The sequence below is a fragment of the Thunnus maccoyii genome, chromosome 8, assembly GCF_910596095.1.
Source record: "Thunnus maccoyii chromosome 8, fThuMac1.1, whole genome shotgun sequence".
Taxonomy (NCBI): domain Eukaryota; kingdom Metazoa; phylum Chordata; class Actinopteri; order Scombriformes; family Scombridae; genus Thunnus; species Thunnus maccoyii.
The window spans coordinates 29,550,530-29,692,588 of NC_056540.1; the positions used below are offsets into that span (position 1 = coordinate 29,550,530).

The following is a 142,059-nucleotide window of genomic DNA, read 5'->3' on the forward strand; positions in this document are numbered from 1 at the left end:
CATGTGACTTGGCAGCATCGAGCCTCATGCAGGAAGGATCACATGTGTCATAGGAAAAACAAAGGCTTTATGGACTTTATGGTTTTAAAGGCAGATCTGAGCCACTTAACAATCAGGAAAATGTCTGTCATCACGTGTTACTCTACACGTGTCGTCTAGGTGTCTGTTACAAAATATAATGGCTTATTTTTCCCTTATTACACTGTAAACATGGTGTCCTGTATACTTACAGATAGAACTGTGGTAAAGATTCTGACTGATGTGAAAAGTCTGATCTCTGATCTTAATTTTGACCTACATGTAACTTCATTTAAAATGCCAAAGTTTCTTTTTCTTTTCTATGACATAAAAAAACATACACCTATTCTAGTGAGGTGCTGTCTTGCAGGTAGACATAAAAAAGAAAGACTGATAACTTCAATTAATGTAGTTAACAGATGAAGATAAATGTTTCGTATATGATTTGAAACATGTAAACAGTCCATCATTCTCTCATCAGAGACTTCACAGAAGACGAGACTTAACTTCAGAAAGACATTTTTAAATGAGTTCCATCAATTTTCTACATCATCTGTCAGTTGGGATTATTATTATTTTTATTTAAAGTTTATTTAATCAGGTAGCGTCATTGAGATTGAGATCTCTTTTTCAAGAGAGACCTCAAACATAATATTATATAATCGATGGACGAAGAGCAAAACCTCCTATCTGAAAAATGCACTTTTTTGAGAAAACTTGTTGAACCCTCCTGTTGTCCTCGGGTCAAATTTGACCCATTTTCAAATGTTTTTATATCAGATGGATGGATTTCTTTCATCTAATTGCCTGAAAATCACATGGATGGTTCCATACCACACACTTTGCAAGTAAAAGTAATGATCACTACTTTCATTGAATTTTGGGTGATTTATTAAAGTTTATAACATCTGTGGACTTTTGTCCTCCCGAGTCAAAATTGACCCGGGAGGACAAAAGTTGCATGATTGATGGGAAGACAACAGGAGGGTTAAATAAAACTTGTTGTTTTCTTGCAGAATGCTATTTGTTAAGGATATGTGGTATTGTTTACTGTATGTTTGTATGGTTATTACAGTTCTTTTAACACATAATATAGTTATATAGTCCAAAAACAGTGTATTAAAAAAAACAACACATTTTTTTTTAGTTTTCTCAAAAAAGTACATTTTTCAGATAGGAGGTTTTGCTCTTCAACCATCGAGATATATATATATATATATATAAAATCAGACAAGCATACAATCAGCAAACAGAAACAAAACAACTACTAACATCAGACATTCACAGTCAACAGAGAATTAATAAAAACAGTTACAAGACTCATAAGAAATATTAGATAATAAAAATTTAAAATCTCAAAGGGGAATAAAAGAATCTAGTCCAAAGGCAGTCTGCAGTTCACTCCATTTGAAAAGTGCATACTGTAGTACCTGAAACTAGGTCTGCCAAGATTATTGGGTAAGTAGTTTCTGGATTGTTTACTGTATGTAGTCACACGATTTAAATGTGAGAAGAGATGTGAGGTCATTTGGAGGTTTGGAGTTTTAGAGATGAATATTGTGAGGTTATGATATACAGACTACACCAACCACTATGTCCAACAAGGTCAGCTATATGTGTTAAGTGTAAAAGTACAAGTTCCTCTTCACTGAGACATAACAATGTTAAAAACTCAAAGGAATAGCCAAAAGTGTGGTATATCCAATATAATCAGCAGGTGCAATGTATAAGAAAGGAAGGAGCTATGTTAACGATGGATTGTATATGAAGGGGTTAAAACATCTGTGGTGGTAGCTGGATTGATAAAGAACAAGCAGCAGCAGATGATGATGAATAAATACTGTAAGTATAAAATATGAGATTTCAGCAGATTTAAGCCTGAAGGCCTGTTGTGCAAATGTATCCTGAGAGCCCCTTTATAAATCAATGAGGTTGACAAAGCGTATGTAAGCTTTCCTCTACAAGGCTACTTGTCGTCCTCAGGTTGATGAATCCATGAACACCATGTTTCCTGGAAGCTACTTAAAGAGCTTGTTTTGCTTTGGAGGACGGACGATGCAGCCTTATACAACCTTTAACAGTGTCGGACGAATCGATTGTCCACAGCAGATGTATAAGAGGCCACCTTGGAGAAAACATTTTTTGTTACACGTTTTGTTTTGTTACAGAAAACGAATCCTTCAGACAAAGAACCACGCAAGTTCTTCTAACTTTTCAGTTGAATTAAGTACAGAAATGTCATTATTGAAACGTTGCAGCATTTCTAATATTGAGCAGCTTAGGTGCACCGAACAGATTAAAATAATCATTAGCACTGGTTTCAATAGAAAGCACAAGTCTAAATGTTGCAGAACTCCTCAAAACATTTTGGAAAAGCAGTCATTTAATTAGTCTCAGGCTGCAGATGTCTACAAATAATTTAAAAAATGTTTTTGTTTCTGGAAGGTTTCCAGTTTGAATCTCTGTACAGACTGGTAAACCCAAGGAAGGGAAAATGAAAATGAATGACAAATACTTTCTTTTTTTTTTACACAAACATGCTGAGTCAGTGAGTAAATGCTGAAAATATTCATAGTTAAACAGTTAATATACCTGGTGATAACATTCACACTGCATATTGATTATGGCTGACTGTACACATGCAAGTGCAGTGAAATGTGATTCAAAAACCAACCACAGTGAGACAGGAGAAAATACAGGATTAAAAACAGGATTTAATTAAAAAATGGTTGAATTAAACCAATTAAACCAATGAATAATACCAAGGTTTGGTATTATGGCCTTTTTTTGACAAATTTTTATAAATATTGAGTGTATTTTAAACATATCTCTGGAATTTTAGTGTTAAAGTTGTTTAGATTTCTCTAAATCCATCTTTCCTCACAGCACAGATTCCTCTCTGTCCTCCAGCAGGATGTTTCAGACGTTATTTGCATAAAATCGGCATTATTAATGACCACCTACTCTGACTGGCTGGAGGTGTGGCCCCCACCTTTACCCCTCAGCCATTAAGAATACTACCTGATGAATAACACAAATTCCCTTACGCTGCATCTTTACATGGAGTAATGACTGCAGCTTGAGATGTAAGACAGTATATAGTGGTCTATGAAGCGGACTCTGATCCTGAACGGGAAGGAGAAGAACCTCCTGTTGCACGGTTAAGATTTCAACAGGATGTTTCAGAACAGTAAGATCATGTCTAAGTTTCCTAAAAAAGTAAGTCATTTTTTCAAACATAGCCGGAAGTTGCTAGCTTAGCTTTAGCACCGATATACAGTATTATATTCCTTTAGCTGAGTAACAGGAAGGAGCAATGTTTATGATTACGCTTGTTTTAAACTTCATCGAAAATCCTGCAGCGTACTGAGTCTCGTTAAGCAGACAGTCGGCTGTAAAATGTGCACTTGCCCCACTTACCCATGCATACGAATGCAAGAGGACTGTAGGACTTGCAAATTTATCAGCAATTTGTGAGTTAGTATCTGTGAAATGGGGCACTGGCATCATTTGTGATCTTGTAAGCACTGTTTCCAAATTGCTTTTGTGAAGCAGGCATCTGGAAAGTGCTGGTATATGTAAACTGGGGCTTAATGAAGGAATGAGGGACAGGTGTGCAGGAATGAGCTGAGACAGATGAGGGAAACTAACGGAGTGGAGGAATGTCAGTCTGGAAAGTTCCACAAATTACACATCTTTTTTGAATTGATTGAATAAGACAAAAATGTTTTCTGAACATGCAGTATGATACTCTGGACTTTTCTAGTATAACAAGCTAACCAGCAATAGTGATTGGAACATTAATCAGTGCTGTATATTTAGATGGAAGTTTCTTCAACTCATGTGACCTGATCATAAAAATATGTTCCTCTTCTGTCAGTGAGGGTTGATGGAGGAAGGTGGCAAGTGATTCTCACCTGCAGCTGTCAGTGTATCCAACACTGTTTAACACTTTGCATTTGTCTGATTGCTGCTGCACAGAGAAGTTAAGTGATTGACAGCGATGTAAGTCTACACAGGTGTCACTCACGACTGCCGCTTCGGTAAAAATTTACACATAGAGCCTGAGGGGTCAAGACGTAATGCTGCATTCACATGGATTCAGAGAATACCGGCAATGGTAACGGTAGACAGTATTACTGTCAAAAGTTAGAATATTTTAACTTTTTGCTGTCCTCCATTTATTTTAAAACTGGATGTTAAATAGCTCTCTTACACAAGGAGAAAACATGAGTGATCTGGATGACAAGAAGCTAATAACTTTGGTGCAACAACACTCAGAATTATATGATCAGAGCTCGAAATCCCACTGAAATATTACAAGAAAAGCTGACGTATGGCAGGCAATCAGCACAGAGCTGGGTGGAATACCAGGTAGGTAATATGGAAAGTGTGTTATGCCATATTAGCTTAACGAGCTATCTGGCTAGATATTAACCTTATTGTGTAGCTTACTGAAAGATTCTCCAGCTTACGCCTGCTCTTGTCTTCTCCCAGCAGTAACAGTTGTACTTTGTTAAATAATTGCCTTGCACACTTCCTGCAGTATGAAAACTAGATAAATAGCCCACTGCACTGTCAACCTCAAACTGCTTCAATTACACATTCACCCGAGATAGACTACGGTGAATCTCATGTCAGATGCACATGCATGAGAGTTTGAAACCCTGCTCAAATATAGCCTGGATAATAATAGCAATGGTTTGTCTTTTCATACAGTCCAGACATGAAAAACAAGATGGACCAATTTGAGGGACCGTTACAAGAAGACAATCATAGCTGATGAGAAACCAAGTGGTCAGGTACTGGCACCAAGAAAAAGTGGAAGCTGATCCCCTTTCTGACCTTCCTCAACTCTAACATCAAGGATAGGCCAACCAGTGGTAACATGCCTCAAAACCCTGACCCTGAGGATACTGCACAAAGCCAGGAGTCTGAGGAGTTTGTTGTCCTGGACCTGGTCCCTGTGGAAGACGCGACCATGGATGAAGACCAGGAACTGGGAACATCCTCTCCAAGTATCTCCCCTCCCCACCTCATCTTCTACTTTGACCAGCATGGTCAAGCAGGTTCAAAGAAGAAGAAATGTGGACCAGCCAGTGAACAGTGACCAGACCAGTGAATTGAAGACAAGCTCCTGGGAATTATGTGTAAGAAGAATGAGGAGGATTAACTTTGGTATCTCAGCCTGGCTCCTAAACTCAAACTCCTGCAGAAGAGCCTTTTTTTAGTTTAATGTAGCTCAGCTAATTCATGAGATTCATTTTTCATAATCTCATGCAGCTCATACATTTGGCAGGAGTTATTGCTGATTTCTGGTTCCAGGTTGTTTGCCATTTGTGACAAGGAATATTTTTATGTTCTTACTTGAGTGTGTGTGTGTGTATGTGAGTGAGGGGGTAGATCATCTCTCACTCCACCCACATGAGGTATTGTTACCAGAGCAAGCAGTGTTCCCAATAGAGTCCTTGCACGGAATATTTGTGAAGAAATTGCCTAATTTGTGTGCAGTGGTAGAGCAGGTAAAACACCAGAAAAACATGATATTACTATTCCACTGTGACTTGTTTCGACATTTCATGCAAGGCCTCTATTGCACGAGGCAATTTTGCCAGTTGTTCAGTGTGCACTTTTATTTATATTAGATATTAATTAGTCATTACTTAAGACTGTGAGCCGTGTTCAGAAATGTAATGCCTTTATGCACTTAAAAAAATTAAATAAATATGCACATATTTATGCACATATTGTATCCTATCAAGTGGTGATCTTTTTTTTAAAAAATATATTAAGAAACATTGCATGAAGTTCATAAATATACAAGGCACTGACAAAACTTTATAGGTTTAAAATTTGTTTTAACAATCATAGAATGTGTAGTTTCCTTTTTAAAAAAAATATGAAGTTTACTTTTGAAGTCCTTCAAAAGGTGATTACAGGGCAGCATCTTGGAATCACACTTCTCCAGCAGGAGAGGCAAAGTGGTGAGTAAAGGTCTCTGTGGTCTTCATTGCCTCCCTTGTGCTATTATTGCTGCCCACTCTGACCAGGTTGTCTGAAGCTGTGCTGTGTGAGTTGTCAATCTGGGGGGTTGAAGATGGTGCAGTGTCCCAGCACATGAAGTTGTGTAGCATGTATGTTGTTTTTACGAGTGCTTCCACAGTTTCAGGTTGCTGTCCCATGATGCATCTGTACATCCTCCACTGACATCCTCCCCAAGTGGCCGGATGCATTTTCAAACTACCCTCCTTTGCACGGGACAGCCTGTAGTTGAAGATCCTCCTTTCTCTTGGGAGGAGTTTGCCATGTCATGTACCTCCTGAGTAGAAACACATCTCCTACGAAGGCATATGGCACCATACTACATTCCTCTGCCCCTGGGAGAGTGGCATCTTCAGGCACGTGCCCCTCTGCAGAGCCTTTCCAAATGCTGAATTGGCCAAGACTCCACTGTCACTTGTCCTGCCAAATGCACCCACGTCCACAATCTGAAAAAGGCATCTGGCATCAACTACAGCCAAAAGAACAATGGAGTGGAAGCCCTAATAATTGTAGAAGGCCGATTGGGAAGAGTGGGGGGCCTGGATCATCACATGCTTGCCATCAATCACTCCCAAGCAATTTGGGAAGTTCCATTTCTGCCAGAATTCCTCAGCAATCTTCTCCCAGGCTTCCTTGTCTGAAATAGGCATGTAGGTGGGCAGAAGGACCTCCAAGTGAACTTGGCCACTTCTGGGACAAGCTCACACACTGTGGAGACTCCAACTCGAAACTATTGGCTATCGATCTGTACGAGTCCCAAGTTGCTGCATGTCTGTAACAAAACAAACAAACACACAAACAAACAAAAAACTAAATGTTAATTGCATTCATTGTTATATCAGCTCTATTTGCCATGTATGTGTCATAATGGATAACCTATAACTTCTACAAAACTATGTTGACCTTCATAATCTCTATAGATAGGTAAGCCTATACAAGAAACATGTCTTGTCAGTTTGTATGTTATAGATCACTTTGCACCCCTGGTAGGAGTTTAACCTACACAATACCAGTCAGAGGTAAGTAAGACTATTTTATTACATGAATAGGTCACTTGAGACAGATGACTAGCCTCTCTTCTGGACTGATGAGTGTCCTGAAATTGATGTCCATCTTTTGGAGATGGGGAGCAATCAGATGGAGCAAGTGGCTGAACTGAGAAAGGTTCAGCCAAAAGTGTACAAGAAACCAATCTTCATCCATCTTCAGCTCCCAAATGAGCCGATGAAATTCCCCATGTATTCTGTGCTCTAGCAGAATAGGATGCACCCATATGCACTTTTGTTTTTGTTGTCATCTCTTTTTCAGACAAACATAAACAAGGCATCCACCAAGTGCAGTTCTCCTTCCATTTCATTCCATTTCATATTCATTTTAAGTTTGCAATAGAATATTGAGAGAAAGCTGCATTTTCTAGCCACATGCATTACTAGAAGAATTACATAAAATAATAGACACAAAATAATTTTAATATATTTTATTCCATTCTTTGTAAACAATATGACATCAACACATCATCAGGCATGTTTTGTTCTGTCATTCCGTCAGACTGTTTGTTTGTTTTTCTCGCGCCGTCCAGAAGGTGTTGTCCGTCTGCCGTCTGCCTGAATCCATGTGAACGCTGCTTTGATATTTACTGTCCATGTGTACACGTACGTCTGTGTCAGTACATGAGTTTATTTATGAAATTTAGGCTTTAGGTTGTTGGACTGACAGCAGGAAATTGATTGCTGCAGTATACTGTAATGTTGAGGAGGCGAAGAGGCTTATTAAAGCTGCATTTATATGCTAAATTAAAAACAGCCGTGTATGCACAGATTGCCGAAGCGCTCGGCACATGATCTTTTTTCAGATGGGCATTTAAACTCTATGTATATATGTTGGCATATTGATAACTTTTCAAATTGAAGGATGTAATCATTTAGGTCTACTTTTCTCAACATGCCAGTATTTTTTCTCTCAGACATTTTCAGTTATTTGGTTAAAAGTAAGCTCAAGCAAGTGACTTTTTTTCCATGACAGGTTAGATTCCACAGAAACGTGTGTTCCCTGCTGGCGTTTCAATTGAAACAAGCTGAAAACAGTCTGAAATTTGACCAAGTCACACAAAAAATGAGCCGTTCTGGCAGGAAATCATACCACCTTCTTATTGTTGAGAAGTTTCCATAATTACCGTCTCCCAGCTAACAAGCACTTTTCATGTCAAAATTCAACTTAGTATGACAAGTTGTGTTTTTTTTTTTATAATAGCTCCAAAGAATATGTTCAGGTAGTGCCTTAACTGCAGGATTGTATCAAGTCAATTTGATTTATACTGCCCAATATCACAAATTCAATGGGCTTTACAATCTATACAACATATGACACCATCTATCCTGGATCTGACAATCGAGTCTGCGTTCACCTGTTCGGGTTGAGATTTCAATATTTCATATATAATCCTTCATCCATCATTGACAGCTAAATAATGTCAAGACAAGACAGGGTTTGTAAAACCTTTTGCCTATGTTGTCTGTGTGCATATTCTGTGACATAAAAAAGTACTATGCTTCGATTGACAACATAGGATTTAAGGGCTTTTTCAAACATGTCTTAGCCCTGTTGTGTTGGACTCTGGTTGATTTTTGGACCAAAACAACTGTACTGAGACCCTTTGAGGAAATGGTTTGTTTGCAGTGGGAACATGATCCAACTTCAATCTGACCCACCTATGCATACTGCAAGTTTGACCTAACTGCTCTGGATGAGTGAGAAAAACAGTTGCTAGCAGCTAACAGGAGAGTGAATGGAGATCCAAACTGGACTAGTGCAACAAAGTATGTTAAATTCTAGGTCTTGTTCTATTTGGCCAGGTGACCTTCTTCAGGACCTTCTTCCTGTGTTTATGTTCTCAATGCTGTCCCAGACACATGTGACCAATGAGCAGAGTGAATGTTCCCATGTGGCTTTTAGTGATGCATTTTGGTTCACATGAGAAAAGAACCAAAGGGAAAATGCAACAAGTTTACCAACTCATCCACTGATTTGGACCAGAGCAAACTATTTGAAAACACCCTAAATTGGGGGTTTCCCAACTGAAAATTCAAGTCAAGACTGGCGTCACCAGACAAAATGACTGCATCAGTTATTTGTTCAAATGCTTATAACCCAATGTTGACATTTTCCAGACAAGTCACTTCATGTGGTCAAGTGAATAAGGGCTGTTCTTACTTAGATGCAAAGGCAGAAGTAGTAAGACATTACACCACTGAAAAACCTTGATAGGACTTTGTGATGGTTGGATGATTTGGTGAACAAGACACGGGAGACCTCAGCTCACATCTCATTTTCTGCCAACTATCAACGTTAGTTTCTTTTATCCATGAACACAACTTTTTTTTGCTTTAGTTGTCTTAACTTACGCACTCATATTAGTAATATTTGTAACAGTCACACTGTATGGGTTGAAAGGCACAGACAAACTGTTTTGTTGTTTAGTTATGAAAACTTGTTGAATGATTCAAGTCAACAGCTTTTATGGCTAAAACGGATGCCTTAAATCAGCTGAATGAAAGTATTTACTAAAATATTAAAACATGTGTGAACACTACCTTCCATCTCCCTTGACACAAGGAGGAACATCAAATGTTGCACCATTCTCAGTTTCAATATTGACTCTGGCTCCTGTTCTTCAAGAGTGAGCAGAGCAATTGTAAAAACTTTCTCGTAGACACCTGATAACAGACTCCTTGACTTTGCAAACCATGATCAAACATTGTATTGTGTAGCAATGAGAATTATACAGTTCTTTCTGTACCCTTTAGAGCCTTGCTATCACTCTCTCACAGCCGAGTTTTGTGTTTAAACAGACAATGAAAAGTCCAATCAGTGAGGTATTCTCTTAACCTGTGCAGATGTGTGAAAATAAACTAAACCGGAAAACATTAATGTGACAGCAGTTCCCCCTTTCAGCTGATATCCCACATGTCTAGAAAGTCAAAAGTTCAAACGCATAAGTAAAACCCAGCGACTCTTTCATCTCTGTCTTCTTGCTCTGTCCTTGAAGTGAAGATGGTGGGCTTCTTCTTTTGGAAAGCTAGAAGGCAGCCAGGCTTGTGTCTTTGATGTATTCTCTCCATCTCACATCTGAGAGACCTCGAGCTCAAAGAAAATGGCTTGAGAGTTGACAGCTGAGATACATGAAAAGACAAGTCAAGAGTCATGTCAACAGTAGAAGACTGGATTTAGGCAATGAACCAACCTTTAAAGGAGTATTAGACCACATCTAGATAATTTATGGACAACTGCAGGGGTCCAAATTTAATCCAAAAGATTCATGAGAATGTGAATTAGAAGTGAAAGAGAAATTAATCAGTTTTATCACCAAATACCATTACTATCTCAGAAACGAGTCCCCAAAATGAGACTTGTGTCTTTTATACATAAGGTTCCCAATGCAAAAACATGTTTTAGCTGTTGTCCAGCAGTGAGTAACATCCTCCAAGGTATTTTCCATGATCCCACAGATCTGCCTGAAAACCTCTTCAATAAAAACAGAACTGTAAATTGCACCTGTAGGAACCTCTTTTGAAGGGGCTAATATATAGCTGTCATTGCAATACAAGCTTTGACATCCTTAAAGCAGCTATAATCAATATTTTTCATAATAACAATGTGTCAAATGACAATGGTGAACGTCAGTGGTGTCACTTGTAGTGATGAACCCACAGAGAATTATCAGTGACTCTGCAGCTCCCCTTGGCTTTACAGAGCAGAGTTTTAGCTCATTGTTTAGCTGTCCAGGCTGCAACTTTAGTGTTTTGGTTCACCGCAGCTGTTTTTGGCTGCAGCAGGCAGCTGTTTTCAGAGAGAAAAGCTAAAAACATACTGTACACTACCTGCTCAGCACCAAACCACAAACAGACACAGTTAGCTGTAGGCCTAGACAAGCTGGTGAACATAATGGAGCATTTAGCAGCTAAAGAGCCAGATATTTCAATCAGGAGTTGATAGAGAGCAAAAACAAAGCTATAAGAGAGTGAATATTGGACTTACATTCACCAGGTTGACACAAACACAACTCCAAATGAATGATAATGTTGCTCCATAACTGCTGGATGTGTAAATAATCAACTGTTCACTTACAAGTTCAACATATCAACTTAAAAGGTAATGATATTCCAGTGTTGGTTGGCATTGTTGTTGTTGATTCCTCAGTGAATTCATAACCATAAATCCAGCTGATCCATCATGTCTTTCATTCAGCCACTTGAGAAACCTGCAGCCCTGCCGGTGATCACTCATCTTTTCCTGAGGAATCACCTGCAAGGCTCATCTGACTGTGTGTGTGTTTACTTGTATTACTCACATTATGGGGACTTATCTTTGTTTTGGGGACAGAAAAACAGGTCCCTTTGAGGTAAATCATTGCATTTTAGGGTGAAGACTTGGCTTAAGGTTAGAGTTAGGGTTAGGGTTAGGGTTAGGCAAGTAGTGGTTACAGTTACGGTTAGGTTAAGCCTCACTGAAAGGAATGTAAGTGAATGTAATGTCTTCTGAAGTGTGTTTTAGCCAGAAAGTGCAACAATGTGCAAAATGAATGTGTGCCATTACTAGCTGAGTGAATATGTATTAATTTAAGCAGTGAGTGAGTGTTTGTGTGGAAACCCTCATTGTCCCCAGTCTTTTGTCTCTGATAATGAGCCGTTTTGTTCTCAGTGTTTTTGTCATCACTCATCCATCAGTCGTGTCTCCGTTCATCTCCCGGCAATTCATCATTATGAAGAAATCCTACCTAATAATTCATATCTGGGTTTTTTTTCCCCATCCAAAAAACAGGCAGTAGCACCTATTGATTCTTGTGTAGAATAAAGTAAAAAATCACATTTACATTACAAACAGGGGTAGTTTATTGAGACCTAATTCCAAAATCTCTTTTACAAATACATTTGTTTATTCATTTATTATTTCTTTAACTAACTATTTGATGGCAGCAGCTCTTCTTCTTTACTCTCATTCAGGTATGTGAGAATAGCAACAAAGCTGAGACCAATTTAAAACTTCACGATCAATGCCTTTTTGAACTTTTTCAAACCTTTTTTACTGTTTGCTTTCTTCATACTCAACTCTTATAATCTTATGAGGATTGAAGCTGTTTCTATTGTTGCAAATAGAAGACGTCAAAGTCAAGTTGAGAATTGTTTTTTAAAGCTTACAATTACACCAATGCTCCTGATGAAAATCTGAAATCACCATGCTCCCTCAAAACCTTACCATTACCTCCTTGGAGGCTTGTTATTTTGTAGAAATCAGCCTTCAGTATATCTACATGTTCTGAGTGGAAGCAGGCAGCTCTGCGGTGAGGAACACTCTCAGCACGGAGGTGGCAGAAAGGCAGGGCACTATTTGGCAAGAACATAACGTCTCTGGGAACACTTCATGTTCCTCTGCTACCAGTAGACCAGCTTTTGGTTGGGGGTGATGGATACCTTTTTGGAGCAGGCTTTTAGCAAGGGTTTAACTATATAACTATAAATGACTGAAATATTTTTCTAGAAGCCACAAGTGACACGTACATTTTATTATACTGAAGGCACAAAGCTATATTTTGTCTATTGATAAAAGGATTTAAGGATGTCAATGCTTGTATTACCATAGTGGCAGCTATATATTAGTTCCTTCAAATGGTGTCATATTTTCTTGATGGATAAGGAGAGGTTTATACAGGTGCACTTTACAGTTAAAGCTACAATACGTAACTATTCCACATTAAAATGTCTAAAAAGGACTAGACTTATAATTTGTTGAGTTGTGTACTTATATTATCCCAAATGTTTCCAACAATTTCCAGAGAAATCTGTAATTTTAATCAAGGTAATGGTCTGTTTCATTTGGTCACTGTCATCATACCCCCTCTATCAAAGAGTACACGTGCACAACATGCATGCGTCGGCGTTGTGGTTGTCCGCCACAATGGCGTCTACCAAAGAGTACATGCCTACAAAATCATATGTTGATGTTGTGGCTATTTGCCACAATGGCATCCACCAAAGAGTAGTGTTGGCGTTGTGGTTGTCTGCTAGTTTTAAGCCACACTTTTACAATAAACTTTTTAGACCTTGGCCATTTTTAACTATATATTTTCACTTTCACCTATTCAGACACAACAAACAAACAGTTTGCAAAAGGAAAAGGGAAAGTTATAGACATGCAACAATTACAAAAGGTTGTAAGTAGACATGGCTTCAATATTATGGAGTGACAAGAAAAGAAGATTGGAAATCACCTTTCTATATTTGTTTTGATAATGGATTATTGTATACTATATATTTGAATCAAGAATTGTACCTTTTTTAGTCAATAAACAATTGAAATAACAACTAACTTATTGTGCACTACAAGAAAATTGACCTTTTTTGAGAATAGTCTACAGTAGAAGCTGTAAACTATAAAATCAAAGGAATTAGGGAATCCATTTTGTGGTGTCTAAATGCTTAAATTAAACAAAGCCTCAATTCCAGGTAAATAAGTTGTAATTATTCATATTTTATTCATACTTGACAAAATACCTTAATGCCATAAATGTGAATGACCTTTACGTATGATTCAAGGCAGCTTATAATATAATAGGCGCTCTAATGAATGTGGTCTCCATGTGTAAATGCGTGGCACCACACTGTCTGCTCCTCTGAAGCTCCTCTCTGTACTGTTATCTCTTTGTAGGGGTAGACTATTTTTCATTCAGGGTTTCCTCAATGTATAATGAATGTATTCCCCCTGAATAATCACTTTTATCTGTATACACACGCTCAGTGCAGACAGCATACCCCGCTCACTGTTCTTCTGTTGTTCCTGCTTTTCATTGCTCCTAAATTTACTCTCTCTCCTCCCACTCTGCCACTCTTTTCTCTGCAGAGGGGAGGCTGTAAAAGCAGCTCTAGCTTCAAACACCCATATTCAGTCTCAGGGAGAAAAAGAAGAGGAAGGGACAAAGAAAATAAAAAGAACACAGTGCTCTTTAGTCAGGGGGAAATAAATTGTGAATAGACGTGACTAAGTATCAACCAAAGCTGTTGTAGCCTATCAATTTAACTGCGCGTTTCAGAAACCGTTTTCACCACCTGAGACTGTTATCGCTTTAAACAGTTGAAAGAGGTCCAAACGGAGGGGCTTAAAAAGTAAAACCTTGTTTAAAATAAAACGGAAAAACAATGACAAAGAAACAGACCTTTAAAATTATTTCCTTTTATCTGCTGTGCACTTAGATCACTGAGCTTTAGGTGAGAGACTTTCCACTTTTTGGGGCCCAAAATCGGAGAACATGGGGGGGGGGGATGAAAATAAAGATGTATAGGATCTCTGTTGAGGTTTGGCAGGACACGTAGACGTGTGCTTAAACACCAAATAGCATACGGCAAGTAGTGCTAAATGGCTAGAGTGTTGTGCAGTAACAACATTTGACATGCTGCAGGGCTCCGGTGCTCGACCGAGGGTAATGGCTTCGGAGGCGCGCACAATGTGGAGGTGCCGTTGCTGGTAATCCCATCGGGAATTGGGGCCATTATGGAGATGTAGTCGGCAGCGCCCTTGGCCAGCTCTGCAACGTGGCGAGTGACCTCTAAGCACAGGCAAGGCAATTAACAGCAAATGAAATCCATGGAAGAGAGCTGATTGGATTATTTTGGTTGCCTCTGCACTGAGGTTTTTTTTTGGCAGGGTGAAATGAGCAGGGAGATACGGCTTAGGGAGCTGTAAAGCACACGGAGGGAAACCTATTTTTGCCCCAATTACTGCACTGTTGCTGTCTGTGTCTTTTACAAGACAGGTGGGAGGGAGTGCTCCATGATATACCTCTCAGGGTAAGCGTAGACTCGTCATTGTCCTGGCTTGGCAAGCTTCTGACTACTGCAACATCAAACCATGATCTGACTTCAAAGGTCTGTGTCGTCATCAGAGAGAATTCCCAACCAGTTATACTGGCTCTGAAAGGCACAGAAAACAGTCTTTCTCATCGGTATGCCCTCTCATGCCATTCACGCAAACACCCCTTTTATCTCAGCTTCTTCCTTTGCTCAGGCATAAAAATAAAACCTAAAATTTAACATACAATATTCCACTATCATGGTTGAAATAAAGGCAAGGTTGCATGCAAACACAATGTGACTGTATACCAGCAGCTCCTGTGACATTGGCAGAGCAATCAGGGTCAACACTTACAGCCTCCCTCCTGTTCTCAATCTGTAGCCTTTGGCTTGCTATTTTCCTTTACTTAGTTCTAAGAGTTCACCTATTTAATATGTATGGTCTCTTTGGATAGAGGTACGTCTTTGGGGCATTTATTCAAAGACCTTCCGTACTTCAAAAGCATGCATATATAGTATATTCTTTACTTGGACAAACCTATTTGCATAGGTTTCAATGTATATAACATCAGATTCCTATATAGCAGCATGTTTTGCATTTCATTGGAATGGAAGGGGGTTTCAATAAGCACGAACATGCAGGCAGTGAATAATTCATAATTTGAATACTGATTTAAACGCGAGTATTTGTCTTTTCTACTTCAAGATTGTTCAACGGATCAGACACAAACACATCTATACACATTCGTAGAGCCAGAATACTTTATGCAGGGAATGCTGTGTACCTTGAATGTCAGAGGAGTTATATTCTAGATGATGACGACCATATTTAAACACAGGCACCGGCATCTCTGTATTGCTCTATCATTTGCATAATGCATGCTCAGGGTACCAATGACATGCTAATGAAGTGGCGCCCCATTCATTTGTACAAAATTTATGACTCATAAAGAATCTCTTGACTATAAAATATCCTCACAATCATCCAGATAAAGACGTTGACTATTTTAGAGAAAACTTCGGTGAATGGTTGTCTTCAGTGAACGAGCCTCTATTGATTTACTTAGTTCAGTTCTTCACTGTTATTGTTATTTTTCCACAAGGGGAAATTCTTTTTTGCTGCAAGGAAGCATAAAAACACAACATAAACACAGTAAAAACACAGCAAGACAATAAAAGACAAAGCGCCAGTGAAAGTGTGCCAGTGGGATAAATGAAAACTTGTTGCACCAAGTTTTCAGAAATTCCTTAAAGAGAGGATGGCCTGGATTTGATAGGCTGGATTTAGCTTTCCGTGTGATTTGTCTGCTTTTCACCAATGATTTTGCTCGCTCACTTAGTAATGTCTCCAAATTTCTTAATTACTCTGTAAATACAAAGCATGGCGTGACATGCCGTGACTACGCCATGGGCCTGTAAATATAATGGGGTGAAATCTGAGCCTAGGGTTAAATCCCTGACAGCGATCAGGGATGTTGTGTAAGTGGATGTTGTGTAAGTGGGAAGCCAGTGAGGAATCATGTCCTGGCACTTGCCCAGAGGGGGAAACTGATCTGTGGGGAGATAGCATAAACCTCTGCACCCTCCCAGTGAATCTCCTCGGTGGCTATCTACATTGTCAGACCAACAGCGTTGACAAGAATCAACTTCATGAGGGAACTGGGCATTAAAATTTGGGTCAAAGATTTAGAAGATTAAAGATTCACAACAAAAAAAACACTCTACAATGTGCAGATAAGTTGCAGCGATATATGAATTACTCCATCAGAAGCAGTTTTCATCTTGAAAGCCTGAACTTGTTAAGTCGAAGGAGGAGAGTTTAGGCGCATGCATCAGGGCTGTAATTATGTTTCTACAACCCATCAGTGCTCAGTATATTGCCTGGGGAAGTAGATATGAGAAGCTGATGAAGGACGGTCCCTCCCCAGTCACTTGTTCACCGCATAAATTTGCATATGGAACCTCTCTTACTCATTGTAATACCAACATATTTAGCCTCTGAGTTTGTTTTCAACTGTTGCAGAAAGCCATATACCTCAAATCCATTTTCTTGTTTTGTACAGTCTAGAAGTGGTAAAATGCGGATCACCTCGAGATGGAATGAAAACAAATTACCAGAAAGGTAGTAATTAGAATTAGAGACCAGAAAGAGGCATTATTATGGAAACTTTAAGCTGCATGGAGGCATTTTGCTTTCATTTGAATTGATCAGTTGCAGGAGGCAATTTTGGTAAACTAAGGTAGATAATAGTCTCTTTCTCACCGCGTATCTTGTGATGTGAACCAGCTGAACTGTTATATTACAAATCTCAGGTATAAACACAACCACACACACACACACACACACACACACAAAAGCAAATAGTGAATGTCAAGCTTCTCATGTTGTGCAGCAGTGCATGGAACAACATCCTGTCCTATTTAAATATCACACACACACTGAAGCCAAACCCACTCTAGCTGCCAGGTTTTTCATTAGTGAGTGCATTCGTGTTGGTTTATGTATTTTAACGCTGGAATTGTACATTTTATGGTCACTGTCCACTGGAATAATTCATAAATTTTTCTGGCATCAAAGGGTTACAGATTTCCTACAGAAATCTAATCACAATATGTCTAATATTGCTAGTAAACTGTGATCTGAATAATGCAGATTACCTATGTACTGTATGTCATTCTGTAAATGCACAAATGATAAATACTTGGTGAACAATGTTGGTCTTGGTACAAAACTCAGTTTTTTCTCAACCTTTTAGTTCTTGGTTTAAATTCTTGTTGGAACGAAGAATAATCTAAAAAAATACATAACATGTACAGGACTAAAGCCCATTATTTTTCTTAATCCTGCACATTTGGTATCTGGCCAAACCCAGACATCACTTCTTCAACTCCTAGTCCATTTATATTTTATACTGAATGTGAGTACAACGGTGAAATAAACATAACTTTTCACATTGCAGACATTATAAACAAACAATGGCAAGTAGTCTAATGGGCAAATAATGAATGCAAGAAATCAGTCAATATCTCCAGAATGACCATGGCCGATTTTGGAGGCTGTTATTAAGGCTGTCTGTTTTCATTATTTTTAGCCATGCTGCATAGCTCTAATCACAGTCTATTGAATGAGCTGCCATTTTTACAGACATTCTTGATACCTAGAGGATGAAATTTTGGCAGACCAGCAGGTTGACATTTTTGACTTTTAGTGGCAAATCTTGACAGCTGTTGGAAGGATTGCCATTAAATTTGGTACAGATATCCATGCTTTCTTCTAGTGCCACCATGAGGTTCACAGTTGTGGTTTTCAATGAAATGTTTATTACTTTACATAATTTTATTAAAACTATTGGAAAGATTGCCATGAAGTTCGGTACAGACATTCACGTTCCCCTCAGGATGATTTGCCCATTCTGCTTCTGTCCCACGCTCACCTCACCTGTTGCCACTCCCCACTTATCCTCACCTGCTGCTCATTACCTCATCAGTCCCAGAGGCCAGGTGAAATGTATCATTCTACAAGCTTTCACCTTCTGGGGCTGTGCTGACTCTATAGGGGCAATAAACATTTACATAAACATAAAACAGAAACACATTGAATTAGTTTAAGCTTAATCAGTAAGAAGCCTATTGAAACATGCTTCCAATATTAGTTGTAGTAAGGAATTACAAGCTTTATTGTGCTGCAGTGGTTCAAATGAAGATTATTACTGCGGTAAATTAGAATTTTCATATCACCACAGAATGAATTAAATTTGTTTATGAACATATTAAAAAAATGCAATACAAATAAGAACTTATAAAGTTAGGGGAAGAGGACAAGGGGGAGGAGGAGGGAGGGAAAAACTGAATAAATTGACATTTAATCACTATCTCAACAGTCTAACTGACTTTATTAGAATATATTTCTGATGCAAAATAAAGCTCTCTGTTGTATTATCAAATGAGTTGATTGAAATTTTATTCACCAAGTAACATGCTGGTTTATTGATGATAGAAATGGTAAATATGTAGCTAATTTAAGAGACTAACAAACCAACGACACAAAATCCAGTTAATCCAAAGGCAGGTTAGTGTCAAACTGTAATCCTCCATGCTATAGATTAACTCTTGTTTTGGATAATGTCATTTCTGAATATTCCACAGTATACAGTTAATATAAATTAATAATTGATTCCAGTGGACATGTAAACACTTATTCATGCAGTTATTGAGTATGTGGTATTAATCCATAACCCCATCAATCCCCTCAGATAGATATATCATAGTTGGTTTATACTATGAGATAGTAAAAATAGTATTTTTTGCCCCCATCCTGAGCTCTTTCTGGCCACAAATTGTAAGTCGGCCTCTTTTATAAATCCATTGTTTCTTGTCTTGTGGTATGAGGCCGACCCTCGTCCGACCTGCTTGGCCCCTGCAGGGTGAAAAAAAACAGTGTGGAGATACTGAGGGTGATAAAGAAAAAGCTAATTTCCATCATTGACTGTGATTTCTGTTTCACTCCTCCTGACAGCTGGATGAGAATTGAGAGGCAGAGGCCTTTAAATCAATCCACCAGGGACTCTGCTTCAAGACAATACATTCATGGCACAGTCACGATTCTAAATTGGGTGGATAAGGACAAAGGCACAAGGAAGATTCGATACTTTTTATGTAGCCTGGAGCTGAGAACAATAACAACAACACATGCTTGTACAGAGCTAAATCCTTTCAAGTGAATGTAGGTCCATGTCCAGGACTTTCAACTCAGTGTCCACTGACACACAGGGTACAAAATAATTGGTGTAGGAATTTGCGCACTCAAATAGTTTTATGATTTTATGGGGGAATTATGAGCTATTATTGTGTACAGCGATATAACTCATATTAGAGTATGTATGATAATAGGGAAAAAGTCCTTCTCGTTGGCCACACAAGAGAGGTGAATTAGAATATGATTGTTATTAGTCTTAATTATGATTTTGCGAGGGCATTTCTTTTAAGGTTAAGAGACACACAAACAAATTTACTTTAGGTTGCATGCACATTTGTTGCTAAACACTACAAACAAGACAAAAGAGGGGAAGGGGAAACTTGTACACAAGGCTATGGCTAGTGAATGGTTCGAATGAATGATGCATAGTTATCTATTGTGTAGCTTGTGTGAGACCTGATAAACAGATTAGATGATTGTTACCAGAGAAGCAGCGAGTCAAATCAATGGTACAACAGCTTAGTTCTGAATTGCCAATTGAAGTTACAAATTATGAAAGAACCAGGGTTTAAGCAGGTCGATGAAGGTTTTGTAGGAATACTTGCTTGTTCCCTGGGGTGGCTTCTCTTGGATAAAGGAGTTCGATGTGCTGGGGTGAGAAGCTGGAGTCTGGATCTTGTAATGATGAGTAAGTCGGCCGGTCCGGATTTGAAAATTCCCCATTGGACTCTATATTTTGAGGTTTCACCTCCTATTGTTCAAGATCACATCTTCAAACTAGCAAAATACAAGCTTTCAACCAGCATGGTATAAAGCAAGGAGAAAAGCAGAAAACAAAAAAAAACACTGTTTTCTCAGATAAGAGATTATTTAAAACTTTCGGTCTGCCCACCTAGAAAATGCATCCTGGCCAATCACAAGGGTTGCAGAGTTTGGGGGGGGGGGGGCAGAGTCAGTCCCCTCCTGTCCGTGCACAGGTGGGTTTAATTCCTAAATCAGTTGTGAATCAAGCAGAATGGTACTAAACATGATAGTGTTATCAAAGATCATGGAATTATGTTAGTGGTACATTTCTTGGCCTAAATGCAGTGGAATAAAAGTATAATTAAAGGAGACATACTGGATGATATACACACACATACTAACATACAATCTTGTCCTTAGACTAAATCTACATCTACATTTGTAAATCCATGGGTTTTACAGTCCTTTTGTTCTCCTGGATCTGACTGAAACAGCAGGGGTCCATGTACTACATTTGTGTGTGTGTGTGTGTGTGTTCCTAGATGTGAGTTATGCTAGCAAGGGGTGCTATTAGCTCACACTAGGGTGTGAATTGGTCTTCTCATCTTGCTGTCTCCTGTAGCTTGAAGGATCAAAGGTGGTTTGAGTCAGCGGTCTGGTTTAGTGGCCATGTAGGAGAAAAGGGGTCTTCTTATGTTGATCATTGCTGTTTTCCAGATGTTGTGAATATCACTGATGTCTTTGTTAGCCAGCATTCCTGTGGGGTTGGAGAAGGAGTCTTGTAGTCTTGAGGGTACTGTCTGCAATTGAAGCCATGAGGGGACTTTCCCCTACATTGGCCTCCACATTCAGATGACGCCATTGATGGTCTAACTCCAAGAGAAGTGGGTGCAACTGGAAAAGACTCCCCAAGTTTTCATTACAAATACAAAGTCAACACATTTTTAGCACAAGTTAAGGTCTAGAGAGGATGCAAGATGCAAAATAAGTACAGTAATACAGCATGCACTACACCCAAAAATGTATTTACAGGCATTTCCTAGTCAACTTGAAGTTCCTTGTCCTTGCATCTGAGCCCTACGGCAAGAGACTATAGATCCTGATTGAGTCCCACTCTTGAGAGTTTGAAGATCCTTTCCTCAGGGGTCAAGCCAGCAGGGTGACGGCAGCCTTAAGGTTAAAGTAGCTGCTTTCTTGAACTGCTGGAGCAGCAAGAGAAAATCTAGCTGGCAGACTGAACTCTCAGATGCTTCAGTGAAGCTGCTCAGAGGACAGCTGTGCTATATTGAAATTGAAACTGTATTTATTTATGGGGACAGTGTACAGTTTTTAACATAAATGATGCACTGTACCGGATTTAGCTTCAAGCTAATTTTCATCTGTAGTCCCTTACAATTAAAACATTTAACAGCACAATAACAAACAGTACAAAGCAAAAAACACACAGAACACATTATACAAAATACAAAGCTACACACAACAGCACATCACATACACCCACAATGTCAACTAGAAATTAATAATGTAAACTTTTCAAATTAAAAGAAAGATTATTTGCGTTAATGAGAAGACCATAGATGAAATTTAGATTCAGTGGTTACAGAGCTGAGTGGTTTTTAGTAGATTTTTAATTTGGTTTTGAATGTATTGATGGAACTGCAGCTCTTCATATCATCAGGTAGAGTTGTGGCTTTCACAGAGAAAGCTGACTGCCCAAATGCAGTACGACGAAATGTTCTGGTACAATCTTGTATAGAGGATATTCTGGAGGATCTAGTAGAACTTACTGAGCGAGTGTACACAAAGTCACATAGTGGAGGAGGGGCCAAACCATTTAAAATTTCATAAACTAGGCACAAATTTGAGAATAATCTAAAATTCTCAAAGCTCAGTAAATTGTATTTCTCCAGCACCCTACAGTGATGTAAATGCATTGGTAGTAATGTGTGGTAGTAATGGTAAACTCCCACGTGGGGCTGTCACACACTGGGGTTTCTGTCCCTTTTTATCCTCAGTGTATGAAAATCCACATTTTAAATACTCCCGGTCATATTTGCGCTTCGCCATCTTGCCTCCGAACATCAACACAAACTCAAAGTGATAGTGATGATGGTTACGGCGCGAGACTGCTGCAGGTCTCTAACGCTTGCCTGTCAAATTTTTTTTTTTTCAAAATAAAAGACAAGTCCAACATCAGATGTGCATTACATTTTTTTTTTTTTTTTTTGACCAGATGTCCGTGACCCACCCAGAATGGGTCCAGGACCCACCAGTTGAGAACCACTGATTTAGTGGATATCTTCCACAATTACAGTCCTGTTTGTAAAAAAATCCCTCTTTGTGTCTCAACAGACTGTTTTCCTGTTCAGCTGCAGTGGAAAGATAGTAAAAAAAAAAAGAAAAAGACTGAATTTGGCACTAAAAAGACAAATGTTGAAAGATAATCAGATTTGACTAATTTGGGTGGCCGAAGCTTCATATTAGCTTCAGGTAAACTTTTAAATACATTTTTGCACAGAAGGAGGGCTGTGGATTTTGTCCCCTATCACTCACATTGAAAATGCATTACAAAAGGATCTCCCAATGGCCAGTGTGAACAGTAGGAATTATTACAATTTGTCAATGTTCAATTGGGCATCTGACTATTGTTTTAGGACAGACAGAAAAATTGTGAACCTATTTGTTAAAGCCAGGACAACATGTTTTCTTATGGCTGCATTATTCTACCTCTCTGTCACAGTATTTTATTCATTTTTCTTCTCCAAATTTAGCCTGCCATATCTGGTATCTGTAGAAACTCTGGCATCTGGCACCAGCCTTTAAAATAAAGGTCTGTGGGTTTCTGCAATGCTTGGCGTCATATCATGAGTTTAAATGTAAGGATGGTCCGACAGGTTTGTCTGGCAGGGCGGAAGAAGATAACATAAATGGGATTCTGTTCCATTAGATCTCTGCTTTGTGACTGAGGCAATAAGCCAGTCAGTGTACTTTTGCATAAATACCTTGCAGCTATAAATTAAGGTTATACATAAGTCAGAAACTTTAACATTGAAGACCCTGGTTTCACCCCCTCTCCCACTATTCATTCCTTCTTATCCTTGTTATTCCTGAGCCATTGCCCTCACCGGGCTTTTCTGCCTCCAGGCCTTGTGATGACAGTCAACATGCACCGTGACTACTGATGGTGTAGCAGGCTGTTTAACTGTGCCATGTGAGGGTAGGGTGGGGGGGGACTAGCCTTCCAGAACAACCAAGGATGTTGTTACTGCTCTCTTAAATCCCATGAGTCCACGCAGTCCTTTCAGAAAGTTTGTGGCAGGCTGCTCTTTCAGATCCCAGCATTCACAGCTGGAACCCATGAGAGCTAATTCTGATTTATCTGTTTTCACACCTCATTACTTTTTTTATACTTCTATGCTCTGAGGGAGATGCACTCATTTTTCTTTCCTTTCTGCTAGGGTGACCAGATGAGAAGGGGTAAATTTGGGACAGGGAGGTTGGGGCGGGCATGGCCTCCAGTACATTACATTCACTGTCAGTTGAACAGTAAAACACGTGAGTCAAAACTCAATGCAAAAATTTATTATTTTTGTTCATGAAGTCAACTGTCTGTCATTTGTGTTCTATATAAGAGTGTGTAAATCATTATCCGTTACTTAAAATTAATTTTATTTAATTAATTTCATCAGTGTCACATCTGTCTGCATGATGCAGATGTCAGATTACTCTTTCTCCGTGGCTGCTTGCAGCTACACTTCCTCTGTTGCAACTACAACTTCTGCTATCTTCATCTACACTAGAAAACAAAATGAAAAAAGAGCACACACTCCCCACTTTAACTTACTTATGACTTACTTTAAAAACTGCCCTGCAGTGCATCGGTCAGCTGTTATGAGCTGTCACTTGTTCTTATAATCCATCAAGGAACCACTGTTATTTTTGTACACTTTCGAAAAATTATAAAAGCGACAATTTTATGTACTTATTTATCTAATCTCGACTGTACAAAGAACTCCCGAGTGTTTTGGTGAATGAGGTTGCTGGCAGCTATGTTGACACCCTCTTGTCCAATCACAAGCTATGTTATTGGGTGGTGAATGGTGCACAAAGAGCTGAACCACTGACCGTTACAAAATGGCATATCGCTGATTTACAAATGTGATTGTAGATATCTGTGTTGTGTCCTGAGCATTTAGAAATATGGAAGCAACATTCAGAGAGTAAATCATGTGTCAAGATAGTTATCTGAAGTTCATTGAGCTACGTAAAAACATGTTCTTAGGGTAGGAGCATGTCTTTACATGGCAAAAAAGCAGAAAAACTCGGGTTTAGTCTAATTTTCAGGACAGGATTCGGGATTTGGGACAAGTGCCCATAATTTGGGACTGTCCTGAATTTTTTGGGATGTCTGGTCACCCTACTTTCTACACTATTTTGACAAAGAGACAAAGTAGAGGCAAAAAAAAGAGTCCAGCTTATCCTGAAGGCGAAGAGTTCTTGTTCTTATCTTGGGGTTCGAGAACCACCTACCTCAGCAGCTTCCTATCCCAGATGTCTTCTGGAGGCATGAGCCCACATTACCCATGTTGCTGGGTACAAACAAGCAACTATATAATTAAAATTAGAAAAAATGATTGCTGTTAGTAGTCTTTCTAAACAAACTACTGTTACCATACTCTTTGTAATGAAGGAACATGTCACCCAATGCAACGGTAGGGCTCTTTGACATGTTTTGAATAGTTTTTGGACGACAATGGAGGTCTACGACACAGAGGAATAAGATATATCAGGCTTTTGATACATGCACAATACTTGTAAGTAGATAAATTCATTGTTCGGTTTGGCTCTGCACATGAGATTTCTTGACGATAAGAAAAAAAAAAGAGTCCCCCTGCTGGGATAAACCAGCAGGGGGACTCCAGTTGTGGACATCTATAATTAACCCCACCTGTGTCTATTGATTGTGTAACTGTCAGAAACACGCTGAAGAAGAGTTTTTCGCATGAAACGGCCATGTGGCAATTAGAAATGTCATTTGGAGTGCTGTCCTAGTCTTTCTTTTTCATTATTAACTACTTTAAGGATTCAGCACCCAGTTTTCATGGTATTATTGTGAGTTGAGCACATTGTATCGTATTTTGATGATAAGAAAGAAATAGAAAATCACCAACCTTATCCTTTAAGGATATGGAGCTATAAAACACTTACAGATTAGTGAAAGATTGTTTCCAAAATTTAAAGAAGCCTACATCAGATATTGCTTCGCTCTCTGATGTTAAAGTTGGACATGTATATGCTACATATCTACCAACTCAACCCCCCCATCCTTTTCCATCCACTACATAAAGGGCACACTACATCTTGCATTGGAACCAAATGGTGGCTTTGGGCGAATGTGAACATAATGTGAACAAATGTGGAAACTTGGCGGTGAATTACTGTACAGGGAGTTGGATTTCAGGTTAAATTACAGATTCAGGGGAAATTGTTAAACTGGTTCCAAGGCTGATTTCAAATGGCAGTTAATGACTATTAATGCTTTGAGTATGTGCTGTGCTAGGAGGACTTTGATCTTAATACAGCACATAGTTGTGAAGATAGGTCTGGCAATGCAAAACCTATGAAGAAGCCAAGAATAATAGTCAAAAGTGTGGTCACACGTTCAAGTGACTTGGATGGCGTGTTTTCAAACTTTTGACTAGTACTGTACATGTCTTCAATCAACAATCAACTTTAATTAACTCTCTCTAACTCTATTACTGCAATATGCTATGTAGTTCCAGGAAATCAACGTCCAAGATCCTGCAGTGGAAACCCAGCGCTGGCTCTTTCAGTGCACCCTCCTCTCCGCTACCTCATCCAAATATGCAATTAACTGGGGTCATCATCCATGGCCAGTAGTGTCAGTCAACAGTGCAGGTCTGCCACAAATAAATTAGTCCTTGAGGTACCTCCACGCTCCCCACATCAAACATCACACAACTAATTGGGCACTTGAAAGGCAATGAAAAGACAATGCAAGTTGAATGCTGTCTCTCAGAAAGTGAAAGTGCATAATTAGAATGCAAAACAGACACCCCAGGAGAGCCATCTCCACCTGAGTGCCTTCCTGGTATATTTATTAACCTTTATCACATCAACAGATGATGAACATGAACTTCTCAGATGACCTTTCAGTGCTCCATGTTAACTATTCAGGAGGAAGTTGGGGGCAATAGAGTTCACCAACAGCTTTGAGAAGAGCAGTGAGAAGGTCACGAGCTGAATGTCAGAAAGTTTGAAAAGTTTTCAGCCGTCTGGTTGTCAGGTGTGGATAATGGCATGTCAGATATCCTTTCACACATCGTCACAGGTTTTTTGTGACCCAGCTCAAATTGATGAGCCTCTGTTCGCTCCTCTCTGTGCGAATAAAAGCCGGGGAAGATTGATGCACCGCTGTCCTTTATGTATCAGCGCCTCCCATGCCTGCATGATAATTCTGCCCATCAAAAGCAGAGCTGGACAACAGAGCAGCGGCGCCCGTTTTTTAAACGAGAGCTCTTCCTCTCTCGCTGAGTCTTTGATGCCTGAACAACTTCTCTGTCAGTTTGATGAAACGAGTCGGACATAGTTCAGTGGACTGAGGTTCTGCTGTTGTACTAATAACTGGGCATGACTGATTTCAGGGCAGACATGTGCTATTCCCGGTGGAATTGAGTTTGATGTGGTGCACGTTCAAAATACCGCTGTTGCAGATTTCTTCTTTCTTATTACAGACAGTGAAGCACCAGAGAAGAGAGAGGTGGGAAGCAGCCTTGAAATTACAGAAACATGCAACATGTGACTGAATCCCAGTGATTTGTTAGTGAAAGCATCTTTCGATATTTGCTGTCATGGTGCCCTTGAACAAAGCATCCAATTTTTTGAGTGAAAGTTGCTTTTGCCAACTAAAATAAAGCACGTTTCAAATAATTTTTTATATTTAAAGGTGACAAGGAATAACTCACTACTTTACTGTGCATCATGAAAGGAAGATGCATGTACCAGAGTAATTTCATAATTGGATAAAATGTATGGCTTGTGCACATGCTTTTTTAGCACATTTGTGTTAGCTGCAGTCTGTGTGATCACAGGAAACCCCAGCTGGAGGGCTTGTTAGGAGTTCTTCACACACACTCAAGATTTCTACAGTCCAGTTAACAAGGGCCTAAAACAAAACAATAATTTTACAACACTGATAAGCCCATATGAAAAAAACTAAAACTACGTTGTTATGGTTAGAGAAAGATTACCTTTGCTGTTAAAAGAAACTAAGGTTCACTGTTGCTAGGAGACGGAAGGCAAACTGTAGTCTCCAGTGATAATGTTTAACACTTTGTAACAATCATCAACCCTGACCTCCACCATAATAGCATCTCCACACAGAACACAAAGCAAATTTTCATCTTGTTTTATTTGCACATATTTGACCGCTGGACTGTTTGTGCAGTCTGTGTTTATTCACCCCAAACAGTCAATGCACCAACTGTGGGAAAAGTAGCTATTTATGTGTGTTTGTGTGACAGCTCAGCCTCTGACTGATCGAGAACTCACCATGAACTCCGGCTCTTCTATTTTCCTCCAGTCTGTCTCCTTTTTTTTTTCACTCTTGTCTCTGTATGTTTTATGAATCAGATTAATAAAACCTCAGGAATACTTTAAACATATTCAACTCACGCAGACACGTCTTCGCCTCACTGTGCGTAGCCCGAAGCAAATTTGATTCCACTCGTGTCTTTTCATTAACTTGTATGTAATCGTGCCACATCTAAAATTTGATTTGCATTCTGTCTGAACACACCATTAGGCTTTTTGAACTAGTATAGCATCTTCACACTATTTCCACCTTTGCTATTAAAGGCAGTCATTAGTTGCTTGTCGAGAAAACATAAACTCATCTTGTTTTAAGTGTTGGAACAATATTGTCATTTCTGTGGCAAAGTACAGTCTCTAAAAATCATGTCATGTTGATGTCTTAATGATCATATGGTCACAAATTCAGCAATCTCTGATAGGGATAGTCGGTTTCCTGTTTACAGAGGTTTAGACTTGAGTCACATGATACAGATCCAAGTCTCACAATGTGTTTGAATTCAGATGTGACCTGATAGAATCAAAATGAAGTCCTTGCAACTGGACTTTAATACTCATGACTTGACCTTACTTTGATGTCACCATTTTGACTTGAGAGACGTGATGTACTCCCTAAGAGCATGAGCAACACATGAGACTCCTGGATGCACTCCACTGAGAGACAGAACAGGCATCCCATAAGATCGATTGAAAGTTTACAAGGAAAACCTGCTGGCCAGTCAGCACTAATGCTCACAAATAAGGGTTGACGCATTTACAAGATATTAAATATGTTGACGAAGGCATTATTATAGTGTTTATTGCTGTTATGTGCCAGTTCTTTACCATTAGGTTTGTCAACTGTTATTGTGACTGTGGAGGTTGCTATTTTTTTTTATGTCTAATAGAGATTTATATGAACTATAAACCACATTTCAACACATGGGACTTGCCCGTTTTGATTTTACGACTTGATTTAGGAACTAGGATAAGTCTGGAGACTTATAAAACAAGGACTTCATCCCAGCGCTGCCATTAAGTCGGCAGTGGATCACTTTTCATAAAAGGACAAGAAGACAAAAGCCTCAGGGACCCTTCCACAATAAGACAACATGTATTTTAAGAGCCTTGGTACATTAATTTCCCATTTTCCTCTCAATCATATCTCCCTGCCCGTGTTTGGAGTGAGCATGCTCCATAGGGAATCGATTAAATTATGCATAGGAACAAATTGATACTCTGAGCTAAAGGTGGTCCTTATCATTAATTTCCCTCCTTTTCATTATGCTGTTATGATTCAAATGAATAATTGAAAATTCAGTATTGTCACTGTCACCCAAAATGTCTCTGAGCATGATGTCATGAGTGTGGCAGGATGAAAAGAACGAGGGTTTAGAGGGAGTATCCACGGTTTCTGCTTTTATCTGCCTCATTACTAATTCTTTCAAATCTTATTTTTTAATTGCTGCTGCTGTTGCCAGTCTAGTGGTGATGCTGATCAAATGATAGACTCTTGATTAAAAGAATCCCTGCTGATCCTTTCAAGGATTTTGCATTTTTGCCTTGTGAAGGTTTTAGGCAGCCTCATAAAAATGTGCATTCACTCTTGTGTTTTATACTCTGTTATTTCATGTCACTTTACTTCAAACACAATGAATAGATTATGTATTCATTTTATATGTAGACACTTGTTAAGCCAAATAATCTCTGTTGTTGAAACAAGACTAGGTCATAACCTAGTATATGACTGGACCGTTTATGGTCAATGTGTGAAATTGTGGCTAATTTGTTACAGGAATAGTCAGTGTAGTGTGTCTGAGCCTCTGTGTGAGACGCTTCGGTCGGTAAATGTGTGTTTTAAAAACTTATTTCGGGACTGTGATCACTCTCAGTTCCTCTGAGACTGAGCTGCACTCGGGGCTCCGCTGTAAACTTCTGCTGAGGACGTAATTGAAACTGTTCACGTTGATTCATTTTGAATGAGCAACAGCCAGTGGTGTAACTCCAACAGTGAGCTGGCCAACCAATGGTGTAACTTCATCACTCAGTCAGTCAGTGAAGGACAGACATTCAGGGTTACAGGGCTGGACTGTGGCCAGTCCAGCCAGTACTGATTTGCCAAAACATTTGTTAGATGCTAGCTTTTTATTGTCAGATAGTGGATATGTTGTACACGTCTGCTTATGATATATAACATATTTCCTTTCCAAATAAAACTGTTAGTCATTACCAGACTAAAGTGATCAATTTGATGGTAAAATAATTTATTCCTTTTAATGAAATTGTTTAATTGTTTATATTTTGCAGAACCAAACCAACAATGAATTGATCAACTTACAAGTACTGTGTGTATCCAAAGCCTGATATATTTTAATTTTTTTTTTTTGCATTTTGTCATTTAGCAGATGCTTTTATCCAAAGTGACTTACAAGTGAGGCAAGACAATCAAGTGTTATGAAATAAGGCTCTAATGGAGTATCTTATTCCTCTGTGCTCTAGACCTCCATTGTTGTCCAAAAACTATTAAAAACACATCAGTGACACACACCGTTGCACAGGGTGACATTTTCCTTTGCCCCTGATTAGTGTGATCACAGTAGTTTGTTTAGAAACACATACAAAGACTAATAGCAGTGATATGATTGTCACTCTCAGGAGAGAAGTTTGTACTGCATTATAAATTTCTCAAAGAACTTCATACAAAGTCAAGAGGTTGTGTATGTAGCGCATCAAGCAAGAGAAGCTCTGTAAACAGAATTACATTCCTGTACATGCGCAGCGGCGTCTGCTGTACAAGGAACTGCTCTCCTGACAGTTACAATCTTATCACTGTTAATACGCTTCATCCGGTGTTGTCAATCCTTTTATTTGGTATCCCCAAAATCCCACCTACAGCCTGCAGGACAGAGAGTCTCCAGACTATGAATCCACACACACACAGAACATGAACACAGCATGAGAAATATACTGTATATTATGAATAGTCTACACTCAAATACTTTTCTTTACATCTACATAACATTCTAAAACAACTAAATTAAATTACAGATATAATGTATATCTGTATTTATATATAATATAATTATTAAATTACAGATATAATGTAAATCCACTAATGAAGTCTCTCACATCAATCAGTTTTGAATCAAACTGTAAAGACAGCACAAGATACAGATAATTTAAATATAACGGAGATAACTCATTATAAATTATTAACCCCATGTCATGGTTTCATATATTTAGAGGGACAGCTCTATGTAGGACTTCTTTGTTTAATGTGTAAAAGGAATTAAATAACTCCATCATTTAAAAAAAAGAAGTTAGCCCACATGATTTCCCGCCTCTTTAACGTGAACTTTTGTCATGACACTTGAAAAACCCCGTATTGATCCAACCTACATGTGAGGACAGTGCCGGAGAGCCTGCGATACTCAGTGTGCTTCAACACCAGCTGTGGCTGCTGAAGGCGACTTGATTGATGCCAGAGGGGAGAAGTGGGCGTTGGTCAACAAGAGATTCACGAGCCGCACTGCAACAATCCATCACTTTGGGTTTTCAAATCTTTCCCACACCCACTGCATATTGACATACTGGTACTCAGGATGTTTGATTTCAGAGCAAAGCGTATGGATTTTTTCTTCATAGACAGCAGCACACATGCTCTTTGAACCACTCCAGTGGCCTGGTAAATAATTTATTTACCATCTCTCCTGCGGGAGCTCAAGTATAAGTAGGCCAACATGTCTGACAGTGCGGTGAAAGACCTCCTTCTACCTGCCAGTGGTGATTGCAATGCATTAAGCTTCATAGCATTAGATATTAACTAGCTCTCTTTCAGCTGCACAGTTGTGGCGATGATGCCAGGTCTGTTCAGCAGTGTTTTGATCTCAGAAAACAGAAACCTGCAAAAAAATATGGGGCTAGAACAGTGACAGTTCAATTTTGGTGTTGAAAATGAAATTTGGCATTGCAGAACACACTTTCATTAATGCAGGAATGTTGTTAAAAGTGACGTCTTTCCGACTCACCGACGGAGCTGGATCCTCAAAACTTTGCACTTACCCCAAAATTCAACATGGTGTGACGTGTAATATGTAAATAACATGCTCCTTGCCCCCTCCTCTCTTCGCCAAAACTGTCAGAAAGTTGAAACAGAAAACAAGTGACACCGAAAAACAAACTGACTTTAAATAAAATAAGGTAATAAGATCCTTAATGTCTTTTTTTTATTTTTCAGTGGAACTTTTTTCAGTGCCCATATAACTTTTTCCAATATGAGCGTTTCAATGCCAATGTTTCCTTTTTCAGTTCAGTCCAAATTTTATCTTCAATGCCAAATTTTAACTGTCACTGTTCTAGTCCCATACAAAAGCAGTCACATGGTTTGGCCGTGCTTTTCAGTTCAGATGGCAGATCAGATAAAAAAAAAAAAACAGCCCTGATGTGAAGACCCAGAAAAACAACACTAATCACAAGCTGGAAGGTAGTATGAAACTCCCCTCAGTCTGTCTGCTTGTTAATGTGAAGGAGTTCTAAGAACAGAAATATCATGTACATATCATTTTCTCTTTATTATGTTTTACTTCTAATTACTATGCAGCCCCTCCAGGACTTCGCAGGGTTTTTTGTGATTATTGCAGCCAAAAATGCTTGATTTTGCAGTGGCTTTTCTCAAAAATTGGGATACAATTTGTAATGTTTTATGTGCTATTTTTGTTGTAAAATTGCAGGCAAAAAGATTTTTTAAAAACTGCTACCAATGAAGAGTCATATGTAATCACTTCCTGTGAGCTGCAATGATGTAAGTTACCATGGCATGAAATGTGTGTAGGAGAATTAATCTACATTTATTAATATAAGATCCTTGTTTGATCAAGGCACCACCTCCTAAGGGGAATCTTTAATGTCTAGAGGAATCATTAAACCCTGAATTCAATTATCAACTTGATAAATTAATCAGTCTCATAACTGTTAATTCTTGTCAAAACAGTGACTTCTGTCTGCTGTACTCAAAGAAACCACATCAACTTCTTGATAAATGAAGACATTTATTTATAGCTAAACGTCTTAAGAGTACATGATTAAGCATAGAATAACAAACAAAAAGAATAATAAAGCCTTTAAATGATAATAGAAAAATAGAAATAGACGCTCAAGGCTAACGTATAGCAATGAGGAATGCTAAAGGAAAGCTAACGTACTTCTCTAAAGAAACTGTCTTCTCAATTTTAACGTTATTCGACATCAACCCTTGATCGCAAAGCCACATTAAGCCTCACTGTTGACGAGTTTCGTTGTAGTTTGTGTCGTCTCAGCAGGTTCGGGTTTGTATCGGTTGAGCTGTAGTTAGCTGCAGCGTTGAGCCACCTGCGAGGTTTAGATGGTGCACAGCCCGGATCAAGCCGTTGGGCTGTGGGCAAGTCTTTGTGGATGCCGCAGTAATGAATCACCTGTGAAGTGTGGTTTAGGCAGTTGCACAGCCAGGAGTAGGCTATGGGCTCCGGATAAGTCTTTGCTGTCAGTTTAGCTCCAGGAGGTGTGAGGATGAAGTTTGGCTCGCTGAGCGGCATCCCGCTGTAGTACAGATGGCAGGAGATCCAGCTGGGTGCCGCTGTCTTCTGGGTTTTGGAGCGACGTGGGCCGTGACTGGGTTCAGGCTTTGTTGAGTCTTTTTAGATCTTTTTATTGAGTGCCGAATAAACTTTCCTGACTACACTAAAATCTTTATTCAGGACTGAATAAAACTTCATGTGGGTCGGCGTGACATCAAAGCAAATACTACATGTCAAACACGAGACTTAATGTTACAAATAAAACAAAAACAAACTGAACTTGTTTCAATACAAGATTAAAATATGTGCATAGAGAGACCAGATCATCCCTCTTAGGTTTGATTTTATAAGTTTGGGCAAGACAGGCAGAGTTTTGAGTGTGTTTTAAGCATTTTCGTGCCAAAGTTCTGATGAATATTTATATTCTTTGTTTGGGACTTTAAAGGTGTGGCTGATACTTTTGGCTTGAGATGGTAAATTACTTTCCTACACTGGGGAAAATTTTGAGTTTTAAATGCAAAAGTCACACTTCAGAGTCACTACTTCATAGCACATTGTAAATAATAATGTATTGTAAAACCATTAAAAAAACAGTTTAGCATTATACATGCATTTCATAAAGGTCACTCCTTCATTTTTAGATTTAAACTCTCAAACAATCTAGACATCTAGTAACATAGTAAAATAAAAGTTAACGCAGCAATTATGTGACTACATAAACTTTCAGAAACATAATTTCAAATATAAACTCAACGTAACTCTTTACATTCCTATTACTTCAGTAACTTCACTCTTTCAATATGACTTCTTATCTAATTTAACTATTGAATTATGATTGTCTATAAGGTTAGAATAAATGCAGTTTATGAAACAACTCACTCTTCAGTGTCAACAGACTTCACTATCCTAATCAATGGATGGCAGTATTGTCACATGTAAAATGTAATAAAATCAAAATTTAATATCTCTTCAATAGATTACTGCACATTCTTTATGATTTTCTACAACAAACAACATGATATAATGTACATGATGGTTACACATTTAACTCACATGAATTCAGATTTGGCCAGAAATACAAAGAGACTCAATGTCCTTCAGAAATGTGAGTTGGGATTTTATGACTCTGGTCTGGGGAGATAAGAAGACCAAAAAGGGTTTTGTGTCCTTGTTTGTGTGAAATGGTCCAGTTCAAATGACCCCAAAGGTCATTTATGCTTTTAGTTGAGGCCATAATTTAGTTATTGGTCAGAAATGGCCTCTCAGGAGGTCTGTTCAACATCCACTTTGTCACAGTGTTTAATTTTGGTCAGTGTCATGCTGTCAGACCCCCACTTGGCAAAGAGGTCAGTGTGGGTCCTGGTTGAGGCACTCAGCCATGTCTCTGAAATTCACTCACCTCCTGACTTTGAAATTAAAGAAGGGTTGTTTAATCCCATGGCATTAAAGAAGAAGGACATGGTGTCCTACATGCGACAGTTGGTCCAAATCACAGCAGTCTGTTGATTTGGCCATTTCATGTAGAAAAGTTGCAGTAATTTAGCATAATTGCAATTTCCTGGAGGGACCGTTTAATGAGGAGAAATTGCAGGGATTTTGTGAAACTGCAAGCCCCCGCAAATATTGTGGAGATTAGTTGAAATTGCATTAATTATTGCGATCGCAAGATTGTAGTTGGAGGGACTGCCATGTAAGTGTCTTTGGCTCATGAAACATCTTATAAGTTCTAAAAACTCACGTAGAAATGGAAAATATAAGGTGTATATATAATATAAAATGATATAAAATATAATGTATAGCCTGCTTCCTCATAAAATGTGGGTTTGACTCAGTAAGAGTAAAATGGGGAATTTCTTAATGTCATTTAAAGTGTTTTGTGAACGAGGCAGGTTTTCTTTACAAAAATAGTAATTAAACTTGAAACTTTATCTGCAGTGGTGGTTGAACTTTCAAATTATTTGACACTTCATAAGGCTTATTATAACATTACAGGCCCCAGGAATTTTGCGAAATTTGGGATTTTTATATGACAAATTTAGAAACTTTTTAAAATTTATTTGAAAAAAAGAGAAAGGATCTGAACCTTGATATGAAACTTCTCCTCTCTGAAGTCAAATAAAGTATTTTTTAGTGGCTAAAAACAGAAAAAAACAAGAAAATAAAATTTCATTGCAGGGTTTCCATGTTTATATCATAAAATAGATCAGCTAAACCAGGTCCAGTCAAAATGACGCCTTGCTTGACATTTTGCAGTTTCCTCTTTAGAGCCAGTCACTTCTCCTCTTAGATCAATGTGTCAGTTTGCTCCAAAAAGCATTGCTCTCCGCTTGCACAGTGATAATTTTTCAATCAGCGTGTGACAAGATAAAAAAAAAATACTTGGCAGCTGTCACACATCATCAGGGAGGAGGAACCAGACATCTTAAGGGTCCATGATAGAAAATTAATGAGATCTTCCCTGTATGCCGTCACAGTTTTGTCACAGCTGGACTTTGAGTGGTTCAGTGCCCTCACTGGGGATCTTTTGCTATAAATCTTATTGTGCATTTATGACTAACTACGGCACGCCACATGACAGTTCTGCTGGATGAGCTGCTACTTTAATTTTAGTCCAGAGCATCCACCTCCCCCCCCCTTCTTATTATAACAGGATGAATGGTAAATACAGAACTATGACTTATTCAGCATGACGCTGTCTCACTCTGGCAGATTCTACTGTACTCGTGTCTGCTGGAGGCGACTGAAAAGCATGCAGTACCAGGGGACAGGTACATGTGTGCCTTCCACATCAATGTTTCAGGACCTGTTCACTCCACAAGTCTCCACAGAGGACAGGGCACTGCTCTCTCCCCCTTTATTTGCATCAGGCCACCAGCGGGCACCCTGCATATAGATCCAAAGCTGGTGTGAAGCAGAAACCACCAGAAAACTGTGTCTTATTTCATGATATCAAGAAGAATTTAACAAGAGCTTGCAAGGTAATAACAAAGATAATCTAACAACATGCCAGTTAATGCAAAAAAAGGATTGACATTTATTGCATGAGGTGCAGAAGCTACAGTAAGTGTAAGAAAAGCCTGTTAGGATACTGTAAGTACAGTATGGAAGGATGGATTTTATGACCCCCGCAGCATTTAATTACACATGATTGTTAAACACTTGATTATAATCAAGATAATTATGGATGAACTGAATATTTATAAGGCCTAAGAATAGGCCATGATGGAAAGATACTGGTGTTAAGCAAGTACCAAATGAGATTTAAATGAGCAGGTTAATTAAACATCTAAGAGGGCTGTCATGAGTGCTGGAAAACCACATTTGCCACATTTGTCTAGTTTTATTTCTAATTAAAGTATATATGCATGTAACTTGTGCTGTAAGGTCTACTGCACTGATGTTAAACAAAACAAAACATAATTAGTTTGTATAAATCTTTGAAAATGTGGATTACATACTGAACTTCAAGAAATAGGTTTTTTTGAGCCAAGTGACTCTAAATTTGAGTCTACAGGAGGAAAAGTTTTGTAAATCTATTCAGAATACAACAGCAGCTCTTCGCTCATCGTTTCGGATCGTAAAGTTCCATGAATTTCAAAAGACGGTTTTAGTTCACAAGGAAGCGCGTGCTGAAGCAGATCCCCCCTGTGACCCCGCAACATTTCATGTTTGCGAAACAAGAATCAATCAAAAGCGAGTCTAGACATGATAAATAGCCGCCCCAAGAAAACACGGAGCGATTTAATCAGCCTCACAGAGAGGCAGGTTGAAACTGTGTGTCAGGCCACAACCGAGACAGAAACCCCCTCAAGGTTAATCTGAACTTTCAAAGAAATCCAATTAAAACGGCAGCGCTAAAGAGACAAACACTTGCGGGGGCATCTTTTGTGTAACACTCCTTCTGTACGAGAATATATAAGGTATTTTCTCACCATGACACCTGGGGAAATAGGGCCTAGTTGCCGTGGCTAATATAAAATCAGCGTTTCCTTTTGTGCGGTGGAAATGTGGAGCCTGCACTGGCACAAAGGTGCTTTGTTTATCTGCTCGGTTTGTTTTTTCTTGGGGTCACGTTGCCATCTTTCTCTTGAGGTGATAGAAAAGAAAAGATAAGACCACAGTAGTATCCACAATGAAACTGCACCACAATAGAAAATGATCCCCACTGAGAACATCTCACAGTCCACCTTGCATTGTGAAACTAAACCTTCAAAAATGTGTTTTCATTTATGCCGTGAAATACTTGTCATGCAGGCATCTTGTCCATACTGAACTTAAATACAACACCCACATTTAGACAAAAATAGCACAGTAATTGCTGAAATGTACTGCCGAGATGTATGAATTTATTACCTGTGCTGTGTTTCAGATGGAACATGTTGAGTCAATCCTCTGTTAGTTCTTTCTTTTGAAACTTTATGAATGGTAGGTGCTAATTGGACTGAAAATGATAAAATAATGACTCTCAGGTGATGTGTGTGTTTTTTTTTAACACATCTATTTTGGAATATATACTTAGTTTTAGAAGTGACTGGCTAATTACCCGTCTAATTTAGCCATCTCAACTGCTATTAATGTATTTAAAGACTCTGCTCATGCACACAGGTGTTTTCACTTTTGGCTGATTAAACCTCTGCTCACTTTGATGTTGGGTGAAGCAATGCTGAGAAATCCAGAGTGAAATCCCTCCTGACGAAAAAAGGTGGTTCAGGAAGTTTGATTACAAAGTCTGTACTTGCTCTCTCAGTCGCTAACCAGACACTAGTTAAAGGACCAGTGTGTAAGATTTAGGGGGATCTATTGGCAGAAATAGAATATAATATTCATAAGTATGTTTAAATTAGTGTATAATCATCTGAAAATAAAAATCGTTGTGTCTTTGTTGCCTTAGAATGAGCCCACAGGGAGCGGGTCGTCTTCCATGGATCCCGCCATGTTGCACCGCCATGTTTCTTCTATTAGCCCAAAATGGACAAACCAAACATTGGCTCTAGAGAGGGCCACTAAATCCTACACACTGGTCCTTTAACACAGATAAGATAACATACTGTATTTATATATATTTACAGATGCATCAACTTTTCCATCTCAGTCAAGTGTAAAAGATTGTTTGCAATATTCCAACTTTCTTTTCAAAATTTCTGGCGTTTCCACTTCGGTTTTTTAAGTGCAAATTGAAAATAAAAACAGGTGGATAGAAATATACTTAGCAATTCCACTGAAATGAATTGTTTTTATGGTTGTGACCAGGTCCTAAGTTGTCCCACCTGAACAGATAGTGAAGGACAAGCACTACCTGTAAATGCCCATGCAGGCCTGACAAGAGGTCTCATTAGGCGAAAAGATTGAAAACATCTGTGTAGGAAGGTATGGAGGACATTTTAGTGATAATATAACTGTTGACACATAGCCTCTATATTAACAGGCTGATATTATACACAATTGTTTATGTTTTAATGATGAAATATTATTTTAAATGAACCACCACCTCTGATACAGTTTACCAAGTTGTACATTTAGAAATGCAGACAGATATTGTCATTGTGGAAAAACACAGAACCTCCAACATGGCTTCCAGAAAGTATGCTGCATCATGGGAAAGCACTCTATTACTCTGCTATTTTTTTTTTTTTTTGCTGCTAAAGCCAGACTCTAATGGTGGTAATGCTGGTTAGCCCAGCATTAGATGGCTGGATTTATGGGGCCTGTAATTGTTTAAGTGCTGTGTCTTTTTCTTTTTTCTTTTCCAAGTTATAACCCCTCACACTGCTCCTCTCCACCAGTTTGTTGACAGTTTAGTAAGTGGAGCGTAGCTGTTCTTTGCTCCCCCTACCCCACACATGCTCAGCTCACATGTTGCATGGCAGTTCACTTTATAATTTGATACATGGCTCACCCAGTCTACCTCAATCTCTCCGTTTCTACTGTATTTTTAGGTCCAATTTGAACTGTGAGAAGCTCTATTGTTGCGCTATCTGCTTAGAAAATTGCCTGCGTTTCAGGTGCAGTAACCATAATTTAATGCATTCAAGTAATCTCATGCTGTTTCCGACTTTGACTTAATAAGGACTCTTATCTGCACCTCATAATAATACTTACTTGCATATTTGAATGTGTTTAATGAAAAGGCATGTTGGCACTATGCCACCACTTGTTTTTAGTTAAATAATACATAAATGTACATTTTTTGTGGGCTTTATTAGTTACTAATTGGGTACAAACCGATGTTGTAATACAAGGTTCACTACTACATGTTGTAGCGCTGTGAACAGTGACAGTTTGAGACTTTACATCCATATTATCTCCGTTTCATCTGTGCTATCATTTCTGGGTTAGGAAATCCACCCACATCCCCAGAAAATACTCCTGAATAGTCATCAAAAGTCTTTTCTTTTCCACCTTTGTCAGGTGATTCTTGCCAGAGCTAAACATACATATGGTGTCACAGATAAGGAGAGTGCTGTCCCATTTTCACCTCAGACTGGAAAAGTTAGAGTGTTCACTAATTGTTACTAGACTGTCCTAGTTTATAATGAGACATGTCATATCGCGCTTCAAAAAGTAGCACAATAACAAATTAGGTAACTTTAGATTTAGAGGGTTATGACAAAACTTGAGGACACAAAATCTTTTGTATAGTATTTTCAGTTTTTGAATACTTCAGATCTTTTTCTTTTTTTTTTGTATTTATAACTTTCTGGTGATGTGTCGTGTATCGGGAAGAAGGTATTTTGTTCTTCTATCCGTGGAGAATATTCATTAATACTGAGCTGCCCCAGAGCATGCAAATGAATCACTGCAGTATATTTGAATGTAGTGCTGTTAACAATTTAAGGAAGAACTATGGGACATTACACTGCTTAAAGTAATGGGGAATCTGCATAAAATACCTTGCATTGACAAGGATCTCAAATTAAACAACCTTCTCTTGAAGCCACTGACTTCAGATTGAACGTCATGAGTCGCCCAGTGTTTCTCTACACAAAAGCCGGCATTTCAATTTCAAAGCTGCCTATTTGCTTGAAGCAGCACGGGGCCCCCTCTGCATAAATCTTGGCAATCTCTTGACTGTGGAACAAATGAGTGTCTTAAATTAAATTTGAGACAATTAGGCTGCCTGCTACATGTAATTGGTTTTCTGGATGGATCAAACGGTCACAACTCAGGCCTGGATGAGAGGAAATGTGGGCGGACTAAGAGATGCAACAAGGGAGCTTGGGGCGGAGGAGTCCCAGATGTTTCATCTAACAGTTTGGTTATAAGATATCACATTGTTTCCATTGGGAACATCCCGATCATAAACTTTTCTGGTCTTTTTTCCCTTCACTATATAGCCGAGGCCATGATAGCCACAGAGAGCGAGATTTACTTTACATCACTGGCTGCCGCGGCTGCATCAGTGTCAGAATTCAGATGTCAGGTTCAGAGCATTACCCTCTGTTATCAAATAGCTATAGGTGGCTGGCAGTTCAATTTTGTAGCTCAGCAGAGCTTAATCCAAAAGAGCATTTATTTTCAGGGAAGTAAGGCTGCAGATTTAACCCCAGAAAAATGTGCTGTAATATTTACTGCTTCGTGTTTGAGAGAAATACTGTAAGACTGAGGAACCGAGCCTGTGATGCCAGCTCTGTTTACGAGCATATAACGTAGAGTACAGTTTTAGGAGTTATAGTAACCCAGAGGTGAGAGAGGTTTATGTGAGTTTCTGTTACCATTTTAGTACATCCTAAAAATATTTTATTGATTATTTGCTCTTAGGATCTTCTTATGTTTATGTTGTAATATCTCCTCATGTCAGACAGTGACCTTCTGTACACATCTTGTTAAACGGTTGATCGACTTTAAAAACACCCGGGACAGCAATGAAGATAAGTTGAGGGCTTGTTCTTGTGACTCGCCCTATTCCTGACAAAGTCAATAAACCTAAATGACTTGATATTTCTAATAAACATTAGAGCTACTGCTATTTGTATAATTTGAAAAGGCTTGACACTCCCCCAGTAGTAATATCAAAAGACACTGTGAGATGTGGCTGCGATTATACTCTTTCTGTACTCGTGCATCACTCTACAGTGAATCATTCTGTTGTCTCACTTCTGACGTGAGCACACATATATATAGGTGCTGGATTCATGTCAAGCCAACAGGTTTGCTAACTAGCCAACTGTTTTGTGTTTTGGATGAATAGAATACTGTATAAAGATAAAAAAAATATGTAAAGGAGAACTTTGAATGGCTCCTAACTTGTCAGGTTCCAGAGTTTCATTGATTTATGGTTGGTGAAGATTTGAGGAGTGTTTGTGAACTTGCTTTGTGCCAGTTTTTATTCATCAAGCATTTGGTTTGCTGGTTTAGTGTTATGATTGTTTTATCATAGAGGAATAGTATCAAACATTTGCCTGTTGGTATGGTGAAAGCTACATTAGCAGATTGTTTTAGCTTCTACAGTTGTTCATGTGTTACTGCATCATGATGGGAACAGCAGACCATAGTATATTTCTAGTAGACTGTTGCACTGAATGTGGTTTAAGCCTGGATGTCCACTGCACGTGGCTGCAATGTGATCCAGTTGCTCCACGGCTCTGTCATATCTCAGTAGTGGTTCCAGTGTCTACTGGAAGCATTTCAGAGGTGGAGCATCTGTTCTTTAGCAGCCACATTTCCAGTGTAATTTTGAGTTGCTTTACTGACAGTTTCCATGTTTTACAAGCATACTGAATACTGGTTTGCTGCTCTCTTTCTCAATTACTTATCAACAAGGAAAACTAGGTGCATATGCATGTAAGTATTCAATTGTCAATACATACAGACATTTATATACATTCACAGGCAAATTTCATGCTTCAGAGACACAAGCTGCTCTACCAAATATAGTCCTGATGCTTAAAGATAGTGAGCAAGATTCTAGGGTCATAGACAAGGTGACCATTGGTGCACTGGCAAGAATGCCAGTGGAAACTGGCATTTTCTCCAGCAGCCACCATGGAGCCAGTCTCAGTGTGTCTGGGTAAGTCTGAATGAGAAAGTTTGATTTTAAAACAGTGGCTTTAGGTTGTATACCTGTTTTGGGATAAAGTTTTGTTAACTCACAGGGCTAAATTAATTGGTGCTGTTCAGGTTTGAGTTGAAATTTCAGAGAACGGCAGGACTGAACTGCAGCTGACACGTCCTTTAGCAAGACACATCACCCTCAGCTGACAGTCAAAAGCTAAAAGACTCTCTTAGCAACTGAACATAAAGCATGATGTCTTACCTGGATACATGAACACAGAAAGCAACAGAAATGCAATGAAGAGAGTAAGATTTCAACAGTATTACATGTACCAGACGATCACCACAAACCAACAACTAATATTCTGAGCCGCATCAGTCGAATCTTCACCACAGCTGCTTTCACAGTGAGAAACGCTGGTTGATGAAATGTAAGATCCTTTTTTGCATACAGGAGAGGCAGCACATCAGATCAGCTTCCCTGAAGGAAACATTATTGAAGCACAGCAGTATTTATAGACGGAGCAAAACATCCTGTTTACTCCACTCAAATCCTCATGGAGGAACATGCAGTATTCATAGTCTACATTTTCTATTTATTTTTATTATATATTCTAAGTTTTATGTATAATGCAGGCCTCTACACAGGATTAGACGGTTTAAAGGTTGTGTAGCAAAGACTTAGTAAGATCCTCGTACGCCAGCTGCTGTAGCACTTCAGACTCAGAGGAGAAAAGCTCACTAATTGAGGTCAGGAGTGCTCTTTAACGGAACTTTTTAAAATCCTTTTCAGCCCATTTGTCCGCTCCTTTTAACACAGTGAAATGGAGGAGCGTCCCCTCGGAGTCCTGCGCTGAAATTAAATGCCCTATAATACGTCGGACCTCTTGTCACCGAGGCGGATGGAAAGCAGTGGCTGATACAGGTGGGGAAGGTCTCTGGGCTGCTTTAGTCATTAACAGGAACCATTATAGCGTCATCTGAGTGGCAGCGGCTGCTCCGATCTCATGTCAATGAACTTGTCAATCAGAGTCTCTCCAGGATGCCGTGATACCTATCGAGCCCCCCTGGACTCTGAGCTGAATAGTGGAGGACAGAGACTTTCCCCTGCATGATAACAGTCAAATTGCGGTCTGATGGATTTCTAAATGAATCATGTTTTTCCCCTCAAAAGAATCTGAGTGCATATCTGTGCAGACCATATGGTGTGTCCATTGGTTGTAGTTTGATGAGAAAATAAGCAAAGCTTTTTCAGGGCGGCAGGCTGTCTCTGTGTGTTAGTCTTGCAATATGGAAATTCAGCTCTATTGGTCATGCACTATTGGTCACACACCATACATTTCCATCTACAGCTGAGACCCTATTATGTTTCACACTGCTCAGACACACACAGCTAAGATACTGTATGTAACATGTAAGTGGGCATGCTGTATGTGGGATACAGTTTTCTTTTTTTTTTTTTGAGACACCAGACTGAAAGATAAGATATTTTAACTGTAATAGTTATACATGTTACATGTCAGGACAGGACAGGAGGAAAGACGAGGAGGATTGACAGCAGCTGTGCATATGCTCCATGAATCGGGTTGTGGTGACAGATGGTTTGAAATTGTACGTCGTGTGTGGACTGTGTGTGTAGATTGTGTTTCATAGACGATCTAGCAACTTGGGTAACGTCAGACAAACACAGAAAACTTATGGATTCATGTGTATAACGATTATTCATAATACATTTTGAGGGCAATGCAAATTATGGGAGTTTCCTGGGAGAAATAATAAAACGGGAGCACATCGGGAGAGAGGGTGAAAATACAGGAGAAACCTGGGAAGAAACAGGAGTGTTGGCATGTCTGCAGACCAATAGTTTGTTTATTTGCTTAACCTTAATCATACCAAAACCATACACTTGTCATTCGTGGGTATTGTAAGAATAACTTGTTTATTTGATTATTTATTTATTTGTTTGGATCTCCATTAGCCTCCACCACAGCGGTTGCTAATCCTCCTGGTGTGTCCACACCCTTAAAATACGTCATGAAAGCAGGATACATATAAGAGCATCTTATTTAACAATAACCAAAGGTAATGCTAACACAAATATCATCATTCTACACACAACAGAGTAATCCAAGGTAATCCTAGTTGCTTATGTTCTTATGTATTTCTTGATGGTGGAGGTCTAGCTAATTCTCACATTGTATGAGGCAGTTTGTTCCAGTCTAAAGATGCTCTGAAAAGCATTGAATATAATCCAGGGTCTTACAGAATTTCCCAGTATCATTGTTCTGTTTGGTTAGTTTAGGCTGGATGGTTAGATGCAACTTAACAATGTAGATAACAGGCTGTTTTTTTTTTTTTAGCAGTTTGTAACCAGCATACCATTCTTCATGACATTTGCGTCTTCCATTTGTGGTTTAGCCACCGTTCAGTCTAATGTTAATATGTTAAAAAGAAGCTTTATTCAGGAAGGAAATCCCTCCCTGGCTGCAAATTCTGTAGCTTTGTCAAAAATCATTCTCCCATTCTAGTTCCAGTCGGACAACTGACTGGTTTATGGGGCCAGTACCCAGTGGATAGCAGTTAATTGACATTGACTGTTGCATGACTACAGGACACCAATAGAGTCATGGCTCCCCTGCAGCAGAGTGCTGCTCAGAGAACACAAAGGCAGCTCCATCTGAAAAGGCTACCTCAGAGCATGAATACTAATGGAATTGATTTATACCTCCATTTCCTGCAGGGAGACTTGTGGACTTTTATTGCAAAGGAGAAGCCAAGACCCTTGTGTGTGCTCAACAGCCTGAAGTGTTGGAAAAGCGGCTGCACAGTGAAACCTACAGTGGCTCCGCGGTTCTGTCACAAAGTGAGCAACTGGGTCTGGAGCCATTATGGAGCTCCACTGGAGAAATGACTGTGTGAATATAATGGCACACAAGAAAGCTGGAAGAAAAGATATCTCTTCATTTGGTGAAGGTATGAGTGGAGGCGAATGGACTTATAATTGTATCAAAATTTCAGTCTCTGTCTTGTCTGTTCCAAAAGCCATTAGACACATAAAAACATACAGTCAGTTTTCCTTCTGTATAGACTGATAAATGCACTTTTGACACTTTTTACATAGTATATGCCTTTGTGGTGTTGGATATTGTTAGCCAGCTGCAGACCAGCCACTGTATTGTGTATTTTGACTCTTTCTAACATTGTCATATTAGTATTTTTAGATGGTCTTCCTGTTTTTGTTTTTATTACATTTTTAATTATAGAAAATTAAAGTGTCACAATAAGTGTTCATGAATAAACTACCAAACGAAGGAGGTCCCAACACTGAGTCTCGAACTGGAGTCTCCCACATCATAGACGACTGTGCTTTTACTCATCGTCTCATTGCAGACAGACCTCTACCTATTTATACACCCATAACACAGAGACAGCACAGCGTGTAATGTGAAGGGAGGAACTTCAAAGGCGATTATTGCTTTGCACTTTTCATTTATTGCCTATGTTTTTACAACCTAACTTTGTTGAAAGAAGAGGAACAACAGGTTATGAAGAGTCCCGTGGGAGCACTTGGCATGTGTCAGTAGCTCAGCTTTATCTCTGGGGAACACCCCCAACTCCAGGAGTGATGTCCAAATTAGGAAATGTGCATCATGTAGCAGGTGGATGTGACTCCCCTCGCTGAGACCTGCTGATAGACGTAACAGTGGAGCAGAGGAGAGACACTGAGATAGCGATGTCACTGACCTGCGTGCTTTTTTTTCCTCCTTAAAACAAACGATTTTTAAAACATTTGTATGAAACAAATATTCGTAAAAAACAAAACAAAACAGTATTTGTGCTTTGTAGAATAACATATTTGTGTTCGGGCACACCCCTAGTATATGTTTACTTTGTTTGCAAACTTGATTGCCTCAAATTTCCCCTTGAGGGACAAAAAAAGTATTTTGAACTGAATTGAAATGTGTTCAGTTTTAGTCCTTTTCCATAGTTGGTTACTAAATGTTATAGCTTGTGAACAGACGGCCCAGTTAACCTATCACAACTGTAAACTAGCTCAGTGGCAATAACTAGATATACTGTATATGTTTGTGTGCAAATAAAATTGACAGCAAGAAAGAAATAGTTAGCCAAACAAGCTAAAAAACTGTCATTTCATATCCTCTCTGATGTAATGATCACCAGTTCCATAAAGAAGCATGACTGTTTTCATATATTTAAAAACAGTATCAGCTGTTCATATGTTGACCCACTGACCCACCTTTACAAAAATGAAGTAAAATTTTCTAAAACCAGCCCAGTATCTCCATCACCATTCTACTAGTAATGTAATATTTAAAGGGATATTACACCAATTTTACACATGAAGTTCAGTTAGGTCATCGCAGTTAGTAGCCTCTGAAAACGGTTGAGTAACGTCTCTGGATGATGTTTTTCAAAATCTGAGAAACAATACATCTCGATTATGTCATAGTGATGTCATGAGGGTTATCTCATTTTACAGATTTTCAACAGAAAGCATGTGTTAAGAACCGCAAGCGAGTGCATTATGGGAAGTGTAGGGTCTAGGGTTTTTGGAGCTTGACTCTAGAAGTGAGAACATCTCTGTCTTTGCTGCATCGAGCAATTTGAATATTCTTGTTTTTAAATCTGTATCTCACAAGTCTGCTGGATAAATAGCTGGAGTATTCTTTTAAGCAGCATGGCAGAATGTAAGGGTGGGAAGTTCAGGATGTTGATGAGCTTCTAACATGTTTACTTCAAGGCTGGAGATCAGGATGTCCTGTATCAGACCAACCACTGACATTAGCTTTTTGAAATATTTAACCATGACACTGAACTAATCCTGTCCGCAACCATACTAACTAGAAAAAAAGCTCATCACAGTACTTGCATTACATTGGAATGACAAAATGTACAAAAACATGTTTCTTGGCAAATCATAATGCATGTAAGTCTCTCTTCTATTAATTGTGTTTGAGGAAAACAGGTTTGAGCTCTTGTTTACGGCTTTGTTTCATGCTGTGGACAACCTTGTGTAGGTGGATTGCTGAGAAGTAGCTTGAAAGTTAGAGCGAGAGATGTATTGTTTTTCATTTGGGAAAAGGTAGGAGGTAGAAGGTTCTTAATAATTAAACTTAATACTCCTGCTAATACCTCTACAGGTGCTGTGCTACTAACAAGAACCGGTGTCTGGGTTGGGAGAGAAACTGGCAGAGCATGAATCACTCAACATCTGTTATGTGAAATATTTTGTTCCCCCTGGTGCTCTGCAAACCACATGCACTTTTTGAAGAAGCACCAAAGGATACCACCTACATGTCTGATATATCAGGCAGAAAGGGAAGTTAAAATACACATTTATGTACCACCTTATCCGTGAAATATTCTTTATTCCTACATAAAAGACAACTTGTGTCTTTTTTTTAATAAAAACACAGCACGTAAGATTGGCATGGCAGCTAACCTTTAAAAGTGAAATTTACTTAAATATAAGTGGAGGGTAAGTAAATGCGGCAAGAGGCTGCCAGCAACCTTTTGAAAAACCTCTTTAAGAATAAAAACCAAAACTCTGACAAGCAATATACCCGAAAATGTCAAAGCATCATACTCAGTTAATTTTGTTTTAATGTCGGCCTCCTTGTTGTGCTGGGATTAAACCCGACTCAGAAGGCACTGCCATCTCTAATCCTTGCTTGGCATTGCTCCATTATCTTTTCAGTGGATTTGTTTGATTTAAAAGGTTTGCTGATACCTATAAACAGACCCACTTATAACAAACAGTCTGCTATGAGAGAGATGCTATTTGCATTGCTTTGAAGTCCCCGCAGTGCACTCTCAGTGACACGGTCACAAGTTAGGTCTCTGTTTTTTGAAAAAACCTCTCCAATCACGATTTGAACGACACATTGCATTCTGTTTACAGCCCTTTTCGCTTTTATTGAATAGATGTTGAAAATCCTTCGGAGAGGAAAAAAAAAAAAAAGTTTAAAAAAAAAAAATGCACAACAGCCATGTTGAGATGAAAAACAAGATTGACTGACAGAAACAGTAACATGTGATATACATTGAAGGTCTTTGCACATACTTCCTTAACGAATGCCATGCAATGGGGATATGATCCATGACTGCAGGTCACGTCTCAAGTCTCACAAGTCAGGGATGATCTTGCCTCCCAAACCAGATAAACACTGTACGTCTCTACCACTGCTTCCATATATATATTCACGAGAACTTATTTTTATCTTAATTTACACAGAGGGAGCAGTAGCCAAAGGCCTGCTGCAGAAACTACTTGAATGCAGAAACACAAGACGATGAAAAATTATATGAAATCACTTTATTCTCAGAGTGTGCGGTGATTCCATTTTTGCAGGAAAGTTACAGACTGAAATATCTGTCTAAAATGGCATGCAGTGAGGCTAACAGGTGGAGTTTCGAAACACAGAGAGGACACGAAACGATTATATCAACAACCTTGCCTACATCGCACACCATAAGCATGCATACATTTTTGTCAACAAATAGGGAGAGAGAAAGAGAGGGAGGGAGAGAGAGAAAGAGAGAGAGAGAAGGGAGGGAGAAGCGTGAGAAGATTTCGTACAAAAGAATGCAACAAATCAACTTTTTTTTTTTCTTCTTCTTCAAAATACCAACCACCAGAGGACAGAAACAGGACCGGCTACGGACGAGAAAGGAAAAAAATACTGCACCATTGTAAGCATCTTCTCAACACGTACAGAACAGAGAAAGACAGATGCAAGGAGACAGAAACATTAGACAGTTACATTCAAGTCACATCACAGGAGTATTTTTTTTTTTTAAGTGGCATATTTTTCAGACAGTTTTTTATCATATTAATGGTTGTATGAGCGGCTGAACACTGAAGTGGACTCGGCATCTACTGGACGACAAAATATTGATTACGCATGACTTGGGCAGTTTGTTTGGGCAGTGGTCTATAAGCCATTTAGAGCGCAATCAATTGGCATTTACAAGATGATGATAAATGGTTTTATGATGGTGTATGAGATGTAAATGGCGATCTGATATCAGAGCGCACCAGTTTGGAAAAGACTCACCGGTGGCCTGAAGAAGTCCGTACACTGAAGTGTTTGTTGCTTGGAAAGTCCTATACAGTGTTGACTGGGCAGTAACTGTAGCTGTCTAGAATATTCTTGGGCCAAACAAGAGATATGTCATTCATAAATAAAAGTTTGTGTGGGATTGCAAGGCCCCTAGCCATGTAATTGTGTCAGTTTGTTTTAGCAGAGAAGGCTAATTACGCTAATAGAAGGCTAGTTATGGTAAAAATCTAAACTTCTACTACAACATAAAGCTAGAATACCTGAGAATTTTAAAATAAACAAGATATGCAGCAAATAAATAAGAATGAAACCTCTTGTCTAAGTCTACTACTACCATCACTATTCTTTGGTTTGATTGGATAACTGCTCTTGTTAATGGTCGGGAGTGTTGCTGATGCATGGTTTCTTAACTGCGAACAACTATCGGTTGCTAACTATGTGCTAACACTCTGAACAGAGGCCGGCAAAGGCAGTTTACAAGTACAATAAAATCACAGGAAGTTCAATAAATGTGCTCTACAGGCGACTTTACCACACTGTGACCTTTGAATGATTTGAAATATACTGTATTCACCATTATCACTAAGCGCCGATAAAAGCTAAATTTCCCTTATCTATGCCACAGGAATGCACAACCTCAGAGTTAGCGTTATCGCATGTTTAGCTAGCTCGATTAAAAACGGTGACAATGTGGCAAAAAGCTGTTTCAGAAAACCTCAGTTACTACAGCTACTGTGTGCGTGTGGATCACAAAAAACATTTTCTATCAAAATTTACCACAAGATTCACTTTAAAACTGGTCACTGCTAATTGCACATTTATTTAGCTTTCCCTTAGACTTCTTGTGGGAATTTTTTTTCTGTACATGGCAGCTAAAATAACTCTCTGCATTAACTTGTTTATGTCATGAATCGTTGTGTATATTAGATTCATTCTAGCATCTATTTTCGGATTATAACAACATCAGGTTTAAGTTATACATTTGTGATGTATGTGTAGGCTAACAAAGGCATCGTCTGAGGCCTACATGTCCAAGTTTGTGTGTTACCAGCACAAGTCCGGTGGAATGTCTGAAATATCTGGAATGTTTTAACAAGACACCGTGGAATGAAGGAGAAATAAAGAAAAAAACAAGGCATATGGAGAAGAATTAGATTTTATCCTCATCTGACCGCCTTTATACTTGTGCCATTTTAATAATTTACCTGCAGGACAGACTGAACTCTGCAGAGCAGGTAAACATTTGCTTTCATGCAGGGCTCGGGGCTTTTTTTAAAAAAAGTCCCTCATTATTTCAGTACATTTCTCTGCATGTGTTGTCTGTCTTTGAACACCAGCTGACTGATTTACATCTCGGTTTGTGATTTTTGAACAGAAATCCTGGTTGTATTCATCATTCTGTAACGTGTGACTGGACGTTTTTTTATGACACAAAAACAAATCGTCCCACCTTCCCCCCCTTTTCTCTTGTTTAATCAAATATGTCTGACCTACAAAGGCTTCACTGTCACTATGCAGACACCTCTGTGTCTTAAACATCGACTAACACATTAAGGAGTAAGTTTAAACACACAACAATGAAGATTGTCTGTTATTGCTGATTTGGGACTTCACATCAGTTAAACCAACGGATACAGGACAACTTCATTTCGAACAATATATTGCACTATTGTCACTGTCTGTTCACATATAGTGTGTTCACAACATAATTGTGTTTGTGAAGTTTCTTTCTTCTTTTTTTCTTTTTTTTTTTACAAAAAATTGGTGGAAATGTCAACACAAATTAAAATTAACTAGCCTGGTCTAAACTTTACACGTCCTATTGCAAAAGCAGAGCGAGAGACACCTGCCACAGGACATTACAACTGAATTTTTAAACCACAAACATGTATAGCAAGAAAATTTATAATACGAATTTGCTTTGAGACAAATTTCATGTATGGAGCACATATATGGTTTTCCCCATGGAAGAACATTTTAGACACAAAGTCAATCGTCGCCTGGCGGACAAAGATGTCGATTTAAATAAAAATGGAAAACCAGTTATTGCCTCAAATATCAATGTATTTTGCTTCATCATAACAAATGAAATGGTATCCATATGTGTACTTCACTTCACAAAAGTTTACTGCATGCATAAAAGAACAAAAATAATCAAAAAAATGTCTCATATCAAATTATCTCCTTCACTTTTCTGGTTTTACAAGTGCTGTTTTTGACTTCACCAGTGCTCATATTACATATTGACAGTAAACCAATGAGAACATGAGGGACAGTTTATGGGGTGAATCCTCACAACGGAGAACCAATAAAAACTTAAGTATTTATATACACTGTATGTATCAAATATTAGCAAGAACATAACAGGAAAATTCAATCAAATTTTGATATGATTTGGATAATTTCTTAAAAGTTAAAAATATGGCTTATACTCTTAGTCATCTTGTTATATGTCATATTTCACTCATATATAGTTCTCTTTTTGTATAACCCGAGGCTATTTACAAACAAAAAGGGTGGATGATGCGTGATATCTGGTCTTATTGTGCTGGACATATTAAAAACATGGCATCAAATTTGCCTTGAAGTAAAAGATACTGGATCTGTGCAGGTGTTACGTACTTTTTAATATCAAGGATTATCAAGAAAGACGTACGAGATTTTTAAAAAGTAAGTAGCACCGTCAGAGATCAGATATTTTAAATCAAGGATAAAATCATGGCACGTTAACTCCAGGACACTTAGAAGTTGAGTTGAAGGGGTGGGAGGGTGAAGGGGTGAAGAAAGGTGAGACCGCAGGTTGGGGCGGGGCAGGGTGGTACGGTTTTTAGTCTTGGTTAGATGAACGTTGTAAGAAGTTAACCAAATTTCACCCAAAACACTGTTACTTTTTATTGAACATATCCATGAGCGGAGCCGGGATGAATTTCATAACCGTATCCACGATGCTCTCTTCTTCCTCCTCGTCGCCGCAGCCGACTGGAACGGCCTTTTTTGGACGGGTGAGGCTGCCCTCGGAGGCCTGCTCCATAGCAGCCGCTGCCTCGGCTTCCTTCTCCTCCTTCTTCTTGATGCCGTACTACACAGGAAAGAAAAGACAAACAGGAAACCACATTTAGCTGCATTCAGGATTTATTTCTCTAAAATGAAAAGGAAAATTCTAGTTTTGACATTGCTAGTCTTATAAATTGGCCATTTTAAGTATATTTTTTGTAGCTCAAGGGTTACAAACACAAGTTATCAGATGATCAGACAGGATTTCAGACACTCCTTGAACCTTTTCACAGTCCCTTCCTATAGTCTATTATGTCCAATAACATGCTCTTATTTGACTTCCAACTGAACTCTGCCCTTTTTGTTTGAAACCTATATTTACCCAGAGAATATGTGACACTTTCATGCTTCATTTGTACTCAAACCACAGTTTGATGCACCTATGGGCCCCTCTTGAGGTTAGCTTAAGTGTCCCACCATCATAACCCTCAAGCAAAACTAACCCTAAACCAAACCCTATCCTTCCAAATCTGTAGCCTCCTGCCCCTGAGAGGGTCTGTGGATGTCACTGAAGTGAGACAGTCTGAACAAATGCGATATATACAGTACGGTATATGAGGTGAACTTCTCCCCTTGCTTCAAAAGGAAACAGGAAGTCTTGTGCTGATGCACTCACAGCTCTACTGAAGGAATTCATGTGACTGACTTCAGAATGTGGCAATTTTTACTCTAAATATAGAGATGCATGAGGCGTGACGTGATCATTTCATGCATTTGAGGTAAATTGGTTGAAAATGATTAGTACTCTGGCAAAGTAATTCAGATTTCTTCATTTGCATGAATTAGCTTCAGGCTGCTCCCTCATGAAGTTAGTGTAGCTTTTTTGGATCCTGAACAGTTTCAAATGTAGTCAATAAAGAGTTTCATGGATTTCTGCAATCTGAGTTAAAACTGGCCCAGACTTGTGCATGTGTTTTTTTAATGAGTGTACATGGGTGTTTGCATACATGAAACTCGTTACTCCGGTATTCAAAGACGAAGCTTTAACTGCCGCTGGCTCTAATTGGACCTCCCAGGATATTTTATATTCAAATTACCAGGAGAGGCACTCAGCAGGTGTGCTGGACAATGCTAACAATAAGCTTTCAAAACCCTGTGGCCGAACACAGCTATTACAGTAAATCAAGAGTGTGTTTAGAGGAAGAGGGGAAAAAAAAGAGGTTAATTTGAAGTAATAGGGTGAACAACACCAGCTTGTTAATCTGTTTAAGCGGGGCCTTAACTGTGAAAATGTTGTACAATTTTAGTCTTATCATTGCTCAGTAAATGTATGAAATTAAATATGAATGATTATGTGAACACGACTTGTTCTTCCTTCATTGAAGATATCACTCAGCTGACGCAATGAAAACTTCCACTGGCACTTGAAAGTTTCTATGGAAACATATTTTTCACTTATGATGTGGCATCAAAAATATACTAATACGAAAATAAAACTCTCAAAACAGTTAAAACTTTTCCTTTTCCTGACATAACCAAGGTTTCATACTTTCATGTGACGACAACTGACCCATCTCCATGACAACTGAGCAAACTCTCTGACGCAGTTGAAAGCTTTTTTTTTGTCAAACTACTATATCCAAGGTCAAAAATAAACTTTCACATTCAACATTTTCCCAAATAATCAGAATACACATAGCCTGCTGTAGTACTGTTGTTGAGTAAAAGCCTTGGATCTCTAGGTTGTTTTTTTTTCTTCTCATGTCATTTAGTCTCCTATTATTGGATATTCTTTAGACTCTTGGGCTGATCGCCAAAAAACATCAATGGATAATCTTGAAAAGGTGAGCTTTCAAGCTTTCAAGCTTTCAAGCTTTTAAGCTTTTAACTTTTAATGGTATTGCACTTCAAATGTTATGCCTTTTCAATTGATTTTTATAGCAATATCAATTGTTTTTCACCCTACACGTAATAATTCTATTTGAAATCCTCAAAGAACCATTTATATTTCAGAGCGTTTGCTGAAGATCCATTTAAAAAGGATTCTTCACTAGATCAGTTGGATCGACAAAGTACTTTCTTGAAAATGGTTCCTATTTTTGTTCTTTGGGGAACCATTTATGGCTGCTATCTTGGAGATACAAGGTTTTTGCACAGCAACAACAGCTTAGAAGAAACAAGCTTGGACAGGCTAACACAATTTACCGCTAATGCTCCATGTCAGTTTAAATACTGCATCCTTAATTGAACTTGAAGCTTTTATGAATCTAAACAGACGGAGAGCGGATGATATCAGTTCCAACTTCAAGACAATTTAAAACCAATATCTTGTTAGCCTTTGTTCTGACGTTAAGGTTCTGTATTTCTGTAAGTATGTTTTGTGCATGTGTGGTCAGAGTTTGAGTAAAAAAAAATCAATACCACTGGACTGCAAGGAAAAGGTTGCAGAGCATGGGAAGGTCAACAGGCTGAGTGATGGTTGATCTTGAGGCAGAGATGCGGAAAATGAGCTGGACTCCTCCGTGACCTCTTTGCTGCTCTCCCAGGCACACGCTAATGTGATTCTGGAGCAATAAATATCTTAAAGGAAGACTACTAGTGTCCGTTTCTGCTGTGAAAATGTGCGCAGGGGCAGTGTGAGCATCTGTGTTTGTATGTCTTTAGAGAGGAACAGTGGGGTTCAAAGAACAGCAAAAGAATGCAAATACGACGGTTGTCACGCTTTGATATTTCTAAGAAATGCCTCTGAGGAAAGTCTTGCTGTGTGAGTGACAGGGTAAAGACATGAAAATATATTAAAAATGAAAAGATCTTTAAAATGAATACACAATGTAGAGCAGTATATTTATAATGGAAGACTATCAAGGCTGATTTCTGGTTTGACAGCTTCTCTTATTCTGCTCTAATAGTTTGCTCAACACTGGATTTTAAATGTAATCCTGCTGGTGGTTTAGCCTAATATTATCTCCACATGATCATACTCCAGTTGGCAGATTTATATGTACAAATAAACAATTGAAAAACATTCACAGTGAACATTACATTCAAGAAAAATGTAATCCTGGTGGTGATGTTTCCTCAAATACTCTTATAAGCAGCCTGATTCGTCGAATGTTGGGAAGCTGTGATTGGTGGAATCAGAAGTCTTAGTTCAACACCTGAGAGATGTTTGTTCTTGACTTGGTGACGGAAAAAACCAGTGGTACGACTGGTTGACGGATTTCTCCTCTGCATCTCCTTCTGCCCCCTTGTTTGTTCTTTGCTTTCCCTCCACGCTGCTCTCTCTCTCTCTCTCTCTCTCTCTCTCTCTTATTCTCTCACAATCTGTCTCACTCCGTCTTTCTCTCACTCTCAGACTTGCTCCACAGTAACAAAGGCCTGCATCAGTTGAAATGAACACAGTCACGCTTAGTCAGCCCCTCTCCACTCGCCATAATCAAACACTTCCCAAAGATATGCTGTCATATCGCTCTCTCTCTCTCTCTCTTTACACCATCTTTCTTTTTTCACAGTTGTTCCAAAACTAACCTAAAGAATCGCTGGGACTCAGTGGAGTGAAGAGCTGATTCCCAAACTCCAGAGATAGTTTTACAAGGGCTACACATGGAAAAAAAAAGTCTCAAACTCAACTGGAAAGCCCTCAAAGAATGTTCGAGTCAAATATTCAATGAAACATTAGCAATGTCAAGAGCAATATTTCACCGCAAGCTGCAGACACTTTGATCATATATTAACATTTTATTACGGATGAATTAAATATTAAGTATTCATTCATCAAAGACATGATAGTCTCGGGGAGACAAAAAAGGACCAGCAAGACGGAAAATACTTTTGACACTTTGAGGCATAAGAGAGAGGACGGATCTAATCTAGAGTTGTCCAGCTTTTTCTGAATAGAGCACACAATGAAGCAACCCAGTCTCCTACTCATTATGTTTTATATGCAACTACTTTGCACTGGCTAATTAGTTTTGCATACATACATAATGCTGCACATATTCGTGTTAGTGTAATTTTTTCTATATTTAACCAAGACCATCATCTTTCCTTCAATAACATAAACCAAGTGTTCTGAGTTGCCCTAAAAATATCAATAAAACAGTCATACTCAATATAAAACTGTTTTTGTTTGATGTAGTTCAGATGAAACTGTTGACTGTGAACCTCATTTTAGGTTTTCCAGGTGACATTGTTGCTGCTTTTCAAATTAAATTTAATTCCTCCCCTTTGTGTTGCTGCGCTGGCAGAAATCTCAGCGGTCATGTGGGTGCTATTGTAGGGAAAAACATTGGCACTGAACGTTTAATTAAAAAGTTTAAAGGCCCTGAAAACATGTTCTCTCAATGATCTTTTTACGAGTAAGGTTATTCGACATAAAAGGAATATTTTCTGCTTAGTTAGAACAGTTTTGATTGTTTCAAATGAGAGATTTCTGCTTTTCTGTTTTTCTCTGTGCTCTTCTTTCTGGTTTATAGTGGGCGGGGCTAAATTGGAGAGAGGTGATGTCACATTCTTCCATGCACCAATCAGGATTTAGCAATAAATCGAAATTACTGTTAACCAAATCTGACCCACACAGTCCTGATGAAGTAGATTAGCTGAGTTTTTGAGAGTTAAACTCCTAATAAATAATACCTAAACATGTTTTTTAACATATCAAGTTTCAGGGGCTTTAATATAAATGTATTGTCATAGGTGGACAAATAGGCAGCAGTAGGGGTTCAGTATGCTTCAAACAAACTAGGTCATATTCAGTGTTGTCCCACAATGTGAAGGCAAAATTGTTTACCATATTTCCTCAAATACTGGCCGGGGCCTTTAATTACCTTTAGGATATTAGGCCTTTATTAGAAGCAGGATTATTAGAGAGAGGCCGTTATTTCTGATTCCCTCTGTTTGATAAGTATATTTGCTCATATTTTAGTATGAAGCCCCCTTGTTTTCTGATCTGCTTCCATTTGCTCTGTTAAATTTTTATTACTGCATTACTGGTAATCCACTTTCTCCGATGTGAGGAACAATAATTATAGTGCTTGAGTTCCACTGGAATGGGTAGCTTGTTCATGGATGTATGTTCGCTAGCTTAGCCAAGTTACCCAGGTTACCGTAGTTACTCATGCTCATGTAGTGTCCTTGCAATCATTATTATTAAAATATGCACTGTTATCCCCGTATTTAAACAATATCATGTCTCCTCTGTCCCCTTCCCCTCTGTGACAGTTGGCTGGGCTATGCATGTTATCATAGAACTGGGGTTACATCCACGTAGCTGCTATTTATGCTTAACTGGCATAGACATTATATAACAGGCACCAGTTTATCCACCCTTGTTTTTCCCCCAGCCTGTTTGTGGGGTCGGCCTTTATTTGTTCGTGTCGACCATGCCCCTGGCCTTTATCAGAGACTGTGCTTCTAATTTACTACCGTCTTTTATTTGAGGTAATACGGTACACCTGTTCTGAATGGCCACACTTGAAGGTGGGGCAAGAATTTGGATATGTAGAGAGGGGAAAACACGATAATTGTACAAATATAATGTATATATACATATAACGCTGCTCACTTTCACACAGTCTCTCCTCAAAGACATTCACAGTGTACACATGAAGAGTAACAGGAAGTAAAGCTTGAGAGAGAAATTCAAATCCAGCCCACTTTCACACCTCCACACACACAGCCAATCACTGTTGTCGGATTGTAGATTTTTGGAAAGTTTGGAAAAACTGTTGAAGCTGTTTGAAGAATACTGACATAATGGTAAAGCTGGTCATTGCCCCATTTTTCTTCATTAGATGTACCCTACACCTCAAGAAAGTAAATATTCTTGCAAATAAAAATGTTACCTTCATTGATTTTTGTGCTTCAGTAAGAGTTATGAGTAGCTGTATTGAGGTATTTTACCTTATCCCTGATGCCCTGTCGGATGTTTTCTCTCTCTGCCTCCATTTTTGCATATTTGGCCTTCCTCTCCTCCTCTTGTTGTCTCAGCGCCTCTTGTCTTTCTTCCTCTTTTTTCTGAGCATCAGGGTCCTTCTCCTCCTCTCCACCAAGCATCTTGCCCATGTCTTTGGTGGCCCCTGTTATTGGTGACAGAGAGAGAAAAGTGATAAGTGAAACAAATGTTAAGCAGAAATCTTTTAATGAATGACATTGATAATTCACAGTAATTGGACATATGTAATGGGTCTCAGATATCTGCTGTTGCTAAGCATTTGATGTGCACTGGCACATCTAAGATTTGGTTAATTCAGTAGCTTTGCATAGCTTTCATTGCTTTGTATTTAAATTGTCTTTCAGGCCAGTGAAAGAGCAACGCAATCTGTCCTCGACTGAACCAAAGACAAAAGTGTCTGACAAAAGAGAGAACAAGAGGTGACCGCCATGAACAAGAGTCCGAGATAAAAGACACTGCAATAAATTATTACCAATTCTCTTGATTGCCTTTGTGCTGCTCACTTTTGCCTTTGCTATCTCCAGTAGGAATTCACATCCTCATGCAAAGCATCCACTTGGACTATGGGTCAAGACTTGATGACAAAAGGCTTGGAGTGCTGTTGAAAGGGCCGTAATAAACAGACAGCGAGGCCCTTTCTGCCACTGATCTCCCATCTGTACTTGTTAGATATCCTAAGCAAGAGTTAAATCATATTTCTCATCATATGTTATGTTTATAACATAGTAGCTTTTGTCTGAATGTGTTGACTTATGTGTTCCTTATTACTTGACCACTTGTTACTTGCTCTGGTTCATATCTTATAGTAAATGTGAAGCTCTTTGTTGATGATGCTTGCATGTCATTAGAGATGCCAAAAAAGTCAATTTGATTAAGTTTTCATCTTGATGAATACCTTCAGGCACTGACATCTTATCTACTGTATCTTCACCTCTTATTTGGTGCATCTGGTGTGTGCTACAAGCATCAAATGGACGATTCTGCACCACGTGATTTACCTCCAATGCCGACGTTCCAATGAGGGAAGCAATGTGTCTTTCATTCAATAGACCAGATTTTGTGACCCATCACAGATGTGCAATAAATGATAATGTGGTTACAGTTTTAATTCACTGTGATATTTCCCCAAACATAACCGAGTGTTTAAGTTGTCTAACCCTCACCATAACCATAGTTTATATAGTAGTTGCCATGGGCATGTTGTGGTAGGCAAGACTTTTAAAAATGTTGGCATTGAACATAATCTGCAGTGCCATTGTGGACATTCATTCTTTCTTTCTTGTTCAACATGGAAAACAACTACCATGGAGAGAGAAAGGCAGATATTGCTTCACAGCAAATTTTGTATTGTCAGTTCTTGAATCATAGTTATCAAGACTTTTCACAAGTGCTATGCTGCGATATCAGTCACACAGGAAACAATAGAAGCTATCCTTCAAAACACAAACATTGCCACATTGAAGGTTGATTTGTTGTTTTTATTAAGCCTGCATTTGTGTGTTAAAATTGATCTCGGAAATATAAATCAGACAAAGACAAACATCAATACAATACAAAGTTACATAACCCCAGTATTCTCCTTTATGCTTGTTATACAACAGACCTTAAATGCTTTGCTTCATCTTGCTTCAAATATTACATGGCCTTCTGTCATGTTCTTAACAGAACATATTCTCATTAAACTCCCAGCAGCAGGAACATTTTAACTGGTTAAGTAAAACCCATAAAAATGAAATGTTGGTATTATCCTTTAAACCAGTGGGTACTGGATCCCCTGCATATTCTGAGCGGTCCTGAGGTTTAAATCAGGAAGTTGCACAGACTAATGTTGAGTGTCAGCATGCATGTTGAGCTGCTCCTGCAGTGCGATTGCACATTGCCTTTACACAGGGCCTTGGCAGTGTGTTCTCACTCCAGAGGCATTAGCTCTTCTTTCCAGCTCAATGGCTGGAAACAAGCCAGTGCTCTAACAGTGGCCTCACGAACCCTAAACCCACGATTCTCTGCTCACTTCCAGCTCACAGGAAAGAAATTGATTTTAATGAGAATTGGACCTCCCGGAACACACCGGGCACATTTAAATGACCCTAGCTCTTGCCTTGCCCACAGTCCAGCAGCACTTCCTTTCACTATTTGCTACTCAGTCTGTGCACATTCTCTCTGGAGGAAAAACTCAAAGACACAGCCATCTGCTTCAGCCATGAAATTGATGAGACAGCGGTGACCTTGAGGTTCCTGGCTGCGGTCCTAACTTGCTGTGTTGACGGACCAGGACAAGCCCCAGTCCTTAGTCATATGGAGTGGGGTGACTGCTAATTAATAAACAGCCGTGTTCATGTTGTCGTGTTTTTTAAAATGAACTCTTTAGCATGCCTGACTCATGACTTGCTGCTGTGTTGACGTGCGTCGGCACTACATTCATCATCTTGAGGCTTTTGTTATGCCCTGGTAACATGTGTAACATATACAGTAACATGATATGTATTATGAGTATGCAGTTAGGAGTCTATTCTGTCCCTTCCCTACTATCTATTCTTAAGGCTAGCACAGAATTTCCTTGCCGGCACCAAGGAGATTTTGGGTTTCATTGAAAAAAACATGTTTGTATGTCTTTATAAAGCAGAACCTCATAGTGTTACTTTCTTGCTTTAACACTATTCACACTATGTCTTAAAGATTCTTTCTGCTTCTCTGTACTTCGCTCCAGGCCACAGTAGAACTGCTGAATATGACGGTAAACTTTCTCTCTGACTTTGTTGCTGGTGGCTTGAGGGGATTTTCCAAATCTTGTATGTGTAGCAATCTTTACAGAAGCTAAAGTCATCTCTGCAGGGGAATATCCCTCATCAGGGATAATAATTTTCTCTTTAGCCAAGCTGAACAAGGAAACTTTTGAAATTAAAACTTTTTTTAACTTTCGGGTCTGTAACTACAAATTTAAAATGGAACGCCACACTCGAGACATTGTTTGAGCTTAGGCTTTATTAGATATATCTTCCTACGATCCTGTCATCATGACCTTTTCTCACCTTCTCATTAGCACTGCCCCTGATACTGAAATGTCACCTAATGCTTGCAAAGCCAAGAAAATTGGGTTTCACTATGGATATAGTGTAGAATTTTTTTAGTTTTTTTTTTTATAGTAACTGAATTTGAGAATATGTAAAGGATGGACTGTTAAGAGCAGCAAATCCAGTTGTGTTGAATTGTTTTAAACTCCACTGACTTTTTCAGGGATCAAACCTATTTAACTTTGAAATGTATCACTACACAAGTACATCCTGATTCATAAATGTCCATGGTCTAATGTGCAAGCCATGTCCAGTTCACACCTTTGGTAAATGTTGGTATTTTCCAATTGAAAATCAGAAAACCAGATACTTGACTTATTTGTGGACTACTGTAGTTGATTTTACTTCATTGCAACTGCTGCAATTTTCTCTCTCATTTTCCACATGTTACAGTGTCTCCCCCAAACCTCCACATGACTAATCTGATGCTCAAGGCTAATTAGCTCGTCTGATTTTGACGAAGTTGCTGTGTAGCAGCGTGAGACAGTTGTCGTTCCCAAAAGTCATCAAACGCTGCCAGCTGTGGAGTCTGAGAACACCAAGCAAGACGAGAAAGCTCCAGAGGAAGAGCTGAGAGACTCGACTACAGTTAGAAAAACACTGAAACTAAAGTTCTTAATTAGAAAACACAAAAAATAACCACATAAAACATAAAATAAAAACCACAATGTCAGTGTTTTTGAGCTGTGCAAGACCATTTAAAAAGGTAACCACAAAGCTGACATTTTGATGTGATTAATCTAGCAAGCTTGTGTTTACTTGATCTGATCTGTAAGTTTTAGATCAAAGAAACCAAAGACACTTTTTGGAACAGTTAAGATGCAGAGACCTACCAAACCTACTTCAAGCCATTCAACCATTAAATTTCTCTGTTGGTACACCCGAAAGAAAATAGAGGACAAGAGTGGTGTATGATATGTATGTGGTGGTGTACGATATGATGTATCACTTGTAACACCCGTGGGGAACGCTGAAACTGTGAAATGGCAAGGACCCTGGATATCAGACCACTGGATATAAATTAGATTTCTTTGAACACCAGAACAAAACCGGTGACAGAAGGGCCAGATGACGACTATGACACTCCGTAGGAAAGAGAGCAAATCACAGAAACATTAAAACCAGTGATTGAAATCCAAACAACAAATGATACGACTCTAACACTTCCCCTATTCTGAGGGCAGGCAGAATTTATAACATAAAATACCTGGTACTGTCCATTAGCAAAAATCTACTGTAATAGTGACTCCTTCTTCCGGTTCCTGTGTAGTCATGATCTTAGAAAGCCATGTGGCGCCCATGTCTTGATCATTGATGCAGGTGACAAACAACATAGGGGTTTCCTGCATTTATAAAGCAGCACCTTGTAGAGTTTCTATACGTATAATAATGGCACCTGATCTCCTTTGCTCCCACCATAATTAGTATGGCTGCTAGAGGGCTTTGTTACTTGAGAGTACACATGTTTTGGGGTACCGTACAAGAATATACCTTCAATGGAGTCTAGGCACTGTTGGTGGTGAAAGAGTTAGGAACAGCCTCTCTTAAGATTTTAATGGATGTGATATGGGGCGGGATTTTTAAAGGGCCTCACTGGAAGGACCCATTGGACAGCTGATTCTGATTGGACAACGGAGAAATTAACAGATTTTAAAGTTTGACAGCAGCAAGATGAGTGGCTCAGAGAAGTTGCGGTGAAGTGCGATTGGTTTAAGTGAAAACTCCTCAGTCAGCAGATTGAGTTGGCAGCGGGAAAAAATCTAAGCTTCATTACAGTAACTGAACTGGAGTGTCTTTCATATGGAAACATATGGGGAAACCATTTTTCGTGTCACTACACTACAGTGTAGTCCTAACCCGTATAGTGACATCACTGCCATGAATGTGGAGAACTGGCGAACCGTGTTAACTCATTACTGCTTTACAGGGACTTTTTAGGTCAGCTGAGACCCCAGGGCTAATTTTAAAGTAGTAAAGTAAAGATGACGATTGTGACGCTGTTCAGGCGGATGAGACAACTGGCATTTCCACCCACTGCTTGTGTTACAGTACATCGACATCCATAACAACATCCATCCTTCTTCAGAATGTAACCGCTGACACAACTGCCACAGCACTTTTGGAGAGGCTAAGCACTATCCTCCCTGAGGGACAAGAGAGCAGAGACTAATTGCCCGGGCCTATGACAGGGCTGTCGTGATGAGGGGGGCCACAGCTGGAGTGCAGTGTAAGGTAAAGGATGTTAACGGAAGTGCACACTGCATCCACTGCTATGCGCATCAGTTGAACCTCATCATGCAGCAGGCAATACCACATATCCCCAGGATTAGTACTTGTTTCAGACTTATTATTCATTAATGTGTAAATATGTTTAAAATTGCCCTCTGCTATGTTTCACTTTGTCTTCTTCAACTCCTGGGTAATAATAAAAGAGTTATATATTTTCTTTATTTTGCTATGTGATAGGTTCCATTCACCACACAGCTACTGTGGATGGAAGACATGTGTTTAGATGCAGTAAGCTGTCTTTGCTACATAACATGCTCATCTTATAAGAAGATACTGATGACATTATTTAGATATGTGAAAATTCTGCTGTTTACTATGTGTACTGCACTGCTTTTTTAAAATTGTGCATCATTTCATGGGTATGTGATACCATTTTGAGTTATGCCAAGGAGTGGTTCTCTTTCACCAAGCACCATCTGGTGCAAGGAAACCTGTTCCCAGAACACACCGTAAAGTTCCTGGATTCAGTGCTGGAAACTACAGTGAAGGTCTACTCTATGTTGAACAAGGCCAAACTCAAAACAGAAGAGAACATTGAGTTCAAGGCTTGCTTACACTGACTCTGTTCCAGTTTTGTCATGGAGATCAACCTTCACAGCACCTTCACAGAGACTCTCAGTCTTCTCCAGATTCTCATCACCACACCCATGACAACAGCTGAATCAGAGAGGTCCTTCTCTACTTTAAATCCAGGATCCAGACGTTCCCGAAGAACACCATGACACAGGATCAGCTGAATGCCCTGGCTGTGCTCTCCATGGAGAAAAGACTTATCAGAAACATTCCTGACTTTAATAATAGGGTCACTGAGAGGTTTGCCATTCAGAATGACAGAAGTTCCTGTATATTTCAATGCAAAACATTTTATTTGTCCCCGAGAGGCAATTTGCAAATAAGATCAGACACACATACACTCACATAAAAGTTCCCCTGACCCCATTTTTCTTTTTTGACCTTAGTCTAAGACTTCATCCAACAATATATGGCACACTGTGCTCTAGAAATTCTTAATATTTTGTCTAAATATTGTGTTTGTTAATATTATTATATTTCTGGAATGTGCACCAAGCAAACACAAACCAGACTCAGTCTGTAATCTGATGATAAATACTGTACCTTCTATCTGAGCACATTAAGGCTGCAACTAATGATAATTTTCATTATCTATTAATCTGTTGATTATTTTCTTGATTGTTTTAGTCTATAAAATGTTTTTAAAAATGTGAAAAAAGCCCCATATAATTTCCTAGAGCAAAGAGTGATGTCTTCAAAATGCTTGTTTTCTCTAACCAACAGTCCACCACCTAAAGATATTTCATTGATTCCCAATGAAAGGAGCAAATCTTTAACATTTGAGAAACAGAAACCAACAAATGTTTGGAATTTTTGCTCGAAAAATCACTCAAATGATTAAACTATTGGTTGCAGATTATATTTTGATATTTATATTGATTAATCAGTTCATCGTTGCAGCTCTGGAGCACATCGATCATAAAATACTGTACGCTATCCTTCCAGTTCCAAGGTTTGATTTCAGCCACTTGATATCAATTTCTTTATTATACATCCTTTATACTGTGTAAGTATTCCTAGAAACATTAAATCATATATGCTATATTATATAATATGATGTTATGTGTGAAAATAAATAAGTCAATTGTTCATGAGTTCAGTTTCAAATGCAAATGAAAAACCTCTATTTGTACAAGATGCCTCAAATGACTATTTCACAGAACACTGGTGTCCTGCAGTTTGGGTTAAATTGTATTTGGATGGTTAATGAAACTGACTGAATATGGCGCAGCCTCACCTAGAACATTTTTCATCAGCCGCCGCTGGCTTAGTGTGAAGACGAGCAGAAATTAAAAAGGATCAGAGAGAAGTTTAGAAGTTACGGATGGTCCGGTCACGTGGTGGATTCGACTGTGCGGCGTTACATAAAGGCTGGCATTAGATTTGGAGAGCGTGAGAAAACATGAGGAGAGAGTGTCTGGAAGTATCTGTGTGTGTGTGTGTGTGTGTGTGTGTGGATGAGGCTCCATCGGGTATTGCAGAATAAGAACAAAATGTACAGCTCTTAATTCCCGCTTTGTGTGGGTGTACATGTATGATACGTGTGTGTGCACCGTCGCTGTCAGAGCAGAGAATATGATCGAGTACGTGTCCTCCAGGTGCTTCTGAGCTCAGAGAGTGTTTCCACTTATATTTATTTGAGTGTGCGCCTGAGTTAAGGTTGCAGGTTTCCTGTTGACGGATAGGTGAGACCACATGAGAGGTGTCCTCTGCGGAGCCTAAAGGCACACGGAGAAGGATAGAGAAGGACAGAGAGGGCTGGAAATTAATAGCAGCGAAATAAGGTTAACTAGTATGAGTCAGAAAGCAAGGTTATTTCCACTCCAACACAGCAAATAAGAGAGATTCAGTGAGAGAATAAAAGTTAAACATCTGTGACAAGAACAGATGAAAGAGCTAGGCAAGGATGAAAAGGAGCTCTAAGTGAGAAGAACAGGGAGAACTTGGGAAAGAGAAAAGAGACCAGAAACAAAGTGAAGAAGTAGAGAATGATGATCCAAAGATAGCTGAGAAATTCATATCAGGGAAAAGTTAAGAGGAAAAGAGAGAAAAAGAAATACATTTTGAGTAAGAGAGAGGGACGACAATTAATTCAGTGAAATAGATAGAAGAAGTGAACGGATGGTGAGAACAACAGAGAAAAAGGGGAGAGCAAGAGAGAGGGAACAGCGGGACCAGCTCAAGGACTCTGTGTTCCTGTTCTCCCATCTGTCACCCGTCCTCAGCAGTCCCACGGCTACCAACCAACGGGTCCCTGCTTAAACCCCCACAGCTCACACCAGTCATCCAGACCATCATCATCAGCCTCCTGCCCCCGGGCCGGTCAGAAAGGTGGTGTGAAAACTCAGTGGAAAGATCACCAAGTGAAGCAGAAAAGAAATTGGCTTGGCACAGAGAAAGCACAAGAAAATATTGGCGTTCGGTGTCCTCCGCTAGTTACAGCTCAGTTCTTTTAGTGTGGCACTGGTGCCCTCAGAGTCACTGGACTAAGTCACTAACAAGCTCTAATTAATTATTAATTAATCTAATTAATTACCTGCCAAATAGACAAAGCTAGTAACTAGCTGGTGAAGAAAGTCCAATGTCTTGCAGTTAAAGCCAGATATTTTTTCTTAGAAGTTTGTGAAGACCACACCTGAAGTTAAAGAGGAGTGAGTATCTGACTTACAAGCATCATGAAGAGAGAAACTTGACTCCAAATGAACGCTAATGCTGCACTGTCTGCTGGATATGTAAGTAAGCAACTGTTTGCTGACACGTTAGCCATAAAAACTTTAAAAGACAGTTGCGTTGTGGAGTGGGAGGAGCTATTTCAGATGCCCCTAGTTCCAAAAGTAAAAATCTAATTTATTTTTCTCATATATGACATACACGACTCACAGTTTGAACACTCACGGCTTCTATTGACATGAAAGTCTCCCGGTTAGATCACAAGTACAAAAAACTGTGTTAGAAAATATCTGGGTTGTTGATAAAAAGGTAGGTATGAGACTGTGCACATAAAATTTCAGGGTAAAAGTTAACTATGACTCCCAAAGTGCATTTCAGCACTGAGCTTGAAATTTGGTCGCATGTGCTGCTAACTTAAGAAGCTAACTTTACAATCTGCAGCATGAATCAGTTCACTTTTATTTTCTGGGTCACTTTTGCGTTAATTCAGCAACTATGGCGCCACGTTTTGTTGACAACTTCAACGACAAAGCACATTGAATTCATTACGGCTCTGATTCACACTTCTGAATGGCTTCTTCTCCATAGCAACGGCAGCCGAGGCTCATGAGTATTTTATTCTAAGCCGTCTGTCAAAATCACAGACAAAATGTGATTTCTCATAAAACAAAGTTGAGTTGAAGTTGAAACTGGTGGTCACAATGTAAACCTACAGGTTCGTTACATTATCTAGGAGAGTGCTGAGTTTATGTGTTATTGAGAATATTGTTTAAAGAAAATTTTGAAGCCAAGCCGACGGCCCCCCTCGCACTTTGCATCTCTATAATACAGCACGGCTGCCAATTTGTTTTCGAGATTCTTTGCCCCCAAGTGGTCAAAAAATATTATGCAGCTTTAAGAAACAAGCTGCAGGTAAAGCAGACATAAAAGATTACAGTATATCATAAAGACTGTTGTGATGTAGGTGCAATAAACAACTGTCTACTCTCTAATATCAATGTTGTAAATCTAATATTAGGAAATTTAAAAAAAAATATACAGAACTAATTAAAAGTTTGGACAGACTTTCCCGTTCACTTGAATGAGAAAGTGAGTCCAAACTGGTAAAGTTTGTCCAAAGAACTGGTCTAATGAAATAATCCCAAATATAGTCTAATATGAGCTCTTCACATCACTATATCCAGTGAGCGAGGCAGGTGGGATTCAATTTAAACACAGTTTTTTCTGAGGTAGAGGGAACCAATCAGGTACCAGTGTGGGTGTTCATAAAGTGATGAAAAAAAATGTTCTACATTTTGCCAACTTCTTAAAGGTCATGTAGAAGTTATGGTTGCATCGTGATGCTTAAAAAGATCTGTGGCTGTTTTTCAACTCCTACACAAAGTTTTTATCAATGTCAGACCTTGAAAAGATGAAAAAAAAAAGGCTTTTGTGAAAGTGGCACTGAGTCACTTTTCACACCGAGCTGTCTGTGTCGGTCCTTGACAACTATTGACTCAATCAGGCAGCCTGCTCTGGTTTTTGGAACACAGTTGTCCTTGGAGAGCGCTAACAACACTTTGGGTAAAAGAAGAGAAAGCCCTGTTCAGAGCAGAAAATTGCTTCTATATTTCTAAGAGAGGCAGTGCCGACCAGGGAATATTATTTTCTAACTGAATGGTGCCAAGTTCAATCTCCTAAAATGTGTCCTTGAGCAAGACAGCAAGCCCCTTTCCTTTTCATTCGTTGTGCGTCCATGCGGCTGAGGGGACTCGCCTTGAGTGGCTTAAATGTCTTTGTGTCTTTTAAAAACATCCTTGAGCAGAACACTGAACTGCTACCAAAATGATAACGTCAGTCATCCAAGAGGTTAAATGAAAAATAATAATACGAGACTAGAAAAGCAGTATGTCCAAGACAAATTAGATTTGTGACAGCGGAGATGTATTTATGGCTAAGAGTTAATAAGAGTGCCTTAAATTGCATCTGGATTTTATTCTGATACAAGAACTGACAAGTGAAAATGGCTATAGTGTAAGGGTTAAGTCAGCCGATCGAAATTTTTTGCCACACTTGCATCACATACTAACCATCACAAGTTCACATACAGGCCATGTTCCTGTTGAACTGCAACACTGAAAATAGTCAGAATACTCAGAAAAAAGGAAGATGCCCTCAAATGCAAAAAAAAGTGACAGAATTTAATATGCTCAATATGTGCATGAATACAGGCACTGTAAAAGGCTTGACTTCAAATAGTGACAGTTGTGAAACATGTTGTATTGTGACATTTGCACAGATCAGCCTTAATATTAAATACCACACTCTCTGCCTGGACTTATCACTGGAGGCTCCAACAGACCAATGGAGAGATGGTTGCATCAGAAAGTGAGGACCTTAGTAGCAGATGATGTGGAAATATAAGAAGCATGTCAGTCGGTGAAGGATTTGGCCAACCGGACAGAAACGCAGAACGTTTTTTCATGTGCTAGAAGTGAAATGGAGAGAGGGCACTCAAGAGGTGTGATGTATGTCTCCCCCACTACCCAACATACCTCAGTAAATCTCCAGGGTACATATGAAACAGAGGCAAGGGATAGATCATTCCTGCACTTTATCACCTGCTCGCAACCATTATCATTGGAAGACAGCCTCACAGAGTCTGGCCTCGGTGACGAGAGAGCAGGGACAGGCCGCATTTATCACCTCTGAGGTTGGCACCAAGGACGAGGCAGAGCATCCGTCCACACACGCATGCATGCACATGCACGCACACACATACACATGCACGCACACACACACACTGTATGCAGGTCACCACAGGAAGCATTTACTGGGAAATGTATTTATTTACCTTAGAAATAAGTGCAAACAAAGCACTTTCAACCAGATAAATAACACAATCAATCATAAAAATAAGATAAATGTACAACAACAAAAAAAATCATTTATGATTTATGACAAAAAATCTTCAGTCATTATTCTTTTAGTCATAAATCATATCCATCATATCCCCAAAATGCAATAATTTCTTCCCTTGTTAAATAAAATCTCACCAGGGTAATATCGCTTTCGTCATCCATCAAAGATTTCACATAAAAAACTAAGCCAAAAATACCCCCAAAAAATGTAATAATTTCCATCCTGGTGAAATAAAATCTCACCAGGGTAATATCACGTTTAACAGTCACTTTCATCATGATGCTCACTGGCTCATTATATGATAACTGGCTTTGTATGGAATGTAACTCTGATAGCTTCTTCTGGCTCTTCAGATAAGCACTATCTGTGTCGGAGCGTGCTCTAACAACCCACGACAGCTCGGGGTGGCACGTTTGGTCGCGTGCCAGAGATCATGGAGAGCAATCGCAGAACTTCATAAGCAATTACTCTGGAGTCACTGGAGTAACAAGTCACGGAGGTGACGCTGCAGCAGGCTAACCCTCCACCAGTGAAAAAAACTCCCACCGAAGAGTCACGGGGGAGGAAAACCGCAGGAAACAGAGATGAAAGTCCAGATGGCCACTTTGCCTCAAAACGGAGCAATTTAAATTGGATATGAGGTTTGCTGAATGAGAAAACAAACAAAACCTGCATTTCAGAAAAGTCAGTGTATGTGCTTAAACTAGCAAAAGTGCTAAAACTTTCAGGCGAGGTGTGCTCAATTGTTTAATTGTCTGGAGCAATAGAGTATAATAGCCTTAAAAGAAAGCAGAAGCATTTTAGTATGAATGTAATGTGGATTTTATTCCATGCTGACATTCGGCAACAGTGTGCCTTCTCCAGAGCTTAAAGAAAATAGCACAACAACAACATCTTTATAACTTCCATGGCAACCGGAGGTGAAGTAAATAAACTATTGTGTGAAAATAATCCATACAATATAGTCAGTAAGCTATATTACTATTGATTTCATTCCTATGTGCTGTAAATAGCATCATTTTCATGAATCTTACCACCACTCTTGTGTTTGTATTTATATTATTAATCATTGTTAGGGTACAAAACACATGTAATGATGTTAATCACATGACTTTTTTGACACTATGCTGTTCCAGTCTTCACTATTCACAGTTACTGACCTCATTTCTGCTCTAATAAGAGAGTGTCGCTTTACATTCTCTTATGCTATGGAAATGTCTTTTGCAAGTCATGTTGGAAAGATCAGAATTGCGAGGAGAATACGCATGAATTAACTAGTGCTATGATATGATTGAAATGTGCAACGTAGCCACTCCTATGCCTCTGTTAAAATCCTGATAAACCAAATGATGTCTTGTAGTCAAATATCTGATATTGCAGCTTAAAGAAAAGTAACCAGTAATGTTTAATGTTTATTACTTTGTTCCACTCATATGTTTAACACTGTAAAGGGGGGGGACTGTAGAAAATTTGGCCAATTGCAATGGCCCTAAATAATTGCAAATATATTCTATTTTTATTCATATAGAGTATATTATTTACATATTTCCTACTAATTTAAGTAGATTTTAAAAAGGAAAACTGCTCCATTGACTCTAATGGACTGTGTTGTTGTTTAAGTAATATAAATCGATCCAGGGTTAGGGGTAATCAATGAATAACCTTTAGACGTGGTTCACCAAAGTTGGTCAACATGCATGTGACATGTAATCATTTGTTAGTGTTATGCATACATTGCATTACTACACACATGAAACTGTGTAGCTTTTCTGAGATTACATTATTGATCCAACAGTTCAGCTTCCTTGATGCTGCTGCTGCTGAAGTGTCCTTGAGCAAATCACTCTGTAATAAAAAAAAACACAGCACAACACTGCAATATAAAACACAGATCTACTCAAGCTGACCCTGACCACCATGTTTCATAAGTGAGATTTTTTTTTTTCCCTACAAGATTCAATAAGGTATCAGACAGTGTTTTGAAGGCATAATCTTACACCGGGGCTTTTTTATGGGTATGTCTGTTTTTTTAATCCTCCTGTGTGCTTACATTAAAGGAAATATCTAAAAATAGCCTACCAGACAGCTCATTAAATGCATCTGCGCGAGACAAAGGTACTGATGCAGACTCTCTTACCATAATGAAGAGCTGTGCCGAGTCCTTGTACAATCAAGGATGAATGTTTGGGTTAAATATTCCCTAATAAACGAAATCTTTTTTTTGTAGGTTCATTTATCACATGCTGACAGAATTCAATTTCTTATATCTGGTTGGAATTTGAATATCTTTTAGTCTGCAGGATAGGATAAAATACTCCCAAACTGGTGGGAAGTATTTCCTTTCACCTGTCATTTCCCCTCACAGTTCAAATCATGTGTATCTGTCTTGACAGTTCAATGGACTGCATCAAGCTAGTGATCCCTGAATTGGAAGTAATCCACCTGACATCCGTCTGAGGAGACTCCTAAAGATACAGAGCATAAATGGTGCCTTCTGGGTATCTATTCTTGGTCAATTACAACCTTTTCAGCTTGTGTTTCATTTGTTACTTCAAGCATCTTCCTGAGAGTTTAGCACTAAAAGTAATATGCAAAGTTATTTCAAGAAGCATCCATCTTCACATTTTTGACTGACATTAGTGCTCACCAACGTCACTCCATGCTATTCCTTCAATGGTTTGTCAATTTGATACTTCCCTATACAGTATATAGTGAAATAGCATGTTTCATCTGCTCCATATGTAAACAATCATACCAGTGGAACCCCTGATAAACCCAAAAGGCAGCACAATGTGACGTCAAATCCAAAGCCCTATTCCCAAATCCAAATCATTTCTGAAAATGTGAAGCATATTCCTGGGTATTACGATCCCTGTTCTAAGGTAAATTAGTATATTCTATAGCATTTGCTATTAGAATTAAAATTCCTCATGATTTTAACAAATTTAAACAACAATTACCATGTTAGCATACAAAAAAATCAAGCTCCCATGATGTTTTACCACCACACATCATGTTTAATACATCAGTGGTTTCTCCCATATTCATAATATTGACCAGCACATTCATCTAATGTCTAATGTCATCTCTCCCTCTTTTAGCTGTAATCTCGTCTACATCACGTCTACCACACAGAATTTGCTGTCTCACTTTGGCTCTCTGTTGCGAAGATTAACTAGCAGGCTAACTAGCTTTGTCGAGATACTAATAAATAATTGAGGTAATCAATCAGCTAGGGAGCCAAACAGCCAAACCTATTTTTATACTCGTAGAACGTACAATCTACTCTCTCCCTTTAATCTCAAATTCAGTGCTCGGTGAGAAAGTTTTTAAACTACGGATATGTCTGTGAAGCTTTGTGACGGCCATGTATGCCAATCAATCCAATCGCTGAGGCCATGTTGGGTCATTTTTACACAAATTATTCAAGATCTAATTATAACTGGCTTGTTGTGCTGCTGCTGCTGCTGCTGTTTGCTTTACTCTGCCAGGTAGGAGACTTGAAAGCAATTATGTCTGCGTCAGATGTGACAAATATTTGTTTAACTCAGAGCATTCTTTGTGAAATTGAATAATTGCTTCTGATAGGATCAAAGCACAAGTGACACATAATATATATATATTGGACTGCATTTGTCCTTAAATAGCTTAAAAATGCATGAATTCCAAATGGTTTCCTGTTCTTAAGATTAAATATTTCAACAGTAACGACTACTTTAATGGTAGTAATCATGATGTTACTACACTTGTCATATTTTAAAAATGCCTTTTCTTTTTCACAGTTAATCTCAAGTTTAAGTGTGAACACCAGTTTGTTATACATCACTGTTTCTTTTGCTTGGTGTTAGAGTATTGCACCTTTGCCAGGAAATCTTCACTCCTATTTTCAATTGTGCTATTTATACAGTTCCAACATACCTGAGATGTGACTCCTAACACCTCTGGATCCTAACACACCACAGCCAATTAACAGATTAACTACAGTAATTAGCAGATTCCTTCATCTCCCCCTGTTACCTAGGTACTATATGCAAATGAACATAAAAATAAGCACCAAACATGTTTGAAACTAAACTTCTCCTCCACCTTATCCTAAATCACAGAGATATACAGTAAGTCCCTGCAGCTGTTGTGGAAAACTGACCAAAGGCAGTCAGGAACAGTGATGCTTGATTGTCACACAGATTACACAGATTAATCCAGGCGGGAAGATTAGAACTGCACATCTGTTTTTGCTGCTTATTACATGTATGTAAAGTAGCAAATTTCTATCACAAGCAAAAGTAATGTTCCATGTACAGTAAGCCATTACAAGTTGTCAGACAAGAGGTCTAAAGACTCCCTAAAGAGTAAGAGTTTACAGCCATGCTAGCAGCTCTGTAAGGCTATACTTAGGCAAAGGGATGCTTTGAGCTAAATGCTAACATCAGCATGCTAACATGCTCACAATGAAAATGATAACATGCTGATGTAAAGCAGGTATTATATTCACTGTGTTCACCATCTTAGTTTAGCATGTTACAATGCTAACCTTTGCTAATTACTAAGTATAGCTGAGGCTGATGGGATTACTTTTGCAGGTATTTGCTCATAAACCAAAGTATTGGAAAAAATATAATTTTGACCAGATGATGGCACTTGATGAAATCTCAGGGGTTTACCAAAGTGAGGACAATTCATCCTGAGGGGGACGTGAATGTCTGGATCCAATTTCATGGCAATTCCATCCAACAATGTTGAAGCATTACATTTAAAACCACATGCAGACGTCATGGTGGTGCTAGAGGAAAAGTCAAGGGATTACCAAAGTCATTAGGATTCATCCTCTGGGAGCCAGTGTTTTATACAGAGTCTATACAAAAATGTCATGATATTTGATATGAGATATTTCAGTCTGGACCAAAGTGGTGGTCCAACGAACCAACAAATAATCTGACCAATTGACCAACATTACCATCTCCAGAGCCATGCCGCTTTTACATGCATGAATAGAAAAGGGGGTTCGTTTAAACTGGCAACCAAGAGCTATTTAGGAGAATACATCAATCTGAGACTTGAATTTCCAGTAATAATATTTCCCACATGACTACAGATGCTAATGCAGCTCTCTCTCTCTTCAGAGTAAGACTCACCATATTATATGCAGCTTCTGACATGGCTTTCATTTTACACCATTTCCAGATATATCATTTAAAAATCAATGAGGCAGTCTTTGCCATGATGACATCCCCTCTGTTTGTGACAGAGTGCTGCATCTGAGGTTAAAATAGAACTACAAATATCTTGATGTTCATTTAAAATATACGTAAAACACCAGTAAAACCAAACAGTGAGAGGTTAAGAATCTAAGACTCCGATATTTCTGTCTTGCCGAGCCGAGGAAGGAAAATCATAATCTACAGAGCTTTATAGGCTGAACTATTCTGGTATTGCATACATAGAATACTTTAAGTGGGTCAATAACTTAGCTAAGTTGTTTACTTTATTAACAAGGAATTGGGACACAGCAAAATAGCCAATTCTCTGGTTGCATGGATTGAACAACTGACTTCAGAGGAGTTACAGATGTATAATATAAAATTCAATCTGAAATGTATTTACCAAGGTAAACAGAAAGTCTAAATTGGATCCCAAATTGCTGTATGACTTTGAGGAAAGTCATCTTTTCAAAGGCTGGAACTCCTTTGACAGCGCTGTGATGCTGCTGTCACCTTCCAAAATAGGCATTACCATAAAAAAAAAAAATTAAAAAAAAACCCATGGAGCTAAGCTAGCTGAGATCCTCCTCGGGTATGTATTCTCGGCATTATGCACGCATATTGATCCCTAAGACCCAAGGCTCTACTTCCCTCTCACCCCCCAGTTACGCTTTTAGCTCCAATTTCGCCTCCTGCCTCTATGCTAATATCAAGAACTATGATTCAATCCTCTGTGCCTCCTGATGGCTTTGGAGAGCCTCAGTCTGTGAATTAGCTCGACGAATCCATGGCTTCCTGCTACGCATAATCACCCTCGCCTCATCCTCCCCTGCCACTCTCTGAGTATACTCATCGATCACGTGGGGGAAATCTGATTTCAATGATAACTAACACCATTACTCAAACATGAGATCACGCCAACCTCCATGCCCTCACCCGTGGCTCGGATTTGTGTGGCTTTCGAGCTTTCTGAGCAAGTGAAATATGAAAATGCAATTCATGCCAATCCTTCTTTTAGCATGGGTAGTCATGCAGGAGCAAAGGCGAGTATGTACATACAGAGTGGGACTGTTGGTGCTCTGCATGGCTTAGATTAGGTTGCAATTTCTAAGTGTAAATATACAAGTGTGAAAAACACCTGGAATCCTGTTTCCTACAATCCGCATCTGTTAAATTAGGTTTTTCTGCACAGCCGTTAATCATGGTTAGATTTTCAAGGGGCTTCACAACCTGACATTCTAACAGTAAAATACCAAACATGGGACCATCAATGAGGACGAATCTGCTGATTAACTATAGCTGTCAGATACATTAATGTAGTAGATTAAGAGGTACTTTATTTACCTCTGAGATGTTGTGGAGTACAATCACAAAGTAGCATGACCTCAGTATCGGAAAGCAACTAGTCAGTGTGTTTACTCAAGTAATTTTGAGGCACTTGTGTTTATTTGACTATTTGTGCATTTAAACAGGTGGCTTCAACCAGATGCCTTGCAAATTAAGGTAGCAAAGTCCTATCCAGGACACTATTAGGTAAAGGATTTTGAGGTTAAAGGGTTTAACTTTGCTACTAGTTACTAGTTTAACTTAGCTAGTACTCTGAGTTGCAAAATGTTTACTTGTAATGGAGTATACAGTATTTACATTTAGGTATTGCTGCTTTTACTGAAATAAAAAATCTCAATACTTCTCTCAATGTTGTATAAAAAAGAAATAATTAAGTAAAATACGAATACCCAAAGATTTAACTTAGGTGTGAGGTATGAGGTATGAAGAACCAATCCCAGCTCATGCTATGAAACAGTACGACTTGAATGAATTTGTAAATTACTCAGATCTTCAGAATTTCCCTATTTAAAGTGACTTTAGCATCATAGTTTTAACTATAACCACTGATAATTAAATAACATCAGTTTTAGCTTGTTGTCAAAACAAATTTGCAGTGCTGACATGTGTCCTACAAAACGGGATGAAAATAAGGAGATTCTTTTTTTAAGATTCAAGAGCTAAACAGTGTCAGTAAAGCTTTCTTTACTTAATGTTAAATAGTCCCATTTCAAAGCCAAACCAGCCCCAATACACAACTCTGACTGGCATAAATGATGAATAGAGACTGAATGTGTGAGCATCAGAATACTTTTAAAGTCTTGTCAGGGAGCGGGTTACAAACTCTGATGTGAAGATCCACTTCTGTTTTATTCGCCATCATCCCATCTGGAAGCAACAATGACAGTTGGTAATAAAATACAGCTGAGTTGATTCATACTGTGAATCAGTGCCTGCTGAATAATTGCAGCTTCCCCTCTATGAAACCCTCCATTGTAATGATGTGATAGTGTGTAATAATACATTTCCTTTCTTTTCATAAAAGGTGGCCACATTTATTCGAGGTCTCAAGAACTTGCAGCATGCTGTTAGTGATACAGATTCTTATTCTTATTACTTTTGCATGTATGGCTACATTATCAGCCTCGGCTCTCGCTGCGCTCTGTGGCCTCTCTGCATTTAGTTTGTATCCTGCCTCTTTTTTTTTTTTGTCACCTCCACTAGAGAAGATGAACAATTTACCTCTCGATTGCTTCGGAAAAATGTGAATGCAAAATACACTTAAAGAATGCCTGAAAGCCCAAAGTATATTCACAGATTATCTTACAAAATGAGATTTTACCCATCATCATATCCATGCTATGTCAAGTACTGGTGATAAGAGTAAATGCCAAAACTGTGAACAGCATTTTATGATACTATGAGAAAGGATTTTACATTTGTGAAAAGTCATCATGAAGACAGTATGTTCTTCCTCACCCTGGATGATCGGATCATAAGGTTAAAAGTAGAATAAGACATTTCACGTTATACAAAGTAACCTAATCTATGAAAAATGTGTGCTCATATGCTTATACTGCGCTGCAGCCAAAGTTGAGCCAGGTTCAACTTTTTTGCAGGATGATCCTTGATCCTAGTGCAGCAGGCTCCTTGAAATGAATGAGGGGGTTTCAGCCTCTAAGAGCTAGTATCTATCTGCTGTTAATGGACACTATAGTCCCACAAAGCATTACACAAAAGAAATAGAAGAGCTACTCACAGCAGTAAAGAATTACAACAATTGTGAATAGTGGTGATGCATCAAGGTCTTGAGGAAAAGAAAACACCTAACTCTACCTCTATTGCCACACATCTCACAACAGTGAGAAGCTGATTTCTTACTAACTTCTTACTGTAGATACTCTGTGTTAGTGCGTAATATGGATTTGCGACAACAATTGTACAACAAACAAAAAGAGTTGAGACAATTACTATGGAATAAACAAAAAGTTCATTTTTATAGTGACAGTATGAGTTGTTATTTAGTCATTTTGACTCAAGACCATGATCACATGGTTTGGAGCACAAACCTACACTATAATAATAACACAACAATAGCATACAGCATGGCTAAAGTACAACAAATGTTATTTAAACAAAGGAAGGACGTTCTTCAACAAGACAACTAATTTGCAAATAACTTTTCGACTTATCTGATTGTAATAACGAAATGAATTCGAACCAAAACAAATTTTCAACCTGCTTGGCTCGCACCTTCGTCAAAAAAGACACAGCTCGTACTCGTCACCCTGTGTGAGTGGCAAGTAGGTGTAGTTGAGAGGAATCCAACTGCAAAAGAGCAGGAAGGTGAACTTTCCACACCAAACAGATTTGACTTTTCAGGCTGTGCTGCAGGAATAATAACTGGAGGAAGGCTGCAAGCTGCAAATATTAGCTCAGAAACTGTCGGTATATATTGGTACACCCCCCCCAAAGTGACCTTGTTTTCCCATAAAACTTGACCTCCAGTTTGAGTACTGTTGCTATGGTGCATCTAGTCATTTAGGTGTGAAAAGTGTGACTGACTGCAGAAGGAAAATCCCATCATGCCTTTCCCTTGCCCTTCAGTCACACCACATGTTCTGGCATACATTCAGGCGAAGTTGATGTTCGAGTATTTCTAGATGTCCTCAGATGTTCACCAGGTGACCAGACCCCTTCCTCCCCCCGCCCCCCTACAGCCTCTTTGAAGTTCTTCTCAAGCAAAAAAAAAAAAGAGTGTAAGAAAGTTTAAGAAGCAAACTGAGAATTGAGGTCAGTGTTGGATTCTCTGCAAGTTTTCCATGGCGGCGAGGCACTCCCTGATCTCCGCCTGCTGTCCTCTCTGTTTTGAATTTCAAGAAATATAATCCCCATGTAATGGAGGAGAGGGTGATAAGGGAAAGAGAGAGAGAGAGAGAGAGAGAGAAAGTGCAAGAATGTGAGAATCAGAAAGACACAGAAAGAGACTGAAGCAAGGAGAATGAAAGAAAAAGAGGGAAGAAAAGAAACTGGAAAAACAGTAGAGGGAAAAAGAGGCTGAGAGTTGATTGTCATCGAGGTACAAAAGGGAAGTAGAGTGTGATGGCGAGGTTTGTGATGCTGACTCATCCGTGCCAGTGACCTTGGCTGGCAGAGGAACATGAGCTGTACAGAATATCAATAGTTTCTCTGCCACAGAGCTGAGAGAGATGGGACCCACTTTACATGTTCTTAACTTTGTTTGACAAAATCTGACATCTGTTTTTTTGTTACAAAGCTATGTGGTTACACAACCATGGCTGGACATTTGCCATTTCCATATGTATGGTACAGTGACACAGTAAACATTTATAGCATTAGCCGAACTTTCTCATAAACAGATGTAGATTAAGTAGCATTAGTTTACCTAAACCAGCCATTAGCTAGCTAAAGGACCAGAAAGCTAATGACTAAGCAATAGTTTTTTGCTTTAAGAAAAACTCACTAGCTACTGCTAATGATATGATACAACCATCACATCACACTACAAATGATAGTTAAAGCTGCAGTACTTGACCATGTTGAAATGAGCACAATGATGATAATGATGTAGCATTTGGTGTTACATTCATAAAGCTGTTTTGCTTTGGTCTTGTAAGTGTGAATGTAAGTGAATATAATATTAAATGAATTGATGTGATTATTAGTTACATTACTACAGTTTTCTTCATTGTTTCAGGCAGTTAAACACATCTGAAAAATGTTCACAGACAATATTTTTTGTTGGCTATTCCTTTATGTACACATGGCAGCTAAAGCTAACATATGGTTAAAGTTAGTAAAGGTTAGTGAGGGTAAGGATAGGAAAAGACTGTGTTTATGTTTGATTGTGGACTGGTGGCATAGGACAGAATGCAAATATATGAACATGCACTGGTACTGAGTGTTGCCAATAAATGTGAATTGCTATGCTGTAGAGCAGTTTCATATGAACATGCATTGCAGGAAACAAAAAGGGGTTTAGCAGCACAGACATGCTGTAAGAATATACAAACAAGCATTACAGATTTCAGCTTGAACTGACATATACTGTGGCTAATGAGCTAACAAGCTGGCATTAAAGGCAGAATTAATCAAATATATGACTTGCAGGCCAGTAATAAACAACAGTGATATATTGAATTGAATTACCATAACAGTGTTTGTCGTTGCCTATCTTTTACTGTATTTATCTTTTGTTATTACTTACATTTTTATGGAGTGTATGGGGTGTAATGTGTCTACATTAAGAAATAGCCTCAGCAGCAAAATGCATTTTTTCTCTTTCCTAAAACAGCACAGACATTAACCTAGTTTGTTCCAGATTTTAAAAGACAGAAAAGTCCCAAGTTTAGTAAAGATGACCTGCTCACAGCTGTTGTTTTTAAGAGCTGAGTGCCTCTATTTAGGGAAGTTCATTACATAAGCTTTGCTTGGTGGAAAACAAGCTGGTGGTGCTAATGTTCATGTCTATCCTCATTGGTTACAATTTGGACCGACAAATATATTTGGTTCAGCTATTTGGGGAGTGGGTGGATGCAGCTTTTAAAAGAGACTACTTCAGGTCCATTATTCTGTACGTGTGAAGGCAGTTGTGTTGGTGAGGGTCCTTCCTGCTAAAAGCGTCCTTCAGCGAGACATCAAATCACCTCCAGCTGCTCTTTTCCTGATGTCTGACCTTAGAACGACTGAGGGGCACAAAACCAGAATTTAGTGAGATATATGTTTTATTATTCTATTGTCTTGTCTTCATTATGGCAGAAAAATTCAATCGGATTCAATAAATGCTGTACAACTGAGCCAAAACACAGTTCAAAGCCTCTTGACTATAAATGAATTGCTGATGTATCGCAGGAGGCTGTCAAGGTGAGGTCAGTGAGGACGCTGAGGTATTATTAGACAGAGAACGAAGATGGATGTTCTAATAATGTAACTCTATTCCTCTAAGGGGGACTCATTAATGCGAGTTTAACATGTCTTCATTATGAACCTTGATGAATTATTATGTAAAAGGGGAGATTTTACACGTAAAATGGTAGATTATGTGTCAGTGCTATTCAGTAAACCTGCATCATCCCAGTGGGAGAGCGCGTATAGAGAGCATATATAGAGTGTTTTTCTTTGCAGATATACATCCGCCCACATCTTAATTACATTTCTTAGTTTTTTATAAGCAATACAGCAGGAAAAAAACATTTAAAAAGATGGAACCTGCGTCACAGATAGAGTAGAGCTGAAAAGAATAATTCCTTTACAGCAACTGAGTGTTTTCACTTGTTCTGACTGTTGATCCTTTAACCAGCACAGAGGATTACCACTGCAACATAACGCTGCTTTGGAAGGATTTGTTTGTATTGTTTTACAATAGAACAATAGATATGACCTGTTCTGTATCAGTAAGTTTTAAATCTGTTATCCAAACACCTTTGTCTTGCTAATCGCTGATGATAAAAAAGCCTGAATGTCCCACTAAATTCTCCACGCAGGAAGAAATTCTTTGGCACAAACAAGCAGGAGGACAAAATACATATTACAAATCCTTTACTGCCTCTACGCATGTCTAACCATGTGAAAACAGTGGATTAGTTATGAATGCAAATTGCTGCTGAGTTTTTTCCCCTCTCACACAGCTGCAGAACATATGGTAAATGGCAAAGTCTAAAAGTCAAACCTTTGGCCTGTTTACTGATTGATCTGGATAACACTGCCAAATAAAACCAGGAACAAATCTATTTACATCAGTCTGTGTTCCAGATTTGGTCTCGTAGGAACAGAACAAACACACACACACTGACAAACATACACACACACGCTGTCACACACAAAACACCCACAACTCATAATCACACTTGCCGCTGTCTGGTTAGCTGTGGTCAATTTCTCTTTGCCCCCTGAGTCTGAGCCGGTCAGCGGCACCAGTCATAGTCGACGCTCACGCTCAGACCTTCTGACAGGCTCAATGTCTGTGAGTCAGCAGCCATGTCTGATTCATGGTGAGTGAGATACGTTGTGTACATACCAACACTGCCGCTACACTGTGTATGAATCAGTACATTAATGTATGTGACAGGATCAGCTCACTCAGAAAAATGAACCTTTATTCCTCGGGACTGAACGGGGAATGCCGGGCGGTGGCAGACTATGTTAACCCTGGGAGGAGATGCTTGTGTGTGCCAGGTTTTTGGAGGCTAATTGGACCTGGAGGGTGTCAGATGGGGAGGGAAATGATGTCACAGCAGCTTAGATCGCTCAGCTGGCTGATGATAAAAGCCTGGCTAGAAACTCTAACTTGGACCCCATACTGCGGAAATGAGACCACAACTGTTTATATCATACAGTCATGAGGCTGAAAGTCACTATTTATATCTACTACATATTCTGCTTCACAGTAGATCTGCGTTGTAGCACCTTTTAGCACCATTTTAAGTATTTAAAAGGACCAGTGTGTAAGATTTAGTGGCATTTAGTATGTAGGAGAACCAACAGTGGCTGCGAAACTCAGGAAAAATGCAAAAGGTCCTCTCTAGAGCCCATGTTTGGTTTGTCTGTTCTGGGCTACTGTAGAAACATGGCAGCCTCACATGTAGATATAAAGGGCTCATTCTCAGGGAACAAAAACACGATGATTCTTATTTTCAGGTGATTATACATTAATGAAAACATACTTATGAATATTATATTCCATTTCTGCCAAGTACGTTCCACTAGATGCCACTAAATCTTACACCCTGGTCCTTCAAATGAATGCTTCTTTTGGTGTTTTCTACTGATAATTAATGTACAGCGTGTTTGGCGCTAACACAGTAGATCCTAAACGAAACAATGACTCTGAGTTTAAAGTACTGCTGTTCAGCTTTAATTTGAGGGTGTGTTCATCCACATTCTGTGAACAATGTAGAATTGGAATCACAGTTTTTATACATACTACCCCAATTTTGGAACAATGTAGCAGGAGACAGGGCTATAACTCCTACGGTTTCATTTGATGCAGATGTAAAAACCCTCAAATTGATTCATAGTTCAGCTCCTTAACCACATAGTTATTGTTTCATTTAAGTACAGAGCGAGAGCAGCTGGCTTTTTTAAATTTGTCAATTAATATCGAGTTTATAAAATGCCGCAAAAAAGAAAAGTGAAAAAACGGCAACACAATCTCCCAAAGTTCCTAATTTCATGTCTTTAATTTGCATGTTCTGGCTGAAACCCACAGATATTAAATTAACAATGTTATAAAAACATACAAAGCTGAACCAAATCTGCACAATTGAGATGTTGATACGAGTGTTTGCCATTTTTGGCTGTTTATCAACTAATTGATCAAATAATCGGCTTTTATGGATTTTAAAATTTAAGAGCCTGGTAGCCCCAGTTTTAGATTTCTGATTTATTGTTTACAAGTTTGGTAATAACAACCACAGCTGATGTGATTAAGAAAATATCATTACATACAAAACCTCAAACATCATCTGGAAAAAGTCCTAAATCCTGCACACACAAATGATCGCCTGAAACATTAAAGAGATTGAGTAAAACTGCAAAGGATCTCATTATCCAATTTTTTTTTATCTCCATATTTCAAAGTTATATTTTTCTTAAAAAGGGGAGAAAAAATTGTTAGTTCAGTCAGAATATTTTGAACCGTTTTCAATTCGAATCACTTTCTTTCATGTATTTTTTTACAGTCAAGTTTAATTATATCTTGTATATTGTATTGGAAACATTGAAATATTATTGCTGATAGATAGTTAGATAGTTTCTCTATCAGTAAAAATGAGGAAAATAAAGTTTAAGGATGCAATTTTAGACAAAAGTTACTTCATGAAATAGTGAAAAAAACACAAAATAAGCCATTACACTGGTGTTTCAGCAAAAAACGATCAAAAAATACAGTTTTCCTCAGTGTGTGTGTTGTTTAAGAGGTTAAAACCATTAACTCAGTGGTACATTGACACTCAGTGTGACTCCAGTTGTTCCTAACAAAACAGAAACGCCCTGAACCTGTTGACTCAAAGTTAGCCTCTTTGATGTGATGCCACACTGCAGCTGCTGTTTCTGAAATGTTCCCAAGGGCTGAGAAAAAAATATGAAACTAATTAATCAACACTTCTCATGTCACATGACTCGATATCGTCTTTTTTTCACCCCAGCTGGAGTCATCAGTAATTAGCAGCTTTACCATTAGCATACCATCACCACTGCATTGTAAATTAGCCTCTTTCTCATTTGCAATTTCCTCATCACTTCTTCTCACACTCATTAGCTTTTTCAACTAATCCACGACTGAGCTTGTCTTGACAAGCACCTTCAACTGCAACCTTGTGTAATTATTTCTTTTTTTTTTTAGTGTAGTTTTCAGCTTTTATTCAGTTTATTTATTTATTCAAACACTGTTTTGGCAATAATACTTAAAAATGTCAAAAGCTGACAAAGAGGAAAGAAGAATGAGATTGTTTCAGACATTTAGTGGATGTCGTTTATCTTTCCACAGTAGACGTTTTCAGCCTAATGTGGGGTTGTTATGTCTGCATTAGCTAGTTAATGAATGGCCCCGATGAAACCTGGTGCTGTTTGTTCATTATAGCTGACTTGACTTTGAGGACACTCACCTCTAAGCAACAGTTAGTCATATTAAATATAGTCATATTTAAGGTTTATGGTTATGATGAAGGTCACACTGCTGCAAACTGATATTTAAAATTTATGCAGTTTTGAATCCACATGTTTTCATCTGTAACTTTGTGCAGTGAAGGGCAGTTTTGACCAGTTTGACATTAGGGTTAAATCTTGTATTTGAACTGAAACACACACAGTAAACTGCAAAAACATTTCAGTCAGCATCCATGCATTATTGTTAGTGCAATAATAGTAATGATATTAGATCAAAAAATACAAATAAAAACTAGTGAAAAGCCTTGTAAAAATATGATTTGCAACACAAACACTGTTGTTTGACTATAATTTTTAACTTGAGAGTGTATGATTAGCAGCTTATTTGCATTTTCAACCATTTTTTCTCTTTGCTAAAGTTGCAAAACAAGCTTGTTTATTGTAAACTGTCCTCTTGCAGGAGGAAAAGTCAAATTTCCGGGGTAATGAAGACACAACATTTGGGTGAAAACTGCTTTAAACCAATCTGCTGCTCTCACTCACCAACATTAAACAAGGAAGAGACCTTAATTATTGTTTACCCCGACATGATGCCTGTAAGCTAACACTCCTCATGATCTGCTTCATCTACAGTATACAATATAATACACCATGAATAGAAAAGGCTCTTTGTACTGACAATGTATTTTTTCAGAATTTGCTGGAGAATACATACTCTACTGTGAGGCTGCAGTCTGTTAAGAGCACGGCTGCTGTCGTCTCCATCAATAGTTTTTCATCTGCTCAGTCAAATATGGGCTTTTATTCATCCCTTTCAGCCTGCGGGACATGTCCCTTTGTAGCATTGTAGATATGGATTAAGCAGATATCTCCTCTCTATTGTCTTGGAGGACAAAAAACTGGCTTGATGTCTGAACTGTGCACCGCCCTGATAACAAAACTGCCAATTCGCTCTCATAATCACCCTGGCAATAGAGAGAGAGAGCAATTCTCTCTACAGCATGACCCTCAGGCTATTGATTCTATCGTTTTTACCTCCGGGAAGTCAGCGAGGTGACATGACTTCAGTAATGTAACACTAACTGTAAGTGTTATTGTATGTGAAGTGTTAGAGTCAGTGATTGTCTGAACGGCCTATGGAAGAACTGACCTTTACAGCACTTCTTCTTTTACAATCATTTGAAATCCATCCCTGTCCGCATGCGCTCGGACAGCCTGGCAGACTTCAGGTCGTATTGAGGTCGTATTAAATGTCTGACAGGAGGTCATCTTCATCGCCCTCGGTCCTGACCCTCTCACCATGAGGGAATAAATTACCAAACTGGCCCCTTTGAATCAGTGAAAGGCAGCCCCGCCCTGCACCATCTGCATCGAGATATGTCCCACTGTTCAGCACAACAAGCCGTTTCCAAGGACTGTAATGCTGCATAAACAGGCAAACAAGAGACAGCTCAATTCCGTACTGCACACTAACGGTGTACAGCATGTATTATATACTATTATACTAATTGTGATACTGGTTTTGCAGTTACTACACAAGAAATCACTTTGTTCTAATTCAGTATCTTACTGGCCCAAATATAAGACAACCCTTATTATTATAAGACAACATCTGTTTTTGGGCTGAAACAAAGACTTTTTGAAGATAAGAGACATAGAAGAAGAAACATAGAAGACATAAACATAGAAACACTGAATCACAAAACAATAAAACATGGTTTTCTATTTCTTGGACAGGAGCAGCAATTTCCTGAAGTCTCTGCTGGTTTTAACCTCAAACAAAAATGCCGGTAGTTCAGATTTCAAATACAAAGTAACAACAGTATGCACAGTAGTATGAAATCGGGAAAAAGAGTGTTAAATGTCAAGCTATCCTGTTTTTTCAAGCTGTATTTCTGTAATTTTGCTATTGATTGGATGTCCTGGGAGAAAGATCCCTCCTCTGTTGCTCTTCCTGAGGTTTCTTCCATTTTTTCCCCCATTAAAGTGTTTTTTGTTGGAGCTTTTTTTTTTTTGGACAACAGAGGATGTTGTATTGTTGTACAGATTTTAAAGCCCCGGAGGCCAATTTGTGATGTGTGTGATATCAGGCTATATAAATAAAATTGACTTTACTTGTCTAAACTCGAGATTCATCACCTACTCTGTAAAAACAACTTCCTTTCAACCCCTTCTGTTCCTTCCCTTTAATGTGCACACAACTCCTTTAATTCTCCAAAGCTCCGAGCGTCTCAGGAACAGGACGTTCTCCACACGCGTCGACACAATTCCTAATTCTAAAGTCTGTTTGATGTAGTGATTTGATTTTCCAGTGTTGTTTAAGGTGTTTTCCAGATGAGGTGGCTTATGTTAAACTCTCATCTTAATGTTAGCCAGCAATGTGGGATTCCAGTTAAGCAGACTAATTTCATGCCTCTCTCCTTCGCTGCCAGTGACACATTTTACTGTCCCCAAAAATCGAGGCACTTGCCATCCAGTTCACATCTGCAAACTAATTAGAGCTCCATTGTGTCAGTTGGCATCTTTTCCATGTTTAGTTTTTTTTTTCCCAGAGTTGCTCTCTTTTCAGTGGCTTGGCGCCTTACAGAAGATGTATTTCCTCAGTTCCATAAACTGGCCTTCAGTGATTGAGGCTTTTTGTTTGTAGCTGTATGCACAGCATGTGCACACTGTTTTATTGAGGAATTACTTTTACCCAAAGACCAAATCAAACTGTGGAGGCATACAACCCAGCTCACATATCAAAAGTATAAGCAGAGCGCCTTTATTTTGCAATTACTTTCTTTATGGATAAGAATAGCACAGCAGAAAGCCCCCTGTAGCACTGGAAAGAGATATGGAGTCAGAGTCAGTTAAAGAGAGAATCTAACCTGTGACCCCCAGTGCTAGTAATAATGGTTCAATGTGGTTTCTCAGATGCCCACTGCTGCTCTTTAGGTGGAGTGCTCCAGGAAGCTTCATAAAGCTTTTTAAGCAGTCAGCAGAAGTTCACACTCCCACCCACGGCAGCCCGGCAGCCTTTTCTCAACACCCACATCTCCCGAGAGCGTGTACCTTCACAAAGGTTCACAGTGAGCCGAGTAACCGACGCAGCTTTGAGACCTTCTGCTTTAGTTGTGCTGAAGTTCCTCTATTCATGGTTGACGGGGGAAGAAAAGCAGTCCGCAGTTCAAAGACATACAGAGAAAGGCCAAATAGCTATGATCTAGTACAAAGTTCCTTTCTAAATTGCTTGTTGGGCAAAAGCCTTTCTGCTGTCACATGATTCAGTCCTTTAAGTATTGATCTGCTGCACTTTACTGATTGGAGCACTTTCACAATAAAGAGCGCCAGCGACTTTACTTGCAGAATATTCTTTTATTTTATGTTTCTCTTTTTAGGGTTTCCTGAAAGAATCTGAATGCTTCTTTTATTCATGATTTTTTTCATTCCTAAATCATTATTTTTGGCATGTTTGATAAATATTGGATAATAACAATAGTACTTTGCAAAAATGATGACAGAAGCCACTCAGATTGGTCTTATTTTTGTTGTTTAGAGAGTTGTTTTAAAATCTGATACTATAGTGTCTGTAGTGTAGCATAGATGCAGCATAAGGAGGGATTGAAATAGCACACTTACAATTTAAAGTTATTTCTGCATTTTTTACATTGTTTTTGGTTCTTATTCTAACGGCTTATATTGCAAATCACTCTCTCTACAAAGCAGGGATAAATGCTGCAGGAAAACTTTGTGTGTGTTTGGTTGAGTGAGGGTATCTTGAAAGTGCCTGTGTGCTTCACCACACACCAGCGATGTATAAAAGCCTAGACTGGAGCCCGCTGTGGACAGCACATTCAGCCTTTGAAGGCTTAGAATCAGCCTCGGGATTGGTGAGTCAATTCCCCGGAGTCATCACCTGAGCTCAGGAGTTTGTCAGGAGACAGATGAATCGTGCCACGACTCAGCACTGAAGGGATATGCACTAATGTCTCAGGCTAGAATAATCCCAAAATAACAAGAAAATAGAATGTCTGGAGGGGAATCCACCCAAAAGTGCATCTCAACTCCTTCTGAAAGTGTTCAAACCTGTGAAAACTGTTCAGCAACTCAGATAACAGCCTGGCTGCTGCTTGACAAACTGATGCACATGTATCATCTGCAGGACTTCGCAATAGTGACCTATTTATGGTGTAAATGCACTGATACACCGCAATATGTGGTTTAACACAACCAGCCAAATAATTTTATATAGATGTTTATACCATGGCATCAGAAAATACTTGTTTCTGATTAGCTGGCAGGTCTACATTATTATTGTATAACGGGGAAAACTTCAAACACCTCAGTTCTGGTTCATGCTACACTAACAGTGAGCTCTCACTGGTGAAGAAATGGACCTAAATGTGGGTTAAAGCCTACATTTTCTTCTGTTTCTGTGCTCATCATGTATTAAATTTGACTCACTGACACGTATTTTCACGCCCTCTTCCAAATTGCTACTTACCGTATGTGATTTTTGGGTGGAAATCATATAATTTGAAGATATACAATTGCAGTATGAACTGACCTCAATGTTGGTACTTGCCTAGAGTAGCATTAATAAAGGACATCATATCTGTTTTTACACTTATGCATGTTGAAAATACAGTTTGGAGTCATGTCGCTGTACTGGTTAAGACACATGTACCACGTAACGACAATGTCTGTGGTTCAATTCCAGCTGCAGACCTTTGTTGCATGTGGTGCCCCTCTATCTACTAGGCAAGAAAAACCCCAAATCATCTAAATAGTCTATACTTTTTCTTTGGCATCATTATTATTTTCCTATGTACATGTCTACCAGGTGTGCATTAGACTGTGTTCAATTTGGTATTACAGTTATTAAATGTCCCTCAGACCGTGCGCTTTTATTGTGTTCTGCATATTCCATTTTGGGCTGTTACGATCAAGCTTTTCTGTAAGCCTATTCTATATTTTAAAAGTGCAACCACCTGCACCGCTGTCCCTTTACTTGAAGTAGAAAGATACGCCAGGGGGAAATTGGGAAATCAGAAAAGGGACACTTTTAGCTGTGGTTTGAATGTGGCCTCCTGCATGTGTTTACCTAGAGTGTTTATGTTCCTGGCACATGTCCTGCCATTACTTCCACCTCCCTGTGTGTACCTGTGTACCTTTGTGGTCATTTCATGTCCTGCTCCTGTTGCTCTGTGTATAACCATAACAGTGAATGAGGAATTTCCCTGAGACAGATGGTGGATGACGTAGCCCCAATCTTATCAGCAGTCAGAACAGTGTTGTGTGCTCTCTACACCCCACCTTGGCCACCCAACCGTTGTCCACATGTCCCTCTCACCTCCCTCTATCATAAGCTATTAATCCACAGAACCATACAATATCGCGAGTGCATACATTTTCAGCATGGCTTGGCCCAGTAGGTATCAAACCACAGAAATCCTGGCAGTGCTTATCCCAGAACTGTTCAGGACACTCGGCATATGAAAACCAGCATGACATGAAGATTGACTTGTATTAACCTGCAGATAGAGAGTGTTTATTGTCGAACCATATGGAGAATCATGTAGAACTATCTGGAATGTAGGATTATGACTTGGAAGAACATCAAATTCAGGAATAATATTATTTAATGATGTGGAAACTACCATTGGATGTTGACTTAAGACTAAAAGTGTACTGCTGAAGTTCCTGATCTCAGTCCTTGGGATCCAGAGTCCTGCTGGCTTTTTATCTTGCCAACTAATCAGGGACTGATTTACACCTGGGAAGCCAGGCGATTGCTGTTAACACCAATTAACTGGTAAACTGAAAACAGCAGTAGTCCTAATGTGGACTACAGACCAAAAATATATACAATAAAAGACAGAAATAGAGAATTAAAGGGGAAGTAAAGAAGTGTGGAGCTAAATGTTAATGTATTTTTTCCTCCATTCAGGGTAAACCATGTATCTTGAAATTTGATGACTTCATGACTCTTTTGACATGTTCATCTTCATCTTAATTGTTTGAGAACCTCTAAAGGTGCAGTCACTTAAGCAGCAGTCAAATTTTTGCATACTCACCCATTCTCTTCAACTGAAACAATAGACAAATTCAAGAACGTGTTACCTGCTTCAGTCAGACTTGTGCATCAGACTTCACTATTTGTTCACCTGTTATCCGTTGGCTGTTTGGCCCAAGCAGGCATGTCACTTGTTATGTAGCAGTAAGGACGGGGAGACCTATGTAAATGGAGTGCATGCTGCACATAAGGCAACAGGTATAATGTAGTGGAGATGTTGTGGTAAACTATAAGTTTATCTTCTCAGAGCTTTTAAGTGTTGATGGAGACAGTACTAGAACTTTTTTTGGCCACAAAAAGAGTTGTATGTGTTCATTATGTAGCCTGTATTGTTTGTTTACTTGGTGCATTAACCATTGAGTTAAGTGAGCATTGTGTGCTGAACTGAAATGGAGTGTAAACCATGCAGTCACTGATTGCTCTGCTCCGTATTTATTCATTTATTAACCACATTGAATCAGTGCTGAGTGCAAGCCACTTACATCTCAGGTATATTGTGACCTTACCTCTAGACTCTTAAAACTTTTCTGAAACCATATTTAAATAGGCGACACCACTAAGTTTACTGGACAATGACGATATGTTCCATCAATAGAGCTAATAATGCTGCGATAAGCGACATCATAGCAGCCTTGGTTTCAGTTTACAAATCCTCCAAACCTTTTCATGACGGTGAAGATAAGAGCACCAGCCTTGCTGTAACTTTGGATGCGACCTCAGTGGGTGTTCTGCTGCTGCTCGTCTTTGATCCACGAGGCTTTCAGTTGACCTCGTGCCGTATTTCAGCCTCCTACCTTCCTAAATAACAACTTTCCTAACCAACAACTCAACACGCCATAACAACCAGTCTTTTGGATGGATACACGTATGTAGGCTGAAGATACACACACCTGCAGAGAGAGTTTACAGCAGATAATAGAAGTGTTCTGATTAATGATCCAGCAGACCAAATGGAGCAACACAGTTTAATGGACCTACAGCAGCTCAGCCCGCAGTCGACATAATTGATGAGCCTGTTTGTTTGTTTTTCATGGAGAGAGTGTGCGTCTGTGTGTGTATCTGTGTCTGCATATGCTGTGTGTGTATATGTGGGCAGAGAGACCGTGCAACTTTAAGGGAAACACTCCTAATCTTCCCAGTGTTTGTTAATGGCCGCGTGACTCAATCCGAGGAAAGGACGGTCATTTTATTGCCAAGGTGACATATTGAAGGGGGCGGCCATTTTGGATGCTGGTCAAGAATGTGCAGTGAAGGTCAGCTGTTGCCTTTTTCCCTCGCCAGAGAATTACATATTGTTCCCATTGGGCAGAGCAGCACAGCATGTTGTATTAGGGAGCCAAGTGGAAAATTAGTGGTTATCTAAGAGGGGAATCACGAGGGTTATTTTAGGCAACAGTGGTTCCTTTATGTAATCACTGCACATTTTGAATTAAAGGGGCAACAGTTAAGGAAGTAAGGGTTTTTACTGTCCATGTAATCCATTAATTTAAAGTTTTTTATAGATTTTAGTGAGTTGAAAATAAGATTATAAAAGTATGTGGAGTGCAAACAATGTAGTTCAGCCATTAGTGGCTTTTGAACAGTTTTCAAGCACTTGGACATAAAAAATCTGGCAATCAGTTTGAATTTATCTACTCAAATCTCTCTGATCTACTAAATCTTTACCAGGTTGGTAGCTTCAAGTTCAAACTAATGAAACTAAGCTGTAGAGACAAAGGTAAACTAGAACTCAGAGGATCAATCACTGTGAGGATCCTAAATGAGAACATTAATTCATAAATATTGTCCTAGGTATTTTAGGTGTTATTACAGGAGTTATTTTAGGTGTCTGGAAGCAAAAGTCCAGTTCATTTTCTGCATAGACAATGTTAGGTGACTTTGACTTTCAGTTGGAGCACTTTGAGGTTGAAGGACATGGTTGAAGGGGCTTGGTTGAATTATGAGTACAAAAGAGGAACTAATGTGTGAAATTATTTGGTTCTTTGACTAAAAAGTCAAAGGAAAAGAAGGGAATTTTTGGAGAGATCACCAATCACAGAGCTTAAAAGGACTGCACTTTGTAGACACCTGATAAACAGGTTCATTTTGTTGCAGGAGAACTGGGCATACTTCTGTAACCAATAGCTTCTCTTACTTAGCAACTCTTTCACAGTTTGCTAATAAGCTAACTAGCATTTTCCATAAACGGCAGCTCTCTGGCTCCTCCCTAATCAATCAGATTATTTCCGCCTAAAGAGCAGAGTTTATATAACTAGAAACTCCAACTTGCTCATTTCCTGTAGCTCTGCGGAGAGTCTCCCTAACTTTCACACTTCAGTGGCTGAGTTGATTAACCACATTGGGTATACATTTTTTTTTTATTATTTTTTTTTATGTTTTTATTTGGCCCTGAAGTTATCATAAAACCGCCTCTGTATTTTATCCGTTCAACTCTCCTGACCCAAACTAAACGGTGCCGTTTGATGTTAAATCGCCATAAACGGACAGTGGAGGTTGGCTCGGCGATGTTGCATAATGTAGGTGCAAATATTCAGGCCAAACAGATGACTCATTTCCTCACAGCCCAGTGACTGCAGAGGTAGAGAGGGAGCCCATCTGTGGTGTGCATGTGTGCGAGTAATGTGCTGCTCTGCGTGTCTCTGTACACAGTTGTGGCTTTGAATGAATGTGTGCGTTCATGTGTTCGCATCTTTATGTAAGTTACGTGTATATGTGTGAATCTTTTCTCTTTTTTTTGCATTTGTCAACATGTGGTTGTTTATGTGTTTTCTTTGTGTTTCCGCATTTACCTGTGGTGTTTGTGTCTGTGTTTGTATGCATATATGTGTGAGGGGATTATGTCTCTCGGTCTTGTTTATGTACTTGCATATCAAGTACAGTACATCTTTCTCTATGTTTTTGTTTATATGTCGTTTTTGCGGACAGGCATATGTTAATGAGTGTATGTTTCATCATTATGAGCAGAGTTTTTGCGCCTGATTGCACAAACTGCCCCATCTGCAAGGGTTGTTGAGGTTGTAGCAACACCCCTGACTCAGTAGTTTCTTGGCCATGTGTTTAAAAACTCACTTTTCGAACTAACTGTAGCAAAAAATGAACTCTGCAATTTCCACAGCTCCTGCAGAGGTCATTGATAACTTGACGCCCCTTCATATGTGTGTATCAGCAGCAGGCGGCGTCTGTTTGCATCAGGATCCTTAGGGTGGCTCAGCAGGCCACAACACATCACTGATTTTATTTTGCCCTTAGATTAGACAGCCCTGCCACTGCCTGTGTGTGTGTGTGTGTGTGTGTGTGTTTGTTTGTGTGTGTATGTGCCAAGTGCACAGCTGCTGAGCCCTGCAGAAAGTTCTGGATGCTGCTGGGTTGACTGACCTGCTGTCCTGGCCAATTCTTCTGTCTGTCCTCCTGTGTTCTTGTGCAAAGTCAACTCTTTGTCCTAAATGCTAACAATATACCAATTCTACCTATTTTGAATATGTATTGCTATCCCAGTGAAAAAATGACATTGATAGAGAAATATATGGCTCTAAATGCTGCACTATGTTCACAAGCAAGTAACCTAGTCTTTGTGTGCACCATTTGGTACTGGGCAAGTAGTTTACAGTGGGGGTTTTCTACTGGAAACAGCTGGCTGCTGCATCTGGAAAACAAACCAATACCTTAAGGTTGTGGGTCTAAAACCAGAACAAGCTGAGCTGAAAGATGCTTTAACAGTATTATATTTCTCTGTGGGGTTTGTCACTTCAAGCAACAACTTTTACATTACACCATATGTCAAAATATTGTAATAGAGCATCAGATTTTTTTGTATTTCTTTTCAGTCATAGAAGAAAACTGATAAACCTTCAGTTTTTCAAGAACACCACAGGGCTGCTGAGCAGATACAACTGTTTTTGTTTTTTTTGTGAGTGTTTGTTGTGAAACCAAATAAATTAATGGGTAGAAAAATAAATGAAGAACTGCTACTCGCCCACTTAATCCCGCCCACCTCCCCCCAACTGGCTGAATGAAGCTGGAAGGATGCCAGCTGGTGTTGTTACTGATTCTTGGCATTGATCACATACACGTACAGGCTGTCAGTGTTCTGCCAACAAACATGTGAGATACAATTTACCGGCCAAGACATTTCAGTTTGAAAAGGCTACTTACTCACGCCGACGTTAAATAAAAATCATCATCTACACAACTGAGGATGGTCAAGATCACAAGTCAACTATACTCACAGATATAAGCCTGCTGTCAAAAATACAACTCGAGCTGTAACCTTTTCTATTATGCTAGAAAATGGTCAGGATCTAAACTTGGATCCTCAAATAATAATAACACCTGGGAGAGCACTGAGTCAACTGCGAATTGCGGTGCAAAAAGCCAATTGAGAGCAGCAGCATTCCTGCACAATGATGATGATATACCGAACACTGTATACATGCACAACCACACACACACACACAATCGAGAGGGTGCTCCATAACGTTAATGCGTGCTATCCAGTCATCCCTCTCAACATAGCGTATAGTTAAGTGTCATGCAGCCTCAGCGTACGCTATTAACCGCTTTCTAGGTCAAAGCGTGAATCAGTAATAAGCATCAGCGGCTCTCATGCGGCACGTTGTCTCTCGGCTCTGTGGCGATGCAGGTAGGATGTTTTGATTTTCCCTGAACACCCCACTGAGATCTGAAAAAAAAAAAAATCCATTTGGAGACGTAATTAGCACTGAGAAGCAAAAGAAGTGATGTGTTTGTGTGTTTAGGTTCAGAGAGGCTCATTTGTCTGCACGGATGACTGAGCAAGATCGCCATGCGGTTGTTGTGTGTCTATTAAGAGTGCACATGTGTGTTTATTTGTCATGCCGATGGCAGTCTAGTAAAGCCATTTGTTTTATTTAGTAAATAAAAATTTACTCACCACCTCAGTTAATTAACTAGCGACATGAAATCACTCACCAGTTCACACGAGGTGAAGGGTGTTACGGTTAAAACCGAGGTGTCAGGACAAAAAATTTAATTAAAAAGAAGCTCTATGTTGTTGAGAAATTAGCTCCGACCACAAAATACAATCACTGATAAAACTGTTTATAATAAAACTTTATCTTATCAGTGGTTCTCAACCTGCTTGCTTGACCACAATGTTGATAAATCTAAAAAAAAAACAACATTTTAGTGGAAAAATTACATTTGATGTCCTCTCTTTTACCATAAACTGCCTTGTTAGCATATTGGCTATTTAGTAATATTAATATGACATCAGTATAGTCAGCTAGCTCAAATACATCAAAGACAGTTTACACTTATTGTATTATATTGCCATTCTTTTCAATTACCCCTCATTCATGTTCTAGAAAATAACCAGAGATTACTCAAAACAATCAATATTTTCCTATTAACAATTAATTAAATGACTATATGTGCTGTGAGCGGCATCACTCGTAGCAACAAACCCACAGAGAATAATCAGCCACTCTCCAGTTCCCCTCAGCTTTATGGAGTGTTTTAGCTTTCGGCTCATTGTTTTGGTTTTACTGCCTGGAACTTTACTTAACTTTCAGTTTCACTGATCTCAGCTCTGATAAACCTCCTGCACACTACCTGCCCAGAAACCAAACTGCTGACGACAAAGTTAGCAACTAGCTGGTGAAGATAATTATGCATTAAGCTTCTTAAAGAGCCAGATATTTTATTGGTGGAGATCAAAACAAAACTAAAAGGAGAGTTAATATTAGACTTTTGTTCGTCAGACTCCAAAATAATGCTAATTATGTTCTGTATCCGCTTGAGTCATCCCGTATGTAGGCCACTGTTTACTAAAATGTTCACTACAACAAATAATATGTTAGTATTGTGGGATACCCTGTAATACCCTGGAAGCTTACAGGATGTCAGCCACGTATAGGTCACACCAACAGACACTGAGTGTTGGGAACATGTGTCCTGCATGTGTCGGTTATGAGACTATACCATAATCTAAATGAGTTTTGGTGCTCTGGCTTCACTACAGGTGCACATTTTGCTCTTTCCTCTCATGTACTGAATACTTCAGAGACTGTTCATGTTGAGAATGAAAAGCTTTGATTGACAGCCACGTCGGCCACATGGGGATTCCCTCTGCAGTTGCTGGATTATCCGCCCCCAACATGCTGTTGCAGGGGCAAAAAAAAATAAATAAAAAAATAAAACACCCACAGATTGGAGAATGGTAATCTATTGTCATTATTACATAAGGGAAAAATATAGTTCAGCACTGCACAAAGATTTTCTGGTTGGGTGTAGAAGTCAAGACCAGATGAGCTTAGGAAACATCCATTTCTTAAATATTAAAATTAGAGTGATGATCTGATTATAATGCATGTTGATAATGTTTTCATTGCTTCATCACATGCATCATTCTTCAGCGGAAGTACAATACGAGTGACACTAACAGGTATGACTCGCCACCTATGTGAACTGATATAACAGTATAACCTTGTGGCTGTGTGTAACTGTGAGCATGAATCACTCTGCTAAAGAGGATGTGCGCCCCAAACAGTCCCAGAACAAACCCAGGTTAGAAGAAAAGCTTTTTTCCTATTTAATTATTGAAAATGGTCCATCTGTTGGACATGACTGCTTCTTCTGAAGTCTGCAGTCTGTAACTTGATTTTTTAAGAAAATCCCCCCAAGGTTGGTCACTGTCAGTCCAGCATGATTATAGAACACACGACACACTCGGTGTGACACGAAGACCTTCGGGGTGAGTTGCAGGACCACGATGACAAGTAAATCATCAATGCATCAATCATCTTCAGAATGACACTTTTTTAAATTAGCCCCTTCAGTAGAGCCGGGAGGAGGACTACGGGCTCTTTTTTCCTTTTTGATGGTGTTTTTTTTTGAAAGTGTTAATAAAAAAAGCATAATTTTAGGAGCGAGGTGCCCCAAACACACTTTCAGAAGGAGTGGGTTGATTGAATTGGGAAAACAAGCATTCCATATAAATACATACTTTTTTTAAGAAATAATTTTTGGTCTAACATCAGTCAGAAAGGATACAGGAAGGGAAATAGATGAAAAAGCAAAAAGCTGCGTTTATTTATTCCTCTCAACCGAGGAGGCACAAGGAGATGTGTTTCCAGCTCTGAGTGACATCTCTCTCAAAAATAACAAGCACCCAAATAACAAGCACCCATATTCAAATGACAGTAATTAGAGGCCGATGAATATATTGGCAGGCCTATATTTTCTGCACATATAGGCTTATCACAGATTCAGTGTATTAATATGTTGGCAGATATGCAAAAAGAAATTGAACTTGAAAAGACTTGACTTGTTAAAATATTAAAAAATACTAAATCACAAATAAAACTGAACATTTCAGTCATTAAAATTCAAAGTCATCGCCTCATAGTCAAACATCTAAATGCAGCTGGAGCCAAGTTCTGGTTCACAAGAGGGTTTAAATCTGTGTTTTATTGTTGTTTTTTTTGTGGCTCTGCACCACCAGTGCTTAAAGACACTTTGCTGTGCAGTGTAGGTGTCTAAAGACGGCAGATATCATTACTGTATATCAATTTATCAGGATTACATTTCCTCCCTTCTTGGCTCATGTCTCTGAATTGGGTTAAAATGGGTTGATATTCACCATAAAACATTATGCTTATATGCCAAGTCAGCTGAAAGCCAGTTAAGTGTGAAGAAACTCATTTGAATTGCTCCCGGAGACTGCCCACCCATGCGCAAAGGTTTTATATGAAATCCAGCAGGAAGCGTGTGTTATAGAGAAATTACATGTCATGTTATCTAAGCTTGTGGTTAAACGGTCGACCCTTGTAAGGTACGCGACACACGCTGTATATGTTGGTGACTTGATAGAGATAAATAGTTCACAGGAAGTTTGAAAAACACATTTGATTCTGTCCTCAGACTCATAAAAGTCACATCACAGTCACAGCTCTGCTTTGTGATTCACTCTGATGTGACTGCAGTTGCTTAAAAACACCATTTACGCTTTATGAAGTCGTGTTTCCTTTGTTTAAATCAAAGCTTAATATGAAAAGAAAAGTGATTACATAGTTATGACGATCCAATCTCTACTGGCTCTGTGTATGAAATGTGTCCCACGGCTCTTTTGAAGAGAGGACTCAGGACGTACCTGTAGCTCGCAAAGACACGGTCCATTATCAGGCTCATTAGCAGAGAGTGGACAGAGCAAGACAGATAGAGGTTAGAGATGAGGAGAGAAAAAAGCAGGATGAAAAGGGGACATGCAGAAGATCAGGCGTGTAAAAGTAATTGATTTACAGATGTAGGTTTGTTTAAGTACAAGGGTAGGGAAGCCTCTTATTAGAATTCAGCATTAAGAAAAGTCAGAGAAAGATAAATAAATACAAAAGTCCCTTTTTACCTCTTTGAACAAGTAAACAAATAACAGCCAGTATACCAGAAGGGTCACTCAGGAGTTATATATCTTCATATAGCCATATATCCTCAAGAGTTCTTCACTTAATCCTAATTAATCCTTTAGGATAATTATGTTTTATCGCCTATGTGACTGCACAGCCAGAGCACTGGGAATTGCCTCATACAGTATACGGCATATTATCTTTTCATAGTATCACTTTCAGTATTAGTCATGACACTATAAATTAATGCATGTTCCCCCAATAATTGTGTCTATAATTATGACTACACCCACGTTACTTTACAATAATGTTCTGTATGTGTGTATTTGTGTCACTAAATGTGCAAACTGCCACTTGTGTGAGAAACGTGTTTGTATTTCCACCACGTCACCTTTTCAAGGACTAATAAAAAGGTCTTTTCATCATCTCGAACACCGCGTGACATTTATCTAATGAGTTTTGACGGTGTTTTCTAAGAGGAAGTGTCATATTCAGTATTTTCACAATAACTGTGACTGGAGTTTACAGAGAACAGTAATGTGTACAAGATATGTGTTTTTTGATACCACCATTAGTAGTACATAGAGAACTGTTGTCTACTGCACTACCTAGATCAATAAAGACATGGTCAACGACGTACTTACAGTCTTATCAGACGAGCTCCTTCATCGACACCATCTAACATGTTCAAAATGTGTTGAAGTGGAAATAAACAACTTTTTTTGCTTTAACATCATTATGAAGTAAATGTTGATTGCACAATGTAACGGCTATAGAATAATGACACCATCAGTGTTTAGAATGGTTCTCTATAAGCCTCGCTTTCACTGTGCAATTCTGTCTGACACTGGGTACGATCAACGGGAAAATGAAGGCTCGATTTACAGCACAAAGGAAGTGCGTCAACCGTTGTGTAAGCAAAAGAGGAAGACGACAGCGCTGGTAGTTATATCTCATAATAATTTGTTAGGTGGCCAACCTCTTTCTTTTGTCTTATTGTGTAATGATAAATGTGGAATACTGCAAATCTAATGACACACTACTTATATCTCTGTGCGCTACGTTCTAGTTGCATCGAGTAAACTACCTGAATAAACTTGTCTTTTGATTTCTAGAGGGCTTTCCTCCCGTTAGATATGGAAGCTAACAGGAAGAAAGCCCTCTAGAAATCAGTTAGCTAAGCTGCAGCCCTACAACCATAGAATACTGGATCAGTATCCAGTCAGGCTCATCTACTTGTTCATATCAAAATCAATGGACAGGAAATATGTTCACCATCTCTGTTGCGTAAACACAAACATACTAACAACCCAGTTCATGTTTCTTAACACATACTGAAGAATTTTTTCTGTTTTCATGTCTCCATTATAGACTAAATGAATGAACAAACTCAGGTTTTTTTCTTCTAACATTATTCCACCCCGACGCCAACCCCTGCTGTAGTTATTTGTTTGTGTGAAGCAAAAACGTTACTCAAACTGTTATTACTATGCAATGCACATCATTACAATGGCTTTTGCCTGTTCCCAAATCCAATGTAACATTATGACAATTTCAATTTACCTCTTCAGTGAATATGCTTCTTTCTTCTCTCTTATTTCCAAAGTGGTGTTGATCATTTCTTCATGAATATGATCTCAGGAAAACAGAAAGTGATCCGGTTGTCTTTGTGACAGCGGCGCAAACAATAATATCACTTGGAAATGGTGAGGGTGCTGTTCATTTCCTGTTTCCAACCTCATTGTTTGAAAACCGTAACTGTGATTGTCTAAATTTGAATTTAACTCTAATTTTTAACCTAATTTTCTCTAACCTTAACAAAGGGATCATTTCAACCCAAACCATGATTTTTCCCTAAACCTAACCAGACCTTAACCACAGCGTCATCACATCATAAAGCATTTTTAACAGTTATGTGTGACGGTTTTAGAAAGCACAGACAAATGTGTCGTTCTGGATGGAGTGAACGGTCACTCAACATATCTGGTTGTTTAATTCGGAGGACTTGTTGACAGTATAATGTGGATTATGATTATGCGTTCAGCTTAAATTTTAAGTAGGATTAAATCAATTAAATCTTTAATCACTTCATTTTCCATTTATTTGCCTACTATAATGGAACTAAAAGGAAAAGTAAGTCAAAGAGGGACCAAATCTACGATATGACCTCTCTATTGTTCAGTCTCTCTGTTGCCTGCCTCTGTGTGTCTGTATATGCACCCTGCACAAATACTCCGCAGTATATACAGTCTTATTATCCAGCGTTGTATTCTGTTGACACACAGACGTTTGTCCTCTTAGAGAATGTTTACATGTTTGTCCAGTAGATGTGTATAAGGCTCAGCTGCAGGCTGATCGGTCTGTACTGTTGTGGTACTTTTCCACCAGCGTTCCTCCAGCGTTCCCCTGCTGCGGTTTTCAACCGAGCAGGAGGTCTGTCGCATCCCCCTGATTATGACCCTGTGTGTGTGTGTGTGTGTGCTCGGGTTTATTCATTAGTGTGTCACTGGGTTTGAATTTGATATTTTTGTCCTGCTTGAGTACCTGTGTTCACGTACGTGTGTTGCCAATTTTGTGTGTTTCTATGTGTTTGTATCATATTGTTCTCCGTCTTACTCGGGCACCTACACACACACACACACACACATGAATGCACGAACACACACATGCTTTATCATCTAATGCCAGCTAAAGCTGACTACTAAGGTCTGAGGTCCACCCCATTATCTTGTTGCTGCTCTCTCTCTCTCTCTCTGTCTCTTTCTCACCACACAAAAGCAAACACTGAAACACACACCCGCACACACACCAGTCTCCCTGGTGGCTGCCTGATTAAGGTTTCCTTGCCTCATGCTTTAGATTTACTGTAATCGTCGAAAGAGGGAGGGAGGAAATGAAAGGAAGGAAAAGAAAACTGGAGTGATGGAGGAACAAAGAGGGGATAAAGAGAGTGATGGAGTAAGAGGAGAGAGGGGTTAGGGAGCTGTGCAGGGAGGGAGGGAGTGATGAGGAGGAGAGAGAGGTGGTGGAGGAGGGTGGAATGACAAGAAACAAGACTGTGACAGGGAGTAGATGAGGGAAGTATTAAGGGAGAATGGGATGATAGAGACAAGAGGGAGTAGAGGAAAGAATGAATAAATGAAGGAATGAATGAATGGAAAGGGGGGGGAGGGAGAAAGAGAGAGAGAGAGAGAGAGAGAAACTCTGAGGCCACCGAGGACAGAAAACATCTCCCATTAAAAGGAGAGCAGCTTCTGCAGCTTCTGCCGGTCCAGAGTGCAGCGCGACTTTACGACCTCTGCTGTGAGCCGCTGATGATATAACGCCCAGTTTTAAAGATCAATTTGTCACTTTTCATTTCCTCCTACACCTCATTCTCCTCCTCTTCCTCCGAGGCCGAAGACAGAGATGCCAGAGGAGGAGGAGGAGGAGGAGGAGGAGGAGGGAATCGGGCCGGAGTTGCAGCTTCATCGAGACAAAGAGGTGAGAAAACCGATTTCTATGTACGAGCACGTTTGATGATGTCATCTGCAGTAAATCCTCCCCTCTCCCCCTGCATGGCATCCCGTTCCTGCAGTGAGAGCCCAACACACACACAAAAACACACATGCATGCACTCACTCACACACACACACACACACACAAAAACACACATGCATGCACTCACACACACACACACACACACATTGCTCCTACTGCCCAGCAGATTGAATCAATTCCTCATTTGTCCTGACTTTTCTCCCCACATGTCACTGATAAGCTGTGGCCGATGGCTTTAAAACTGTGGTCCAGGGCCTCCAGCAGTCCTTGAAAAGGTTTCATGGGGGTCCAGATAAAAAAAAGAGGAAAAGCACTTTGATTTCATTCACTACAAGTTAAAGGACCAGAAAGGTGTTTTTCAATGCTTTATACCACAAGACTGATTCCCCACCTTCCATGCAGACATCAGTTCCTGTACAGCTTGTCAACGACTGATTAAATGACTGGTGATAATTAACTCTGACTGTCAGACTGTATTGTATCATGATATTATGATAATATTGTATTAGTGTTTGACAAAATTCTACTTTACAGAATAATGATTCCAAGCAAACTGTGATTAAAATTAAATGAGGTATTTAAGGTTTTGTGTATCACATTTGAAGATATTTGAAATGTTTTAATTGCACTGAATGCTAATTTGATTTTGATTTGATTTCATGTGTTACTGTATGTGACATTTGTCATATTGTAATATCTATAAAGGAAATGAATCTTCATTACCTTTATTTTTGTTTTACGTTTCCACTGCAGTTGCAAGCAAGGATCATTTGTCTTTGGACAACCTGATATCCAAACCAAACTTACCAACATTAGGAAAACTGATTGTATAAAAATGATATATATTTACCTGAAGAGGTTGTTGCTCAGCAGACGTTGTTTTCAAGACATCCTTGAACACACCAAGTTTTCAAAAAAAAATGTGCAACCACATTACTGCATGATGATAATTTTGTGTTTTTGATGAATTCGCTGCCCACTATTAGCACAATGAAACAGTGTTATACATGTGGCTTCCTGTTTTATATTTTGCATGCGGGGAAGACGTACGTACATTCCTGCCAATGGTTTCACATTATTCCTTTGACCTACGGGTGGCAGTGACACACCAAGAAACGCCAGCAAAATGCCAGGGACAAAGAAGAACGCTAGCAAGCAAACATGGATGTAAACAATGCAGATTTAAAACTTTTGAAAATTTGGTTTTGCAAATGTTTTACGAAGGAGGAAATGCATCAACACATTTGTTCGACACAATGTGTTTTGTTGAGTAACACTAGATGTAAACCCCACAGGGCACCTTCAAAGGTCCTGCCCATACACACAGACACGTTTCATTTATTCCCAGGTTGAAGTTTGTCCTCAGAATTATGTGAGTTCATCAAAATCCATGTACTATTAAAGTTTAATTCAATGTGTAACATTCACATGGATTTTATTTGCCCTTTCAAACAAATCCATTGATTTCCTCTAAAATGAATTTATTTCACTGTGACATTTCGCTGTTTTAAATGTCACCACCCTAAATCATAGCTAAATGTGGTCTGCTGTAACACAGTTAGCTGTGCTGCAAAGTGGAAAGAGTATGTTGCTAGTTACCACTAGTCAGTAAGACAAGCAAGATTTTTTTTTCCTGTGTGTAGTTACTCTATTGAATACATAACCAACATGGTACTTTCTAACACCCCAGTACAGACTGCAGAGATGTGCTTTCAAGTATTTTTGCTCTAAAGTTTGTCTTCTGGGGATCCTTGACATGACAAACTTTGAGAACTTCGGACCTATGGCTTGCATTTCAAAGACTGAGAGGGTCATGGGTGACAGAGACGAGCGCTTCCTTGGGGCCAAGCAAGACGACCTTTCCCTTCACTGTATATAACAGGCAGAATACAAATGTCAGCCTAGAAGGGAGCAGATGGAGTGTGAGTTTCTCCTCACAGCACAGAGAGAAAGAGAGTGAGATAATAGCCCACAGCTAATCCACTGCACACTGAAAACTCATTACTCCTAAGAAAGAAACAAAAAAAAATTTTGCTCCCCAAGATGGAAAGAAATACTCCGCTTAAGGTGAAGACCTTGGCACAGACTGCTTGGTTTTCCTCATGTGTGAAATTTCTTTTGTGCACAGTTCAGCGTATTTGACTCGTCTTTATTGACGGGGAGCTTTGTTAGAGCCTCTCGGTAGGCACCCGCCGCTCCCCAGGACACCCACTGACACACTCACCAGCAGCGAACCACACACGTCTACACACATGATAGACACGCACCTACTGACACATGCTAAACACAACACACTGAGACTATCAGCCTTAAACCAACATACCAATATGTTTGTATACTTTTCCAGGCAGCTTTTGGTTTTCATTCATTTCTATATAATATGAAAATGTATTCGCATTTTTATTGTGAGTTCTTTCACAATACACATCATGTCTGCCTTCATTTTGTCAAAAGCAGTTTGGGTGTAGATTGGCTTCAAAAGTCTGCAATACATTACCTCACAACAATGATGTAACCTTAACAATGCAGACTTGATGGCTTACACAAGAGTCTGCTAATTGATCTTCATCTCATTTTGGAGATTAATGGAAGCCAACAGCTGCCAATAGTCATGATGTCAAGTACAATTGATATTTTTTTGGTAAATGGGTTAATCTACTGGTATAGTCCTTTAAATCTCATTTCGGTTACAAGGAATTTCAATCCCATTTTGCAGGATATCCTGTCGTTCATGTGTTCCTCTGGTATCAGTGAAACTACTAATTGTAAATCATAGAGCTCTACAACTGTTATATGCAAATATAAAACCAAATTAATGAATGTATTAGTGTAATCTATGAATTACATTTTTTCTGCAAATGTAAAATATTAATTAGCAGCGTCTATACAAATGCATTTTAAGTATTCTTTCCAGAAGCTGCCACTGGACGAAAGAGGAAGAGCATCTTCAATCGTCTTCTGTGAATATTTAAACATTGAGAAAAAGGGAGCAGGTAACACACTGCAGCAGTGCTGTGATATCACGCAAACAATGGTGAGCTCTTTCCAAACACAAAAAGCTCCGTCAGCTTCATCCAAAATGATTACCATGTTATATGCCTTGCATTGTTTTCACCAGAGTTCCCACAGCGATTGTCACCAATAACATTTTACATCAATCATCTCAGATTTACAGAATTTAAATGAATGAGAATAAAATGGATTCTTGACCATAAAAAAACCCCACAAAGATGGAGCTTCACACTTCACCCAGCATCTGTTAAATGAAGTTGACCCTGTTCCACCTCACGCTTTAACATCTCCACCTGCTGCACTGTACAGATTCAGTGCGACATGACCTCAGATACACTATCACCTCCCGAGACTGACAAGGCACACAAGAAAGAGTCACGACTGCATGTGCATGCTACATTAAATCATGTAATGGAGAACAGGTGGTCAAACAATGTGTGTACGCAGCTGTAAAGCATGTGAAGAAATAACAACTCCCATTTCTCTCCTGCACCGCTGTGATTCCATCAATGAGGACTTTAATTAACTGACCCTTTAAAAGTCATCATCGATTACTAATCAATTATCAGATGTTCATTAGCGAAATTGTAGGTTTTTGGTGCTATGCAGAAAGCAGCAAAAGACCATCAGAGCTTTTTCCTATTCTAACTTAGAACATGTTATATTAAGACTATAGTTATAGCTATAATTTATTGTTTTAATAAATGGGCTGCACAATGACAATGAGTTGAGTCTAAACCTGAAATTTTACTGTTTTGTTACTTTTCATTTGTTTGGAATATACTGACCATACAGTTCAATGGAGGAGACGTTGCAGATGTGGTTTGAGAAGTTTCTTTAGGAACTTCAAAAGATGGAAAAAAGTGGAGGATTCCTTCATGTTACAGTACCTGAAACATCCCCTTCATGGTTTAAAGAAACTAACACTGACTGTTTATTGTAGACAAGTTACATCATCCCACGTTCCATTAAATACAACAGCTTTGTAGATTTCAACCAAACCGTTTCAGATAAGGATGACACAGTGTGAAATGTGAGTATTAAAGACTCTGAAAACCTATTTTCTTAATCGGCTTCTTACTGATCTCAGTGATGGGGTCCTACATAAACATACAATTTCCAGCCAATGTTTGATTCTCTCACCTGAGAGATTTTTGTCTGTGCTGTTCTCACAGGTTTGAAGTGGGCGGGGCTCAAATGGAAAAAAGCTGATGTCATATACTTCCATGCACCAATCAGGATTTAGCAACATTTTTATTCAACATGTGATTACAGATGTGAGGGTTGTTTGCTTATGTTACCTTGCTACCGTCCATCAAATCATATCAAACTACACCCACATTATCCTGATGAAGCAGATAAGCTGAATTTTGGAGTTTTAAACTTATACAATTATAACTTAGGATGCTTTTCCCCCCAATCTTTAACTTAAATTGTTACTTATTTAATCTTAAAACTCAGTCAACAAAGGAATTTCAGTGGAGATTCTACAGAGGCTGACAATCTCCCGACCACACCAACCAGCAGCTGACTATTGTTTGATTTCCACTCTGCTCTGTGGAAACACTCTCTGTAAGCCCGCAATGGACTAATCACAGAGAAGCGTCTTTCTCCGTGAAAACCACTTAGGTTCTTTCACCTTCCATCGCACTATCTACACATTCATACATGATAACAAGTTCATATTCCTTTAAAATTCATTACTCTGTTACTATAATCTCATGTCCGGGGAGCCATTGCAGCACAAGCAATTAGAAAAATCATTCACATGCATGCTGGAATGAAATTATTGAAGATTAGATTCTGCTTTGATTATCTTTTTTCCCCCTTCAGGTAGAAAATGTGTACTCAGCATGTTGAGATAAGAGGGGCTGCAGCATCCAGCCAAGAAGCACCAACACAGCCTGATTAATGGTAAGACTGAGCCATGGCAAAGACCTGTTTTAACACCTCTTGGTAAGCAGGCTGCACTCGCTGGGACATGAAATGCCCTTTTCGCCACAGCGGTTTGGTCTACGTTACAAATCACCAGCCTGTTACAGTAAGCTGTACACAGAGTGCCCCAGGGGCCAACTGCGCCATGTGTGCAGCGAGCCAGCAGCAGATGATAGGAAAAAAACGCAAATAGCGCCAAAGCGGGGAGGGGGGGGGGGGGGGTAATAAAAGATGAATTGACTTCTTCCTCTGCAGCTGTCTAAAATTGAAGTAGTAATGATGTGTGAATGTGTGCAGCAAGACATGAAATTATACTGAATATCAAAAAGTCAGAAAGACAGAAGTTTGGAGAGGAAAAAAAAACAAACTCCAGAAAAAGCAGAAACCACCATCGGACTCACATTTACACACACATATGCATTCACACACTGGGGTTCAACAATGAAAAAACATCAAACTTACCTCCCAACGCTTGCTTCATAACGAAATTCATGATGATGGCTTTTAATTCCCTGCCTTCCTTATCTGAGCGATGTTACATTCAATTGTGATGGAAAAGTAGAAGTCCTTTTTAGCCAGATCTGAAACAGAAAGTGACAAAAAAAAATCCCCTCATGAAAAAGGTCAAAAAGTCTATTATCAAATTTAGCAAGAAAATACAAAAAAACACAGCAAAATCAATATACAACACGGAGTGACCATGACATTCAATACTGTACCATTAAGTATAAGGTTACAAACATACTGTAGAAAACAAAAGACATGATTTGCATCCCTACACATGATTCTAATTACATACATATACATATATAGTATAGGAATATTCTACTTTTTTCTGAAAATATTCAATATTCATCTCTAGTTTAAGCTTGCAAGGAGCCAAACAGTCACATATAGGCTCATTGTATCTTTATTTGTGTGTTAGGCACGTTTCCTCAATGCGCCAACTGAAGGACACCGAGGTCAATGGTTCAAATACAACCTGCACACAACGGACAGCACAGAAAACCACCAAATATCTCAGATCTACGGACCGAATCAGCAGCTATGGCTCCTTATTTCCTTGCGAATGTGGCGCTTTTTAAAGAATTCCGGACAACTGAGTGTCTATAGTGTCAGGCAGTGACGGGAATATGTGTCACGACAGTCAGCAATAACCTCTTTGTGGCCCGAGCGTTGCCCGCAGCAGAGCGACTTTTGAGAAAGTGCACGGTGCAAGTGCTCAGCTGGTTCAGGACAGTCTGCTGACATGCATGTGCACGCCGGACGGAACCACTGATGTGTATTTTTCCTGATCATGTGGTAAAACTTTCCATCCTCCATTGGAGGGACACTGAAAACAGCCATCCCACTCCCAAAAGCTGCTCGTACAGTACGTTAATTAAGCAGCAACGCAGACTCGTGCGTGCGTGTTTATAGCCAAATATGCAATGAATGTAGAGTAAACATGTTCAAAATCGACGTGAACGTGCATTCGCGTGCAAAGAGAAGAGATACGGTGTAAGAGCAGAGACACACACATGCACTTCCTCGTTTGATCAGAGGCTGGTTTCAGCACCACCGCGAGTGGATAGCTCCCCAAGCCCGTTGAATTGCATTGAAGCAGCCGCATCAAACAGCAATTTACCTCCGTCCGGCTGACTGGCTGAAATCCTCCTCTCACTCACACCAAACAGGATCAGAGAGCAGAGCTTCAGCTGCAGCACGCTCCGGAACGAAGTTATCCTGCAGCAGGCAACAGCAGCACAGGCTAATCTAACTGCTCGTCCCTTGCATCTCCGGCTCCCGGGGCTGGAAAAAGGACGTCCTTGGTGCTTCCTCCTGCCTGCCGCTTCGTCTTCCTGCACACACACTCACTCTCTTTCTCTCTCTCTCTCACTCTCTCTCTCACTCTCTCTCTCTCTCTCTCTCTCACACACACACACACACACACAAACACACACGTAGAGAGAGAAGAGGAGGAGGAGGAGTAGAGAGAGGGGGGGGGGCGGGGTGGTGGTGGTGGTGGTTTGCGGAGGGTGAAGCAGCTGCCGTTCACACCGTGATGGGAAAGAGCGACTGAATCACATGGAGGGATGGAGGGAGAAACGTCCCACTAACGTCCCCCTGACCGGTAGAGAGAGATCAATTATTCAGCCCTGACGCTGGCTGGCCGCTCCGTCCTACAGCCCGCCCCCCCTTCTCTGCAACAGGGAGAGGGACTCGGCTTGCACTTAAAACGGTAGTGGAGAATATAACGGGAATATAATGGATGGATACGTTGTAGCTTGATGTCTCTCGGCTTGTGTCTGATGTGTTGCTTAATGTGACATAGATTCGGTTTACATTCATGTGGTGCGATGAGAAAAATCACAAAATGTTCCTACGGGAATTCCAGTGTGTCGGTGCTCAGTAGTTTATGATGATCTTATTGTTCTGTAGTATATTTACATTCTATGGTTAAATTAGACGTCAGGACATCATCAGTGGTGTGCACAGACTCTGTAAGGAGCATGGGGTGAAATGAAAAAGGGACACCTCTTCCAGGCTGGGTACATTTTAGCTGTAGGTCACATCAGTGGGGCACTTTTCTCATATGGCCTTTTGATGTGGCAAAAAAAAAACAAAAAAAACATTCATATGTCCTGCCACAACGTCATATTCAGCATTTCTTTCATCTGTCTTTGTAAGAAAACTCAAGCGTTCTCCTGATGTCCACCTTCCATATTTTAGGAGCTTTTAGAAGCAGAAACCTTCACAATTTTAATAAAGTTAAATAACAATTTATTTAGCGTACAAAAAAAACACAGCTTGGCAGTGCGGGTACTTAGATCATTGTTACATGGTTTCCTCTGTATCCATAGTATATATATATAGTCAATTTCCCTCTTCAGCTGTAATCTATACTGTTCAAAACCTTCTACACTGTTGTCCTTTCTGTCCTGCTGTTATTACAGCCACTTGTCTCTTTTGGTCTTGCCTTTTTTGTCAGTCTATTTAGTTTAACCCATGATGGTCTAATAAGGCTTATAGGAAAATGGGTTCGTAAGCAACACAACAAATTGTTGATAAAGGTTATGTTCCAAGGCTGGATTTGTAGTTATTTGCATTGTTTGTAGTTGTTTGCGTTGTTCAAAATTAGCTTTTTCTACTTCTGGAACTAAACTTAGAAGTTCTGGTTTAACTTCAGCTCTCATTAGCCCAAACATATCCTAGTTAAATAAAGGTTTCAGAAAAAGGGTATACTGACCAAAAATGAGCCCCCTCCGCATGCCACTAGGGCTAGCTCTACTGTACATGCTGCTACTGTACATCTTCGGCAGAAACACACCTCAAACCACAAGTCAAAACATTTAACAGTCAATGAATTACATTTGGACTGGATAGCTTGAAGTCCTATGATGTGCCTTAATGTACCAACAATACTCAATAGTGTTTTCTGTTGTTAATCGTATTAATTTAGCATGAACTTAACCCTCCGAAATAAATAAAATAATAATAATATAAAATAACAGGTGTGGCAGTGATTTTATTATTTGGTATAAAATGAAATGTATAGTAATCTTATAGTACAAGTATAGTAGTAGAGTTAATAAAGGAGAGGATATGGTGACAGTCACAATACAATAACACCCAAGTGTTTCTTACTGACCCAGGACACAGTTTCCTGCCCAGAGAATTGAACCAGAAACCTCATAATTAACAGGATTCCCCTCTAGTCTGCGGGAAACCATCTTCTCACCTTCATTACCACTCAAGATGTTTCAAAAGGTTGACCATGAGAGTCTCAACTGTGACTACAGACACTTTAATGTGCTGTCAGGTCTTCGCAGGTTTCATGATGATTAGGTGACAATGTGAGGAAGTGTGAAGCAGGAAGGATCAGTGATTTGAAGATTAAAGTGAGAGAAAGAAAAAGTCAATATTCTTTGAAATTTGTCACATTTTCTTACACAAACACTTCCTCAGTATTTGTAACAAATGCTCTCTGAGGGTTAGTTTTGTTATTTCTGGGGAACCAAAAAAACACACTGATGTGAAAATATTTGAACATCCTCGATGTCTAGTGGTGAAAATTGTAGCTCTCCAGACCCGGCGCTGTACTATTCCCAAAGTCCCCGCTTCATCTCAACAAATCAGTAAGTTGTTATTGTCGTAGCTGCTTTGAATTTGTAACTTGCATTCATGGTAGCATGGCTGACACTTCTTCTATGACCAATCGGGTGGTGCGTGATGGGCTTTATTTGAACCTATGAAGAGTTCTGTTGAGTGGATCATCCTTCAGTTTTGTTAATTAGCCAGCTTGGAAGGAAAATAATGAACTTTTACTAAACTTTGGAATATTTTTTGCTCACAGTAGCACCATAACTATCACAGACACTAAAGTTACATCTATATTTTATTTTTATTTTTCTCCCAAGTCCATTTCAAATATGAGTTTTTGTGGAGACAGATTCATACATACTATATGACACTGTCACACTCTTCTTCTCTTTTGAGAGTTAGAGGTTGTCTCACATTTCAAACCCAGCACACAATTGTTATGGCTGCTGCATTACAACAAATGGGGAAAAAAAACATTATTATAACATTTTACTGTGATTCGATATGACATATTTGGTATATTTGGAAAAGCTGTCATATTGACAAAAGTTTAAATGAAACTTTTTTGAGTTTTAAGTGTATTTTGTCAAAGAATAGTGGTACATCACTGAAGAAATACTGTTATAGTCTCACTCTAACCCATGAGCTTGAACCTTAGCAGACATAATATGATTTTTATTGAGCTTGTTTCAGTCCATAATGCCACTTGAGCCCTTTTTGTTCCCAGTTCATAATATTCCTTCCTATCTGGATCTTGCTTGCAGGGAGGTTTAACCTGTTAGGCTGATCTTTTCAGGGACACCTAACATAATACAGTATTAAACTTTATCCTGGTAGATGATGTGTTCTGCAAATTTATGCAAAGCTGTGGCACTAAAATTTCACATCTTACACTCGTTTGAGCTGTATCTAATTTAGCATCCCATTCAGCATTCAGAAATGCTCTTTGGTTTGCATGATTTATATGTAAAATCGTGCCAACTTGAATCCCGTCACTATTCAGTTGTATAGCAGGAACTTGACATGTTTCCTGGAATAAGGCTGCATGTAGAGAATTTTAATCCCCACTCTCATTTTTATCTCACCCGTCCACTTCATTTGAGGAATCTCTGTAACAAAAGGTTGAACAGCCTGCCAAACTCAGGTAATTAGGCTTCCTCAGTTTCCCCACAGATGTATTTTCTTCCAAATACTGTGGCTCAGACCGAGATAAAGTCAAGTAATTTTATGTGTCCATCCGCACATACATGAGGCTTGAGTTTGAGCGGTTAAGCTGAGTTCACAGCAAGTAGAAAATGATGTAATAAAAGAAACGGAGCTATTGTGTACCATGATTTTCTTCAGTTTTAAACAGCTTGTAAAGGCCAAGATAGAAATACAGACATCTTGTTCTGTATTGCAAAGTGGGGCTGCAGCACAGAAAGGACGAGGAAGATTTTTCAAAAAGATCTCCAAATTACACGACAAAATACATTGCCAGTCCATGCACCACAACATGTGTCTGCGCTAGAGATGTGCAGAGGACCCAGTATTTGTATTTGTATCTGTATTTGTTGAGGCAGAAAAATTATTTGTATTTGTATTTGTATTCAAATAAAAGTGGAAAAAGGCACTTTTAGAAAATTAAAGTGTTACAATAAGTGTACATGAATAAACTTTTTTACCAAGGAGGTCCCAACACCGGAAATGTGTTATGCAGCAGGTGGATGTGACTTCCCTCGTTGCGACCTGCTGATAGACATAACAGCGGAGCAGAGGAGAGACACTGAGATAATGATGTAACTGACCTGCACGCTGGCATTTGACTTTTTTTTTCATCCTGAAAACAAATAATTTTTAAAATATTTGTATGTGCTTTGCTGAATAATGTATTTGTATTCAGGCACACTCCTAGTCTGCGCCTTCCAAAACAGTATCACATCACTGTTGAAAAATACTGTACATGTTTTATGATATGATATTTTATGAATACTATTCTTAAAGTCTGGTTAGGTTTAGGAACCAAACAAAATGGGAAACATTGTAGCTGTAGTTAAAATGACTACTTCCTGAAGTTAGGAGACCTTCGTCGTCATGGTTACAATAATAATCACATGGTTAAAGTCATGTTGCCTCACAGTTGTAAACGGGAAACGAACAGCAATCTCCTATGTTAACAATCAATGTTTTGTTGACCCGTCCACACAAGCCTCCCCCATGTGGATTGTGTTGCTATATAATAACATCATTTTCACCTTTGTTCCCGTCACATTTGTTACGGCTGCTAGAGGGCGCTGTAACTTTAACATGCATGTATGTTGTTTGTGGACTGATCCTGGTGTATTTTTCTTGGGAGGACAGTCTCAGATGTTTTTCTCTTCCATGCTCAGGAGATGCAAATTATAAAATGTCTAAATATTGCCCTGTCTAGAGAAAAGCTGGCTTCACCAACATTAAATCTTGTCCTTCTTTCATCCCTTTGGTTTCTTTTGACATAAAGCTTCAAAGACTAGCTGGGTGGCTTAGCGTGAGCACAGTCTGCATGTCTAGCTGATGTCACCTTACAGGATTTCTGGAAGTCTCTAAACTTTAAAGTGACCTCGCCTTTTCATGTTGCACAAACTTGCTGAGTGCAGCTTTCATACAGAGGTCATTTAATGCACTGCCTTCTAATCTGGCTCGTACTTCTTTGTCAAGCAAACATGCATAATCGTTTAAGACCACAAGGATTTGCACATCAGAGCTGACTCTTGCATTCCTTATCACTGGTCACTTAAACTGCAATCTGATCTAGAGCTTCTTTTAACACAGCAGGAGTGAGTATGCAAAATGTTAATTACATTTTTATCTGATATAATTTCTCTTGATTTCCAGATGTTGATCTGTTGAGTTTGTACTCAGATTGAGTAGATGTTTAGAATCATGTCGTGATCTTGTACCTGCATGGTTCAGGTGCTGGATTTAACAGATTATAGCAGTAGAAAAGGAGGAAAAGGAAACACTGTGAACTAAATCCTGAATTAATTGTCTGTCCACTGTATACAAACAGTAGACGCTATATTGAGGATTATTTGACGATAATCTTTGGAAAATGGAGCGGTACACCACCTGAACAATGTCTGAATGAATGAATTATGACATGAATTATGTCCTAAAACTCATAATATCTGAGTCAAATTTGAGCATAATTCAAATAATCTTAATTCACTATTTATAGGTACAGATAGGTGTTAGTTATGTTGCAGTCTTGCCTGAAAATGTTACATACAGTCATAATATTGAGTTGACCCAACTTATTTATTTGACCATATGAAGTTATTTCATGCGTTTCAATTGTGATATTTGAGTCAGTGACTATCTACTGTAAATCTGCATTATTTCATGTATGAATGTTACATATCAGTCACCTAAAAGCACATAAAAAAGAAATGTTCTATACAATCAGTGCTCAGTTGAAGCTCATTTGTTTCTATTAGCTTCAAATGTCAAACTACAGTATTGTTGCTGCCACATGACTTTGCCTTCAAGGATGCCTATTGGCCAGAGCAGAGGTCATTTGTGTCCACCCACAAGCCTCCATACAGTATGTACCCTCATCAGCCTCTGAGATGACTATTGATCAGGGACGAAGATCAATGGTAACTCTCATTATATGCATTTTTAAGCCATTTCTGTCATTGCAGTATAGCACTATTTGTTTGATTTGCAGGTCTTGTAAGCCCTTAAGGACTGAGCACCAGGAGGGGTGCAGGACCCTCGAATAACAAATCAATCAAATGCATTATGTCCTTTGATCAATCTTATTGATATACACTTTTCTATAACAGTGCTGTAAATATGCATGCAGCATGTGGCAGTATGGCACTGGACGTTACCCTGCTGGCTGACTTAGGACTCCACAGCTTCATATCGTGGGGACACCATGAATTTTTAAACATCCTGAGCATACTGAACAGTGAAGCTGTGGATTCTGCTGCAGGTGAATATAAAGAAGTTTCCATGGATGCTTTTGATGTTTTCTTCTAGGAAAACTTTTTATGTTTGCAGACCACTGGTGGAAGTAATAAATGACCCAGGAATAAAAATACATCGAGGTCATTCAGTCATCTGACTTGCAGAAACCATCACAGTTAAAAATCAGATAATTATTTACTTATTACATTTACTTTCAGCTGTGGTCAGTCATCCTCCATGATGCACTGTAAATGAGATGGCTTAGATGAGCTAATCTGCCAGTCATACAACAGACATCTTGTTATTTATTCATTTTGTTGTTATTTATTTCTTATGAGATGCTCTACGACTGACACTCACACACTCAGGGTGCAAAATGTCTCAAATATACAAAAATTGGACCTGAAGTGGTTAAATTGCCTTTAATACATGATATTGTAATTTCAACAAAAGCATTTCATCTGGTTTATGTTTCAAATGCAAGAACAGAGTTCGAACACGTGTTCATACACATGATTTAAAATTAATCACTGGTGACAAATTGTCTTTTGTAAGTTTCAGAACATGTTTTCCGTTGATGAACAGACTGAATATCTGCAACATTTTTCCTTGCTAATTTTCTTCCTGATCCAGATGCTTAAATTTGTTGCTTTAATACTTAAGAATAATGTTTTTTTGTTCAAGTAGCAGGTTTGCTCCCAGAGAGGTTGTGGGTTTAAATCCTGTGTGAACCTGTAAGTATATAATTTGTTTCTTGAACAACGAGAAACAAGAAGCCTCCATATTGTCATGTGACTCTAGGCAGCATTTTTAACTACAAGACTATGTTCAGCACTCCATTTTAGTCCAGATTAATTCTATCTGTTTATTTATTTACATCTATTAGATCCATCATTATTTTCATCAGAGTTGTTAAATTATCTTATATGCATCACTACTCTGTAAATCAGAATTACAGCTCACATGTCCCTTTCTGTAAAACCGCTCAAGTGAGGATGTTATGTTAAGTGCCAAAGGGTTACATTATAGTCACAACTGAATGAAATCCAATTAATAACACTTCACTTTCATTGGTGAAGACTGTAATTGTAGTGGATTTAACATGTTCTCAGTAGTTCCCTCAAAAGTTTAAATTAAAATTCTGTTCTTCTCCATGAAGGAACGAAAATACAAACTTTTTATGGCCACATCACAAACCTGCAGTGTTTAGTACCCAGAAGATAAAGTTAAAGTGATACTCGACTCTGTTACTCCAAATCCAATTCTTATTCCTAACCTAACACTCCTCTCTTGAGGTCTTGTTAATTCAACTCGGGCCTAATCTAATGCACTATATTCTCCTTTCTCTCTGTAGTCGTCGGTCTTGTGCGGGACGAATAGTAATTTCTGCTCTTACTCGCCACCATCGGAGGATCCCCACTGACCTGCCAAATCTGATCTGTGATTTATAAGTGGCAATGTGGCCTTTAAATCAACAAGGGAAGCCAGCAACATGCCAATGACGTATTGCATTTATTCCCCTGTGTCACTGCTGATCTGTGCTCAGCCCTCAGATTTCCCCAGAGGAGCAGTTGTTTGACCTGCAGGTTGGAGGATGAGGGTATAATTCTGGGTTACTGTTTGTTTGGTAACTGTGTTTCTGTGTGCATGTGTGTGTGTGTCTTTGCCAGATGTCCTTCTAAGCACAGAAAGAAGGAAAAAATCCACCAGAGAAACTTCAAGTCTGAGTGAAATTATAAATTGCATGTTGTAAATTACAAGTTCTGTGCTCCCTTTTGAGTGGAAAAGAATACCCCAAAAGAAAAAATTGCAATTTAATATGTTTGGTTTCATGGCAGCTCCACTTGTCTGTCAGTCTGAATGCAGATGGTTCGCTGCAAAATACAAAAAATACCAGACTTTGAACCACAAACCAAACCACATTAGCTATCTAGATTATGTCTTCTTCTTATGTAGCCAATGTAAATGCAGATGTAAATTAGCTGTATGCTAACTCTGCTACAACACATAAAATGTAAACATTTATATTTACAGTAATATTGTAATTAATGAAATTAATAAAATATCTACTGTCCTGTGTCGCACCTTAGCTTGCTGAAAAAGTGACCACAAATATCCTGCACTGCTAATATCAGCTGTAGTACCCTGAACAGTTTAAAAACTTACTTGCAAATGTCAGCATTTGTCAGTCGACATGCTAAATGTTGTCCTTTTTCTTCAATACCAGTGTATGATGCCCGTTGTTTGCTTGTAAACTGGTTACCAGAGCAAGTTGCTACCGTGTGTCTTGGTGCCCCTGCCAGCTCAGCTGTCAATCAAACATGAACACTGGCAGCACGCTCAGAAGTTTGGAGGCTAAAGTAGCAGTTGTGGCGTATTCCCAATAGACCCTTCACGGCAGACGTTTTGACTCGTCAAAGCGGGAAAAACACAGGTGTAATTAATAACAATAACAATAACAATGGCTCCATTGCATTAAATGTCCCAGTATACCATGTCACTGAATGAGCATACACCAAAATGAATGGAGCCATATTAATTCCACCTGTGCTTTTCCTACCATGACAAGTCTAAATGTCAGCTGTGAAAAGGGTCTATTACCCTCTTTGCTTTATTTCAATTTTTTTTTTTCAATTAATAATACATTTGAAAAACATGTTGACATTACTTTTGACTGCCAAAAGGGACGGTCAGTTGGATTCGAAACGGCTGGACTTAGTGTTTGGGTTTATGAAAGAAAAGGTAAAAGCTGTTATATAAGTTTAAATGATAATTATTCTATAAGTTAAGGTTTGAGAGCGCACAAAGAAAGATTTGTAAGCACAAATTTAAGTTTAAAGGTTTGCAAAGACAATAAAGAGATGTAATGAGGAGAAGTGGAATGTTTTATAAAGCAGCAGGTTTTCTTACCTTGGAAGCTACTCGCTCCTGGTTCATAGAGAGCATAAGAAAATCAACTGGATTTTACCTAAATAAGGTTGAAAATGCTCCTTCTCACCTTTTCACTTGATCCTGTTGCCCAAAATGATCAGTTTGCAGTTTGAAATGATCAATTTCAGCCCAAGTGATTTGCAATTTAATCAGTTAATTTCAGCTTTAGGAACAACAGAACACAAGAACAATGACTGGATGTCTATATTACTGTATCTGTTCTCATTGTAGTGCTGTTGGACTGTCATGGAAGGGAAAGTAACAGCTGTCCTGGATAAAAATTTAATCAAAAGTTGGTGTGCTCATGCAATTTTACAACAAGATTATATTATATTTACAGAAGGTTGGTAATTACCTGGTCTTTGTTTGCTTTCCCTTGCTTTTCCCTCCGCTTTTGCGTATCTGTACAAATAAAACTGTAAAATAAATGTCAGTTTGTGTGTATTTGTGTCTTTGTGAGAGCTAATTCAAGTTTTAGATCTTGAGAGTGAGGACATCTCAGGAAAGTAAAAACATTTTGGCTTCACCATTCCTTTAGCTTTAGGATTGTGATGGTTAGATTTATTTTAAAAGCTAATGCAAGATGTCAGTGAGGGTCCTCATAAGTATAGAAGTACAGGTGTGTGTTAACATATGCAATGTAGGTTGGATAACATGAAATCATTCTTCCCCACTATTAACCCTAACCCTAAAATGTATGATTAACAGTTAGTCCCCACAATGTTAGTCCACAATGCAACTGTGGGAACATTGTGTCCCCGCAATGACATATTTACAAGTATACACACACACACATACACATACATACACACAGATTTCAGCAGAGGAAGTCTGTATCAATAGGAATCAATACAGAATCAAACTCATCATTTACATGAAGCTGCAAGTTACATAATCTGCCAACTAAGCCGATACTCAATACACAGAACATGACAACCAAAGATAATTACTGACAAATGATCCCTTATGTGTCATCACCCTCTGTGTTGTAGCTTTTTATTGTTTGTGGGCCTGAAGGAATTGAAGCTTTATTAATATGCACTCACAAAGACTGAGGTTGCACTATTAAATAACACACCTTTGAAGTATTGCTTTGGAACTGTGGACCTTTTTTTCATAATAAAACCAAATTATTCTACTGGGTCATCAAATGGCACCCAAAGGCATCGTTTGAGATACGGGCATCAAAACAATCCAGTCCTTGGTGGAATAATCCAGGCTGAGGAAAGCAATGCTAACCTTCACAGCAGCAGAATCAAAAGTCTCTGTGAGCTCTTACATTCATTGGTGAGGATGAAGTAGATAAAGGATGAAGCTGGGTTTATTAAAAAAAGAAATTTTGTCACAGATGTCAAGGCAGACACATGGGCATGCAGCTTTCTGAGTAGAGTATGTTTTTCATGTTCTGGAGGAGAAGGAGCCTGGCAACATCGAAATTATTGTGGCTTTTATCCGCATTAATCCGATTTCCTGAAGTACACAAGTTTTAGGTTACTCTCTCACAGGAGAGATGCAGCAGCTTAACCTCTTCCCAGGCTCCCCTATATTGGTGCACGAGCCTGAAAATAATGTACCCAAAATAAAAAAGGTTACTGTTCATAACTGTGGTCACATTTGAAAGGCAACTCTTTAAATTTTAAAACTAAAAAGTCAGAATGAGTATAAATGATCCAAAGTTACAGAGGCTAAAGTGTCCCATGGGTGGGGCAGCGTTATTTAACAGGTTAACCTTTTGGGTACTGAGCACAAAGGAGTCAATAATGTCAATTATAACTCCAGCAATTGGAAGGAGAGTTGTGATCGACTTTAGAAATGTAGCAGTTGTACTCCATCACCTCTTAAGTCTGACAGCTCCCTGTAGCCAAAGGGACAGAAAGACACAGAGATAAATGTGCTCACAGCTTCTTTGCAGCGAGTCGATTCATGCCCCTTCATTTCACTGGGATGAGATGATTTTGTCCACCGCTCATGACTGATCATTTTCAGCATGATTATGGTAGTGGGGCTCAAACTACATCATGAGTATAATATCCAACATTAAGGCATGATTCTATTACTTGGTTTCAAAACCATCAATCTAGAAAAAAATCTCAGTAGGAAGCAGTAATACTAAGGTTAAAGCATGCAGCAAAAACATAGATTTTGGCACATTCAGCAACAAAATCATGTGAGGTAGAACCCTTTCTGGATGGGGCAACTGCAGTCTGAGTCACAGGAGACGATTTTGACATTTTCACAGTTTAAATAATCAGTTTCTCCTCTTTCTTTACAGCTGACCACCAAAACAAACTCAAACTATGCTCTAGACTTGACGTTAAAGATGTTTGTCATCCAAATTGCTTTTTCAAGGCTCAGCACCCACACAGGTGTTTTCAGTTATTCTGGCTGATTAGATGTCTGCTTAGGTTCATGTCAGGAAAAGCTTTTACTGGAATTACATGAGGACACTTAAATCCATGTTTGGACCATAGACTGTATATGAAGACGGATGTAGCGAGGTATGACGTCATCCATTGCTTTGCATTGGAGCTGGTTTGAAGCCCAGAGTTGCTGCTTATGGTTGGCGCCATCTTTTCCGGACCTTCCAAATGAGGAGTGCGGGGAGTTGCCTTTCACGCTCTGGAAACACACCCCGCTACCTTGGAAACATTGAGCGGTGGACACTTGGGCTAATGTTAGCTGCTTTAGCTAAATTGTGCTAGTGCCAGGGATTTTGGAGCCAGTATCTAGTGGCTGTTTGTGGCACTGCTCTTTAAGGTACTTTCACATTGGCTTCAGCCTCAAGCCATGGTAGCTGTCCTTGGTACTGACTATATAAAATTCATTTTCTGAAAGTGTGGGGCATTGCTTGAAAATCCATGAGTGAAGGAGCAGCTGAGACATTAATGAAGAGCTCAGATTTTTTATGCATTAACAGCTAACAGTGAAACAACATTGCAACAGAGTGCTGATGTCTAATCCTCCAATCACAGTCAATCGTATCTGTGTCCAGGGACTGAAACATTCTCAGCCAGACTCAGAAAATACAAGTTGTATTGCTAAATCATTTTCACTATTAATGGCAGGCTGATGATGGCATAGTGTCAGAAAAAATGTAGGAAATGTAGGCAGAAAGTGCCACTGCCAAGTCTATGAGACATTTAGATAACTGTCCTGATGGTTAAAGCTCAAAGCACTTTCAGTTCTGATGTCAGGCGGGAAATACTCAGCATTTATCCTTACAGAGATGCCTCACATCCTTACAGATAAGGACATTGTAGATGACAAGGTTTCTTCTTTAGTGTGTTGCACATATCTAATTTCAAATCTATTGAAACTATTATTGATATGATATACATTCTTGTATATTATGAACATGCCATTTAAGTTTCAGGTGGCCTTATATTAAAAAATCCTGCAAATACTGCAAAATAATCCTCCCTGAAGAAAATCCTGATTCTGAACATTTTCTGAGGTTGTACTGGTCATCTTGAGCCAGAGAGCCCATTGAAAAACCTCACATTTCTGTTAACTACACATTTTCCCTCCCTGGTGTAAGCTTTTATGATTTCTGGGTCAAACAAGGGAGTGTTGCATGCTGGCAAAATGATCATTAATTTAACAAAAAGATTCTTCACACTCACATACAATACAGTATTGGACAATTTTCTATAGACAGTGTGGGATAATCTCAATCATATTTGCTCATTTTTTTGTCCCATTGTCATCTCATTTTTTATATTCAGCCATGCACCCACAGCTTGTAATGATGAGGAAATGGATCATAGGTAATAACGTTCTGTGGAAGGAAATGGGCTACTGAAATGAATCGTGGTTATGATGTCAAATGGGTTCAGCGTTGAGAGGGTGTCTGTTTCACATGTGAACAGACTGCAGATGTCACAATGCATCATAACAGACTGGAAAAGTGTCAGACAAAATCAGAGGATACAATATTAACAGCGACCAAAAGTGCGTTTGTATATGAGGGCTAACAGATGATTGTATTATTATATGTATGAAGAGGATGTAAATATCATGATGGAACCTGCTGTGCTCTTGTCAGCCTCTTGTATTTTGAACAGTGGTCATGGAAGATGAAGTATCATTTTCCACTAAAAGTCACTAATGACTCTGATAAACTACACTTTAATGATTTATAATTGTTTTTCAAACATTTTGATAAGTGGATGGAGAGCAGAAGTTAATTAAGTGCTCAAAAACATCTTCAATCCCAAAATGGGTGCGCTGGTGCGAGGTCATGAAATAGCAATGAGCGTGAGCATGAGAGAGGGCTGAATGAATCGAGGCGTGATGTTGAACAAGCTTGACCATCTACTCCCCGTAAACACCAAGCAAGAGTGTCATTTGAATTAAACTGAGAGGCATTTGGGCAGCAATGAAGTTAGTAGCCATTAGTGTATAGATATGTTTAAATAAATGTTTTTCTTTACATCTAGTTTTCCCATTTTGTTTCTTCTTTAGAACCTTTAAGGTTAGAAAGTATCGTATTTTCTCTTCTTGTTCCTGTTCTTTATTGAAGCTATAAGATGTTTACACTGATACAAATATTCAGATTAAAGACTCTGTGTTTTTATTGCTGCATCATTCCATCAAAAAGGAAATATTCTTGATGACTTCTGCGTCATTTTATACATAAATCAGCCTGACAGAAATGGTATCTTTGGAAACTTTGGGATGTCCTGTGCATCTTAAAAGAAAGTTATGTGGGTTTGAACAATGTTTGCATACACAGCATGAGTTTGTAATAACTAAACCCCACTGGCAGGTCAGTGTTTTTAACTACTTTCTGGTTCTTCTTTAGCCTCTAAAGTATTTCTCTCACTTCTGCTATAAAGAGCGTTTTATTTTGAGACATAAGGCTCCATTTCACAAACTTTCTTGAGACCAGGCTGCAACAAGAGAACAAGTACATGATAATACTGATATCTCTGGAGGCCACTGGGAGAAACCCGCTTTCCTCTAAGATGCTTCTATTCTATTTCACCCACAAACATCCACAGACTTGAGAGGCATTCGATAAACAACCAATTTTTTGCTCTTGGGTTTTGAGCGTGGGGTGTGTTGTGGGGGTGAGGTTTATTAGAAGTGCATGAGGAGTGTGTAATTGGCTCCTTGTCTTGAAGAGAAAGAGAGTTTGGTAAAATCTAATGCTCTTGTGGGAGTCTCTCAATAGGTCCTTTTGTTGGAGCGATGACGAGTCATCAGTTATTGTGGGATGCACAAGAAATCATCATTTCTGCAGGGAGCTTCCACAGCATGTACGCTAGCAGGCTGGAAAGGGGATGAACTGAACTGAAGTTTGTTGATAGAAGTTCTCAATGCAGTTATCCATCCATCCATCCTTCCATCCATCCATCCATCCACCCATCCATCTTCCATCCATCCATCCATTTTCCATCCATCCATCCATCCAGGTCTGCGTCATCGTGGCAGCATGCTAAGCAAGATAGCTAAGATGTCCTTCCCACCAACCAGCTCCTTCAGAGATTCAAAGGTGTTCCCAGACCAGTAGAGCTATAGCCCACATTTTTGTTCTTCAGGCTCTGTGCTTCAGCACATTTAGTTTGAAATAAAATAATGGATACTACATTAAAGTGCCAAATCTCAGCTTTAATTTGAGTGGGTCTACATCAATATAGAAACAACTGTGTGGGAGATATAGCCCTTGATTATCTGTATGTAAGTGAAAGGCCAGGCAGACAGCATTTTCAGGGTGAATTATCTTGATTGATAGATTATGAATCAGGGCCCCTCCTGAAGTCTGGGCATGTAGTGGTACCTGTTAGATCAGGGATTCCCAACCTTTTTTTGCACAGCAGGCCATTTATATATTGACAAAGTTGTTATACAGTCTGTACGACGGACCTCCCAGTCTAGTAGTAGTGTTCTCACTCAGACTTCATACTGCTGACTGCTAAATTTGGGTGATGACGTACAGGTTACCTTGTGTCCTTATGACCAGCAAGTTAAAAATCGGTATATTGCTGTTGGGGACCAGTGACTGAGTAAAAATGCAGCACAGATTTGGTAATTACAGAATGAAATAGTCTATGACAGCTATTTTTATATAATTTACTTGTGGCCCAGCAGCTAATGTTCCATTACACACACTACATACAAAGTCAATGCAAAGACATGAGTAGATGCAAATTGACACAAATATGTGTCGGTGCAAGTTGAAAATGTTTCAACTTGAGAGAAAAGTTGCTGCGTATCCTGGAGCTTTATGAATCTGCTTCATAAACATACAGATCGGAAAGGAAAAAGGAGAGAGAGTGGAGGGCAATAACAGAAAGAACTGGAGTTTCTGTTGAGTTCAGTCAGAGGCGGAGCTGAACGAAAACACACAGGAGGACTCCTACAGACACGGCTTGTGACTCTGTTGCTAGCTAGCTTACAGCTAATGGCACTGTTGGCTGTTTGGGGTGAATAAACACATCATCCAGCGGGCAAATACACGCAAATATGTTCTGTCTAAACACGCCATAACAGTTGCATAAATTTATAGAGTTACTAATATCAAGCCAAACACTTCTTACTACAGGCTCTCGGACTGTATTTGTACTGTATCATGACATTCAATGACACTTGCTGACAAAAAGAGGAAAATGCATCTAATTTAGTGGTTTTTAAACAATTATTGAGTCCTAGTGTCTGCTGTTATGAACTTTGAAGTGTGTTCCTTTAAGTGTGTGAGGAGACTAAAGGTTTTCCCACCCAGAAATCATCAAATACTTGAGGGAACTTTTTTTGGAGCCCTTTATGCACACTTCCCATTAAATATGCAAAAATATAGATTTTAAAGGAAATAACCACACAGTGTGTATTTGTTTCTCCTCTAATGGCATGATGGTAATTTCCAATCAGGTTTTCATCAGATGTGTTTGTTTAATGTCTGACATAGTTCACCAAAATGTGAGAGAGGAGGCAGATAGAGCTGCATAAAAAGGAAAAAGAGCTAGAAACAAGCAGAATAACAGTCTATGTGCTGATTAAAAAACAAAATGATGAACCTGAAGAGGCTACAGACCTGTAAAACTGCAGAGTTTAATAAATTCTTGTTATACTATACCCTGCAGAATTCCTTGTGTCTCAACCTTTATTTGATATTAAAAGACCATTATCAAACTTCAAAAACACAGGAAATGTGTATTGGAAAATAAATGGGTCTATAATGGAAAATACACATGACTGTTGAGACTTCCTAATGTCTTTGACTTGCAGTTAATAATGAAAAAATATCCCTTAATGCTTACTGTAGCTGTCTATGTTGTACGTTTCTCTTTCTTTGGTGCCATTTCCTGGTAGTGGTTTTTACATCTGTGGCACAAGAAAGCAATTAGCACAAATACCCAGCTGTGGTGGTTTGTATGTGGAAATTGTTTTGAATGCATCATATACTGTATATTAAATGAATATTTCATTTGAAATGATGAAAACAAAAACATGCATGTGAGAAGGCAAAGATAAGTGGCTGTTTACATAATAAATATTTAATAGGCTTTATCCAGACACACAAAGCATGGAAAACACTGGGGGGGGGAAGTATATTCTTATTTGTAATGGCTGACTCCAACATGCTCTTTGGATTTACTGTCTTTTATCTTCTACCTCTCTCCTTGACTCTAATTCTCTTGACCATTTATCTTGTCTTCTCCAACCATTCGCTCTAAAAATCAATGGTGGAAGTAGTGTGATGTTATTGTGCAGTCTTGTTCCCGACCTCTGAATACACCATCCACATCTCTGATTTGCCACAGGAGACATGTCCCCTGCACTTTTTCAGAAGGCAGTATTGGTCCCCTCCACTTTTTACACTTTTTTTTTTTTTTTACAATAAAACCAACGTTATATTCAAAAATGATTTAAAAAAAAAACAGGAGAAACAGCATGCACTAAGACCATGCAGAAACAGTGTCAACTCAAGCTCCCAAACTCCCCCTCCCCCCTCCTCTCTGTTGGTGTTAGGCTAACATTGACTGAGCTAACATCGATACATTCTTGCTAAGTAACGTTGTTAGTATTACTAATGCTGGCTGGTGAGTGAAATAGTCACCAGCCCGTCACATGTTTCCAAAGGGGGAAAAAGCAATATGACAAACAAAATATTTAAGGTGGCTGTAGAACAGCATGATTTTCCTATTAACGTATATAACTTGAAAACGAATCCACCTTGAACTGCAACAAGTATCCATCAATGTATGAAAAGCAGCAGTCTCCCTCACTGTCAGTTTACTTTGTTAGACTCATGCACTACAGGCTCGACTCTGCTTTCATATCAGAGACCAGATGAGGTGGAGGTGTCTATGGAAGAGAGGGAAGGTGAGGCAGGGAGAAGTAGCATTAAGCTGCAGGTGGGTTATATGTTACTGTAGTCCCTAAATATATGTAGAAATGCAGGATATGGGATTCAAATTGCAAAGTTACACCTTTGTTTCACTCACTAAAGATTTTTATCAGCTAATGCAGTATGAGCATAATGTCAGACTAAATGAATGAAATGAAAAGAAAGGCTATTCATCTGGTTATCAGGCTAGTTTTGTTTTAAACATGGCGACAACCTTTCCCATACCTGCCTAAGTAGTTTTAGTTGCCAAAACTTAACATTAGGGGATGCAGATCAGAAGCAATTATATGAATAATTTTTTAAAAAGTCGGAATTGTTTTGAAGTCTCTAACAAACAATGCGGTCCTGCCAATAAGGTGCCAGATCAAGAAAACCTCATTTGAGTCTTCTTGTAAAATAATGAGTCTATTTTGTCATCTAGGTCTGAGGACTTGGCGTCTCTTAAGTAATAATATACTCCACCACCTGGAGTGTATTATTACTTACTTGGAGGTAAGCCTGTTCTTTTACCAATCCGACAGCCGATCCCAGGAGTTTATGGCCACGTTTGGCCCTGGAGTCCCATAAACTAATTAAAAAACATACTTTTCATCACTTGGGGCACCTGGTTGTTGTGACATATGGCCACCTACCAAAGAAAAACATGGTACTGTCGGCTGCATGCAATTAAAAAAATCCATGTTGCAAAGTTCTTTCGTAATTATTAAATTAATGTTTTTTTCTCTACTTTTCTGTTATATGTACTGTCGCTACGGTTACCTAAAATTACCTTTCACACTAATTTAGAATTAGTTAAACTAACTGAACTATTTAAACTCTAGTATAGTTAAATTCACAAAGTCATACTAAGAATGATGATTTTTATTGTTTTGACCTCTCAACCGTCTTCTTCGACCTCCAAAATCCACTTGCTTTCTGCTTTTAGCTTTATTATAAGCTGGCTGTAAAATGTAAATTCAGTTCAGTTCAGTTAAGTTCAAATCTTTATGTACAATGCTGAAATTTTTATCCCGAGACTAAAATATCGTATGCTATGAATATACTACAATATTAATATTGCAGTGCTCGCAGGGTTCCCTCTCATATCTGAGATGCTGTTGAAGATTTCTTCCCACAGTAGGTTCACTTGAAGTTCACTGAGACACTGTTGCTGTGTCATGGTGGCTCAGACGTCTGAACTTCTACAGGCAAACACTTCAGGGACTGAGTTAAACTCAAACAGTCACATGAGAACAAAATGAGCAAAAATACACAGCTGTACAGAATAAAGCAGTGCAGCTTTACTTTTTCAGCCTCATCTGACAGTGATTTGTAGAAATGATATAAAAGTTTTACCAAGTTTTGAAAAAAGTTCTGCAGAAGCTACTCGTATTCTAAGATTAAAGTAAACTTTGTTTATAATGATGTACATTTGTACTTTTTTATGATGGCAAACTTTATTTAATCATCTACCAATTTACTTTCCCCCCAATGTTCTTCATTTTTTCCCCTGGCCAGAAAATATTCAGAGTCTGACCATCCAATCACTGACTTCCTCTTTACTTCAGTACAAACTGTGACTTTCAACCAGCAGGTCACAGAGGCTGCTGCTTTAAATCCACCTACTCAAGTACGAATCATAATTATGTTAGAATTAACAGAACAGACTTTATTTTACACGTCTGTAATTTCTTAATCATTTGATAAGTTGAACATTTTAAGTTTCCTGGAAAGAACTATGCAATTTAGTTCTAATGATAAAGAAAATAGAGATAATTGTCACACGCTGCCTGGACTTTGTGTGTTCTTTGGTCTTTTTATGTTCTTGTGTTCTTTGGGGTCTCCTGGTTTGCACTTCTGTTTAGTCCTTCTGGGTCTTGTTATATTTGGGTGGTGGGTTTGCACTGCCTTTTGTTGTTTAGCCTGGTGTGTTGTATACTTTAGTTTAGGTTCATGATGGTTCTTTGACAGGTTGGTGTGGGTTGTATTTAGAGTATTGTGTTTTCTGGGTTTTGGTTTTGTTACTGTGTTTCCCTTGTGTGTTCATGTACTCCTCCTCACCTGCCCTGCTTCACCCTCGTTAGCCCCGCTCTGCTTCCTGTGTTTCCCTCAGCCAATCACTCCCAGCCTGCCCTTGTGTCTCGTCTCCTGTTCCCCATTCGCTGATTAGTTTAGTCTGTATTTAAGGTCTGGTTTTGAGTTGAGTCTTTGTTGGATCATTCGTTTTGTTTCGTCTGCTAGTTCCGTTCAGCTCTGTTTGCTTGTTCTTGACCATCCACGATTAAAGGAGATTTTCATCAAATCTGCGTTCGGGTCCACTCCTTCTTCCCCAACCTGACAATAATGTTCAGCTCGAGCACTTCCAATTATTTCCAATTAATTGATAGCTTTAATCAGAAAGTCTTTCAGTCAGTTCACTGCAGGTCATGTCCACACGCAAAAATGTGACATTTGTCTACAAGCACACGTTTAAAATACTTACATAAGGAGAAAAAGCTAAAGCTCCCATTAATAACCAAATAATCAGTGTTTTTACTTGGGTTTAAAGGAAACTTTTTTCCAAAGACTTTTCAATTTTTCTTACATTTTGTACAAAATTACACCGCTCTTTCCAGGAAACTTCTTAGAAAATTGTTAGGAAATTATGGTAAAATTACACAGAAATAACCCAGAGAGGCTCATGATTGTGAGAAATCGAGTTATTCCACCATCAGCACGTAAACCTTCAACAAGTGATTTTCATGTACTGCTATGAAAGGAGATATTTCTACATAGTGAAATGTTACAGTAAAATGAATTAACTTCCTGAAAGTTTTGTGCTTTCAATAAAAAGTATTCACAGGTATTAATTTTCCCTGTATTTTATATCATATCTGCATTTCTCTGCCTACAGTAATTTGAGCTGGATATAGTGGGTTGCAATCAGCAGTTTGCTGTTTCACATGCAATTCAGAGTAATCATACGACCACATGTAGACTCCATTATATCCCCGATGCCTATGTGCCTTTTTTCAGCTTTTATTTGTCTGACAAGGTGAAGAAAATAAGTTCTCACCTGGTGTCGCTCCTAAAAGCAGACTGCAGATTCGAGCAGTTGAATCAGAATAGTAGAAGGCAATCAGACGCTGGATCAGAGCCCTGAGGAGGTTTCAGGTTTGTTTTTGTTGTTTTTTTTCTTGATTGTAGGAAACCTTCCTCCGCTCCTCATGCATACCAGTGTGAAACCGCAGAAGCTGTCACTGCTCTGCAGTCACACTCAGTAGGATACGGGGCCAAATGATGGTAAAAAATAAAACGTTTGATCAGTTCTGACTCTTTTAGGCTGATTCCCAGAAGAAGACAGAAATAGTCCTGGCATGCATGAAAAAAGGTCAAAACTAACAAACATTATAGCGGTTAAAGTGGGGGAAAAATGTGAATACAACTAAGTTAAAACACACTGAACTTTATATTGTATGATGTAAAACAAAAAAGCTGTAAAAGGAAAGCTTATGGAAAAGTATCTACACAGTAAACAGCCTTTCCTGTCTGCCTCTGCACTTACAAAAGGTATTTCTGCACGTACCACAGGCCTCGAGAGAGCCTTCACCGTTGATAATAAATAACCAGTTACCTCATGATGCATGGACGTGCCTTTGTCCCCAAGCCAGTTTAATTAAAATGATAAATCTGGAACACAGCGGAGGTTTGTCTTTGTTTGAGTGCTATGCTCTCCTATTGCATTAATTGAAATGATTAATATTTAATGACAGCTTGTGTGGCCTTTCTGGAAACTTGTGTGGGCCACAGGTGTGCCAGAGAAAGTTGACACTCGATATATCAAGTTTAAGGAAAATTTCCAAACTCAACATATAAGTTCAAGAAACAAAAAGTTCTTAAAGGTCACTATAAACTCTCTAAACCATGGATTTGTTTTCTGTTTTTAGACATTTATACTGCTTAATCCAGCATTTGATTAATAGAATAAAATGATCAATACAGTAATTTGCAGCCTTAAATTAGATCACTAGTCAAATGAGGAAAACTTTCAGTCCTTTAAAAAGCCATCAGTGGTCAGGATCAAAAATATGAAGAATACAACAGCAACACAGTAACATAATAGAGGTGGACAGTGCATTATGTTGCAAAGGTGTGTGAATACATTAACACCTGCAAGCTTGACATTTTGGAGTTCAGACATCTGATGAAGAGTGCAGCACTCACAGCACTGCCTTGAAGATGTTGATAATATCCTACACCGTGTGGCTTTGCTTTCTTCCTCACTGAAATTTGTCAGACGCATCTCACTGTGTAAAAACATCCAGTCTGAAACGGCTGCTCGACAAAATGAAAGACTTTACCAGAAACACTGTGTGCCCACGCTAAATGGAACATCATTTTAACCAAATTATGTCAAGGCTGAAAAGTAAGCAGGGGTGTGATCAAAAACATTGAAAAACCATGAAAAACAGCAGTCGTCTGTGAATACTTTTATGTCTAAAAGAAGCTTTAAAACCTGGAAATTAACATCTCTATCATGATGAAATAACATGGTTGTGGTTGGGTTTGAGCAGGGACGTGCACACATGGGGCGTTTTCAAACCTGCACTGTTTGGTCTGGTTCATTTCCCCCACCCGGTGCAATTTGTTTGACCTGATCACAGTAGTCACACTTGGGTGCAAACTGAAAAATAAGTACCGAGACCCTTTAGACGATGTGGTCTCGGTCTGCTCCCAAATGGACTGTGGAGTGGTTTGTTTGTAGAGGGAATGTGATCCAACCTCGATCTGACCCACCTGCTTGACCTACTCTGCAATTTTGAGCTGAACGGCTTCCAGGTGTGCGCTGCATGCTGGGACGTGGATGAGCAAAAAACCATCAGTTGCTAGCAGCTAGCCATCGAGTGAATCAAGGTCCGACGTGGACTAGCGCCACAAAGTATGTTGCATTTTTGATATTGTGCCCTTAGGCTGAAGAGCTCTTCAAATGAATAAACATTTATCATGATATTATTGTAATTATTAATTATAAAACAACTGTTGTTGCCGCAGCTGCAGAGAGTTGGAGAAATCACGTCACCTCATCTACATCTGTTAGGTTTTGTATTTGGCATTTTGTGTTTCTGCCTGTAAAGTCACATGATTTCCTGAAAACAAGAGCAACATATAAACTGAATGCTAAATCGGCTGAGGTGGCCAAGATTCATATCACTCCACACAGAATATTTCAAGAGGCAGGATTTCCACCGAGACCAGACAAGAAATGCCGGACACACAGGGAGACGGGGAAGGCAGGAATGCTGTCCTGTCACATTCATTAGGAGCCTTAAGGTCACTGACGCTATCATCACACAGCCTTTATTTGATTTGGGCAGAAGGGTGAAATCTTGTTATACCTCCTAATGAGCAGAAAATAGTGCCCAGGACCCACGGAGACAGTGAAGGCCTGTCTGGCACCTTGTGTCGCTGACATTTTTTGTCCCTGCTCAGGACAAGGAAGAGGTTGGGGACAGAGAAGTAGTAGAGTGTGTTGTATCACACCAGGTTTGTGAGCTTTCCAGTCTCCCATATATATATATATATATATATGTATATATATATAAATTTTTTTTTTTTTTTTTAATTTATTTACCCTGCTTGCAACCTTGAAGCATTTTTCATATTTTTTTAACAGATAAAAGGTAATACACTCTGAATGGTGCTGGGTATTCTGAGGAGAATGTTCTTTACAATATAAAAGAACTGAAAAGCTTTCTTTGTCTGCTGCGTCTCATGTGTTCCATTAGTGCTGCAGCGAGAAAGAGAAACCACATGAAAAAAAAAACATTAAACTGAAAACAGATGAACCCACAAAAAAGCAGAGAATTCTACAAATACTGCAGCTTTAAAGACTGAATGACCAATGGATGCGTCATTTCATTTTACAGTTTTTTTCCCCGTTAATTAAGTAGTTCAGCAATCAGCAATCTAAAATTACAAGATCCGGAGATATTGTAATTCAAATTTGGTTACTTTGCATTATTTCTATCCACACAACATATGTACATACTGCTGCTTATAACAACTCCACTCTCTCCTATCTAAAATCACCTCTCCATGTTTTCCATATTGTACAGCGTTTGTAATATTGTTAACGCATTTGAAAAGCTTTTCTGAATATTACAATTTATTCTGCCATTGTGGTTGTGCAAATAATGCGTCTCATCTGTATGCCCTTGAACTACCAGGTTATATCTCTTTTATTTTTATCTTTGTGAGGTTACGCCTTTGATAACTTGGTATTTGTTGAGATGAAATCTCTGTCTGTGTAGCCAAAGCCTGATACATTATATTATTACCCTGTTCCATAGAGGTCCATTGTTGACTAAAATGCACCATCCTGATGTTGAAAATACTCGCCAGAGAATGTGTATTAATCCACGGCTGAAAATAGTCCCCAACAAATGCACTATATACTTGTGTTTGAGTAATGTTTGCTAAAAACTAAATATTTATATCTTCAGTAAGAATGAAGCATCAATTGAAAATTATATTGGTTTGGTAAAGCAGCCTGCCTGCAATTTGAAAATTAATTTTTCAACTATATCAGGAAATGAAAATATCTCCTCAACTGCTTTCTCGTTAACCTGATCAAATGCAAAACAACATATCTTATCTTTCATAATATTTCATATCTTATCTTATAGTAAGGCTACATGTTAAGTGGACATGTAACTGCATGCAAAGTCTTAAAGTGCCTACTTCAGGGCTTAATGCAAGGACAGTTTCTGTGCCTGAATTGTGTTTGGGAGAAAGAACGGAGGAACATGATGACAATGAACACATCACCACAATTGATACAAATAACAAATTGTACAATAACAGATTGTATCAATCCTTTATTTAACTTGTCAGATAACTTATCAGATAAGAAGTGTCTGAATTGAGGGGCGATGCCATGGGTGTTAACACCGCCTGCTCAGGTATTGGAAACAGTCAGTCTCCTCTGACAGCTTTTTACACAAATCGACCAGTGTTTGGGCAGTTGTGAAGGAGAGGTCATGAAGTGCAATGAACGTGCACACACATATTTTCTGGTCGCACACATGGTCTGGCATCAACGATGAAGTGGTGGCTGTCGCTGTAGCTCCCAGTAATATGGTGGTTTATTGCAGTGCGCACACAGCAGCCCTGTGTGCAGGATCTGCATTGTGGCGATGGACTTTTTTACTGCTACTGACATACACAAGCTCGAGCTCACGGTACAGAAATAAGAACCGGGTGCTGCAAGTTTCTGGCACCAAGTGCCAGTCTGCTTTCAGTCTCCACCAGTTTCCTCTATCCAAGCCCATCTCCATTTATTTTTGACATATCTGTCAACTACGGTTGTGTTTTCACCAGGTTTAATTTCATTTCCATTCTTCACCAAAAGATATTAAACCTGAAATTAAGAATCACTGTGTTTCCGTTTCCTTGATGTCTATATACTGAGGGGTCTCGTTCCACAGAGTCTGCCATGTTGCACCGCCATGTTTCTACAGTATCCCAGAATGGACAAACCAAAACACTGGCTTTAGACAGAGCTTTCACGTTTTCATGTCAGCCACTGTAGTTCTCTTACACGCTACTTCACTGAGCCACAGTGTAAACAAAGGTTTGTATTAATAAAGAAGGTCTACTTTATTAATACAAAATATAGGGTCCCTTATGGTTTTATACATACATACATATACAACCATATTCTTGCTACGTGGCACATATAATTATCTATTTTTGAATCTAAAATGGCTCTGTGCTAGAGAACTTTAAGCCAGGCTACGTTGTTGTTTTGTTGTTTTGTAAATGTGGTAAATGTGCCAGTCTTAACACTCCACCATGCAGTTGACATATGTCTTGACTGCATCTAACAGGATGTTGGAGCTGTATGACTGAACGATTGTGGGACCCTTGAACCATGTTAGTTGGTACCTACGTTACCTTCTGTTAACAATACCCAAACATCTGTAACCTGCAGCCTCACTTTGTAAACTTTCGACCCAGTTGTAGTGTCTGTATGATACAGGTAGGTACAATAATGAGCTGCATCACTGTGTTGTTCCTGCCAGGTTTCCAGCCTGTTTGATCTTGGAGGCTGCAACGCGAGCTTGTTATTCTAAAATATCAAGTAGGTCTTTGGGGATCAGCTTGTAAACTGGTGACTTATTAATTGGGTATTTTTAAAGATAAAATAGATATATTATATCTCAAAGTCTGACAACATTAAGTCATGCTCCTGCAGAACGGAGTGGAAATCCAGCCGTGTAAAAAGTATTGATCTCACCACTGCTTTCCTTTCCACATATAAATGGCAGGTCACCCTTCAGCTTAAACAACAATCAAAACTTTGTACACACATCATCTGTGTTGATGTATTTGCGATCTTTCATTAAATACTTTGCATGGATTGAAAAGCATTTTCATGCATTTATAGAAAAGTTGAAAGAGAATAAATATAAGGAAGTCATAAATAAAAGAGAGCAAAATACAGCTGTGAAGAAGGATGTTTTTTCGTTATCCTCATCGCCTCTACTGTGATAAATACAGTTAATTCTCCTTAATACAGTGATTACTTATATCCTACTGTATATGTTGCTTTCTTTAGAGGCTTTGCAGTTGTGTTGTTTCTTAGCAACTATGCACGATACAGTGCATCATTTGCACACAATCAACTCTCAAATTTATCTCTTAAGTGACATTAAAAGTAATGTAATATATGTGAATTCATATACTGTGGAAAGAGATACCTAAAGAGGGTGTTGTGGGTGTTGATTTGATCGGTAACATTTTGAGTAAATGCTAACAGCTTGACAAGATCATTTCATTTTACGTTAGCATTTCAATAAATGTTGCCATGTCTTCGTTCACCTCACCTCAGCACATTATCAGTGATGTCAAATAGCCCTGGAGACCTGTACATCACTGCAGCAAGGTGACTGGAGTTTGTTGCAAAGGTTCTTGTTAAAATCAACCATGTAATGCATGCTGGGAAGTATGCGTGGCTTGAGTCTACGTTATTGTTTACTTACTCCATCGGTCCTCAGAGGGTCAGTCTTACAGAAATCCATATGAGTTTGCAGCGTATTGGAATGTCGCTAACTATGATGATGGAGATTCACCGCTACTGAAACACACCCTTCGTCACCCAGCACCTCATTACCGCATTTTCCCCTCGGTATGTATACCTTCCCGGTTTCTCCAGTCACCAGTTTGTCTTTGTTGCCTCATGCCAAGCAGCTCAGCCTTTTCAGCTGCATGTTCAACAGCCTGACTGCCTATTTTTTGTCCATGGCTTGTTCTTAGATCTCTGCCTCTCGCTCTCTTGGAATTAAAAAGACTAGTTGTCCCTGACTTTGCCAGCTTTTGTGTTCACCTCCTCAGCTAATGACAGCTATTTCCTCTCTGAACCTTTTCCTTTTAACTGTGCTTCACTGTAAGTTTCTCCAAAACACATTTAAATGGGTAAGTGATAGCTCCACCCTCTGGGGTTTAACTTAACTAATTAGGTTAGCGCAATTAGCGCAATTATTCCCTCCCTGCCATAAGTGATAGTTGCAAGTTTACAAGAATAGGAATACCATGTGTGTGAATATATGGATTTGTTATTATTTCAATATTTGCTCTCTTATATCTTCTTGATCTTCTTGATTGATCTTCTTGTGAGGTGGATTAAAATGTTCTCTATTCCATTTTCTAAATAACCACAAGCAGCATTTATGGGAACATAACTCACAATTTGCACACTATGTGGTAAACCCTGCACATTTAGTCCTCAGTGCAGGTCAACAAAAGCTAAGCATCATTATTATGCATATACTAATTCACCCTGCCTGTCTGAGGCACAAGCAGCAGTGGCGGCTCTCCCAGCACTCTCGGGCTAATGTAATATTAGAGAGACGTCTGCGGGCATCGTGGTTATATCTGAGCCCCCTAAAAGCCTCGAATGGACTCAATTATGCCTTCATCAGAATGAGTGAATCAGAATATATTTCCCTTATCTCCCCTTGCCCCGAGCTCCTTTCTCCCCCAAAGAAACAGACATTAAAGTCTCAAAATGCAGCCTCCAAAGAGATTAGATCTATACAGGCCAGCTGCAGTAATGTAGCCAGAGATGGGAAATTAATACCAGCCACCAGCAAAATGACTGAACAAGAGAACTTAATAGTGATTGGCTTCAGCTTCATGCTAATGCAAGGGTTTGACGAAAGGCGTAGCTTCATATTAATGTTATATGAAAGAAATTTGGCTGCAATGACAGAACATGACATGCTGTCCAAACTAGAGTGTAAACTCAGCAGCTTGGACAGCAGACAACACATTTCAACTTCACATCATTCATGGCTCTGATTCAGTCACTTCATCAAAGGAAAAAAAAAGTGAAGCCATGCAGATAATTAGGAAGAACGTATACTTTCTCACTCTCTCCACTATGCAGACTGAGTTTCTTCTCTCATTTGACTCCTCATCGTTTCCTTTAAGAGAAGAACTTGACTTTAATTTGAAGAAATAGAAACTGTCCCAGTTTACTTTGAACTCCTTTGAGCTTTCATTTTGAACTTCCATAAGTTTCAAGTCTTTTGAACTTGTATTTCATGTCGCATGGTCTGACTCATCTGTCCCAGAGTTGTACAACAATCTTTTGTTACTTTCTGAAAAAGACAAGTACAAGATTGGTCGGCTGCAGGTGTGAAAGTAACACAGGGTTTGAAGCTCTTCCACAAACTCTCTTTACTACTTTTGTCACTTTTCATTTGTATAATTAAACCACCATGAATGCATTACACCAATTTGCACTATTCTTTGCTTTGAGATTACAGAAATACACAGTCGTTGGAGAGAGATCAAGGAGGCAGTGGGGTGCATCCAGAACAACCTAATTCAATACTGAAGCCCTTAAAATGAGATTAAGATTTGCTCATGTTAAGAGCCAGATTACATTTTTTTTGTCAGAATTCTGTCATCCTGTTTTTACATACTGTCATTTTGCTATCTTGGTCTATTCTGTAAATACATCTATCGCATGTTGCTCTTCCTGAGTTTTCTTCCATTTTTTTCAAGTTAAAGTGTTTTTTGGGGAGTTTTTCCTTATTTGAACTGAGGGTCCGAGGATAGAAGATATTATATTGCTGTTGATTGTAAAGCCTCTTGAGGCAAATTTCTGATTTTGACTTGACTTAACTATTTTTAATCACATCCAAACGCCGTAGTCATTCTGACCCGGGGAAGTGACGCAGTTCAGGTGACGTCAATATGAGGTGACTTCCTTCTTTGGAGGAGGCGGGTCGGGCGGACGGCTTGATGGTTATGCTGCGTTCCAAATCTCTGTCATCTACTTTTTACTTTTAGTACGTACTGCAGCTGCCCTTACAAGCTATGTAACTGTTGCATACAGTATGCGTTAAATTGAGGCATACTACTTCATCTGTCATTGCGGCCTCTGTCATTGTACTATCAGTGCTCTTTAGTTGATCTGTTCTTTCTCGGCGGCTCAGTTAAAAGTGACCTCCGCTGTGCAGAGGATTGTGGGCCAGAATAACCAGAAAAGCATGCTGGCTTGTATACTTCAAAGTGCAACCTGATGTATTAGGACATTCTGGTACTTTTGGCATACTGCATTTAACACACTATGTATTAGGACATACTAAATCTTTTTTCTGGCATAATATGGTAGTATGGGTATCAGAACCAACCTTAGTTAGATGGCAAAAAGTGGTAAAAAGTAGACTTGGCTGCAGGAAACCACTGTTTGCTTCCCTTTTGTCATGTCATGTCAGGATAATTTTTTAAAAACTGTAACATAGTGTTTACTGTTGCCATGACGACAACTTTAAAGAAGTTATAACCATGTTTAACCCCTTAACATCCACCCTTTTTATAGAATTTTTGCCTATTTGGCACACCCAAATGTAAAAGCTTATAACAGAAGAACTGTAAGGCCACGATGCATGTATTAGGCTTCATTTGACAAGTAACATCATCTAGTTTCTGGATATGTGTTTGTTTAGCATGTGGCTAAAACACGAACAAAACTACATCAGTTCAAATAAGGCTCAAAAAAGTGTTTTTGGTCCTCGTCTATCATGAGTCATGTTTGAAAAACAATAATTATGACATGTTTAATGCCAGAACTATGCAGAACACCATAAACCTTCTACATCTTGTCAACCTGTATAAAATTCCAGACCTCTAGGTCTAACCTTATGGGAGTTCAGGAGTTTTTAGTTTGTGGTGTCACTGGTGTCCGCGAACCTCTCCAATCATCTCCAATTGGCCAAATTGTGCCAATTGCTTTTACTCATTACTGCATGATGCCAGCGACCTGGTGGATTTTAAGAGGTTAAGTGATCATTTTAACCCAAACCATGGTCTTTCCCAAACCCTAAGCAGGTGGTTTTTGTGCCTAAACCAAACCAGACCTTAACCACAGCAGTGTCACATCATAAAACATCATTAGTTTTTAATAGTGATTTGTAAAGCAGCATATTTTTGCTCCTATTTTGGAAAACCGCATATTACGCTCCTATGGGTTGCTCTGGAGTGCAGGTACAATTGACCTATGTGGTCTTTTCATTATGAGGATGTGTTGAAAATCCTGCTATGTTTGCACTACCCCCTGTGGTGCCAGTCACACTCAGATGAATACGTATTGTATTACCTCACACACGAAGATGAGAAAATCCATTAAAAAAGGTCATGTCAAGGGAAATGACAGAGGCTGCGGAGAGAGACAAAACGAGTAATCTCTCTCTCTCTCTCTCTCTCTCTCTCTCTCTCTCTCTCTCTCTCTTTCTCTCGTATGCTGTAATTTTCTGTGCACTGTGTGGTTTGCATAGAGTATGAGATGAAAAGCCAGCAGCTATGTGTATATTGATGGGTATTTCTTTCTCCAGTACCTCCTCGTTTTGTGCTGAGCAGAGCTACTTCATTTCAGAACAAATCGTTTCGAGGAGTATTACACCACCGCAATAAATCTCAGCAATAAAAAGTGTCATTACACCGGTATCGTACTGCAGGTTGAAAGTGGTGCCTTGTGCTGTGCTGTAATCTGTTAATTAATTTGTGAGAAACTGGTCTCTTGGTTTAATTATTTTAGAAGATTCATACTAAAATATTTGATAAAATGGTTCTCTGTTACGCTCCAGTCAGTCATCAAGACATTCTGGGAAAGAATATTTTCTGAAATTGAAAAAATGATGGTAATTTTTTGATTTCTGATGTAGAATTTGTATTACTGGGTAGAAGAGCCACTGAAATTTTATGTGAGAATGATATGTATTCTACGAATTTCTGGTTTTAAACTCATATCTAAATTATGGTTACAGAAATCATCACTGGGGATCCAAAACTGGAAATAAACAATATTTATATTAAGAGGGAATTTAGAATTACAGGAAAGAAAATGGAATAAGTGGTTTAATTATGGTAAAAAACAAAACAAAACAAACAAACAAAAAACAAACAAAACACATGTATCTAAACCAACCTGAGAAATAATGTGTATTGGCATCACTTATTTTGTTTTATTATTTTTAATATTGTATGTTGTGTTGTGTCTGTTTGAGTGTTTGTTTGTTTGTTTTCTTCAATGTTGTAACTGGTATATTGTTTTGTCTTTTGTTTTTGTTCTCATAAAAGGTCATTTTTGAACTTGTGTTTATTGCCAAAAAGATTTCATTTGTTTCTGTTCTTTCTCAGCATAATTCATATCATGCAGTTCCCGCCCTCTTCAAGCTTAGCAACCAATGAAAATTAAAAATGACAATCTGTGACTGTGACACATTCATCGGGTGAACTCTTCAAAGTTCAATCAAAAAGACACTGGTTGATTCCAAATGTGAGTGACGAGGGCCCAAATCCACAATTCATCGAGTCCAAAAGGGGCCTCAAGCTGACTTTCTGCTGACTTCCAGAAAGTCCGCTTGGGACTTGCAGAATTCACTCAGAAAATTACCCAAAATCCACAGCAATATGGAAGTGATGATGTAAAAAATAAAATAAAATGATTATGATAAATACCATCACTACTATAATATATATATAAATATATATGTTTTTCAGTTTATTGTTTTAGTGAGGTTTAATAATGTAGTGAAGTTTGATAATTCATCAGGATTTGTTTATTATAATCTGCTAAACTAGACGATCAAAGGTTGGTTTTTGTCCATCTACAATATGAAGCTCCTCCGTTGAGGATTCAATGTGAAGATAATGTTTGCAGAGTTTATCAGTTCACATAAAGGTAAAACATCACAGAGCACTCTGACCAGATGTGTTGTAGCTGCTGTGTAATATGCAATATCAATATCAAAACCACTAAGAACCATTTAGAAACACACTGCAAATTAAATGAGTCAGAAATTCTACTTTATCTCCATGGAAAATCTTGAGGTCTTAAGTACCTCAACACCGTTGCAGACTTGACGTGGTGGCGGTGAACACATCACGGTATGTACGACTGAAGTCCACAAGCTCTCAGTCCACAAGTCCCGTGGGTGGCCATTTGGACTCAGGCTCTCCCTCACTCGCCTTTGCAACTTGATCTGACCTCCATCTTCTACTGTTATGTAATAATAATCATGTCTCTCTGTCAGGGTAAGCTTCCGTCCTCACATGACATCTCCGCCTTGCAGATTTAAAGCCTAACTTGCGATGTCCTCACTGCAGTTTGTCGCCATTCAAACCTTCCTACTCCCCACTACAACTGGCGT

The 142,059-nt window shown here is 38.9% G+C and overlaps 1 protein-coding gene across 5 annotated transcripts; it reads right to left on the reverse strand.

Moving 5' to 3' along the window:
- Positions 1-50,823: 50,823 nt before the first annotated feature.
- On the reverse strand, positions 50,824-109,899 carry LOC121901914 (complexin-2-like). 5 transcript variants are annotated; one of them, XM_042419007.1, is made up of 4 exons: positions 109,709-109,899; positions 108,544-108,662; positions 58,454-58,629; positions 50,824-52,637 (listed from the first exon to the last, which is right to left on the reverse strand). In XM_042419007.1, the coding sequence occupies exons 2-4, from the start codon at positions 108,572-108,574 to the stop codon at positions 52,443-52,445; spliced, it is 402 nt and encodes a 133-aa protein (XP_042274941.1). In that variant the 5' UTR covers positions 108,575-108,662; positions 109,709-109,899; the 3' UTR covers positions 50,824-52,442. The 5 variants fall into 5 exon arrangements, with proteins under 5 accessions (XP_042274941.1, XP_042274943.1, XP_042274942.1 ...); XM_042419009.1 differs by lacking the exon at positions 109,709-109,899 and adding an exon at positions 109,240-109,321; XM_042419008.1 differs by lacking the exon at positions 109,709-109,899 and adding an exon at positions 109,116-109,191.
- Between the last annotated feature and the right edge of the window lie 32,160 nt (positions 109,900-142,059).

Bases quoted from the DNA above. Each gene is read 5' to 3' on its own strand.
- LOC121901914 (XM_042419007.1), bottom strand. From the start codon at position 108,574: ATGAATTTCGTTATGAAGCAAGCGTTGGGAG. The intron at 58,630-108,543 runs GTAAGTTTGATG...CACCAATAACAG, and splicing joins TATGAAGCAAGCGTTGGGAG to GGGCCACCAAAGACATGGGC. The intron at 52,638-58,453 runs GTAAAATACCTC...TTTCCTGTGTAG, and splicing joins GACAGGGCATCAGGGATAAG to TACGGCATCAAGAAGAAGGA.